The sequence below is a fragment of the Osmerus mordax genome, chromosome 19 (genome assembly GCF_038355195.1).
Source record: "Osmerus mordax isolate fOsmMor3 chromosome 19, fOsmMor3.pri, whole genome shotgun sequence".
Lineage (NCBI taxonomy): Eukaryota > Metazoa > Chordata > Actinopteri > Osmeriformes > Osmeridae > Osmerus > Osmerus mordax.
The window spans coordinates 8,345,376-8,483,783 of NC_090068.1; the positions used below are offsets into that span (position 1 = coordinate 8,345,376).

At 45.1% G+C, this 138,408-nt stretch overlaps 13 protein-coding genes and 3 non-coding genes across 22 annotated transcripts in view; 7 read left to right on the forward strand and 9 right to left on the reverse strand.

The window, feature by feature from the left end:
• Positions 1-18,319: 18,319 nt before the first annotated feature.
• Positions 18,320-20,327, forward strand: LOC136963553 (protein FAM3B-like). Its single transcript, XM_067257702.1, has 8 exons — positions 18,320-18,350; positions 18,706-18,861; positions 18,955-19,084; positions 19,176-19,228; positions 19,366-19,416; positions 19,602-19,689; positions 19,965-20,097; positions 20,244-20,327. Exons 1-8 carry the CDS (start codon positions 18,320-18,322, stop codon positions 20,325-20,327), a joined length of 726 nt encoding a protein of 241 aa, XP_067113803.1.
• Positions 20,328-20,452: 125 nt separating this feature from the next.
• On the reverse strand, positions 20,453-26,001 carry tmprss2 (transmembrane serine protease 2). Its single transcript, XM_067257307.1, has 15 exons — positions 25,952-26,001; positions 25,165-25,368; positions 24,867-24,898; positions 24,387-24,588; positions 24,146-24,241; positions 23,776-23,892; positions 23,511-23,640; positions 23,091-23,198; positions 22,913-22,956; positions 22,440-22,608; positions 21,845-22,017; positions 21,550-21,645; positions 21,098-21,240; positions 20,700-20,852; positions 20,453-20,591 (listed from the first exon to the last, which is right to left on the reverse strand). The coding sequence occupies exons 3-15, from the start codon at positions 24,879-24,881 to the stop codon at positions 20,583-20,585; spliced, it is 1,455 nt and encodes a 484-aa protein (XP_067113408.1). The 5' UTR covers positions 24,882-24,898; positions 25,165-25,368; positions 25,952-26,001; the 3' UTR covers positions 20,453-20,582.
• A 576-nt stretch (positions 26,002-26,577) lies between these two features.
• acat1 (acetyl-CoA acetyltransferase 1) lies at positions 26,578-30,902 on the reverse strand. The gene is made up of 12 exons (XM_067257308.1): positions 30,766-30,902; positions 30,056-30,103; positions 29,817-29,934; positions 29,508-29,603; positions 29,302-29,402; positions 28,904-29,047; positions 28,664-28,814; positions 28,489-28,584; positions 28,178-28,291; positions 27,783-27,847; positions 27,412-27,569; positions 26,578-26,973 (listed from the first exon to the last, which is right to left on the reverse strand). Exons 1-12 carry the CDS (start codon positions 30,814-30,816, stop codon positions 26,853-26,855), a joined length of 1,263 nt encoding a protein of 420 aa, XP_067113409.1. The 5' UTR covers positions 30,817-30,902; the 3' UTR covers positions 26,578-26,852.
• Positions 30,903-31,214: 312 nt separating this feature from the next.
• mmp30 (matrix metallopeptidase 30) lies at positions 31,215-44,087 on the reverse strand. The gene is made up of 26 exons (XM_067257704.1): positions 43,825-44,087; positions 43,429-43,577; positions 43,192-43,317; positions 42,809-43,100; positions 42,581-42,714; positions 42,313-42,472; positions 39,437-39,503; positions 39,029-39,270; positions 38,623-38,771; positions 37,773-37,901; positions 37,468-37,632; positions 37,209-37,338; positions 36,958-37,091; positions 36,685-36,844; positions 36,450-36,553; positions 36,159-36,256; positions 34,478-34,624; positions 34,030-34,274; positions 33,696-33,844; positions 33,429-33,554; positions 33,165-33,326; positions 32,638-32,797; positions 32,298-32,428; positions 32,045-32,204; positions 31,825-31,928; positions 31,215-31,696 (listed from the first exon to the last, which is right to left on the reverse strand). The coding sequence occupies exons 1-26, from the start codon at positions 44,085-44,087 to the stop codon at positions 31,593-31,595; spliced, it is 3,990 nt and encodes a 1,329-aa protein (XP_067113805.1). The 3' UTR covers positions 31,215-31,592.
• Positions 44,088-49,168: 5,081 nt separating this feature from the next.
• On the reverse strand, positions 49,169-54,756 carry acer3 (alkaline ceramidase 3). 2 transcript variants are annotated; one of them, XM_067257502.1, is made up of 11 exons: positions 54,597-54,756; positions 52,775-52,885; positions 52,558-52,610; positions 52,234-52,286; positions 51,827-51,908; positions 51,567-51,602; positions 50,593-50,651; positions 50,217-50,318; positions 49,856-49,960; positions 49,644-49,689; positions 49,169-49,533 (listed from the first exon to the last, which is right to left on the reverse strand). In XM_067257502.1, exons 1-11 carry the CDS (start codon positions 54,697-54,699, stop codon positions 49,480-49,482), a joined length of 804 nt encoding a protein of 267 aa, XP_067113603.1. In that variant the 5' UTR covers positions 54,700-54,756; the 3' UTR covers positions 49,169-49,479. The 2 variants fall into 2 exon arrangements, with proteins under 2 accessions (XP_067113603.1, XP_067113604.1); XM_067257503.1 differs by lacking the exons at positions 52,775-52,885; positions 54,597-54,756 and adding an exon at positions 52,723-52,756.
• A 676-nt stretch (positions 54,757-55,432) lies between these two features.
• Positions 55,433-59,045, reverse strand: LOC136963383 (tsukushi-like). The gene is made up of 2 exons (XM_067257501.1): positions 58,920-59,045; positions 55,433-57,340 (listed from the first exon to the last, which is right to left on the reverse strand). The coding sequence occupies exons 1-2, from the start codon at positions 58,938-58,940 to the stop codon at positions 56,291-56,293; spliced, it is 1,071 nt and encodes a 356-aa protein (XP_067113602.1). The 5' UTR covers positions 58,941-59,045; the 3' UTR covers positions 55,433-56,290.
• A 652-nt stretch (positions 59,046-59,697) lies between these two features.
• Positions 59,698-76,295, reverse strand: LOC136962911 (EH domain-binding protein 1-like protein 1). 6 transcript variants are annotated; one of them, XM_067256815.1, is made up of 28 exons: positions 75,818-76,295; positions 73,536-73,593; positions 73,270-73,365; positions 73,063-73,116; positions 72,722-72,900; positions 72,484-72,620; positions 72,281-72,355; positions 71,147-71,791; positions 70,712-70,789; positions 70,439-70,603; positions 69,500-69,698; positions 68,544-68,942; positions 67,453-68,328; positions 66,750-67,358; positions 66,223-66,411; positions 65,206-65,925; positions 63,801-64,685; positions 63,140-63,686; positions 62,865-63,034; positions 62,653-62,701; positions 61,969-62,541; positions 61,756-61,819; positions 61,532-61,590; positions 61,117-61,228; positions 60,912-61,011; positions 60,702-60,775; positions 60,491-60,605; positions 59,698-60,403 (listed from the first exon to the last, which is right to left on the reverse strand). In XM_067256815.1, exons 1-28 carry the CDS (start codon positions 75,919-75,921, stop codon positions 60,316-60,318), a joined length of 7,419 nt encoding a protein of 2,472 aa, XP_067112916.1. In that variant the 5' UTR covers positions 75,922-76,295; the 3' UTR covers positions 59,698-60,315. The 6 variants fall into 6 exon arrangements, with proteins under 6 accessions (XP_067112916.1, XP_067112914.1, XP_067112917.1 ...); XM_067256813.1 differs by having other exon boundaries at positions 61,117-61,237; XM_067256816.1 differs by lacking the exon at positions 66,223-66,411 and having other exon boundaries at positions 61,117-61,237.
• A 1,513-nt stretch (positions 76,296-77,808) lies between these two features.
• Positions 77,809-90,380, reverse strand: LOC136963555 (arrestin-C-like). The gene is made up of 17 exons (XM_067257705.1): positions 90,360-90,380; positions 89,765-89,833; positions 89,518-89,578; positions 89,386-89,430; positions 88,945-89,138; positions 88,777-88,836; positions 88,604-88,680; positions 88,311-88,446; positions 88,054-88,138; positions 87,869-87,941; positions 87,370-87,507; positions 87,159-87,242; positions 87,048-87,071; positions 86,887-86,947; positions 84,280-84,284; positions 78,751-78,883; positions 77,809-78,644 (listed from the first exon to the last, which is right to left on the reverse strand). Exons 1-17 carry the CDS (start codon positions 90,378-90,380, stop codon positions 78,384-78,386), a joined length of 1,527 nt encoding a protein of 508 aa, XP_067113806.1. The 3' UTR covers positions 77,809-78,383.
• Positions 79,605-82,489, reverse strand: znrd2 (zinc ribbon domain containing 2). Its single transcript, XM_067256943.1, has 4 exons — positions 82,428-82,489; positions 81,766-81,914; positions 80,689-80,773; positions 79,605-80,603 (listed from the first exon to the last, which is right to left on the reverse strand). Exons 1-4 carry the CDS (start codon positions 82,441-82,443, stop codon positions 80,143-80,145), a joined length of 711 nt encoding a protein of 236 aa, XP_067113044.1. The 5' UTR covers positions 82,444-82,489; the 3' UTR covers positions 79,605-80,142.
• A 5,326-nt stretch (positions 90,381-95,706) lies between the features above and the next one.
• On the reverse strand, positions 95,707-104,070 carry LOC136962959 (heat shock 70 kDa protein 4-like). Its single transcript, XM_067256894.1, has 19 exons — positions 103,661-104,070; positions 102,294-102,351; positions 102,063-102,203; positions 101,795-101,917; positions 101,418-101,517; positions 101,138-101,271; positions 100,637-100,881; positions 100,238-100,314; positions 99,819-99,970; positions 99,493-99,599; positions 99,219-99,352; positions 98,884-99,065; positions 98,439-98,531; positions 98,031-98,186; positions 97,692-97,817; positions 97,398-97,505; positions 97,184-97,303; positions 96,922-97,083; positions 95,707-96,720 (listed from the first exon to the last, which is right to left on the reverse strand). The coding sequence occupies exons 1-19, from the start codon at positions 103,765-103,767 to the stop codon at positions 96,514-96,516; spliced, it is 2,532 nt and encodes an 843-aa protein (XP_067112995.1). The 5' UTR covers positions 103,768-104,070; the 3' UTR covers positions 95,707-96,513.
• A 1,216-nt stretch (positions 104,071-105,286) lies between these two features.
• On the forward strand, positions 105,287-108,213 carry ddias (DNA damage-induced apoptosis suppressor). Its single transcript, XM_067257443.1, has 4 exons — positions 105,287-105,486; positions 105,611-105,766; positions 105,886-105,994; positions 106,147-108,213. Exons 1-4 carry the CDS (start codon positions 105,365-105,367, stop codon positions 108,046-108,048), a joined length of 2,289 nt encoding a protein of 762 aa, XP_067113544.1. The 5' UTR covers positions 105,287-105,364; the 3' UTR covers positions 108,049-108,213.
• A 182-nt stretch (positions 108,214-108,395) lies between these two features.
• rpl23a (ribosomal protein L23a) lies at positions 108,396-110,612 on the forward strand. The gene is made up of 5 exons (XM_067257774.1): positions 108,396-108,459; positions 109,311-109,491; positions 109,754-109,930; positions 110,272-110,341; positions 110,550-110,612. Exons 1-5 carry the CDS (start codon positions 108,435-108,437, stop codon positions 110,562-110,564), a joined length of 468 nt encoding a protein of 155 aa, XP_067113875.1. The 5' UTR covers positions 108,396-108,434; the 3' UTR covers positions 110,565-110,612.
• Positions 109,133-109,204, forward strand: LOC136963670 (small nucleolar RNA Z17). Its single transcript, XR_010879016.1, has one exon. It is a non-coding gene; the product is annotated as a small nucleolar RNA Z17 (small nucleolar RNA).
• On the forward strand, positions 109,598-109,669 carry LOC136963671 (small nucleolar RNA Z17). Its single transcript, XR_010879017.1, has one exon. It is a non-coding gene; the product is annotated as a small nucleolar RNA Z17 (small nucleolar RNA).
• On the forward strand, positions 110,413-110,480 carry LOC136963669 (small nucleolar RNA SNORD42). The gene has a single exon (XR_010879015.1). It is a non-coding gene; the product is annotated as a small nucleolar RNA SNORD42 (small nucleolar RNA).
• Positions 110,613-119,531: 8,919 nt separating the features above from the next.
• pdlim4 (PDZ and LIM domain 4) overlaps positions 119,532-138,408 on the forward strand; it is a 24,438-nt gene continuing 5,561 nt past the window's right edge. Inside the window, exons 1-4 of the mRNA XM_067257544.1 lie at positions 119,532-119,769; positions 125,691-125,842; positions 132,559-132,643; positions 138,099-138,319. Coding sequence (XP_067113645.1) covers positions 119,677-119,769; positions 125,691-125,842; positions 132,559-132,643; positions 138,099-138,319 — 551 coding nt within the window. The 5' untranslated portion in view covers positions 119,532-119,676. The remainder of the gene's footprint in view (positions 119,770-125,690; positions 125,843-132,558; positions 132,644-138,098; positions 138,320-138,408) is intronic.

Below are 138,408 nucleotides of genomic sequence, written 5' to 3' on the forward strand. Positions count from 1 at the left end.
CAGAAGGAAGTCCATCTGCAAGTGGACCAAACAAGCTCTGTCTAACGCTACTACGACGGATGCGTGAGCCGTACCAGGAAAACAGGCTGACGAGATCTCATAAAGAGCTTTACACATCGGCCCGGACTTACACAATGTTGGCACGCTGACGTTACGTAAAGACGTTTGGTAATACATTAAGATCGCTATCTTTATTTCACCTCGAGATAGCATCAGGAGTCGGGCTTATTTTGTTGACATGCATTTCACCCTGAGGCCAGAGGTCTCTGGGACTCATCCACACGGGATTTTCACACCAAGCGAAACCCACAGAAGCCAAAACAATAACAAGTGTATTTCACGCAGGAAACGGCCGAGTGACTAACCTGTCTGTCATCATCGGGCTCCACTCTGACTAAAAAACATCTTCATAGGGCAGTAGTCTTACGGACTGGCCTGGACATTCTGTGAGTGTGTGTGTGTGTGTGTGTGAATCTGTGTATCTTTGTGTGTGTCTCTTTGCGTGTGCATGTGTGTAACTACATGGCAGGGCTGGTACAGACAGATCAGACATTAAACCCAGCAGGTAGGGATGAGCCGGGAGATTATACCAAGGAGGGTCGGATAACGGTGCTAAGAACGTCCGCATTCAGCACAGGCACCTCAGCTGCGAGGGACAAGTGGAGGGAGAACGTCACCTTGAACTGAAGGAGCTCAAGATATGTCACTGTAAGGGTCCATTCTGCATATTGGCAATGACAGCAACTTTGAGGACACGTATGCAAATCTGTGTTTCTGTGTGTGGGTATTTTCCATGGCATTTTTTAACCAGTCACTCGGGAAGCAGGAATAAAGGGCAGTGACAGGGCCTAGCTTTGCACAGAGGAATAGGGCAAAATCATAGGACCTGGGGTTAAATGGGATTGTGGTCAGATGACTAGACATTGCTGCCTTTTCCACCCGCAGCCATGCTCTAGCGCCTCGGAAAACATGCCCTCTCCCTCCTTTCTTCCCTCCCTCCATCCCCCCTTCCTCCCTGTCCCCACATCCTCCTCTCTCACCATCCTTCACTCGCCTCAGAGGAACGGCTGCTGCATCTTAAGGAAGCCTACTGCAGCAGAATCCTCTCTTATGGAGTCTTAGGGAGTCAGGTGGCTGAGCGGTGAAGGAATCGGCTAGTAATCCGAAGGTTGCCAGTTCAATTCCCGGTCATGCCAACTGACGTTGTGTCCTTGGGCAAGGCACTTCACCCTGCTTGCCTTGGGGGAATGTCCCTGTATTTACTGTAAGTCGCTCTGGATAAGAGCGTCTGCTAAATGACTAAATGTAAATGTAAATGTAAATGTCTTATACTACTGATGACAGAACCAGTCGGCCTGCTTTGAGTGTGTGTGCGCGTATGTACGTGTGTGTGCGTAATGTATGTGTGTGTGTCCCTGCATGCCTGCATGGCAGGGACACAAACATTTCTCTATTGAGAAACACAATATCTAGAGCATACCTCAACATGTGCCTCAGAGAGCAGAAGGGGATGCCTAGCACCCTGTCCCCATCCCTCAGTCTGTGTGCCCAGGGCACCCACCCTCCCACAGCACCATACATCACCTTGATAGACAATGGTCAATCGAGGGTGAGTGAGACAAGCAGGAAAATAACTAGGACAAATTATGAGAGCAAGCTGCATAAGGGTTATACTCGCTCACCGGAAATACACACATGATAAACCCACACATACACAGAAGACATTTCTAAAATGTTAAAACAGCAGAGCAGGAAGGCGTCTCAGTGTCGGGTCAGTGGCCGTGTTTCCAGCCTGCCTAGCGACGCGGGCCATGCCAACCAGCCAAGCGCACGGAAACGCATTCAGAGCGTTTAGTGCTCAGGATTAATCGAATTATAATTTAATCATCTGATCAAACAACAATTAGCATAATCACTTCTGGGGAAGGCCTGATAGAATGGCGGTGCCTGAAAAAAAATGGACCTGAGGGCTAGCAACACTTTAATGAGACAAATGCCAGAATCTTTGAAAATGTTACACACTTCTGGGTACGGACACATGATTTCTGAATACTAATTAGTGCTTGTCAGTCATTAATAGATCCTGTAGTAGGCCAAGCTTGCAATCAAACACACACACACCTTGCATAAATGAGCAAACACATTCAAACCCTCTACACAAACACACACATTGAACATTGCTGAGTTTAATTAGAAAAATGCTAAGATTTTGATGTTGGGAGTTAAATATGATTAGGGATAATCCTAGAAAATATACAAACTAACAAAATTTAATTATGTCATTGTCATAGTTGCCTAAAAAATTTGGGGGAAATATTTGGTAATTTAATGTAATGTTGCGTCTTGTTATCTCCTGTAATTGTACCAAAATAAAATATTAAATTGATGCTCCATCCACTTCGCCTGACTCCCATGTCAACTCAAGAGATCAATCAACTTTGTCATTTTTTTAAGGGGGGGTAGTACCTTTCCTTGGTGTTATAAATGAGCCTGACTTGATGTGTGTTTGTGCATGTGTGTGTGTGTATGTGTGTGTGTGTAACCCCCTGAGTCTGTGTCTCTCTGTAGAGGTCATTTTGCACTCCTTCCATTACCCCAGTGACAGCTTTTAAAAATGGCCTCCCAAATATAGCTCCACAGTTAAGTGTGCACACCACATTATATTCAAAAACAGCAGTCTCTGACCACTGGCAAACTGTCAGAGTCTTCCTATCTGCCAACTTAGACACCACTACCATATGTCAGATTTCCTTACCCTGTTCGTTCATGTTGTTCAAGTGTTTTTTCTACAATACGATAAGAGACTGCTTTTTTAACTTCTTTACTTCTTGCTTATCTTCAGTTACCATGGGAATCCCCAACAAGTCTACAATATACACCTTGTTGAACGTTATGAGGCTAAGTTTTTGTATTCTCTCCCTTTTAGTCAACAAAACAACCTAGAAGTACATGTTGACATGTACTGCATGGTTGTTTACCAGGCAGACAGGTAGCTGCCGGGCAGGTAGGTGCTCCTGGTCTTAATGAATGAGAGCAACAACAAACACTGCTGCTACGTCATTTGTTTTCCACTTAGACTGCATGCAAATGTTTCCATGGCAAAGTGGGGCAGTAGGCTAATGCTCTGACCCCCCCCCCCCCCCCCCAGAACTGCAGGACTGGGTCTAAATCCAGCATCCACTTCTAGATAACTTGTTCTTGATTTTTCTTAGTTTTTAACATGCGGTTTGTATGTTTTTGTGGCTGCCAGGTATGTTATGTTATTCACATAACACACCAGGTAGACAATATTGCACAATGTTTGATGGCTATTGAACTATTGAGGTTTCAAATAATGAAAGAAAGTGTACATGTCCAAGTGTCCATGTATATAAATGGTAAACTACCTTCAGTGAGAAGTGAGAAGTCAGGTAGATTCTATACATATATCAGCCATTTGAGATTTGAAAAATATTTAGAATGATATAGGAGGATGGGGTTGTTTGGAAGAGTAGTGCTGGAAGTCAGGTCATAAAGGGACAAGCACTTATGCTGACCAATACAGTACACACTGTTTCAATGTTTCTAGGTCAGGACCTGGATATGTACAGTACTATGCACAATCAAATTATAGCTTCGGCTCAGTCTCTTAAACAAGACTTACACACACCCTTCACAAATGTCAAATTCACCAAAAAGAAACAGAGGCCAAAAATATGATGACATTTTATATTACAACACATAACTTATGGTTGCACGTGTTATTTTATTTTTTATAGTGGATCATAATTAAATATAATAATTACATTGTCTATTTATGTCTGTCTCTCTCTGTCTCTCATTCTCTCATTTTCTGTCTCTTTCTCTCTCTCTCTCTCTCTCTCTCTCTCTCTCTCTCTCTCTCTCTCTCTCTCTCTCTCTCTCTCTCTCTCTCTCTCTCTCTCTCTCTCTCTGCCTGCCACCTCGCTCTTTCTTTCTCTCTGCTTTGCTGCACACCATCATCTCTCTGAGCATTCTGGACCAGGGTTAAATGAAACAGTTAACATTTAAATGTGCATCTGTTAACCTATACTTGAGTCTGCTCTCCTAGCAGCCAAGTCTGATGCTAAGACCACAATCAGCACAGGTGTCCACTTTATGTTCCTCACTTGCCAGATAAACAACATATTATCACTGTTCCCTCACATTCTTATAGTGATGGCCATGTGCAATAAATTCAACCATTTTACGTAAATAACCTTTTTATTGTCAAACAAGGTTTTAATCTTATATCTCCTGGTGTACAATGTGTTTAAGAATAACACTGGATGTAACCATCTGTAAATGATTAATCACATGTCCAATTATCACTAGATGTATTTTTGTTGCTGAAAAGATATCAATGTTATATGTATATTTTCATTTACAGTCAACTGGTCTTGCTTAGTCTTTCTGTGTGTGTGTGTGTGTGTGTGTGTGTGTGTGTGTGTGTGTGTGTGTGTGTGTGTGTGTGTGTGTGTGTGTGTGTGTGTGTGTGTGTGTGTGTGTGTGTGTGTGTGTGTGTGTGAGTGTGTGCGTGTGTGTGTGTGTGGACCTGTCATACAGGCAGGCTCTATATGAACTGACAGATGTATACCAAAGGACACTCCTCTACACAGACCCAGTTTCTGACTGGCCTAATACTGGCCTAGTATAAACTCTGAACAGCGTTGCTTTATTTTCTTATGACAATACTTCTTGACTGACTAGATGTTCTTCATTAGACAGCACATGGCTAAAATGCCCCAAACCAAAACCAGTATGGGGAATATTTAAATAATCAAAATATTTCTAGCTACTTTGAGATCTAAAGGGAAAGAAAATTCCCTTCATGCTGTAAATGTGACAAGTGCAGTACCAATATGTGAAAAATATCATTGGAAAGTACATATGCTCTAAAAAATAAATGCTTGAATTGGATTTTGCTCACTTAATTGTAACGACCAAAAACACAGCACCCAATTAAGTCAACACGTCTGGTATCGTTATTCCAAACCAGGGTCTTATCTTCCAGATAGGTTGATTAAAATCTCTCTCCTCATGACAGCTTTATCAAGGTTAATCTCTTCTCCTGGTTCCCTGAGCTGCGCTGGTTCTAAACGAGCAGTGTAAGTGGGGCTGACAGGTATTCAGATGCTGTGCCCTGGATATTTTTCATCTTCTAAACACAGTCCTGTAGGCAGAGGCAGACCCAGTTTGTTTGCACGTTGCAACTCTCCCTGAACATGACAAGAACAAAGCCTGGTCTCTTCATGTGCACTCATCTTTAACCGAAGGTAGGATGGAGTCACACGTTACATTGGTTCATGTTTGAATTAGCTGAGGTAACCCCACAAACTGTAGTCCTCCATCAATGTTCACATAAATATACACACACACAAACGTGTTTCACAAGCAAAACACACCCACGGACACACACACATGCACACAACACACGCGGTGACACTAAGTGCCAATAGAGCAGCATTGCTGTATATATGCTCTGCTTATTAGTGTCCAATTGAACGTTTGTCAGATTTGCCCTCAGGTATTGCTGAGCAGAAACAACATGATAACATCTCCCAGGTCTGTCTCGGTCTCACCATGGACAGATCTGTTGTTCCCGTTACATTTGGGTGTTATTAGAGAGACTGTCACAAGGGCTCTCGAAAAACCACAAGTGTCATTGAAATCAGCTCTACAACGGGGAATTGTTTATGAGTGCAAATTGTATCCATAGACAAATGAGTTTGCACCTAGGTCTCAAAAATAGAAAAGCTGCACATTTGATGCAACTGAATTGCGTCGAGAGAATCTGCAAAAGATCGTTTGAAATGAGGTGTGGTGAAAACAAAACAAAAACTATCAAATAAAAAGTGGTGAATGGTGAGACAGCTATATTTTGTAGCATACACAGTAACATACAATGTAAACAATACAGCACACCCGACCCATTATTAACAAGATCCCAGGCACTAGTTAAGCTTCAATGTCACTACAGAGTCAAATCTACAAAATGAGCGCGGACAAGTTGCAGAACCTCTATAAACATATAATACCCTTCACATTCCCTCGAGATACTAACAATCTCATCTACTGTGAGTAACAGGCTGGCGAAGCACTTCCGGGGTCACCTGCACAGAGTGCGGCCTTGCTCAAACCCAGCCCACACTGCGCCAACACTCATTATCCAGGTTTCCATAGAGACCACCTCAGGAGCATGTGCTAGACCAGAACCCTAAAAGCCTTTATTTCTGGAATCCAGTCTCTCTGGCCAGAAGAGGTACACACTGTTCTAATGAAGGCTAGTGCTTATGCTACTCACACAATGTTTGTTTTTTTTCAGCTCAGCAAAAACAAATCAGGAAGAAAATAGGCTATAACAAGTAAAGAAGCTTACTGGAGTCATACGAAAAGGTACATATTCTGACCATTTATATCTATCGTTTTTACTACATTTATATCTATCAATGTTTACTGCTCCCCAATCAAAAAAGAGCTCTACACACAACCTGGTGTGTTTATAAAACACAATGAATCAATCTCACATTCATTGCAATCAGAAGGGAATCCTGTTTCCATTTCAAAAAAGGTCCAAGCTAAAGCCCTTTAGGAGCAGCCATTTTACATCGCCACAGTCTGTACCAAACACAGTGTGTGGAACCATTCACCAGAGGAGCAGCGGATCGAGATAGAGCTGAGGTGTCGTCTAGCACAGCAGTGATTGACATTAGAAATGGACATCAGCTATGGAACAGGTCCTTTCGGTTTTTGTAGTCTGTCACGCCTCAGTTGTGGGCAAAAAGCAGTGTTACTGCGCCCCTCACTCCCTCACTGCGCTCTCTCTGGAAAACAGCCCCTGCCTCCTCATTCAGCCCTACAGCACTGCCACAAAATGGTTTTCTTGTCATCTTTACGCATTGCCCCCCTTCCTTCAGTTTGTGCTCACTTTTCCTCTTCCCCCCCCCACCCCTCCATTAGTCCATCTTTCAGAAAGATCCCCTAAATGCCCCCCAATTTTCTATGTAGTTTTTTTATCTGCCCTTCCATCCTAGCCCCCCAACTCCTTGTCCTCCTTCATGCCCTCCGTTCTCTTCTACACCCTCCCCTGTATTCGCTGAGCGAGAAGTCACCCCAAATCCAAAGCACATTTGCCTCTAATCAAAATCCATCTTTATAGGAATCACAGGCCAATCACCTTTGCACTGTGTAAAACAATAAGAGCTTGGGAGGTTGTCCGAGGGTAACAGTAGGGACGGGGCGATAGAGGCTAGCCTCTGCTGTTTTGTGTTTTTTTTTTTCTCAATCCAAATGCCTCCATGTTTGTACTTCTAATATGGCGGGTGCAATGCCATGAAAAATACTGAACAAATCTCCTACTGTCCTTTCCTCGTATTTTTCCTATCATAGTTTACAGATATAATGCAAACATTATCCCATAGCTAATACAGTTTATTTAATTTAATCGTAGCAATCATTTAGGAAATACTTTTCTACAGTTAAACACAAATGGCACTTCCAAGCCAAAATGTTTTCTCAATTTAAAAATCTTGTAAAAATCTATATATTTGCACAGGGGAAATCATTGAATTTTTCTGTTTGAAACAAATGGCCCTCTTTTAAATTTAATGAACATAAAAACATGCATTTGTTAAATCTTTTGTAGATATGCAAATAGGCCACAATAATCAATATGTATAAAATTAAGTCTTCAATTAAGATAAACCTTTTAGAGGAAATATACTTACTACACATGTTTTAAATGAACAATAATACGACTTAATTTCCCAAGTACACATAAATTAATTGAACTTAATCATAAATGTTACCTATTTTTTGAGAGCACATTGAGAATTATTTAAAATGTAGACACATTTTGTAGGTCTATTTAGGTGATGTATTATTCCATCGAAAAAAAAGATGTACCCTTAACATCGTCTCGTATTCTGTGCCTTGCGTTAATCCTTAGGCCTAAATTCTTACCAACAAATAGGCCTGTCACACATTAATATTTCTATAGTTAAAAGGGGAATAAGACGACTATTTAGAAAAGCATGGTTTGATAGCTTAAGTGTTTTCACGTAGTTGAGGGCAATTAACCTGGATGTGACTAGAAAATCCCGTACAGCCAGGTCCACCCACATATCTGTCTTCCCATTGCTTGGTAGTCAGGACATAGCAACAGCCTGTTAGGCTAGTATTTCTTCATTCAAAGAACAAATTAGTCAGGTTGTTAGACATAGAGACAAGACATGGCTCGTGCACCAGGCTTGTTTTTGTCTAAGCGGTCAATTATCATTTAATGAAGTTAATTTTAGATGCAAAACTCACCATTCAAGATGCACTGGAAAAAGATAATAGCCAATATCCACATGCCCCGCTCCGTTCAATATCCAAGCTATGCTTTTTCTTCTTCACTCCACACTCTTCCTTTTCCTTTATATTTCTTCAAAGTGTCAATTGCAATGGATGCTGGATTGTGCAAACACGTCTCTCTCTCTCTCTCTCTTTCTCTCTCTCTCTCTCTCTCTCTCTCTTTCTCTCTCTCTCTCTCTCTCTTTCTCTCTCTCTCTCTCTCTCTCTCTTTCTCTCTCTCTCTCTCTCTCTCTCTCCCTCGTATCTTTTTCACGTTGGGAAGAGGATGTATACGCTTCTGATGATTGTCTTATGGTAAGGGCAGAGATCCAACTGTACGTCTCCCTTGAAGTGTCCACGCCGTGCCTTGGTGCAGCCTTCCCCGCGTAACGGCGCGATGCTCTGCGGAGTACGCAAGGGACTCGCCTCCTCCTTGCGCTCCGGTCCAGGTGAGTGCTGCTGAGTCAGAGCGAAGACTGGAGGTTGGAGACGCATACGCGGGACAAGCGCAGTGTGCTCAGGTGAAATTTTCAAAGAAAATCAACATAAGAAAACAAATTAAATACAAATTCGGATAAAGTAAATAAGTGAATGAAATACTATGAATAAATAATGAGAAAAACTTTCCAGTAATAAAAATGCTTAAAGTTGATTTTGACAAAAAAACATGGGTTTGAAGCGGAGGCAATAGTTGTTAGCTGTGCTGAAAACTCAGTCCCACAACACCGCCTCTCTCCATCCAGAAAGCAACAAGCACACGCATCTTCCCGCAGACGTAGAAATCACACTGGTCCCTGCGCTAACCTTCCCAGCCTCAGAGCATTATGGAATAACCCTCGCCTCCTCCTCCGCAGCCGCTTTTCTTCTTTATTGCCTTAAAGGTGCAGAGCGCGCAGCTATCCCTGGAACTGAGCGCGAGATTGGCTTCATCGTCTCTTCACACTTGAGGACTAGGGAACAAGGCGTCCATCCAGGAAGAAACCGGGCAATGATGCAAAATCATAAAGAGATAATCAATCTATGATCAAACATTTCTCATGGCTACTAGTCTGCTGCGAGCTAATATAATGGGCGTGGTAGGTTACACACCTGACTAGCCTGGCATTTAAAAATTTAAATGAATTTTAATTTACAGATATCAAATAATGTCTTTTTAATGTTTTCTGTATAATTTATGAGTCCCAGGGGTGTTTTGGGAACCAGCCAGCCTTTGCTTACATTCATTAATTGACCTTGACAAACATAAGCAGGCCTTCAGGCACCATTGCAGAGACAACACTCTCCACACGGAAATATTAAGTAAATTGGTAGACACAATATTTTAAATTAGACAGACACAGCCTTTAATCGCGAACATTCAGGAGCATCATCGGTCTCACGAGGTAGATCGGCGGTTATGTGTAAATTCTTTAGGTTGTAGGATTTCGTGAGGGTGGATTGTCGATAGCACGTAACCACTTTATACACGTGACATATTCGATCAAATACTTGGTAGTTTGCAGAATTGTTAGTTGACATTTGAGCCTTTAATAAACCAGAGGCAGAGCTGACCTCAAATGTGCATTTTGTTATGTTCTGTGTGTACAGATGATCCTTTTATTGCTATTAGAGATTGAGTTGTTTTTCGCTTTTGCCATTTGAGAAATGTTGGTCCCCTACCCTACCCTACCCTCCCCTCCCCCCTCTCTCTCTTTCTCTCTCTCTTTCTCTCTCCTCTCTCTCTCTCTTTCTCTCTCTCTCTCTCTCTCTCTCTCTCTCTCTCTCTAACTATATATTTCTCTCTCTCCCTGCAGTGAAGGGGTGTGTGTTGTTCATCCAGGGCTATGTTCTTATTAATCTGCACAGCCACAGTCCTCTCTACCTGTCTGTATGTATTGAATACTGAAGATTCCACCACCAATTTCCTAACTGCTCTCCAAACATGGACTATTCCTACTTAGCCAGCATTCACATTAGGATGATTTATCAATGAAATTGACTTACTCTTGGTCTGGGCAATCTTTTGATTTTGAATATTCAACTGTTTAATTTCTCTCAAATCTTACTACATTTGTTCATATTATTACCCCCCCCCCTGGGACAGATCTTTAAGACATCAGGAGACTACACTGTGGTGCTCACAGAACCTACAATATGTTTTTCACACTTGAATGAAGCAACCGTACAAGGACATCTGGTGGCACATCTGGGTTGCTGGGATTCGAGGGTTGTCATATGCTACAGTGTTAAGTCTCATAGTCTCACTAATCTATATGGCGATGGCTGGTGACCAAATTACCCGTTGTTTTGTGTCTCTGTGGAGCAACTTAGTTCTTGATCAACATTAGTGTCTACCAGAGGACAAATATACTCTGGGCTGACCCAGTTGTGCCCACTTCTTATCAATATGGTATGTCCTTTATGACTAATCATATTCAAAAGCCAAATAAAACTGCATTCGATGATTCTTTTCAATGGGTTTAATCCCTGTGGACTCTTTGGGTAAAGAGATCAGCTTTACATCAATGTCTGCCTGCTCATAAATCCTTCTTCCTCTAATCCCATATTTTCCCCATGATTTGCCATGGGAAGGGTATGATGAAATCAAAGGTATTATGGCACCAGATGGCAAATCATGGCAATAATCTTGTAAACATTAAAGTCCATACAGCCAATTAACATCTGGCTCATTTCAGTGCAGAAGCTAAAAATAACTAATGCAATACTTGTGTGCCCACAAATGGTAACTTTTGCTTCCTGCAAGATTTTTAGTTTGTTTTCCAAAACTAGATAAATGAGACCTGTATGAATAGAGCTCCACCAATTGAATAATCTTCTCGTAGAACATTCCAACAAAGGAGAGTCTTGACGGTTGTTGGCATATGGTACAATCAGGTGACCATCTCCCAAGATGCCCAGAGGCAGCCTGTTCTTCCCCAGTCTCCACAGAGAAGAGCATTGAAATAAAATGGCAGGATTTGGATCAAAACATGTCTTTGTTGACCAAAATAATGGATTTGAGAGATATGGAGAGATAAAAGAGGGAAAGGCAGAAGAAAGACCGACACGGAGGAAACGTGAGAGAGCGGATTTGAAGCCAGTAGTTCTGTACAGTACGATGGCAAATAAAATGCAACTGCAACCGTGAGCCAGTTCACACTACTTAATATTTGTTCTGACAGGCTCAATACTGGAAGATAGTGAGATTATACTGTATTAGAACAGCCATTAAATATATATATACACAAGGTTGGGTAGAAAGATAACCCCCAGTAATGGAGAGTTCATTTGAATGAACTGAATTGGAAACTTCTGGGATGAGAAAGCTTGGATGCTTGGGTCTGAGTGTTGAATAATTCAAATGACATTATGTGAGAGGAAGGAAAGAAACAGTTGCTTAATGTGTATTCCAAGACCCCCGTTTAAATGGAATCTCACAGAATCTCTCTCTTCGCCCATGATTTCTGAGAGAAACGCAAGTCGAAGTCACAATTCAAGTTTAATGATGTCTCCACAATGAAGAAATGGAAAAACCGTGTTTCCCATTGACAGTAACCCTTCGCCATTAAGGAGAGAAATAGAAGAGAAAGGCCTGTCTGGAATGTCACAGACTCCTACTGTAGCATACAGTGGCACACTGTAGGCTATGTTCAGAGATCAACAACAGACGCTCAGCCTACTAAGCTTGTATCATCTGGTGCTTCCCCATAGGCTAGCAATGAGCTACTAGAGATTTTATATTTGTGCTGGGCCAATCAACCTCCAATGCATTTTTGAACACATTCATTCAAGAACAATGATACCATTTCAACATCATCATGCAGCACAGCACAGATTGGGTTCTCATTCCAGACTGCTGAGAAGCCACAGATTGTCAGAGTTGGCAGCGTTAATCACCCTTCCTCAGAAGGCAGTGAGTAATTGACAGACCAAGTAGAGCCTCTTGATGGCCCACCTTGCTGGATCCATAGATTGATTCTTCTCATTGACTGCCTTGCATTGCACAGCTCAATGCACTGCTGTCCAGACCTGATTGAGTAGATATGATCTTTATAGACAATGCCTATGGCATGTTGTTGACAGCAATGTACTTTAGACAAGGTATACACTGCTATGGGCACAGGTATATTGACAGATGCATTTATTGATACAATGGACGTATCTGTTGAAATGATGTATTGACACAACACACATTGAAATTCATAATGTGGTGCAGTGGCACTGGTCATCTGGATATGAAATGGTCACTCATCTACATTAACCTGACAGCAGTTAGCCAACAGGAAATCTTCGGTAAATGCTTCCTGATCTACTGGTCATTGCTCTGTTCAACATATGATAGTCCAATAGAGACTGACACGTCATCTTACTCCCAGCAGTATTTAAACATCTTTGAGTTTGACTTTAATTTGCAACTGTCCAACATGGGGTGTCACTGTTGCTTAGTAACAACGGCACATGGCTGACCTTATCGGCGCGGTCATAAAAATGTATGAAGTCCTTTTTTATTCATTTTTCCCTTCTCTGTCTCTCTTTCATTCTCTTGCTCTCTCTCTCTTTCTTTTTCTCTCTCTCTCTCTCTCTCTCTCTCTCTCTCTCTCTCTCTCTCTCTCTCTCTCTCTCTCTCATTCTCAGCAAAATCACAGGAATCACATTGAGAGCAAAAAGAAGCTGGTATTCATGTGCTCCGCAGCGAGAGTATCAGAGAGAGAGAGAGAGACAGAGAGAGAGACAGAGAGAGAGAGACAGAGAGAGAGAGAGAGAGAGAGAGAGAGAGAGAGAGAGAGAGAGAGAGAGAGAGAGAGAGAGAGAGAGAGGGTGTGAGAGGCAGGGGTGGTAATGAAGGGCTATCTGACACACGTCACAGACTGTAAAAAACAGCATTGGAGAGTGGGGGCGGGGGAACACACACAGGGACGGACACATCAGCCATGACAGGCCACAAGAAAACAGAACCGCAAAGGAAGGATGCAGTCAATATCCTGGGAGATTCGAAAGATTTTTGAGCTATCAAATCAGAGCAGCGAATGAAAGATTGAAGGAAAGGCATCCAAATCTTTAAATAATGCCTTCAGCCGAGAGATATGTGCTCACTGTTCATGGGCCCTAATATTGGATTACAAATATTGGCATACAGTGGATCATATTTGGTGGTGTGTATTTGACCCTCTGTATGGGTATGGTATCAGGCAAGACCTGCAGTAGACATGCTAAGGGGCTGCCCTGTTGACTACCACACACAGTGATTTGTCAGGCTAAGTGCTTTTTCCACCATGTCTGTCAGTGTGTCTTTACAGGATCCCTGAGTGTTACACCAGGCTGGCTGCCTTGTAAAAGTGCCGCTCCGTCGTTCCCACAGGGCGCACAGATGTTAGGCTGGCTGCCACCCTGTCGCTGTGACAACATCTGCACAGCTGCGTCGGCGGGGCTGCCACACGCAGGCGGCGCGCTCCCTCTCCCCGGCGGTGCTGACAGGAAGGCGGGGCCGGCCGGGGCGCAGATGGTGCCGGGGCGCCGGGGGACCTGTGTTGGGATGGCAGAGCGGCGGAGGCAGGTAGAGGCTGGCGCTCCCATCTGGCCCCGGCGCTGGCACGCTGCCTGAGGCCATCTCCACCGTTTACCCGGCGGAAAGGCTGTCAGAGCGGAAGTCACCCCGCGCAAAACGCTCCGCTCGCTGGGTGGGTTCACCAGCGAAGAGCAGAGCGGAGGGGGGAGATCATAACCTGCTGTCTGTGCAAACGTCAGGAGACCGCAGTAGAGAGCTGGTGTCATCTGGCTAGGCTAGGCTCTGTTTCCAGGCTTTTGCAGGTGAAGGACTGCTCAACTCAAGGGGGTAATCTGTGTCTGGCTATTCCGATTCATCAACCCTTGTTCGTCCTATCCTTTGCCTTGCTGCATCGTCAGCAGGATAGTGTGAGCATTGGACCAGGAGGGTATAGCAACATCAATAATCATACCAACAAAGAAGAAGATTCATCCCATTCACCCCATATCAACCTAACTGATATCCAGAAGCCCATTTTGTGCCACGTCACTGGGCAATAACAAAGACCCCATAGACACTAATAGCTCCACGTCAACCAAACAATGCTTCTGCTTAACAGAGACACACAGAATGCCCAAGTTAAACCAGGGTTTTTTGTCTGCTTCATTTAGGCCATAGTCTTATCTCGCCCCCCAGGAACCAGCAGAACCCCCAGGGGATGGCCGTAAACATCAAGACGACAACGCGTTGATTTAGGACAATCAGAGCACAGGAGGGGGAGGGGCGCCAGGACAGTAGTGGCCACCGCGGTGTAGACCGTGCCAGAGGGGGGGTGAGGGTCTGACCTGGGATGGCTGTCCAGGGAAGAGGGTGGCGAGGAAAAGAGCTTTACTGAAGGACCATGTGTTCAGATGCTCGCACGCCCTCCCCTCCCCCATTCTCCTCCTTAATCTCAGGCTGGCCCTCCCCTCCTGGCTTGTAATTACTCTACGTCCAATATTGCGTGGAAATGCAAACAGATGCCCAGTGTCTAAGACAGGCATTATGTTCTTAGCGGATGTCCGGGTAATGCTGGTTTCTGCCAGGCCGTTGTGTAAGTGCGTGGTGAAGGGGAACAGCAATGCAGGCGTGGCAAGAAGCAGCACAACAGGTGGACATCCCCAGGCCTGTGTCAGCGCACCCTGGCCAAAACAAAACCAGGGCTTGCCTGCTCACCGAGATCTGCGTTTATTCTGAGTGACTTGATGATGAGAGAAAGAAAGCTGGGGAGATACTTTATGTTAAACATTTCTGTTTCAGAAAAATGTCACCTTTATTTCTTGTGTCTTTGTTTTCAGGGTTCCTGTCCTTAAACTGAACAACTAAAAGCCTTGTACACATAAAGGAAGATTTTGAGAATAATATTTATGGAACATTGCACTGCAGGAATAACAACCTCTGTTTTATTTTATAACATGTTGCTCATCAAGAATTCAAAACCTGAGAAACCCAGGACTTCATCTGCTATCAGAGAATGTGTCAGTCACTGGGACTCTGGGAAAAAAGTGGTTTGTCAGAGCCTGAGGGACCCACACTGACCTAAATAGAAAATTGTCAACAGCAACACATTGACAAAATAAAAGAGGGCATTGGGGAAGCAAACATTTAAATCTTGACCAGAGTCTCAGTTTGAATAGTATTCAATCTCTTCCAACATTAAATCATGGTTGTTTACTACATCCCTCAGTGGGAAGTGTATATGTTTTTTTCGTCAATATTCTAATCTTCTGTTGTTTTCCGCGACAGCGAGAAGGATACGCTGCTTCTTTGCGTAAGGAGTGATGAGCTGCTAACTAGCTAGCTTATCTGTAATTCCATAGTTTTTTCATTCTTAGGTTTAAGACCGGGAAGTACACGAAGCAAGCAGATGTGTGCTCCTTGTTGTTAATGTTGTCAATATGTGTTTTTACATAGAGTTTATGTGTCATTACTGGAGGAAGATCCTTAAGATTAAAGACTCACTCCTCAAGTAAAGAGGATTTGAAACTCTGAGTGTTCTGTATGTAAGTCCCTCTCTAACGATGATCCCATTCTTATCTGCCACGTAGCCTCTCACTGGATGTCAATAAAGTGAAGTGCCCTCAGTTGGTCAAGATTGGTATTGCAAATAAAAGTAAAATTTTGACGCAAAAGGATTTCACTTTTGATTGTATTGCATGTATGGCTATTTGATTGTATGTATGAAAAGGGCTAGCATTGGCTGTGTGTACACTGCTTCGCTTTTGCTTTAAATCACACCTTGAAAGAGGTGCAGAGAACAGTGACATCTCAGAAAAGACCTTTCATACAGATGTCTGAAAGATGCTACAGTATCAATGAGGGCAATGGGTAACTCTTCATAATTATACACTATATGGTAGCAATAAACTTGAGAAGTCATGAAAGCATTCCTAGATAATTAAATGCAATCAATTGTAAGTTAACCATTGCTTAATATTTTGCGGACTATTGATAACTCAACAAAATGTGCTGATTGTTAGTTTACAGCAAATGCTTGCCGCTTACCAAGGAAAGTTATAACAAAGTGTTACAGCAAATACAAACAGTGAAGTGCAACAGAAATGTAAACGATAAACATAGATGTTCTTGTCCCCAGTCTGTGTAGAAGGATACCAAATGAAGTCCTTATATGAAGTCGTATACTATTGCTGAGAATTGCGGGAACGTTGTCTCCCTTCTGACCTTTGGTCTGTTTACATTGTTTAAGACCACGGCAAACAACCCTAGGTGCGGCTGACCATGCTGCACCCCTGGCTCAATACTGGTTGATCTACAAAACCAGTAAGAGTGCTGATGTTCACCACAAGCACATGATTCTGGCGTGTCGTAAAGACTCACACTGCTCCGAGACTCTATGAGGCTTGACGCGTGACATCGACCTCACGAAAGCAGAACGGGAGAGAAAAAAATAAACCCATAACTGCCCAGTAACAGGCCGCTCTTTCCTCATTGGCTGTGGAGGAATGTACGTTGGATCGTAGCCTTTGGACTAAATGACACATGCAGTTTTGATCTATACACACACAGGCAGGCTTACAGTAATGTGCACAACCACACACACATACACACACATACACACATATACACACACAGACACAACCAGAGACACATACACACACACTCGCACAGTGCTGGTGAGAAGCAGGAATCATAGTCAGTTTCATAACCGCCAACACTTTCAGCTCTATCAGAATATGATAATAATGATAGAGGAGTCATGAACATCTATATTCTGTAAGGTTGATAGGTTTCCATTCACATAACTCAAATATTGTTTTGCTTAATCTCCTGCAATTATAAACCATTTTCAAAAAGCCCAAATCAGAAAGAGTGAAGATAATGAAAGGAAAGTTGTTATCATTTTTCTTTACTGTAACATCATTCTGCAGTTCCAATACCAGTGGATTTACTCTGGTCACATTGTAACCAAACAACGTGATGGTTCTGAGTCACGCTGAGCCGCTTCCTGTGGCTGATCACGCTCCTGTGTGGTCAGTGGGGGGGCCCAATAGTTCTGTACTGAAACATGCCATACAAACCCTGCTCCTACATATTCTAAATGTACCGCGGGCCCCTTCTAGCACGCCAGCACTGCCACTCGTGTACGCGGAGAGCTCATTTAGCGGCCGTTGAGCGTTTGTTTGTCGACACACCAGGGTTCCCTTGCCTTCCCACGCCTCGTTGAGTCGTTTGAGAGGCAACGGAAAAAGCAAATAGATGAGAGGCGGTCCCCCGGTTGGGATGATGCGACAAGGGCCCTCGTGGTAAACGGGCATCTATTCAAATGAGTGGCTAATTGCAGCATCTGTTAACCCATTGAAGAGGTGTCAGTGCAGTGCCATGGGTCTGTTAATTGGTACAAACAGGTAGCAGATGCAGGCTCAGGGCCTGAGCATCTGCCAATTAGCAAGCCAACCTCTGTGAGCAGTGATTAGGCAACCATGCTGATGGAGAGAAGAGAAGAGGAGCGGAGAGGGAAAATTGTGGCCATGGAAGAAAGGGAGAGGGATAAAGTATCGGTGTGCGTGCATGTGTCGTACTCTCTCAATAATAGCTACGGAAAAAAAACAGTAAATATATAGATCCTTCCAATGTACCTGAAGTTGTGAGTATTGAGCACACTTACACCAAGAGACAGGTAAATAAATAGGATCCGTGTTCTTTTTGTTAGGGATGCATAAAATGCTTTTGTTTTGCAAATGTTAGAGCACCCCCCTCAGGTAAAGTTGAGTAATGCACAACCGTCTGTATCCAAACTGTATTCTTTATCATGAAATGTACAGTATTAAATTAAACTGAATGCCACTTTCTTGCAGAGCATTTAGGAATATGTTATCATGTTCAATACTTTTAAACAAAGTATTGTTTATTCAACTGTTTGTTTTGACCCATTGCACCTGTCCTGCAGGGCGAAATGTTTTATGGCCCTCTGTTATCATGGGTAAAGAGTAAGGAAGCACAGTACAGTAACCTTACAAGGGAGCCATGGCAGCCTGCACTTCTCGTCATTTGTGGAGTAAGTTGTACGGTAACACTACGCTAAAACTTCTTACTACGGTAAGAATTACTGAATGATTGGAAGAAGATAAAAGACTTTTACCTTATTGGGTATTGGAAAGGAGGGAAATGAGAGTACCACAGGAAAGGTTGTGAAATCACAATATGTGATTTCAAATGAAAGCAAGCACCAGCCCCCCAAAAAAGGCATGTGGACTTGTATTTGTTGGACAGTGTTGTTTAATGTGAAGTTTACATTAATGTGTGTGTGTGTATGTTTGTGTGTGTATGTTTGTGTGTTCTATGTATGTGTGCGGGTACGTACGTACGTGTGTGAACGTGTGTGCGTGTGTGTGTGTGGGGGGAGGTTACAGATTTCCTAAGAACAGCAGGGTTTCTTTTTTGCTGTGTTTTCGCCTGGTACTTCGGAAGATCAGCTTTTGATTTCGGCTGTGAATGGTCTAACAACCGGTTCATCTCTGCATCCGTGGCTAGACTCCACAGAGAGACAAGACCTCAACAGAAACCAGGTAAGACCAGGACTCTCTTTGAAATTCTTCACATTTAATTTCGACCTCTTAATTAAACTGCATAGCAGAAATGTGTAATTGCTCTGTTTAAAGCTGGAGTTCCTGTGCCAGGGAGACAGAAGTGCAACCGTTGGTCCAAGTGTCCACCTGGGAAGTTTGCCTTCCAGATACTTAGTGGTGGAGGGATTCAAAAACAGCCCAAAATCTGTTTCGAGAATGCAATGTCAGTGTTGAGTAATGACTTAAAAGAAACAGTTGGCCTTCCTCCAAACCAAAATGTTAAGTCTTTAAAGTGATCTTTATTGTTTCCCTAGGATTATTGATGGACATAATGCTGGTAGAGGGATCAACATTGCAGCAGTTGATGGTAACGAATCACTTTGTTATCTGTACAAATGGCAACTTTTTTCAACTATTTCCTCATGTCCTGTGAACATTGTGGACACTTTGCAGAAACACCTTGATGTGGCCCCTCCTAATTTTGATTTTTTTTTGTCCACACAGCATCCTCAGGAGAGAAGATAGACAGTGCTTCTTTCAACATGTGGCAAGGAGGTACTGCTACAACACTATGCTATATCAGCCACAAACACAAACAATATGTTTGGTTGTCAAAACTTTTACTATCTCTGTTTATAGATGTCTGATTTAGTAATAGAGTTACTCATTACTGGGTCCCAACCTACTAACTCCTTCACATTACTTTCTCACATGGCTGTCGATTTTTTGTTTTCTTGTAGATAACTCTGGGGCATTGATCAACTTCCTCCACAAGATTTCTAATGGCTCTTTTATATTGATGGCAACTTATGATGAGGGAAGCACCAAGTATGTTTACCATCTCCATGACAAACTGGTGTAGTTAGAGACTTATATACACTCTTTTTAATCAAGGTTGTTTGTTTCTCCCATGAAAAACCATCCAGTTTTACATTAAAATACTTTGTATACCATATTATGAAATACTTATATAACACAGTTAAATATTAGGCCTGTGCTAAGTTAGCCTAATGCTAACTTTGTATTGCTTAATTCATTAATGTGTTACATTACCAACAACATTATCTGCAAGCTTTTCTCAAAGACCCTTTATTTCCACACAGGCTGAAGCCAGAAGCAAAGAAGGAAATAGAAAGCCTAGGAAGCACTATCATTGGAAAAATTGGCTTTCGTTCCAGCTGGGTCTTCTTGGGGTCTAAAGGATTCACAATTCCTGAAGACATTAATAAAGAAAAGGTAAAGGCTACTGTACATTAATATGTAGATTTGTTATTTCTTTTTCCTTTCGACACCTGAAAATGCAGGATAAAGTACTACTGTATCACTGGTGATAATATCCTACTGGGCCCACAGAATGTACACATTTGTTGTTGGTTTCACAGATACTCTACAGTAACAGCAAGACTAACAGATACAAAGGCTGGCCAGCAGAAGTACAGATTGATGGATGTGTTGGGCACATTTAAAAATATTGTTGTCAATTCATGTTTTTGTTGTTTTACTGAATGAGAATTATTTTGAATTAGAATGAGACACACGCTCACGCTCATCAAACTACTTTTGGCAGCATACAACTTTTATAAATACTTTGTAATTTCATGAGGGTCATCAAATAAGTCAAATAATATACAGTATCTTTATCAAACATGGACAAAATACACTATCCCTGAAAAATTCAAGTCAACAGGCACTGGAATGTTCCATGTTCATTGGCATCTCCATTAGTTGTTCTGTAAAGATAGATTTAGAACTAATTAAACAAACATACTGCAAAGTAATGTACTTAATGTAACTGTCTGATATTTTCTATTACAATTTTCTTTTATATAACGTTTTACCTTTAGTTGTGTATATGTCCAATCAAGAAAATCGGGCACATTTCCATAAATTCCTGGCTTGTTCCTAAGTGCACACCCTATTCCCCAGCTAGTGTCCCCAACCAGCCACCATCGAACATCGTCCTTGACGACAAGAGGTCCTCCACTGTCCCCCTGCAGCACACAACACAAATTATTATTCTTATAACTCTAAATATTATTACAGAAATATAGCTCATTTGTGTGTGTGTGTGTGTGTGTGTGTATATATATAGGTGTGTGTATATATAGGTGTGTGTGTGTGTGTGTGTGTGTGTGTGTGTGTGTGTGTGTGTGTGTGTGTGTGTGTGTGTGTGTGTGTGTGTGTGTGTGTGTGTGTGTGTGTGTATAGGTGTGTGTGTGTGTGTGTCTTATCTGACCTGACATGAGTCCACCCCTCCTGCCAGTTTTCCAGCACAGATCATGGAACTGGTAACCTGTCCACCATACACCTCCGGCCTGTTACAGGTATCGGTCCTGTATATAGTCACCTGGGCCTGCATCAGGTTGTTGGAGGCTGACTCTGGAGTTGAAAACCAATATCATTATTGTTTCATTATATACTTTCATATTATGATAGCTGGATATAATGGTGAGTATTATATAGGATGGTTGTTCAAGTAACCAATCCCTGTTGTCACTGCTCTGTCACAGCATTCAGAATGTACATGATGTCTGATCCTTGTATGCTCTTGATTAGTCTAACCCACGAAATTGACACCAGCAAATCAGCCCCAAAAGAGCCCATTTATTTTAAGGTAATTTTGTTGTAGTTTGCCCAAGTCTAATCAAAGTGGTTGGAAGAATGAGTGATGTATGCATTCTGGTGTACCTCCACTCCTCAAAGACCCCCATCCAGAGATCCAGGCTTGTCGTTCAGGAGTCAAGTCCAACCCAACGTTGGGCAAACAAACTGGTCTCACCGTATCTAACACATAAGAAAGGACATGGAGTTGGACTACTCAACCTTTGGATCAATTTGAAGAGTGTTGAACTTGTGTATTTATTTTATATATAAAAAAATAAAAATCCACAATTCAAATACAATACGCTTTAAGTTATTACTGTGTCTGTGTATATGTCTATAGATGAATACGTATGAACTTTTGAAGTAGGCAAGTGCTTACCAGACATTACCAGAGGCCTGGAGAGTTTCATCAGAGCAACATCATTGTCATTGGTGTTTTGGTCATACTTTTCATGAACAATGATACGATTGACTGAATTGCCAGTAGCAGGGTACATCTCAAACAAGGTCAAATAGCCAGCGTACACTGTCCAAAGACCAGGACTCGAAAACCTACCAATGATATGAAGGAAGGAGTACATAACAATGTGAGACCAATAATGATAAACGTCATGATAAATCCAACTTCAACCAACCAAAATATATAGCATCATGTCCAATAATCAGGGTTGACCCTCAGAGAGCAATCCAAGACAACTACGTTTGGGTAACCCCCCTCCAAGAAAGGATTTACATTTAGTCATTTAGCAGACGCTCTTATCCAGAGCGACTTACAGTAAGTACAGGGACATTCCCCCGAGGCAAGTAGGGTGAAGTGCCTTGCCCAAGGACACAACGTCATTTTGCACAGCCGGGAAAACGAACTGGCAACCTTCTGATTAATAGCCCGATTCCCTAACCGCCCAGCCATCTGACTCCGGGGATTCATCCCATACAGGAGCAGACGGAAGGCCCAGTAACAAAGTCAAACTCACTTCTCCACACAGTGAGCTGCTGTGAGGATCCACTCCGAGCTGATAATGGAGCCCCCACACAGGTGCTGGTCCTGGACCTGCAGGCTGACCTGCCATGGCCAGGCACCCCTAGCTGCTACCTCCCCCCCAACGATGCGGGTCCTGGGGGCCGCGGTGCTCTGCCCACAGTCTGGAGACACACAAACAATCATTACCAAACGCAACCAAATGGCACAGGTCTGTCATTTAAATCTGACCTCTAGCAGAAAAACATTGTATTCCTCCATCTGCTACAGGGTACACAGGGTCGTGTGTTGAGGAATGGGCTCTGCTGCTCTTCTCTCAAGCTCTGAGCTTTCCACCACAAAACAAAACCTTGTTTAAAGGATAGCTAGCTAATTCCCCATTAATATCACCGTAGGGAGTGTGTACTATGCTCCTAACCTCATGTGTCATGTAACAGGATGTGAGACAGCAGTACTGTAATAACTCACCTATGCACCGTAGACTGACTGCTCTGTTGGCTTGGCAGAAATTACTGGAAGAAGAAACATCTTAGTGAGGGTTTAATTTGCCTGTACAGAACGTTCTGATCCTGTATATGAGTCCCTCACTATGCAGTAGGAATATCTATAGAAAAAGGACTTTGACTGAGAAAAGTAATCAACTTACGTGCTTAGTTGTGCCTGTACATAAGGGCCCAGGTAAGAACTAGGATTCAATGTCAGATAGCCGTTATAGGAGGCAGAGCTTACTGAGGTAGAATTGACGTAACTCTTCCTGAAGAGACAAACAGGTACATGGTCAGCACACGCCAGAAAACTGGTACACATTATTTAGACACTATACACTTTCTATATCTTATATATATAATAGAAACTCTGTTGTTACACATTATATATCAGCACAGTGTGTGATCTGTCATGGAGTTCACTCCCTCTCATGTTGTCATCATTTCACCAAGGGTTACCTTTCGATCTAGATCATTTACTTGTGTGATCATGCAGTCACTTGGCCTTTGGACATGTGTGTATCTTGAACAAAGTAATGCTGCCACACCTAAACACAATGTTTCTCAAAAGGCTGACTCACTTCTTGTACCCAATCTGCTGGCATGTAGTTTCACCGTATTGGTCATTCCAGAAGTCATGGCACACAGGCTTCCATGTTTGGCTTTCTGACGAGTACCCCTGCAGCAGGAAGTTTGTTCCATGGAGGCGAACTGGGGAGCACAGATTGATGTAGGAAAAATAATTCATAATTTTAATCTTATTCACAGTCAATGATATCTGGTGTACATATGGCATATGGCCAGACAGGGATCAACAAGAGTGCGATGCTAGAAAAGGATTCTTACAGCATTTCGATTCATCTTCTTCATTTGGGCAGTCCTTCACACCGTCACACCACTGGGAGGCACTGAGACACTTGCCGTTGTTCCCACAGGACTTTCCCAGCAGACACTGGTACCACACTGGGAGAGAAAACACAGGAGACACGGCCTTGACATCCCTACTCTGAACTCCTCCGCGTCAGATGGTCACACACGTTATATGGTGCTTCACATCCGTGTTCAAAGTCAATTCATGAATCGTCCTTTTGGTGTGTTTGAGAAAAGGTTGTTCTCCAGAGGACATCCTTGAGTTAGATGACACCCGTCAGTAGGAATGTGATACAAGTGTATGCTGTGACAGTAAGGTGCTTGGTCATGATTGACAAGTACGTACCGAAGTACCAGATCAGTACTCCTATCACCGCTAGGATAAGCAGGAGGATTAAGACAGTGCACACTGCTGTTTTGCAGCAACTGTTCTTTCGGCCTGCTGAAAGAGATGGAATCAAAACACACTGAGATCTACGTTACACTGGCCCTGAGGTAAACACCTGCCTCTGCCGTATTTCCATTTACTGATTTGTTTATGGCAACATGTCACACTGCCTTGCTTTCGACATTTTGAATTTGCTAACCTTTCCTGGTTTGTTGGGGAGGTTGGACCGGAGTCATGGTTTGGTGTGTGTTGATGGGCTGTGGTGGGTACATTGGAACAGCGGAGGAGTGGTAGCTGGTCTTTCCAGTTGGAGGAGCAAATGGAGGGGGTCTCCCCTCCCCACTTTGAAACCCATAATTGATGTACTGTGGGCCATTTGTGGGCCCAGGCTGAGGACCAGGCTGTGGACAAATATTGTGGATACATAGGGAATCTTCAAACGTAAAAGTACACACTGAGTTGAAGTTATGTTCCAGTTCATCATTATGTATACACGGTATTAGTGTATAGGACAGGCTTAGGATTGGATAAACGTATACTGTACTGTAAAATGTTCTTAACTTTCAGTTGGAGAAAACGTCTAACGTCATTCGAACACTGGTGCTCCGGAACCTACGTTTATTTTCTTGTTCATGAACAACAGTTGAAAACTTACACTAGATTGTAAAATGAGATTTACCTGATAATATGCCATGTTGACAGTTCTTGTTTCTATTCAAAACATGACAAACAAGGAAATGTAAAGTAGAGCAAATAAAAAATATTAATATAAATTCAATTCAATTCTAAGTAGTACACCATTTCATTGTTTGATGGTTACCAAGACACCGTGTTTACTCCGCACACTTAAGTAAGAAATTAGTCTTTGATTTGATCATTCCTCTCATCCTCATGAACCGTGATAAAGTTACTAATAAGTTACTAATAAGTTAAACAATCATATTAATAAAGGTATAAAAAAATCTAAGAATCAATACCTCACAACAAATGTTCCTTTCCAGCCTTTGCTTGATATCCTTTTTCTCTGTCTTCTCTCTCTAACTCAGTCCAGTCTTCCACTGTGTCAGGTAATCAACAGCCATGACCACACCTTCCCTGTGTGTGCATACGCTGACCACTCAGGCTGTTCAAGTATTCCAGCCACTAGAAAGGTTGTGTTCTTTTTCTAATGATGAAATGAACTTCACAGGAAGAGCCATGTGATAAGGAAGCTATTGTACTACATGAAGAAGTTGTGGCAGGTCTTCACAATGGTTTCACTGAACTGTACAGTCGTTACAGATAGGTTAGTTTCACTGGCTTTAATATTTGTGAACACTTTTATGACGTGGTTTATGACATGATAGGAAAGGCAGTGTCACTATAAACTAATTGATAGAGTAAATGCAATGTTGTGCATTATAAAATATTATGCATTATAAACAGGACACTAAAGTTAAAGTTGAACTCAAACTAAAACATTGCCTTTTTGGTTCATTTGTCAGTAAAGTGGCACATAAAAAAAGTTCCCACTTAGTTTCTCATGGCATGAAAACAATGACACAGTTTAGTCCTGAAGCTGCTACTCACCGAGTATCCATTACCATGGATACCATGGAATCAGGAAACAACTGGAATTACACTTTTGCTTTCTTGTGGTGACACTACTGCCTTCTTGCCTCAATTGAACAACCATTAAAAAACACAAACATATGTGTTCTCAGCAGGTGTCCCAGGGTTGGCTCAATGTTATCAACACAGAAAAGGAATGTTTCAGATTCTTACCGGCATAGGGGAAGGTCTTCTCTTTCTGCCAATACGAACATTTTCTGATGTGTTAATCAATAACCAGGTGAATCATCATGGCCCATTTCTTCACAGTCACAATGGACGTTTGAAATGTCTGTAAACAAAACTGAGACCATGGGCCTTTGTCGCAGTTGCAAAACTCTGTCAATAGTTAACTTTACGCACGCCATGTTCTCTGGCGGAGAAAGAGGGTCAAAAATATAAAGGCACAGGAACACTTGACTGTTCGTTTGGATGGTATTTAATTCAAGTGAGTCATTATTCATTTATTTTTAGAAGCACACTTTCCCACATTCCGATCCACTCCCATTCCAATCAATGTCAGTCAGATGGTTGAAGAAAAAAAACGGCTGTTTTCACACCCTCCTGTGGCCCAAATGTATAACAGGGAGGAAAACCTGCAATGACAAGTATCCAACCTGCTCACAAGGCCTTAGTAGATTTACAATACTCTAACGGGATAGTTTTACCATTTGCATGTTTACATAGTATACCACTATATATAGGTAATGTTAAGTGATACTTTAAGCAATGGGATTCCTCTTTTATCAGTAGTAAGCCAAAACATCTCATATCACAACACAAAAATACATACATCCATGTTAGTTTCATAAAAACTATTTATTCATCTTTCAAGTCCAAAAGTACAACAGCAACCAGAAGTTATTTGCACACAGGAGTGTCTCAAACATGGAGTCATAATAATATCTGTTTGCATACAGTCATCTAGCCACAGTCACCTTTCAGGTACAGAGTTTGCTTCAGATAAATGACAAAGTGCTTGGAGTATTGTCATCTCAACCAAGTCCATCCATGAAACAGCTGTTCTACAGGCAGTCCTGATGAGGAGGCAGGAGTAGGTGGAGCGTGAGGTTCCCTACAGCTTCTGGATAAGGATGGAGGAGGCTCCACCCCCACCGTTGCAGATCCCGGCGAGGCCGTACTGGCCGGCCTCCAGGTGGTGCACCATGTGACCCACAATTCTTGTCCCTGACATCCTGTGGGGGGGGGGAAATAAACAAAAGGTTGTCACATTCGTTTCAAACACATTACATTTACATTTAGTCATTTAGCAGACGCTCTGATCCAGAGCGACTTACAGTAAGTACAGGGACCCCGAGGCAAGTAGGGTGAAGTGCCTTGCCCAAGAACACAACATCATTTGACACGGCCGGGGGGAATCGAACTGGCAACCTTCAGATTACTAGCCCGATTCCCTAACCGCTCAGCCACCTGACTAAAACACGTATGTGTCTCTTCTTTTAAACAACAAAGGACCATCTGTATTCTTAATGAAGGCATACATTTTACAATGCATACTGTATTCACACTTTTTCACCTATGAAGTGGGTTGCCATGTATGCCAATTTATTATTAGTATAAAATCTGTGTCAACAGACTAACATCTGTTGGAGGTTCGAGTTGGGTCTGCTTACCCAATAGGGTGTCCCAGAGACACAGCCCCTCCATTGACGTTGACCTTGGCGGGGTCGATGTCCAGCATCTTGATGTTGGCCAGGACCACCACGCTGAAGGCCTCGTTGATCTCCCACATGGTGATGTCCTCCTTCTTAACTCCACCTGCTTCCAGCACCTGTAAGGACCACATACAGCTCATGAAGAGTGGCAGTGCCATTTCCACCTCTGACGCACAGCAGGACTTTCATATCGCTGCTGTGCACTTCCCCTTGCTGCTGTTCCTAATGGTGATATCCTATTAGCTCTGGGAGATGCCGCGAGGGCTGTTTCAGAACAGAGTTGTTCTCTTGGAGGGATCATCGGTGAATTGGACCATGCTCCAACTTACCTTGGGTACAGCAAATGCAGGAGCAATAGGGAAGTCGATAGGGGCAACGGCAGCATCAGCAAATGCTAGGGATAGGAGAACAGAACAGCTACTTAGGGTCTACACTTTAAGTAAACGAAACAATCCTGCAACTACACAAACCAGGTCAGTCTGACCCTGAATGCGGCTCATCAGTTTAACCTTAACGGTAGTAGAGAATTAAGGTCCAAGTTCATTTTGAGACCCAGGAAAAGCCATTGTCCCAAGTGTCTATTCTTTACAAACACCCTGTGCCACAGCATTCTTGTAACCTCAGTCTGGGTTGTGTTGCGCATGTATTTAAGTGGATATATATATATGTGTGTGTGTGTGCGTGTGTGTGAGTGTGTGTGTGTGTGTATTTCTAAGAGCCTTACAGACGATCCTGGCCAGTGGAGTGACGTTGAGTCTCTTTACTGCGTCTGCAGTCATGAGTACCAGAGCAGCCGCACCGTCATTCAGCGTGCTGGCATTGGCTGCAGTTACTGTGCCTGGAATGACAACGACCAATCAGAATGAACCTGTGAATCTCCGCACAGAGAAAGCCCTGTCTTCAATACACACATCAACTGAGGTTTACGTCTCGGGGCCTTATGCCAATAGTACCTTTATTTGTGTTGTTCTCATCACTTAATATTCTCTTCAACGTGCAAAGCACCGATTCAGGGATGTTTTTCTCCATATTTACCGTTCTCTTTCTGGAACACAGCCCTCAGCTTGGCGACTTTGCTGAAGTCCACGCGCCTCCACTCCTCATCCTCTGACACAACAACGTCCGGCTTGCCTGTTGGTGAACAGGTGGTACGTGCTTCTAACCACAGGGATTCCAACCAGGGAAAAAAGATAGAACTATCCGTGTTTACCTCTCTGGGGGATGCTGACGGGTACAATCTCTCTGGCGAGCACCCCAGCTTCCCACGCTGCTTTGCTGCGGGTGTAGGAGCTGATGGCATAGGCGTCCTGCTCCTCCCGGGTGATCTGGCTGTTCTTGGCTGTGTTTTCGGCACAGTTTCCCTACAGCAAACGAACAGAATGGTACTGTTTCTTCATAGACCGGTGGACCTATTTCTCCACTACACCGCCACACAAAGACAGAGCAGTACCATGTGGAACTTGTTGTAGACATCGGTGAGGCCGTCCTTCACAATGATGTCCTCCACCTTCAAGCCTCCGTAGGATGGGGTGTCTCTCCCCATCACGTAAGGGACGTTTGACATGCTTTCCATACCGCCGGCCACCATCACATCCTGACACCCAGGATACAGCACAGATCCAGTTAGTCAAATAATTTCATCATCTTCTATCAGACACAATTTGACATTAGATAAATGTAGGGGTAACAGAAAGGGAAAGGGTTAAACAAACAAGTGCAATTGGCCAGTTTCGATTCTGTTCACCACAACCATAATCTGATATGTTAGTTAGGAAAAGTGATTGTGAGTAAAAAAAATAAAAACTTCAGGTTTCTGATCTCTGTATTAGATTTGTATTTGTACGTTACCTGGTGTCCACACATGAGACTTTGAGCAGCCAGCATGACAGACTTCATCCCTGAGGCACAGACTTTGTTGATGGTTGTTGCTGGAGTGGAGAGGCTTAACCCTGGAAGGCCAAATTGTGCATAGGACCGGTTACAGTATCAGTGACACAGAGCAAGTGTAAGCGGTTATCTGTGTGCGAGTGTGTGGAAGGTTTCTCTGATTTGACCTGCTCCCAGTAAGGCTTGTCTGGTGGGGGCTTGTCCCTCCCCTGCCTGCAATACATTGCCCATGTACACTTCCTTCACCTCCTCTGCTGGTATACCTAAACACAGACAGCATCCCATCAGGTCCCTGCACACACCTAGCTTCATCAAGCATGAAGATGAACCATCCTACTTAGGTTAGATTTGCAGCATTTGTAGTTATGCCATTGTAAAAGGGCATAACTACAACTGTCAGTGAATCATTTACAGAATTTCAACAATCAGATTCATTTCAAATAATTCTGCTTTCTTTGTTTCAGTTCCGTTCCTACCTGCTTTTTCGACAGCTCCTTTGATGGCAATGGAGCCCAGCTTGGTGGCAGCTACTGCTGACAGGCTTCCTCTGAAGGACCCCATTGGGGTGCGGACCGCACTAACGATGAACACTTCCTGTGATGGAGCATCAAGGTTTGTATACTATTCATTTGCTTTTTGTCAAGGTAACCACCAGTTCAACAAAACTATACAAAACAATGGGACTTCATTATCTCTATTGCTGTTGTAGACTTACATTTAGTGAAGGGCGAGATGAGTAGGTCCTTGAAAGGTACTTTTGAGTCTGTAAGGGCAGAGGGTATTAGACCGTGTTTGATAACATAACGGCACGCTCAAGCAGTGTTGGAAATATGCAAAATCAAGGTAGCTATGTGCATTAAATGAGGGCATTTTGTGCATTAACATTTGTTTAGAGTTTTGACTTAACATTAAACTAAACTCATATGCTGTTGATGTTCTTACATTTGACTAAAGATAGCTGTAATGTAGCAGGGTTGACTCTACTTACACAACATGAATAGACACATTGCTTTTAATTAAGATCATTTCAAAACCTGCGATGGCATGATATTATTTTTCCTGGCAGTTTACGATACCCTTAATATGATTAGAAAAATATCGATTTTGATCAACAAAAAATCTAAAATGTCTCTTTAAGTGGAATCTAGCTGGCTAGGTAGCTAGCTAAACCTTAGCTGTTTGTAATGCTATGTTAAAGTAAAAAATATTTCAAACTGGCTGTAAACCCTAGACGTAGGGTCAAGGCAATACAATTATGACAGCTAAGGTCTTCACAATGGGTTTTGTCAGTCAAAACAATAGACTAGATCTACGCAGCCTAGTATTTGTACTTATACATAGCATGTTGTTGGTATAGTATCGTTAAAGAGACCAGAGCTTTCTTCCCTGTAAACTGACCCCAATTAGATCACCCAATGCACTTACCAGGTGCTTGCAAAACTGAGTCCGCATGGTTAAAAGTCCACTTGATGACATAATATTATACTGAAAAACTGTTCCTAATGGTAGGAGCTGTTTCACCTTCAGCAGTGCAGTGGAGGGCCAAACCAACCAACCAATCAAAGTAAGAGGTGTCTCCTCTACGTAACTAGCTATGTATTGTGGTCCCTGTAGTTTAATCGTCACTCGCGACTTCCACAAATCACCCACAAATGTCATATTATTTCACAGAGTAAGTCCTATATACCACTCCTTTTTTCATGCATGAACGGAATTATTGTTTTTTATTTTATATCCAAAGCCATTCCTTTGACACTATATCTGGACAAAATGTCAGCCTTCTGGACACTGGCAGTTCATTTGTGAAGAAGGTTCTAATTGTTCCTTATTGCTTTAAAAGTACCAAGTCAATTATGTCAGTTTCCAAATACAAGTTCAAGACAAAATAAAAGTATTTATTACAGATCTGTAAGGTGCAGGTGTCTGATACGCTCAAGCTCAGCATTTCAGAGGACTGGACATAGAACACAGGAATGAAGGGCAGTTAAATAGTAGCTCAATATGGGAGGTTTTACTCTCACTAGAAACATCAGGGGGGTGACAATCAACATTGTCTTTGCAAGCACAAAAAGAAGACGATGCATTCATGGTGCTAGATAGCTTTTTTTTTAGATAGGGCTCCTAGAAATGGAGCCCCCATCTAGTTGCAAGATTCATTAATGTAATGAGAAAGCAATCGTATTAATTAATTCATATTTGTTAAACTTGGCGTACACAGTGATAGTAGCCCATGGCTTGAGGGTGCTGATTTCCTAGTAGCAGTTCAGCCACCCGTAGTTAAGCAGAACACGGACCACTCTCTTCGATGGGTAATAGTATTCTGTTTGCTTGGCGCCGTCAGAGAAGTACAAGTAACCTGAGGGAACAGGTTTACACAGGTTAAGACAGCGGTACATTGTTTTGCCCTGTGCACCCGTAGAGTTTTGGCTGTTGCTGATTGAGGATGATTGATTCTAGAATATGGAGGCCAACGTTATCACTTACCATAGTTTTCAAAAGCAGCATCCACCTTGTAGCCAATGCCAGGAAAGTCACGGCGGATGTATCTAGGGTATCCACGGTCCATTTTGCCTTTCCTTTCATTGAAACTGTGGCAACAACATTGTATATTTATCCCACTGCAGAGTGGCACAACTCATTTGTTGGCAAAACTCAACTCAAAATCTCTTGATTTTCTGCAAAATGTCCTTCAATAATCACTAACCTCCAGTATCTGCCGCTCACAAACAGGAGTGTTTTTCCAGTGTACGCCACATGGACAGCAGCGTCTATCTTTTTCACCGATGAGGGAAACCCAAAGTTGGACAGAGATTTGGGATAGCCTGGGAGCATGGTGTTGCCTCTGATGCCCCAGTAATGATCTCCTAGGGAATGACGTGGTTGAAAGAACGTGAGAATCTCTGTGTATTTGTGTCTAACTACACACAAGCAGTGCCCGACATACTGTAGTGTTGTACCTTCAAAGAAGTAGGCAATGTTTCTTTTCTTGTATTCATATGCAGCATCGATGGAGTTGATTTGTGGCCAAATGGATTTTACAGGCTGTGACGTCACACCAGTTGAATAACCATTCTTTTTCCAGAAATACCTTTTCGAACAGAAATATTGTTTCAGTGTGGCAACATGTTCTGACATTCCTGGGATTCTTGAAAATCAATGACAATCTAGTTGTTTTACAGTGGGGAAATGATGTAATAACTTATTTGAAGATTTGAACAGTTAGAATTGTGTCAAGAGAATCAATCGTCTCTTTTGAGTGACTGTTTAGGACAATCGACAGTGCAGTCTGTATCTCACCCATTCTTGAAGAAGTAAAGCTCGTTTTGAATAGAAGTTACTGCGTCAAAGACAAGATTCCTGTCACATCTTACTGGAGGGTCTGGTCTGGGCTCAGGGTTTGGATTGGGTTCAGGTTTGGGTTGAGGTTTGGGATCTGGTTGAGATGGTGTTCGAACACCTAGTAAGGGAGGCAACACAAGATTGAGATTATCTACCATCGCTGTTCATACTGTGAACAGTCATGATACAAGTGTCATCAAATGAAATGCAAACATTATGATTGAGTAACAAAATAAGCCATGGCTGAATGGAAGTGCATTGTCAACAAAGTATTCTGACAGTACAAGATGCTTACATTTTACATGACATTTAGTCAGACGCTCTTATCCAGAGCGTAAGTACAGGGACATTCTCCCCGAGGCAAGTAGGGTGAAGTGCCTTGCCCAAGGACACAACATCATTTTGCACGGCCGGGAATCGAACCAACAACCTTCTGATTCATAGCCTGACTCCCTAACCGCTCAGCCACCTGACATTATGCTTACCATACAAAGCCTGTACTCCACGTGTGTCGTCAGCAGGTAGCTTGTAACCCTGAGTTCTCACATATTGATAGGTGGGGAACATCAGGGCTGAGCGGTCACGTGAGTGGTCAAGACCCAGAGCATGGCCAAACTCATGAGCAGCCACTAAGAACAGGTTGATTCCTGTGGACAGTGAGGAAAAACGAGGTGTAAACCATGTGTCGTACATGGATTGATGTGGAAAAGCATGGAAGTAGACTGCCAGCGCTGCTCAGATTCACCTACCTCTGTCGCTCAGAGACCAGGCCTCGTCCTCATCAAAGTGTGTGTCCCCCCCTTCACCTTCTCCTGGGGAACTGGCATGGGCAAGCACCCCACCCGGCCCATCAAATGGAGAAAAGTCGCCGTGGTCTGGATTTGAGTGTAAAATTGTAGTTTTTGTTTACTGATTTTGATAACTGGAACATAACAGTAGTTCTACAGAATCTCTGAACATATACAGAATAGACTGTATAGACAGTACAGTATATATAGGAGATGAGCAGAACTCACTCCTGGCTTTGAACAGGATCATGATGTCTGCTGTGCCACTGTACGTCTGTGTAAAGTCCAGGGGGATGACGTTGCTGTAAAGCTTGAAAGCATCAGCAATGATTGTATCCACCTGACTTCTGCTGAGGTCTGACGTGTACTCAGTTATCCTAAAGGAAGAAGACATCTACAGTTACTACATCCAACCACTCGTGTAGGTTGTAACTTGCATCTTCCATTACTTTTGATTTCAAATTCTTTTGTTTTTGCTACTTTGCGCAGATACAATAAATAATCAATATTCATGTCTGGCTATTCCATAAAGGTCTCTAATATCACAAGTGTCTTTATCTACCTGTAAGTAACAACACTCTTCTCCCAACGGGGTTTTCCCCAGAAGTGTCCGTATCTGGCCAGGTCTGTGACACCACAACGGGGCTTAGACATCACTTCTAGGGTATTGGTGTCGAGCTTGCCTGTCACCTCCAGACCAAAGAACTCTTGCATGCTCTCCAAACTCGTCTCAAAGGAACCCACCGTGATCTGTCTGGCTTGGGCGTCAGAGGGACCAGGAATGGAATAGAATTGGGATAGATAGACCTGGAAAATATGCAGCGAATTGTTAATGTAGAAAATAAATTGCACCTGAACATGGGGTTTACGCTGCTGTCTGAAGAGAAAGTCATACACTTTTAGAAATGTACACCACCAAATTGTAAACAACTGTGCTTGTCCATGCTAGCAGCATAAAAGACTAAATAGCAAGAAAAAAGGAGATAGTATAGAATGAATATATGTTTTACCTCTGCTCTTGACTGTTCATCTGGGCTTTGAGTAGTAGTGGGGGCAGCTTCACACAGAGTCAAAACCACCACAGATATTAACGTAGTAACCACTGCACGCTCCATAATAACAAACTTCTCCTGCTGCCGAAAAGAAGGTCTGGTTGCCTCTCACCCTCTCACAGCCTCCTTATATAACCCAACTCTTTGGAATTACACATACAAGAGGGTGGAGATGGATGTTGGTTAATTGCCTCAAATTACCTATATCTCCTGTGTAGGTTTTGAGGTTTTCCCCCGCACGGATTGGACAATAAGCTACATTCCAGGAACTGTCTGAACAGGCCCTACATACGGTACCAATGAATCAGCTACGTGACGTGTGGGATGGAGAGGGGAAGAAGTCAATGAAAGGAAGCTCTGTGATGTGTTGAGTTGGTGATATGGTGATTTTACAACTTGAGAACATAAGGTAAACACAAGCATGGAACAGGCAGGACTGGCATGACTTCTGGGCAGAGCTCATTATCAGCAACAACAAAAAAACAGTCTCAATATTGATCAACTCAATATACTCTGTCAGCAGCAGATGGAGTCATTGATCCTAATAAGATTTGAAACTTTGAACAATTGACAATATCGAACTTCAAAGGTGTGAATGGGGTTTATATAATAATGTTAACATTATTTGATACCCTTCCCAAATTCTGTGATCAAACATCTCACTCTCTGTCAAAGTTAAATTAAAAAATTGTCACTGTACTGTGGGTTCTCGGTAGTGTGTACCAGTTTATAATGATTTGGTCAGTGGAAAAAGTTACCCTGACTGCTGTAAAGAGTTAGCAAACTGTTGTTGTTTCTGATTCTATGAAATCATTACTCTGTATATGGCTTTAGCTTGTTATGCAAGGACCAGCAGTTTCTGAGTTGGAGTTTTAATCTGGAAAAACCAAGAGATAAATGTAACCCTTCAATAGTTATATTTTGAGGGTTGAGGGTGACATGCAGAGTAACCTGAAGACTATAGCTCAGTCAGGCCCACAACACGGATACATGACCATATATGGTCATATAGGATATTGTACATTCTGTACAGTTAACTGTATGATTGTGGGAGCTGTGAAAATTGACAGAATCTGAAATATTAGTTTGGTTGTACTTCATACTGTACCTCTCTATGTCACAACAGCCCACAGGCCAGTTTTGCATGATTTAAGTGTAGCTTGGCCATACTATTAAGTTTATAATATTGGTGGAATAGCTGAATGTAACCACTCAGCCATAAACTGGCTCCTAGTGAACTGACCTTATAGACCAAAACAGTTGTAAACCAAGTACATAGAGGTACTCCCTTGATTTGATTCCTATATATTTCATTAAATATGACTTGATTATGTGTAAATGTTATGTTTTAATGGTATTTACTTATTTACTCAAAGATAATGCAACATTATGAGGCCAAGAGACAAAATACAGAATTAACATTAGTTTATACTTTATTTGAATAGAAAAGGCTTCACATTCATATACAGTACAACATTCAATAACTCTTTCAGGGCAAAAGCACAAACTGGTTCACAAGTTATGATAGTTTAAATACATTAAATACATTTCATGTTTGCAAAGCACAAAAACATCAAAAGCAACATACATTGTTGATTTTATTACTGTCCACTGTTGGTCATCAGAGGTAACTGATCTAACAAGTAAGGAAGTAGCTGTTCCTGAGAACACGGTAGAGCCTTTTACTCCTGAGGCTGAACTCGTAAACGTAGGGCCCCTTGAAGAGGTAGGTATAACCTGGGAGAACACATCCACGGAAAGATTAGTCATGTTTTAACACATAGAATTTATAACGCATAAAATGCTTACATTTAATGACATCTGTTGCACCATTTCTGTGGCAACACTATTGAGGATCCAAACCACTGCCAGTCGATTTCCTTTGCTGTGTAGTGCAAGTTATGTATTCAGTAGTTGCTGTTTCACTCACCTTGGTTTTGGAAGGCTGCAGCCACTTTGCCACCGATGCCAGGGAAGCCATCTCCTATACGTTTGGGGAAGCCATCGTCCATTGTCTTCCTCGCTTCGTCATAACTACAGACACAAACTCATAGTGAGACCATGACTTTGTCCATACGTATGGTAGTAGGCATTGTTCTCTTTCGATAAACATTACGTTTCTACAGACTATCAAGTCATGGTTTATCAGGAAAGTCAGCACCCACCTATAGTAGTTTTCATCAATGAAGAAGAAGGTTTTGCGAGATTGCTCATCATAGAAGGCGGCGTCAACCTTTCTCACTGTCCTGGGTAAACCCAAACTGCTGAGGGATTTGGGATAGCCTCGGATAACATCATAGCCAGAGAGAGCCCAGACCTGGCTACCTGTAAAGCCGGAGAAATCCTGATTTACAACAGCTGCTAAATGTGACATCATCGCATACTGTATTCAGAAGAGCTCCAGAAAGGTTTGGGTCCCTTAGAGTCCTCGGGCCTACCTTTGAAGATGTAGACATTGTAATTCTCTCCACTCTCATAGGCAGCATCAACATTGTCAGGTAGCTCGGGCCAGTAGGTCTTGATGACGTTCTGCTGCGCCGTACTGCTCTGAGAGTTCACGCGCCAGAAGAACCTGGTAACAGAAGTGATATCAATCTCTGCATCACGGAGGAAGAAAAACCTCTCCCAGAGATGAACCAGAGGCGTTCAAGAGCTCCTTTGAGCCTGTTGGAGATCATGTGACATTTACCTGTCCTTGAAGAACATCTGCTCTCCGCGCAGAGTGGTGACGGCATCCAGGACCAGTGTGGGGTCACAGGCATCAGGGGTCGTGGGTGGTTTAGGATCAGGTTTGTCTGGGTTCACATCTGAGTTGGGGCCTGAACATTGGAGAGGTCAACATTAACCATCTGTTTGGTTCCACGCCGCACAACACAGAATGATCTGCTTGGGTCCAACAGGGAGATGCTTGGTTGTCATGGTTTCCAATGTCATGAGTTAATACTGACCATAGAGGGACTGGATGCCGTTGACATCATCACGGGGCAAAACGTAGGTGTTGGGGTCGTTGTATCCTTGGTAGATTGGGTACATCAGAGCGCCCACATCGTTGGAGTGGGACAAACCCATGGAGTGACCAAACTCATGGGCAGCCACCATGAACAGGTTGTACCCTGCAATGACAAAATACAGCATCACAGGTCGGCTCTAGCGGTCGAGAAATTCTACTCCTACTTTTACTTCTGTCAGCTGCCTAGCTTCAGGTGAGCTGCTCTACAGCAGGAGAGATAGCGTTGTGATGCGAGTGACGTACCTCTGCTTGAGCCGAAAGTGAAGGTCTCGTCCTCGTCAAAGTGGGCGTCTCCTCCGATGCCAGGGGAGGGGGCAAATGCGTGCGCCAGGGTGCCATCTGGGCCATCGAAGGGGTAGAAATCACCATGCTCTGTGGACAAGACAGACGTGTGAGTTCTCAGAAATGGGTCAGAACATTCACATGAAATATGATCAATCATGATACCATATTCCATCTAACAGACAAACGTGGTTTGTACAATTGATAGAATTGTATTCTAGATACACTAAAGAGCTCAGGACATCACATCTCTCAACCAAAAGGTTTACGAACTCACTGCTCAATCAAACTGGCTTACAGTGGTGCAGATCAAGTACTGGCATTTTATTGGTACAGTACAGTGGATGAATGGTGACATGTATGTTTAGTGGTATCCCTCTTCCAAGCCTACGGCCAAGGGATTGTTGTCAGAGGATGCATACCTGTAGCATGCACTGATGGAGGAATGTGAACTACATCTTCAATGTTTCCATCCTACCCTAACCCTGCCATTCAAACATCCCACAGCACTTGCAGTGTCAATCAAGTGTCAATCAAGTGTCAATCAAAACCAGCAGACCTTTAAGAACTGAACTGTGTGTGCCCATTGCATCACATTATCAACTTGTCTCTCCAGCACTCATACTAAGACAAATCATAAGCTTGACGGGCATGGGGGAAATTTGATCTACCAACACTGTTGAAACACAAGTTCAGAAACCTATCAGTAGAGGATGTGTGACACTTCTTGTCAGAGTATAGGAGAATAAGAATAAGAGGAGGAGGAGCATTGAACTACACAATCATCTGGTAAGGGGTGATGGTTGGTTACCTCTCCCTCCAAAGGAGACCATGATGTCAGCGTTGCCACTGTAGATCCGTGTGAACGTCAGAGGGGAGACTTTAGCCCACACCTGGAGAGCTTTCTCGATGGAGAAGTCTACTTCCGACGCAGACATGTCGGGCGTGTAGTTTACAATCCTATACATGCCAAACACACATACAGTGGGAACCATTTAGAAACGGCATAGATATGGGTTTGCATTGCACATCTCGGAATGTTTCAGACCAATACAAGTTTGACTGAAAAAATTCCTTTGTGATTCATAGAGTGAATGAACAAGAACTTCCTGAAAGTTATTGATTTCTGATCATGAGAAAAAATAACTGATCCCCGCCGAAGCTGCCAAGTTTTGACATCATGAAACATCACCCACGTCGGCTCTTCATTTTCTCACCTGTAGGTAAGTTGGTTGGTCTGCCATTTGGGGCTGTTTTGGAAGGTGGAGAAGGCAGCGACATCTGGTACACCACAGCGGGGTTTTTTCATCATGTGCATGGTCTCATGGTCCAGCGTACCAGTTACCTTAAGCCTGAAGAACCTCTGCATCTCACTGACTTTTTCGTATCGCTCGAACAGCCCATTTCTGGCCTTGGACCCCACCTGCTCCGTTAGGTTATAGAACCTCTTCAGGTAAGACTGGAGTGGACAAAGAGTAAGAATAGTACTACAGTTATGCATGTAATACAAAATGAAGGGATATGGTTGGAAAGACAAAGTTATACAAGCACCATACACATTTAAGATGAAATCGTGAAAAATGTTAAGACACAAACTTCTGGGAAAAGGTTTGTGAAAAACTTACATCTGCTAGAGTTTCATCTTCTTCGGTAGGTGACAGTAGTGGTACAGAGTACACTGCCACTGCCAGGCTGACTAGAATGCTTAGATGAAAAGTCTTCATGATGCCTCTTCCTTGAGGGTGTGTTTTCTGTCTGTGTAAAACCAGCAGCTTTATATACTCTATAACCCTGGGGTGTTGGGCAACTGCACTGAGTCACAGGCAGGAAAAAAACTACCCATCCATTGGTTGTTGGGATCTTTCCACAACAAAAGAGATTATTGACAAATCATTACCTCAACATTACATATATTATATTATGTTGGCACTATACTATCATATTTGTTAACAAATTACAAGACCTGTGATTATTACAGGTCTTGTTGTTGTTGTTGTTTATGATGTTGTTTGTACCTGTGTTTGAATCAGCTCATTCAAGTACATTTCACAACGCTGTACTTGCACTTGAATTATCCAGCAATATGATTAACATTTTATACACAGACGTTTATTAATACTTTTATTTCTGTTTGAAGGTCAATGAGATAAACATAAGAATGGTGCCAAGTAGGCAGAGAAAGAAATAATCATTTGGCATTGTCTAAATCTGCTACGGCTGTATCGGGGTACCTCACTCAAGCTTGTAGGAATGTTGTGCAATTAACAACTTGATGACTTCCTGGAAGGGAGTATCTCCTTTCCTTCCTCTTTGTATTTAGAACATTTGCACACCTTCAGACCTATGTGTTTTGATGAGGGTGTCACATCAGAGGAAGCCGATTTGACAGAACAAACACCATGAAATGTGTTTGTTTCCACATTTAGTGCCATGTTACTTCATATTCGATGCCTTGCATTTTGAAAGAAATGGTAGTGTTGTTTGTTGTATGCTTTTTTGACATTCACATCACTTTGACTTCAAAGACCATCACATTTGGCGTCTTTCAAAACACTGATGAACACCTCCTAGGGAGAGCTCAACTGCCCTTTTGTCTGTTTGGTTGCCATATGGTCAGGATTGTTTTTTTACTCTTGATGTGGTATGGTCTGGTCTCCAAAAGGTTGGGGTCGATCATCAACATCAGAACTCTTTCAGGTTTTGTGCCGCAGAAGTGTCACGGCACACGTTAATCATTTTTTACCATATTATTTCCAGTTCAACAACTATTTAGGTATGATTTTGTATTAACATTAAATTGTCTTTTGAACATCTGAATAGTGCTAGCCTGGACAAGAATGAAACTATATACACTGAATTCTGTTATAACGCCATTGTCAGTTTAATTCAGTTAAATTACAGAAAGATACAGGCAATGAAATATGCCGATTATTGTAAACATTGGAGTCAGTTATCATCTATCCCTGCAATCATGTTATAGCTGATAAATCAATCCAGACTTGCACCAACTTAAATCAGCGTTCAAGTGACTGCAGTTATATTAACAAAACATAGGAATTATCTTATTCATTTATTTTACATATCAAAGTAAATCATTTATGTGAAGCTTAAATCATGTTATTTATCTGACCAGTTTTGATTTATTTTCCCTCAGAGCACACTGGGTGCTAGGATTGTGAAAGTCCAAAGTATCGCAGATTGACTAACATTGTGGATCCTATTGAGAGACAGGTTCTGTTGACATTTGTTTTAGCTGTAATCACATTCCCTTATTTGGCATAATACAAATTTAACAGATTATAGACATGATTCAGATTAATGAAACCAAATACAAGTGTATGACACATGTTCTACGTTAGAGAGACCACAATTTCCCTAACCCTCTATTTGCACAATATTAATGCCAAATGATTGAGATCAACTGATGACTATTTTAGGGTCTGCTTCATGAAAACTGCTTGTGAGATCCGTCAGTCAGCATGGGAAGAGGGAAATTGTGGTTGGACAGCATCTGAACAGTATGACACACATCCTGTATTTCTCCAAGATTACCATCTTCAGCCACGCAATGCAGAGACTGGCAAAGAGAGGGGAGAGGAGAGAGGAGAGAGGAGAGAGGGGAGAGGAGAGAGGAGAGAGGAGAGAGGAGAGAGGAGAGAGGAGAGGAGAGAGGAGAGAGGAGAGAGGAGAGAGGAGAGGGGAGAGGAGAGAGGAGAGAGGAGAGAGGAGAGAGGAGAGAGGAGAGAGGAGAGCCTTGTAGGACTGGAGGCCAACATGATCAGCCCTGGCCCTGGTTCTGTATCTCATTGCTCAGTTCTACTTTGCAGTCCAGTAATTCATTTGCAGGTCTTGTGGAGATGACATATTTGAGCTTAGGGTCATATTTGTATTGCATATTCCCTTTGAAGAAGTAGACAAATCCTGTCAGGAAAGATTTGATGGGTGGAAATAGATAGATTCCATTAGAATAATGTGTATTCTGAGGTTGTATTCTCCACTCATATACTTGCATGATGGTATTTACCCTCATGTTCAACAGCTGCATCCAGGGGAGTGGGAACACCTGGCCAGTGCTGAGATATAGGTTGAGGAGAGCTGTCCTCCATCCTCCCCTGCTTCTCATTGTACCTGGAGAACATTCAGAACCTGTCACCATTCTAATTCTACACATGAATTCACCACTCCTGGGGAAACAATCCTAATATTAAAAATGATACAATATGTCTTCTACCAAAACCACACTGGGCATGACTACAACACAAGCATTGAGTGACTCATTAGGTGGTGCCAGTGGGTTGTGTCATCTGTCGTCACAGATGACAATCTACTTTATTGTGTCCATAAAACAAACCAACCATAGGGGTTGGGTTGGTACTGTAAGTGCACATCTTCACTTGTTCCTTAACAGAATTGATACCTTGCACTGATATGGAAGTGAGTAGTCTAGTGGTATCAGTTAACCATTCTTGGAGGAGTGTGGGGGGGAAGTACAGGGTCATACCTCCAGCACTCATGTCCGGTGAAAAACACAGTAAGGAGTGCTACACGGATGTGAAGAACTGCATCTATAGCCTGGATTCTGGGGGGGAAGCTGAAGTCTGAGATGTTTCTGGGGTAGTCTTCAAGGAGTTTTAACTGACGAATCGCCCAGTACTGAGAACCTGAAACAGACACAATGAGTGGATTTGGAAGGCTTTTTATTTGAAGTGAAACGAATCCAAATGAATCCAAAGTATGGACCCCAGTCCCCTTGTAGTAAAGTAAAGTACCTTTGAAAAACAGCATTTTGTTCATCTCTACGTTCTCATAGGCCGCATCCAGAAAAGGAGGCACCTCCATCCACAGCCCGTTTATCAGCGTGATCTTTGTCTCTTCAAACATAGGATGCACGCGCCACATAAACCTGACGAGACAGACACATTTTCTCACCGTCTATGTGCTCCTCTAAAATACACCAAGAGTGAGTGTCTGTTAGGTGTTGTACTAAATCACGCTACCTGTCCTTAAAAAACAGGATCTCCTGTTGCAATCCTGTCACGGCGTCAAATGACAAACCTGGGTCACATTTGTTGGGTGTCTTTGGCGGTGGCCTCTTCAAGAACATTTCTTCAAAGTTGGGATTGAGGCCGTACAGGTGTTGGACGTCTTTGACGTCTCTGTAGGAGAGCTGGAGCTCAGCTTGAGGGATGAAATTGTAGGCTGGATACATGATCGCCCCCGGGTCTGCTGAGTGAGCGAGACCCAGAGCATGTCCAAACTCATGCACCGCCACTGCAAACAGGTTGAAACCTGTTAAGGGGACAAGAGTCTGCACGTTAGGTGAGTGCTTCGCACAGTGTACGCACAGTGTTAAAGGGTGTTGGGCGCTGTGTTGCACGACCGGTGGCATTGAAGGTCCAGTCTTCCTCTGCATCAAAGTGCACGTCCCCACCGATGCCTGCTCCGGGTAGGAAGGCGTGGGCCAGAACACCGCCCTCTCCATCAAACGGCGCTCCGTCTTCGTGGTCTGAAACAGACGACTCGAAAGTGTCCAACGCGATCGTGTACAAAAGCCCTGCACAGGGTCTGCAGTGCGGTTCAACAACAGGACTTCGGCCTCAGTTTCCTCAGCGCATACCTCCTCTGTGGAAGGAGATGACGATGTCGGCCTCCCTCCTGCTGCGTCTCTGGAAGCGGATGGGCGTGACCTCGGCCCACAGCTTCCACGCCGCTCTGAAGGCTCTCCTGACCAGTGAGGGTCGGGCAGCAGAGCGGTAGGTGGAGATCCTGTAGGGTGTTGGTATTACCACAGTGTCATTTTTGCCTGTGTGACCTGACAGTGCACTTTTTCACTGCTCCTGCCTTTTGAACTTTTAGATAAGGCACATCGACCAGCTTCTTTGTTTCATCTGCGTTTGCCGTGTTTCACAGCTGCATGCAGATTCAGACGGAACTGAACACTCCTCAGAAGACTGAGAAAAGAGCTGGCTGCCACAGTAAAACCTTAGGATTCAGGCGGGGTTCGTTCTCTTACCGATAGGTCAGGGTTCTGTTCCTCCAGCGCACCGTCTCCCCAAACGGCTCCACGTCCGACAGACCACAGCGGGGCCTCCTCATCGCCGCCAGGGTCTCCCCCGTGAGCTCCCCGCTCTGACGCAGACCGAAGAAGTGCTGCATCTCACGTACCTTGTCGCGGAGCTCCGCTGAGAGGAGCGGCCCCACCTCTGCAGCCCTCCTGTGCCTCTCTGGCTCGGGCCTGTAGCCGTAGAAGTTCCTCAGGTAAGCCTGGGAACACATCGTTCAGCTCGCTGAATAAATGATGACAGCCTTCAAGGTCAAGTACTGTTAGAGGAGTTCTGTGTTTCACTCAAGCAATTTATGGTGCTTGATAGTTCCCATGCCAGTAAGTTAATTAAAAGTCAGATCACAGAATGTTATCAGAAGTAATACATCATAAGTGATTCCCTGAGGCAGCAGACATTCCATTGTTTCTTGTAGTCCTTTTCTGTATTAACTAACACGAAACAGATCAGTTCAACCTGAAACTAATGAACCAATGATTCCATTCAGTAAACATTCCATGCTTTTTCAACCACAAACCCTTTGAAATGGATGTACAGGTAATAACAGACATTAAGTAAGTAACCAACTGTTGAGCTACAATTTATAAACATAGCTTACAACATAGCTTACAACTTAAACAAAGATACTGGAGAGCACACATTGCTTGAGCACCTCCATCAAGCGAAAGACATTTCTCACATGTAATTCTCTGCAAGTTCTTAGAATACTGCTGTCATTACATTATTATATAACAATCAGACTAAGCCAAATATGTACTGTACGGGGTACATAGGGAACATATGTTGTTTACCATATTAAAGCACTTAGTATAAAGTGCTATTTAGATATATACATATATGTAATATTGTTTCACACTGATTGTAGGCTGTAGCAACTGTTTACCAGAGTCTGGTGAGCAGCTGAACTGTTATTTCTGTAAAATCAGGAAACTGGTCAAGCAAAGTATAAGGGAGTATGTTAGTCTGCGCTGCTCAAACCCTTGACGGCACACCAATAAATCAGTCTAAAAGCAGGGAAAACTAGACCTTTCTAGCAAGGTGCTTCATTGCAGGTCGAGGTCAAGTTGACAACCATCATCTTTTCTTACCAGGGATATTATTCCATGCATCCACTCATAAATACCTCCACAAACTCCAGCTTGGCACCAGAAGGTCCATTTACGGGTCGTTGTCCGGCAGGGTGTCGGAGAGGATGGGTCGTGAGCAAGCCAGGCTGCATCAGGGCCAGAAGACCCAGCCAGAGTGACCTAATGCTGGGCATGCTTGTCCCACAGGGGTCCACAGGGGTCCAGCGTCGAACTTGAGATCCAGCGGTGTGCGTTATATTGTACGGCTTTTTGTGTGTGAAGCAGGCGACCACCTGGATCACAGTGTTAATTATGTACAAGTGATCCTGTCCCAACAGGATCAGAGTAGTGGCTCCAAACACAGCCACATCGTTTTCAGGCATCTTCCAAAGAACGACAAATATGTAACAGGGACCACAAATGCTTGGTGAACCCACAAACATATCAACATGGTAGTTCTCCTTGTTTTATTTGCATACAGAGAGAGATGCTTGTTTTCAGATTACGTATGTGTGATGGTGGAAAATTGTAGGGTTAAATCCTAACCCTAACCCTAAAAAAAAAAAAAATGACTAAATGTAAATCCTTGGATTGGAACTGAGATTGGGCTGCAGCCTGCGGATACAGAAAAATACAGTGTTTAGTCGATTATCAAGATCTCGCTGGCTGGAACTTTGATCTTTGACTTTTTTTATTTATTGAGCAATATATGCGTCAGAAGAAAATGCTGAAGTTTGTTTGGTTAATAAAGGGTTGTTGTGATGGTAGAAAAATGCAGTGCTGTTTAAAGATGCTGATGAAGGTGGTACAGGTTCATGAGACTGTATTTCTTTAGGATCGAGAGATGAAACCTTAATGTTCTAGGTTTAAATGCCTGACAACCGATTGCTTAAAAGCCACCTTTCTGTGCGAGGGACATTAGGTGAACCAAAAATGTATTAAAATCACGGTGGTTTGCAACCGTAATTCAGTATTATTCCATTTTTTTCAAATTGTAATATGCTATACATAAGTCTAGTTGCTCATAGATTAGTAATTATTAGTTTGCCACCCAAATTTCGTGGGTGGCAGACAACAAGTATCCATGAGAGCTTCTACTCCTTTTGGTTTTTATAGCCGGGACATTCCCAACATGACTCATGACTCCTTTTCAGTAAGCTTTCGTTGAGACACTGATCACCAGCTGACAGCTCAGCAGTGGGGAACAATGACAGGGCTTGTGCTACCTCACATAATCAAAAAATATGTCACTCCTGTCTGGAGAGTCTGGATAGAGGAGGTGGAAATACCCACTAGTCTTTACCAATCGCCACCCCCAATGAGTTCCTGGCACTCTATTACGTCTTCTATTACGTGTTCTATTTACTACCACACCTGATCCCAAATTCCCTCCAGGAAGTGAGTGCAGCCAGCGTTCACATGGAGTTTCTGCTTCTGTACAGTAAACTGAGACGCATAGGTTTTCTCCTCCACTTACGCTGTCCATTTATATTCATTATCATTTGTTCACTCTTCCTTTTGTTTCACTGTTTCTTCATTCATACCTTTTCAACCCTTGACATTTGGGAAGAAACAGTGCTCTACCAGGTCCAGTATTAACTAGCCAGGCCTGAGTGGTCATTTAGTTTTTTATGACTAACTAGATTTGTGTAAGAACGTAGGCCCACTTTGCTGCACCCTCCCCCTCATCTACATCTGTATGATTTGTCACAACAAGAGGAACAGCTCAATGGGGGCTCCCCCACCTTTCCTTTTATATCTGTTTATCAGCTACTTTTGCACCATGCTAATGCATGTGTCACACAGCCAAAGCTGGCTGAAAAGGGTTCTGTGATTTAGTGGTGTGAATGTCCAGATAATGTCCATGAATACCTTTCTTGTTTGTTGATAAGCGCGTTCATATGAAGGCGTCGAGGGAATACTGTAAACTGGTAGAACAATACGAGTCAAGCACAGGAGGGGGTGTGATGTGTTTAGCAGGTATGCAGCCCAGGAGGGGATGTGGTGTGTGTTTAGCAGGTATGCAGTGTATGCTGTATACCGTGACTGCTTCTGATTTGACTGAAGCCAAATCCCGTCATTCTTCCGCGGAGTCGAGTTCGGGCCTGTCCAAGTCAGCACTGTCAACAACTCCATCCCCAGTCCTGTACTGTATGTGTGCAGTACAGCTTGTACACGATTCAGTGTGGAACGTCACAATCTCTTCCCAGACAGATGTGTGGGAGCGTGCGCTACAGCGAAGCTCCAGTGACACCACAGAGTGCCGTGAAATCCAATCTTGCATTAAGAATTGGGGTTGCGCTCCTACGTCTGAAATCAAAACAATGCTGTGTCAACATCCTCTGTATGATGTTGTTGCACACAGAATTACAGCATCTACTTCTGGGTAGTGAGTCAATGTGTGTGTATGTGTGGACAATGCACAACTACATGGCCTATTTCTCAAGGCTCTTACGCTTGTCCCGTTGCGCTTTTGATTTAGGCGTTCACTTGATCAAAGTTGCCCACTTCTTATGTCCATGTATACCCTTCCCAACCACCATTATACCATCCCTGGAGATGTTACCAGGAATCTGCAGCCTCGTCCTGAAGATATCCTGCACGCCAGACTCTGTCGATCTCAAGAAGATTCCTTCCAAATGTACTTAAATTATCGTCTGTGTGCACAATTCACGTCTACAGGTAATGGAAGAAAAAAAGAACATCCAACAACTAGTGGTAATCAAAATTGAAAAAGACAAGACGGTTGATTTACAATGGGTTTAATTTATCATGAACTTCAAGGCAACTCGGAGTACACTACAAAGGAAAAAATAAGGCACCCTTATTGACCACTGTTCCCCCACATTAACTTTGCAGACATTTCCGAAAAACAGTACAGTAGTTCAATACATTGTAATTTCCACATTAATGCCATGTTGTGCTTGACGTGTCAGCATTCAAGGCCTGTAGCTGATCCATAAACATCAGTAGAGGTTCCTGTTCAGTAGCCCAGTGACTCTGCATTCATGACACACATGCTACTTTACTGTCCCAGTCTATTGTTCGAGTCTAAAATCTACACCAACGTGATAACATGTTTACATTGAAGTATCGAACACTAATAACCTGAATGTTAATGCCAATCTGCTCCCTCTAGTGGCAACCAATGAGATAGCATCGCAAATCATTGCAGTGATATGCAGGAATGGTAAACATACAAATATATCTATTTATAAATGATGCAAAATAAGTGTGATATTATGGGACAATATTATGTTTGTTACCCTGATGTATATTGATTAATATACATCAGTAGATTTGTTTACTTTTACATGACATGCACGTTTTCAAATGACTTCAACAGGCCTCCTTGATAACATTGTGACAATAATCCAATAACATTTTATAGAATGCATTTCAACTGGCACATCCAAAACTACAACTCCCATCCTCCAGTTCTTCCCATGGAGAGTAATGTTTAAAAGAACAGTGGTGGTAGTAAGAGAAAACACTTCTCTTTGGCAGCTTATGCAGATATACTGTAGTTTAATAATATTCCAGGTAGGCCTTCTTCACGTCAGAAAAAATGTCGAACTAAAGTGTGCTTTGGTAAAGCACTTGAATGACCCTGTTGCCTTGTGCTAAACACAAACACTATGGTTGAACCTGTCAAAGATCCCAGCCACATAACAGTGTTACAATCCTTGGATGAAGTTGTGTCATCTCCCTTCAATGAGTTAATACTCAGGGTAAAACATTTAAAAAAACATGACACTAACATGTAATACATCGCAGAGCAACATTTACAAGTCTAATGCAGATTCAGTCTGGTTTATACATTAAAGAAATGCAATTCAAGTCAATGAGTAAATCTGTGCTAAAAAAGACCCAGCAGTGGAGATCTTAACTACTCTACTCACATAACCCCCATATCCTGCTAGCTCGGTTTCAGTCCCATTTGTAACCAACAGACATTGACTACCCTCCAACCTATTGGAGAGGGATATATGAATTTAGGTAGTAAATAGTTAACTAAGCTATTTAAAACCTTAAGACCCTATGGCATTGTATTGTTCCTGAATATCCATGTTTTACATTAAATGTTAATACAGATGTGCATGTGTTTCATATTTCTGTCAAATCCCACATTTCTTTTTTGTTTTCCTGGCCATAATCAAGAAAGCATTAATATTGTAACATGTTCACCAGCGCCCCCCCCCCCCCCCCCCCCTGTAGTTTTGACAGGGTACTGCACGTTACAGTTGCAATAAAAAAAATATGTGCGCGACAACAACACCATGAAAAATCAAAATGATCTTTGATCTACTACTTTGATTGGAGAGAATGACAAAAATGGTTTCCGCTTCATCTCAGCTCTCGTTGGCTATACTGCACTTGGCGGATCCTTCCAGTGAGGCACTGAAGGGTCCCCAGCATCATGGCTGCCCGATCGGTCTCAGGGTGTGGGACCTCGAAGCAGCAGAGGGAGGGGGCGATGGTTAAGTCCCTGTGTGTGGGTGACGCCTGACTGTCACCATCCTCTGTCCCCCTGTCCCTTCAGCTTGTCTTCTGGAGATCCACGTGCAGTGTCGGCCACACCCCACATAGAAACTGAGCACATGTTCCACAAGTATGAGGGGGTGGGTTTCATACTGCAGCATCATGCACACATTTAACCGTGAAAAATACAGCATTAGAATCCGATTGGGAAAAGCACTTACCTTTACTTTTGGTCTGTGCTTGAGGTAGGTTGACCGGATCTGCAGGCTGTGTGGGGATAAGATCATGTGACATTTTCAGTGGTGCAGTGCGTTAACGCCGTCAAGCAAGTCAATCGAAAGAATGAAAAGCAAACCAGTGCCAGTGCCATGACACGTAAACATTACAATTCTGGTTTGTAGCTGGTGCTGGGGGAGAATTTCTGTTTTCTCACCTGAGCAGGATGTGTAGGTAGGACCCCAGGCCTGTGAGGATATGCCACCAGGCGTGGAACTGTGTGACTGTCCCAACACCAGTGGGCAGACTATGTCTAGTGGCTCTGGAAGACAAGGAAAATGGTAATCAAAAAATAATTGATGGCAGAACCAACCGGAAAAAGATATTCCAATGTACTATGGAATCAATACACTGTCAACGGTTTTGGGATGGACTCGATTTAGGTAAACGATACTTGACATTATTTCAGAAATGAAATAATTATTCATCAAAATGGAATGAACAAGCTGATGACATAATCCCAGCTAAACACTGATGTTTGAATAATGTCTGTGAGAACGGGGGAATAGTGCATCTACCTCAGTGAGTCACATAAGAGGTTGTCTATGTTCCACAACAAAAACCCCAGAAGGAAGACACTTAGTGAGGTGTAGCAGAGAGGCTTGAGCCACGGGTACACCCTGCAAATAGAACACATCATATTCCATGATTTCACCAGGCTACATCCATAGCACAGGTGAGGATATAAAAAGCAGTTGAACAGGCCATTGCAATGACAGTCCGGACATTTTAAAATAGTTTTTATTTTAGCTTTGAACCATGAAAGCGTCGAAGTGATTTATTTTTCAAACTTTGTTGATCTTCTTTGATTGACGCTATCAATGTACATGATGGCATTGTCAATCAGATGTCATCTCCTGAACGTAACCAACCATCTTGTTTAGGGACACTTACCATGTCACTATGAAGATAGAACGTATCACTAGGCAGGCTACAAGTGCACCATACATAACCTGTGCGTACAACAAACAAAAAACGGTTGAAAATCAGTCAGATGTGGATATTCCAAGCAACAAACTCAACCAAAAACTGTCACAGCACAGGTCAAATGAGACATGAAGAAATAAACCTCTTCACAAGAGTGTAACGACAAGATCAAACCACTAGATGGGGCAAGCATACAGCCACCACTGAGTGCATCTATTGTGATGTTCAAACCATTAAAAAAATATCCATATAAGCCACTTGGTGTATTATAGCCATGTATCCAAGTATATTATGTGATTACAGAAACTCTGTGCATTCCCACAGCTTCTACTGGGCAGAAGCCAGTTGGACCCGTCTCCTTCCAGTACTCAGTCGACGGCAGACCAACAGAAGTGACAGAGGAGCAAGCGGACGAGTTTGTAACGGTGGTGTTTGTAGTTAAACGCGCGCCAACATAAACAGTGCCATTAGTAAGCAGAGAGGGCTGTGGAGAGTAAACAAAGGCAGCATTGTCACTTTGCGGAGTGTTGTTAGGGAGCGCGACAAAACCCATCTCAACACTCTCTGCCCCTTCACAGTAACACTAGTCTGGAGCCCAAACTCTAGACACAACTCGGCACCAGAGGGTCTTGAATGGGACCTGGACCGGGTGTTTTAATGGACTGGTCACACAATCCCTTTTCTGGGCCTATTGATACTGTTTCTCAAGCAAACAGCAGCAAAGGTCACTCACAGCTAGGAGAAAGCCGCAACCGCAGCACGGTTATCAGACACGGTATTAAACCATATAAAAGCTAATGGCGATCAGAAACAGGACCTCATATCCGCACGGGACATCATTTCCAGAGGGAAAATATTGACTGATGAAACACCAAACCCTGATAGCAAACAAAGAGTATGCACACTGAATAGATAACACAACGGTTAATGCAGTCCCTTACCTGGTGAAAGACTGGCTCCTTCCATTGTAAATAGACCTAAAACAATGGAACAATGTGTCAAGAGTGTGTGAACAGCAGGAGCAATCCTTCCTGCATTTATAAAACAACAGTATTTACAGGGCCGTATGTCAGTCAGTGTTTATTCAGCAACGTTTCAGATTTGGAAATGTTTGTTGTAAATATTATTTCCTTTCAGGGAACTAGGATCGAAAAATGACAGTGCTGGAACGCCACAATAATTAGGATAATATGAGACTTACCACACTGACTAAGACACTGAAGATCAACAACAAAGTGATGAGTAATAGACTGATGGTACGTTCCTGCTTGAAGCACTCATATCTGCAAGAGAAACATGAATGACTTGGCTTGACTGGACAACAGATTCCCATTACGCATATATATCCAATTGAAAGGATGGAACATGAAACTTGTAATATGAATCAGTTATAGAGTCATCGGCCGAACCGCTCAGGAACACAGATGCATCAAACACATGAAACCCTATCCTTATCTTGCATGGATCAATAGGATGAGTCATTGTTCTGTTTGGCCTGACACTGATTTCACTTGCAATGGGAAATGGGCTTGGCTGTTTTTGGAGAGAGATGCTTGATTCCAACTCGAGTGCAATAACAAAAATCAAGGAGGAATGGTGAGCACTTACAGACAGTAGACAAAGACACAGGTGCTGTAGATCATTGGCAACTCATCTAGTAACTGTCAAAGCACAAAGAGCACGGTGCCATGGAAAAGTCAGTACAGTGCAATAGAATAAGGACCCAAAGATCACATAAGGGATTTGTTTATATTTGTCCTTTACACTGCAAACGTGTGTAAGTCTAAATGTACATTCTGCATACCATTAGTGTGACACACAGTTTTTGTCTCCAAAAGACACACTCCATGCAACTTTGAGAACACAGTCATCCAATATTGGGTACATGCTGACCAGCCCTGATCTGTTTTTTGAGACCATAAATCCCCCCACCTGCATCTCATATTGCAGGGTCATGTGGAAGCACCAGGAACCAACACCCACAGCTGGAACACAGAGGGATGTCACCAAAACAGGAAGTAGAGGCATTAAAGATGTGTATCTCCCTGTTTACAACTAGGCTATACATTCAGAATCAGAACCAGAAAAACTACTTACAAGAAACCTCATGTGTGGGTGTTGACATTTCCTCAGTAGGAGGCACGTTTACCTGTCAGTCCTAGAAAGGAGCAGACGTAGCGAAACTCTAATCCATCTCTGAAGGTTTGGATGGCGCCGCAGATGGGAGGGAGGATCATAATCAGGTTGCTGACCGTGTTCCCTGCACGACAAGCCAGAACACCAGAACATGCCTCAGAAGAGGAAGCGCACGACACACTGAGTCGTTAAACATTATTATAATGACTCATTCGATATGCTTCCAGGGTGTCTTTTTCTGAATAGGTGGGTAACAAGAGAGTGTGACAAGTATTTCAAACGGACAATTGGGTTTATATTTCTTAAAGGCTCAGGTTACAAGATGATTTGGGACAGTGCTGGTGGCACTTCCGTTCATCCAACTGAGGCTAAAGGAAAACTCAATTCTGCATTGGAAGTTTCAGTGGCATGAGAACTAACCACAACATGCTGTCCTTTTTACTGATGGTATCTTTGGATATCATTGGATGACGCCAAAAAGATAAGATATCTGTGTGAACCCAAAGTGCAGTTTACCTTTGTTACAAATGAGCTCGGCGCAACACGTGTGGATCACATATCAAAGATTGAAATGTTACTGCTATCCAGTTCCCGTTTCCTTAGCTTCAACTGCTAACATGTAGATCAGAGGAGTCTGTTTTCCAAATTTGTGTCAACAACATAGCAAGCAAACAGCCACTATTGTTATTATCTGTTAAGGTTTTGTAAACTGAGATCAGACGCATACAAAGGCAAGTGAATGCCATACAAACAATGAGTGTAAAAAATCATGGTGGCCTCTTTTCTTTTTGTTCGTCTTCTACATCAGTTTTTACTGAACAGCACATTCCTGACTTTTGTTGTCTAACCTGTGTTGCCATTTAAAAGAAAATTAATTCACCAAACTCACATCGTTCTGCACCCCAGACTAATGAGAGGGTGGGGTGGATTTTGGTATAGATGTGAACTATGTTTAGGTTTTAAATACATAACCATACATTTTTAATCAGTGAAGACAGAAAGAAGACACCAGCTCATGCATTAGTATTGGGGCTGGATTTGGGTCAAGTGCAATTCAGTCTGATGTCTAAAGAAACAGAATATTCGTAAAATAATGTGTAGAATTATTTAGCAATGTTTTTGCTACTTATCATACAATACGTGCCCTATTGTTTACTGATCTGTATGATATATCATATAGGATTGCGAGGACTTCTGATCCTTAATAACTTCATGTCAAAAACTTGTGTCCGATATGAAGCATTTAGGGTTTAGATTAGTATGTTTATCTCTTTAAATTATCTCTCTACTAGAGAATGTAACACCCCCAAAAATATTCTGCTCAAATCAGTCAAAGGCTTTCCGAGCTAAGAGCTAAGTAAATTGTCACAATGGAAAGTATCGTTATAGGCTAATCTAAATCTAGGAGTCCACCGACGACAAAGAGATGGTCTTTCACAACAACAGGCCAAATTGTGCATTATTCAGTCGAAAAGTCTGCGCGTAGGCTATGCTAACAGCAACCAGATATGCATTAAAATGATGCCCTAGGATATGAAATTATACCGGACAGACAACGCTTGTCGAGATGGCAGAAAGCATAGCCAGAAGTATGTGGGTAGTCTACTTATCCTGAATCCTATTGCTCTTATTCGCTGTCTCTAAATCATACTGATTTATTCTGAATTGAAGATGCAAAAACGCTTCTCTGGGTCGCAAGTCCAATGCTACGCGGGACTGTCAACATCTCCTGGTGTGAACGCTGCACTGACACGGCCCTCAGCACACATCCATAATCGTGTAAAACGCATTCAGGTATTATCACCAAAACGCCGTTAATCAACGAGCATACTTACAGAATTCTGCAATGTAAAACGACACGACATAATTCTCCTCACACCAATCCAGAGTTGAGGTCGGTCGTCCCCAGTATCCTAGCCTGTCCACCGAGGGAGCCATGATGGAAAATGAACGGACTGGTAGAGTGTGAGGGAGGCGACTTGATCATAGCGGATTAACGGCCCTATCCAGTCTCAAGGCAACTTTAGCCCAGCGCAGGTGAGATTGGGCAGGAAAGGCATGAGTCAGACAGGTCATTGCAATGACAATCCAGACAGACTTACTTTAGCTCGACGAGTAAAGGGTCGAAGTGAATAAATGTAACCTACTAAAAAATGATGCAGAAATAATGCTTAAAGACTTAAAACTTTTTGCCTGCTAATCTTATCTGAGTGACACTACCACTAAGTTATACAATTATGTAATTGTCAGCCTTTGCTATTTGTTGCCATTTCAACTGCAGGGTTGGATGCAGCCTATATATCTGTATTTGATTTTAGAATCACAAAAATCCATAGCATAGCCTACATGTCAGTAGGCTACATTCATGAGTGGTCCTGTATGTGTACACAAGGTCACTGTGGTATCACTTTGCAATCTTAGGCCATATGCCATTGAGAGTCTAACTAACATTGGTCAATATATGGTCAACAAACATGTTTGCTTGCCAAAGGCAACAGTCTGACACAACCTTTTATTTCAGATAAGTTAGAACTGAATTGAGCATGACAGCTGTTTGCAGTCACCACACATGTCCTACTGGGTGTAACATTAATTTAAAGAGCAAAACATTAATTGTGAATATTAACATGGTAATGCTTGTTGTATAAAGGACGATTACAAAAACTTGCTGGATATACCTTATTCATTTATTAAATTTATAAACATGACAGATTAAACATAGCATGCAAAATGCAATTAATAAGAAAATGCTGAAATATTATTAGGCTATTACAAAATACTGTATACCATTTCTGCCTGCAGAAAATCACACACTTATATTAACTGTACTCTACTACAATATTTAACTCTCAAAGAACATTGTTACTTACATTTATTTATCTTTTAATCTTTGGCCCAACATTGAGTTTTCAGAAATGTATTCATTTTCAGTTAAATAAGAATTCTCTACTTTGATCACATTGGGTAAGTCATATGTAAAGTGCATATCTAGTCAATGGTATATACCCAGCCTCATTGTCTACCTCCATAGACTTACTTACACAACATAGATTTTATCAAAATCTACCAGACAGTCCTGCTTAAACTTCTGATAAATGTGTCAACAAAACATCAGAGGAATGCTTAGCATTTCATCAACGGCATTTTTGACATACAGTAGTTCTGAAGGTTACATTCTCCTGATGCATTTTTAATGCCATTTAGCTGTTTTAGCAATCAGTAAGATGTTGGTTTTCTGAGTGAAAAAGCAGAGGGCACCCAAGGTTATATTAGGTTGTTTCTTCCTCCATCTGCTGATTTGATTTAAACCAATAAACTTTTATCTGAGATGTGTATCATGAGCGCATTGCTTAAAAAGAGACTCCAAGCATCTCCATAAGGCCACAGTTGCTCACTATAGGCTACATATGTCAGGACATGACAGAATACCCCATAGAGCTGGGACATTTGACCTTTTATGTTATGGTCTTATCTGATCTGCCTTTCAGGGGTTATTCCATTGCCATTTCGACTTGGTAGAAACAAAACCTCACAAAACAATACCTATAACATCACATGTCAGCTCTTCCCCTCTGTTAGATTGTCCTATATGCCTGTGAAACTGAGCTTGTCTCTGGGTTTTCCAACAGTTCACCTTTTCTCTAAGAACAATGCTCCTGATGCCAGGCAGCAGGTGGAGGATGTTGCTGGGCAGGGAAACCACCCCAGAGTTGGACAGGTTCAGCTCCTGCAAAGCCACCAGACCGCCAAACACCTCCTCGCTCAGTGGGCCCAGATGGCTGTTGTGCGACAGGTCCAGAACCTGCAGGCCACAGAGGTCTTTGAAGCTGTGTGGTTGGATGGTCTTCAGCTCAAACAGCCCACTGAGAGACAGGTGGGTTAGATCCCTCAGGCCTGTGAAGCTGTCGCTCTCAAGGCTGGGGATGGGGTTCGTGTCAAGGCTCAGCGACCTGAGAGGGAGGCCTTGGAGCCGGGGCACGGCTTTCAAACGGTTCCCTGCCAGGCTGAGCCTCTGGATGTTGGGTGGATTCTTTACTGGATCCCTCGTGACAGAGGTCAGGAAGTTGTTAGAGAGATCGATACGAATGGGTCCTCCGTGGCCCTTGTTGGTGAAGATATCCAGCCAGACCTGCCTGAGCCTGTTGCTGCTCAAGTCCACGTCTGCGAGGGGTAGGCCTGAGAAACAGCCGTGTCCCAGCTCCTCCAGAGCGTTGTGGCTCAGGTCCAGAGTCTCCAGGTAGCGCAGCCTGGAGAAGGTGCTTCCATTCAGGCTGGAGAGGAGGTTGTTGCTCAGGTCTAGGCTGGCCAGTGTTGTGTAGCCTGGCCCAGAGAGCATGGAGGCAGTGATGGTGCTGATGGCGCTGGAGGACAGGTCCAGAGAAGAGGTATCCAGAGGAATGGGGATGGGGACCGGGCCTGCACCCACCCCACTACAGTCTACCCTGGTCAGACTGAAGCTGTCAAACAGGCCGAAGTTCTCTACTTTACAGCGACAACCAGGGTGGCAGTTTTTCAGCGCAGAGGCATGGAGGAACACCCAGAGCCACATGGTCACCCCCAGTAGAACAGACACAGCCCCCTGAAGAAGAGGACAAACACAGAACACAATTAATTGACTGATGCGCTGCTTTTGTTTTTCAAAGAAAAACTAATTTGTTAGAATTTTTTCTCATGCTTTGTGATCATTAGATTTTCCAGTGAAGTAAGAACTCCGGAGAGATAATGTTTTCTCAAAATTGTAATATGTGTTTGGTCAAAGTAAACAACATTGGCAGTGGGAGAAGCAGGGCCTGACTTGGGGGGTTTCAAGTCATACAAGCGTTTCTGTGTTCATTCATTCACCATGTATGAGGCTTCTATCGTACTGCAGTCTAAGGGACAACTTTCAAGCAACAACCTGAAGAAAAAAATCGTCAATATACACCATGTAAGTCCTGACAAAGAAAATGATCCACTTCATATTTAAAATAAGAATGCCGGAAAACATTCTTTTAAACTTTAACGTTTTACTCCGAAAACTCACAGCACATCTAATCTGGAAAATAGATTGTGTCTCAAAGACAAGATCAGTTTCTTTATTTCAGACATCAAATGCATGGTTGCTTTGAGTAGTTATCTTGCTCTGTGGTGTGTTTTCCTGCTGGTCCCACCTGTGTTCAGACAGCTCAGCTGTGGCGTGTGCAAGCTGTGGCTGCATGCAGAAATACCTGCCCAGGGGCTAGTCTGGGGCACCAGGTGTGCTTGTGAATCCCTGTACAGGCTAATCAACACCTTGGCACAGGATATTCCCAGGATAAACTTGTACAACAACCCTTTTCTGATCTCAGTAACCTCAATGAAGTCACCCAAATATCAAGAGTCGCTACACTTGTTTAGAAAGACAAAAAACCATTGTACACAATTGGGCTTTCTCTTGTCTTTTTGTCCTGACCAAACACACGCACACAAAAAAAAAACTTGCCAGCAGAATTGTAAGAATAAAAGAGGAAGAAGTGTCGTGTGACAGTCAGGTGACACTGATAATGACTGCATCAGCATCTCAGGGAAACGGGTACAAAAAAGAAAGACTACTTCTTAAAAAGTAGTGTATGGAATCAGAATCAGAAACTGACAGCACAACTATGTAATAGTACTTGAAAGTGAGTTTACAGCATTTTTGTTATTAATCTTTTCTCCACAGACCAAAGTACGTCTCTTTATTCTACCCTTGAGTTATGGTTAGGGTAAGCCTGTGAATGTAACCAAAACAATAGAGACCAACTTCTAACTGCAATTACCTCACTTAACTTTCTCTTGACCACTCTCACTTTTATCAATTTTAATAGAGATACGGACTTCAAACGGGTGGACTCTGCTGTCAAATCACATATGCTGAATATAGATTTAAAAAATACAGGCTGTGAAATCATCTTCAAAACAAACATTCTGCCTTGTCTCAAACAGTATAATTACTTTACAGCAAATCCTGTTTGAAATATTTAAAAAATCACATCCCTGGACTCCAACAGAAACAATAGCCTAATGCGTGTCTTCAAGTAGGCAATGTCTGTTGGAAGCTCGCTGTTCTAATTTATAACATACATTCAGCATGTCGGCAAGAGGACCCTTTTGGGGAAAGTATTAGAAGTTGCAGCCTATTCGTGGCGTTGAGTGCTCACCTTTCTTGACGAATTGTACATTTTTGTTAAGAAACCTTTATGTCCGATTATTAAAACAGATTTCCTGGCAATCCCTAAACACTATTTTGAGTTTGAAAAGGATACATTTGAGCATGAGTATGCCTGCTTCCCACGTTTGATGTGGCTGTAAAATACTGCCAGTCCTTCCGTCACGCAAGCAGTAGTTGTACCGCCCATTTTTTCTCCCTCTCTCTTTCTGATCACCGACATTGGAAACGCGCCAAGGTAGTTTGCTGTTCCAGCTACACACTGGTCAAGTTGATTAAAAAAAAGTCCGCTATTGATATTTAATTTAAATGTAGGCATAGACATACTGTGAAGAAGAGGATGCAGCTGACAACGTTTTTTTATCTTTATCTTTGAGAATTAACATTTTATGCAACAAGAGGATTCAGGAGTGTACAGTATCTTGTGTGTATGTGTGGGAGAGTAGTCTCATGCGTATGCATGGGCGCATACCTAGGTGAGGAAGACTGTGGGAACACAAGTATTACTCTACAGTATTGTGTTTTTTGTTTTATATGATGCCGACATTGATTCCATCAATATTAAAACTCTATGGTCATGGTTACACTCATACTTCTCTCTGTCTCTCTCTCTGTCTCTCTCTCAGTGTAACTGGTGACTATTTGACCCCTGCTGGCCATGTTATGTAGTGTAGTTTTTAAGAGCCTCACAGACTATTAGCATGTTCTGGTCCAGGCGGGTGTCTGTCTGGCAAAGCAACAGAACCCCACACAGTGGACCACACACTGTCTGAACAGACAAGGCCGCTTTATTCAGCATGCACACACTGGAGGTAATAAATAACAGGGACATCACCAGATACAGGATGAAGAAAAAGCATCTTCATACAACACAACAAGAAAGTACCACGACAAGATGACACACCGGGTAAATAACGCAACAATTTGTTTGATGATATCGGGACAAACATTCAAGGAAACTGCCATATATTGACACGAACAATCGTTCTAACATGTCATCTGTTGCGGTCCCAAAAAGGAATTCTAGTACTGGGACACTCGTTTATATAAAAGACTGATACTGATCTTAGTCCACAAGTTCCCGTCGTATGGCACACATCTCAAACACCATGCATATCATTTTCAGTAAAGGGAAAATGCTATGATTTTTTTTTTTAACACTTTCAATAGTAGTCATGGAGACTATTCTTAAGCAGTAGAGTTCTAGGTCAAACTCACTCCCAACAGTCTGCACCAGCCAGCCAGCCAGCTGTCTATTGACAATGGTTAAATTGTCAGTTCTACAGTCCAAGGATGCTGGCTGGTTCTCCTCCACTAACTCAACCGTCCAATAATGGTTTCATGATCCAGCTCCTTCATTGGTCAACAGTGACCACGCCTCTCCTCTCTCACTGGAGAACACATTTTTCCTTATTGCTGTACTTCCTTCTTCTCAGCTCCAGACCTCGCTCCAGGCGCTCGTCCTCCTCCAGAGCCCTGAAAACACACACACAGACAATGTGACGAAAGGCTGTCGGGGCGTATTCAGCTTCCTCGCTTTTTCACTCTCACACACACACTCACCCTCTCTCCTTGGCATCCATGTCTCTAACCAGCTCATCTCGCTGGTTGACAAGAGACACCAGCTCCTGTAGCAGCAGCTGCTCCCTGTGCTGCTGGGCACTTGTCTTCTGCCAGTCTGAAGAGGAGAGGAGGAATGGGGCAGAGAGGAGAGGAATGAAGAGGATTGTGGAGAAGAAAAAAAGGGAGAGGAATCACCTATATCGGACCTCACCTTCTATAGCCATCATGACTCGGAGTTCTCGGTTCAGCAGCTCAAAGCGTCTCTCCAGATCCTGCTCCTCTTGCCTGGAAAACAAGGAGATGGAGTTATACAAAAACCATAGCACAGGTTGGCCTGCCAGCAAACAGTTAAGGTTAGACTGAAGTTGAAGTTAGCCTGTATTGAAGTCAGAGCGTAGTTGGGTTGAGGAATGTGTCTCACAGCGACTCCAGGTTGTCCTGCCTCCTGATCAGAGCGTTCTTCTTGTTGACCAAAGTGAACCACTCCTGGATAAGACGTTCCTCTTCCTCGCGATCACTTCCTGGTAGGACGGAGGACAACCCTATCAGAGGACACCCCCACGGCCCGGCTTCTTCATACGACGCTGCGCGTGCCTCTCCCACCCATCTCCCTCTAACGGCCTCACCTGTCTCCATGAGGCGACGGAGGCGTCTCTCCACCACGCCCGCTCGGCTGTCGATGTGCCTCTGCTCCGTCTCTAATGCCTGGAGCTCACTTAGCACATACTGGTTAGTGTCCTGGAGTTGCTGACACACACACACACACAAAGACACACACACACAAAGACACACACACACAACATGAACCAGACAGACAAACATACAGATAAACCAATACATGGAAGGGGTAAAATAATAGATAGATAAAAGATTTCAAATAAAAGACAGAAAAACAGAGAGGGAAAAAGAGAGGTCAAAGTATTAGAGGGAGAAAGACTAGGGAGGCGAGTAAAAGAATATGATAGGCAGATATACAGTATATACAGTACTGTACATAGAGCAATAGAGAATATATAGGAACAGTAAGAATTTGTGACTGACCATGGCTGCCTCTTCCTTGTTCACTATAAACTCCTGAGCCTTCGACGCTCTCTGCGATCCTGAAAACACACACAGAAACATTCCACATAAGCAAACCCACAGCTACCTGCTGGAAAAGCCTACATTGTTTCAGTTAGGTATATGTAGTCTTTGGAATATCTAAGGAGTTTCACAAACCCAAACTCATCATATAAATCATATGTTTTTGTTGTTCAAACACTCACCTGGTTCTGCGTTCTCTCTGGCTGCTGAGGAGCCGTTTGTGACTTCGCTTGGAACACCGTCATGCTGGGCATGAGACAGAACAATCATGTTATTTCTGAAATTGCTGGAGACATTTGACTTGAATGTTGCACACAGGGGGGGGGGGGGGGGGGGGGGGGGGGGGTTGGGGGTTGGAGTGTTTTAAAGCCCTGGGAAGTCTGGCTAGCTGGTACCTGGGTGGTGGAAGTGTCTTCAGATTCCATGGACTGGCTCCTGATTTTCTGCCGTCTCTTCTTCAGCAGGTCGGCGTCTCTCACCTGACCCAGCCCAGACTTGGCGGCCGAGGCCAGAGGCCTAGGGGGAGCGACCGGGGTCTTGGACCCCTCCCCTTCTCCACCTCGCCTTTCCTTCTCCCCAACTCCTCCCCTGTCATCCACCCTGGGTAGTCTTTTGGTCCTGGGAGGGGCCACCAGACTGCCGTTGGTCTTCACCTTCGGCTCCCCTCCTGCGGCTTCTCCCTCCCTGGCCTCCCCCTCACCGGCCCCTCCCTCCTGGAGCTTGCGGACGCAGAAGGCCGTGGCGGCCTCCACGTCGCTGGGCTGGCTGGGTGTGGGCTGCGTCAGCGTGTAGCTGGTCTGGCTGCTGTTGTGTTCTATCTGGAGGACGCTGAGCTCCTGCCCCGTGAAGTGGGAGCGGATCTGGCTCAGGTACGTCATGACGATGAGTCGGTCGGGCACCGACAGCAGGACCATGTCTGATGGCTCCAGCAGACGGGAGATGCCCAAGCCTGCAAAGCCATCGAACGCCTGCAGCCCATAATAATGACGACAACATTAGATCTGTCTGTGGATGGAAACCAAGTTAAACTCCTGAATACTGCTAAGAGAACATACTGTTTTCACAGTGTGGCTTTTTACCTTCCTGTTGTTGAACTTAATGTCATGAGGGTCCAGCTTCTCAAACTCTCTGAGAGAAACATAGGCAATCAAACACATTTGGAGTTAGTGCTGTTGATAAAATAGCCATAAAAAGTGTGAAAACAAACCGTTTCACAAAAACTTGTCAGAGATGCTACGCTAACAGACACGCAAACAAGACAAGACAAAGCAAAACATAAGACGTCTCTTACATCAGTTTAGGGTGGAAGTGGTACAGGATGGCACAGAAGGCCAGGCCGTTACGCCAGGAAGTGCTGAAGTTGGTAACCTTTACTCCCCGGTGACCTTGTGTGACCTCCTGGCACCACTGTAACAGAGACTGGCTGGAACTCACCAGGTCTGCAGTGTCCACATTAGACACCTTGACAGGGAAGGAGAAGGAGATGAATGAGTGAGTGAGTGTGAATGAGTGAGTGAGTGAGTGTGTGAGTGAATGTGAGTTGGTGAGTGAGTAAGTGAGTATTACCTCCTGAGAAGCAGTCTCTTTCTTCCCATCAGCCTCGTCTCTGACCTGCATCACCCTAGGTTCAGGGGTCACCGCAGGATCTGAGGTCACTTCCTGAGATTTTACAGGAAGGGGAGGGCTTTTCCTCTTGATACGTCGGGGAGGTACAACAGCAACAGACATGTCCTTCTCTGTAGGACTCTGGCTTTTAGATGACATCTGCCCCTCGCCTGAGCTGATGGGAGGGGTCTGGACAAGGTCTCTGTTGGGGACTGATGTTGAGGTGAAATCAGCAGGGGAAGGGGTGGAGTCAGCAGGTGTAAGGGGGGAGTCAGCAGGGCTGGGGGTTGAGTCAGCAGGTGTAGGGGTGGAGTCAGCAGGGCTGGAGGTGGAGTCAGCAGGGCTGGGGGTGGAGTCAGCAGGTATAGGGATGGAGTCAGCAGGGCTGGGGGTGGAGTCAGCAGGTGTAGGGGTGGAGTCAGCAGGGCTGGGGGTGGAGTCAGCAGGGCAGGGGGCGGGGTCTGACGACTGTTTCTTGGAGCGTCTTGCAGGAACAGGAAGGTCTGGCCTGCAGAAACAGCCAGAGACACAGTGTTAGTGCGTAAGGTGTCTGACACGGTGTGTCAGTGCGAGATGGTGTGTGCTGTAGACTCAGGGGATCTGACATGGGGGTTAGTCTTACTTTAGGTCCGACCCCCCTAATGTGTTATCCATAGATATCAGGATGGAGTTCTGCTCCAGCCTCTCATCTTCCAGCTCAACACTTGCTCCGCACACCACACATTCTGCAGGCTCCCCTGCCTCAGCCAATGAGGAGCTTTGATCCTCTGCAGATATCCTAGCCGCCCAATCCTCTGACTTGTAAGTCTTATTATGATCTTCCGAATGGCTTACAGTGTCAGTGCTAGTTTCTGACTGGTTGACCATGGGGTCATCGTCATGAAGACAAGGGATGAGGCGTTTCCTGCACCGGGGGGCGGGGACAGGAGCCTCCTCATTGTCGCCTCCCATCTGGAGTAACTTGGCCAATAGGAATCTCTCCTCCTCCAGGAGACTTTGGTTCTTCGAGACAGGGTCTTCGGTGTGTGAGTCAGAGGTCTTTGTGGCCAAGTGTCTTTGAGGGGTACTGGTATCTGGGAGGGTCAGCAAAGAGTGGGTCTTGTCCGTGTCAGACTGTGTTTGAAGTGGAGGGGGGGTCTTGGTGGTAGAGTCAGGTGGAGGGGGCGAGGCTTCTGGTGGAGGGGACTGAGGTGGAAGGGGCCAGGGAACTACAGAACTCTTGATTGCCTCTGATAAGACCTCATCTGTATCCTTGGTTACGTCAGGCTCCTGATTGGTTGCTGTCTCTCTGGCTGTCACAAGAACACTGCCTGAATTGCTGTTTTCCGTGGCCATCGGTTGGTTGGCTATGTTGCTAAGGCCAGCTGAAACAGTCTGATTGGCTGTCAATGGCCCCACTTCCTGTAGGGGTACAGGTGAGGGGAGGGGCCAAAGGGGAGCAGGTTCAGATGAAGTGTTGTGATTGGCGGCACCGTGGAGACCGGAGAGGTCCTGAGCAGACTCTGGGCTGGGAGACAGAGAAGGAGGTCAACCTCCTAATCTGGCACGTCCTGAATGATGAGCAGACACCACACTGCCAGCTACTGACAAGCTGGGACCATACACACTGCACAACTGGCCACAGCAGACCACTGTCACTGTCCACAGTGCATCAGACTACTGTAGATACAGCAACCACAGTTATGGAACATGCTTCACACCCACCACTTCGCAAACAACACCAGACAGATCTCTATAGGGATGGACCAATGCATTCACATGCATCCACAGCAGTGTTCAGCTCAAACCTTACATACAGGCACAAAACAATGATCATGAGAAGATGCACAGAAGTTCGGTCAAACTCAATGGAACATCTCAGTAACTCTCAACCCACAAACAGGTTTCCAAAACAGGTGTGAGGAGCGCGTCAGCACACCGAGTTAACAATCAAGAAGCTCAGGAAGCCTTCCATATTTCAAGCCGGAAAACCCACCATGACCAAGCATCTCCATTCAACAGGCATCAGCCCCATTGACTTCACTTACCCCCCGCCCCCCTCCATGTACAGCTCAGCCGACCAGACGGTTCCCAGGTCCTCCTGCCCCGGCTCAAACTCCAGCTCCTCCCCCTTCTCCTCCTCCTGCTTCAGCAGGATTGGTCGACGTCCAGGCGAAGGGGGAGGTTCGGGGGCCTCCAGACAGTCCTCATAGGCTATATCGTCCAGCTCCACCTCTTTTAGAGGTGGCCACGCCTCTACGCAACTGCTAGCGTTAGCGCTCTCCACCGGGGCTGACTCTGTGTCTGGTCTGCCTGTCCTTTCTGCTCCGTCTGTCTCTGGCCTCGTCGGATGGGTTTCTGGTCCATCTCCCTCAGCTTCTGACTTTTCCTCCGCTATCTTTGTCTCTCTCTCTGCTCTGTGCGTTTCTCTATTTTGTGTCTGACATGGGTCTGGAAGTGCGGTCTCATCAGGACCAGCAACCATTTCATTGGTCATCTCCTGCTCTATGGCAGCCTGTCTCAGACGGTCCACCAAGCTGGGTTTAGAGGACCACCGACGCGACAACAGCTCCGAAAGCTCCTTCCTGTTTATCTCTAAGACCAATGACGAGTCAGGTGGACCGTCCTGTCCCGTGATTGGCTGTTCCTCTGCCTTATCAGAGAAGGCCGCAGGGGGCAGTATGTCCAGGTCAGAGGGAAAGGGCTGGTCAGAGTCTGGTACCTGTGTCTGGACGGAAGGCTGTAGGATGGACGCCATTGTCTCATAGCTGGAGGTGGGAGGTTGGGACAGATGTTTAGGTACCTAGATTCTGTACGTGAATGATGAATTCACTGACTTTACTGCAGGCATGAGGGATGCAGCTCACATTTATCAACAGAGTCAACTTCCGGACTCAATTTTAGACACATATTGCTACATCCATCCGGTGTTTCAAAGTGTTGTTGTAGTGACATGTTTTTACCAGTAGAGTGTGTAGTTGGACAGGTTGTGTGTAATGCCATGCAGAAGCATCCAGAGCTCTCTAAAGTATGCTGCTGCCACCAACCCCCCAAGGCTGACTCACCCCCGATACAGGACCCCCACTAACGCTGTGATGAGGCCCACGGACGCTTCCTGCGGCCCCTCCTCTTTCCCCGCTTCAGAATCCTGATAGGCTACTGAGCTGTCAGTCACCGCTACGTCTGTACATGTGGCATCATCTGAGGGGGGAGGGGTCTGTGAAGGAGGAGGAATCTCCTTGGCTACACAACGGCTGCCACACACACACACACAAAAGCATACACATACACACACAGTGAACGCGACAAATGATTGTCTGGTAGGCTGGTTTGACACCAGCAAGTAACGGGGATCATTTAACGAAAAAGTTAGATATCCAAACCAATGAAACTTTCCAGAGTCACTTTACTATCTCGACACAGTACGCAGCAGCACAGCACTACAAACATGCCTGGTTTGGACTTGTGGGTAGTGGACTGTATTAGCTGCATGTGTGTCTAGTGTTCTAGTACCTAGTGGGTTCAGGTATCTAGATGGGGTGGTGCCATGCTGCTTTGGGGGTGGGGGGGGACGACACACTCTGAGACTTACCCCCCCGAGGAAGAACTCGTCACGGTTGTCAGAGGCGCCAAGCTCCCCGGCCACGCCCCTTGCTCTCTCCTCGTCTCCTCTAGGGCCGCCCACAGGGGGCTCTCCGCATCACACACTGTCTCGCTATTGGACGGCTGGAAAACATTCCCCCCCTCGCTGTCGGATGGTTGCTGCGTGTCTTCTCCCTCCGCCTCCTGTCCTCCAGAGGGGGGGGCTGACTCTAAGGACGGCAGGGGCTCCAGCTGCAGGGAGCGGCCTGGGACAGACCCCGTGGTCCTGGTCGTCAACTCCAGCCTGGACACTATGACACGCTCCGCACAGACTTCTTGAGGAGGCGGAGAGAGGTTTCTTTCATGCTCCTCACGCTTCTCCTTTACCGATGGCTTGGAAGCTGGGCCTGTGGAGGTGGCAGTGGTGGGGGTGGAGGTAGCAGTGGTTGGGGTGGAGGTGGCAGTGGTCTGGGTGGAGGGCGGGGTACAGGAAGGGGTAGTGGGCTGGATGGTGGGCTGGGTGGTGGGTGGGGCAGGAGGTGGAGTTGGAGGAAGCTCTCGTTCTTCAACGATGATTAAGTGGACAGCTTCTAGACTGTTAGCGTCGTCTCTGTCTGAGCTGAGAGCCAAGCACAGCAGTGTTACCCTGTTACACTGCCTTTCAACCTCAGCAGACACACACATGCAAGCACACGTTCTCCACCGATACTTACCCTGTTCCTAAGTCTAGGTCTAATGATGGTTCTCCTCTGAGGATGTCCTCCTGCTGTGTTCTCTCCTCTAGAACCTTCCACAGGGGGACCTCCACGGTCCGTGTCTTTGGATTCTCCTGAGCATTGGGCTCTGGTGCTGGTTGGTTCGTCTGTTCCTCCTTCTCCTCCTGAGTCCTAGGAGGCCTGATGGCGAAGGTGCTGCTCTTCACCACCGGAGGGGGCTGTTGAGCAGGCGCATCAGCTACCTCAGCGGGTGTGTGGAAGAGGCTGGGTGTTTCCTTAGGTTTGTCAGAGAAGTTAAGTGTTTCTTTGGGTTTGTGGGAAAAGCTCAACATTTTCTCAGGTTTCTGGAAGGAATTGGGTGTTTCCTTGGGTTTGTCGGTGAATCTAGGTCTTTCTGCAGGCTTGTGGGTCAAGTTATCTGTTTCTTCAGGCTTGTGAGTCAAGATAGCTATTTCTTCAGGCTTGTGAGTCAAGATAGCTGTTTCTTCAGGCTTGTGAGTCAAGATAGCTGTTTTGTCAGGCTTGTGAGTCAAGATAGCTGTTTCTTCAGGCTTGTGAGTCAAGATAGCTGTTTCTTCAGGCTTGTGAGTCAAGCCAGCTGTTTCTTCCGGTTTGTGGGTGAAGCTAGGCCGTACTTCAGGTGCGTGGCTTTTCATCTTCTCCTTGTCCTCATCTGACCTATTGTCCTCATTCTGACCTGGGAGTCTCATGCTCTCCTCCTCTGGTCTGTCTTTCAGAGGTCTCTCCATGTCACATGGTCTGTTATCAGCTTTTGATTGTGTCTCCTTATGCCCATTCTCTCTGCCCTCTTCTGATTGGTCCATTGCAGCAACTTTTCTTTCAGATGGGGTTTGATTGGCTCTCTGTTTGCATCTGGAGAAAAGGAGGAACAGCAAGGGTCACCAAACTGAAAAGTACCATAAGTACTCACACGATCAAAGACTGTGTCTGTGTGCGCGTGTGTTTGTTGAGGATGATATGCATACACATTTTATAACAGAACTTGATTGAGATGACGGGGAAACACTCAAGCATGTGTGTATGTTTGATATTGGGGTGTTTGTGTTTGCGTGTAAATGTTCCCTTACCCTCCTTCCTCGACCATCGAGTGCCGAGGAGACCTCTTGATGGTGTCCACCTTAGATGCCACCTTCTCCTCCATAAAGAAGCCTCCTGCAGTCTGACTGGATGTATCTATGATGTCATCAAGGTCAGGTTCTGGTTCAGCCAATGGTGGCTTGTCTGGTATGAAGTGTGTTTTGACCGGGGCAAAGGCAGGTTGAGAGGGCTTGTTCTCCTTGGTCAAATCTTTGATGTCTGCTTCCTCATCAGCCACTGGTGGTTTGACAGTGATAAATGCTGCCAGGACATTGGTTGATTCCTGACCGGGGGCAGCACTCTCTGTGGAGGAGAAGGGCCAGGGAGGAGGCGGGGCTACAATCAACTCTTCAGAGTTGATGGGGTCAAGGTGGCCATCTTGGCCAGAACTGAGGGACAGAGATGTCGAGGATCAAAGGTCGGAAGTCACGTAGGGGAGGGGGGTTAGAGCACGCTAAGCAGGTAGGTCAGAAACACAGGCCAGGCCAAGTCAGCAGCACTCGATTGGAGGTTACACCTGTCAATCAACAGCAGCCATGGAAGCAAATCTTTGTCATCTACAGCAACCACTCCAAATCCATCCCAGAAACCACTCCATCTTCCGTGACAGCATTCTTTTTCATCCATAATAACCATTCCATGTCACCAAAGGCAACAGATCTACCCAGAAGTCTATAAAGATAACAGAGTGTGTCTCTCGGTGACTCCGATGGCCCATCCACACACACAGGTGATTAAGCCAGCTCACTGTATCAGACCACATCATAGCCAGGCAAAACACCACACAGAACGGCATACACAACGAACAGCACACACAACAGCCCCCAAACATCCAGCGTTCAGGTGTTTGGATGAGTGGTATGCTTAGGGTTAGTGTTGGCAGAGCGCGATGTGGTAGTACAGGCAGGGGAACACACGATCGATGCATGAGCTACGATGAGCTCACCTTATAATGTCTGCCTCTGCCCCACTCTCTAAGGCTGGCTGGTGTATTGCAGGGGTGAGAGTGGGGGTGGGAGCAGGGGCAGGCGAGGCAATTCTGATGCTGGCGACCATCCTGGAGGAGTGGGAGGAATCCTCCCCCCTGGTCAGGGTCAGAGGGGGGGCTGTCTCCATGGTAGCATGGGAGGGTTGGTGGGGAATACCTTAAGGGGACAGAATGAAGCAATTAGAGAACTGTTCATCACTCTCAGGTTGGCTTCAGGTGCAACACCTGTCCAAACCTCAACCCCTCAACCACGACCGCACTGGCAGCCTGAACCTGTCCAGGGAGGCTGAAGGCTTAGTACCTGAGTGGGAGGAGCCGAGAACAGCAGGTGCAGTAGTGGGAGGAGCAGCAGCAGGAGCAGAGAGAGAGGCCGGGCGGGAGCGGGGGAGGGCGGGGGGCGAGGAGCGCGGTAGGAGGCGGGAGGGGTGAGGGACGACAGGGTCACAGAGGGAGTCCAGGTCAGGACTGGTGAGGAGGGGGACTGATGAGACGATGTCACAGGGATGGGAGGGGTTAGAAGGGGAGGAGCCTGAGGCTGGACCTCTGGGCTTTGACCACTTCCCTTGGACACAAGGTTCTGGGGAGTGAGGGGTGGGGGGATAGAGCGATGACGAAGGAATGAGCGGAGAAGAAGGAAGGAGGAGGTGAGGAACCGAGAGAGAAAGACAGAGGATGTAGGGAGGGACAGAATGTTAATGAATGAGTAGATGATTGGTGAAATGAAGGAGAGGGAGAGAGAAAGAGAGAGAATACAATGAGTACATCAGTCAGCAGAGCAGCATTAATGCCTCCTAGCTCCTGATGTAAGCCTGACAAAAGTGCATCATCCACATGTCCACTGTTGTCATCACCTACCAAAACACAACAGAGGAGTACAGGGGATCCGGGGCTCCCTACCTGGCTCTGGGCAGGAGAGCGGGGATGTAGGGAGAGCAAGAGATGGAGGGGAGGAGCCTGTAACCACGGTGTCGTCATTGGGAGGAGAATCAGAGGTGAAAGGCGAAGGTGAGGAGGGACGCATAGTAGGAAAAAGCTTAGGTTTGAAGACGTGAGAGCGAACGGCTGGAACACAGAGACATATTGGAGATGAACGACAGAGCTCTACGACAGCCGATTGGAGCAGGTAAAGAAGGTCATAGAGCCAGTTGTCCAATCAGAGAGGAGACCAACCAGAGACAGGAGGCTGGGGATCTGGGGAGGAAGCCACAGTCTGCACATCAAACGGACACCTGACAAACGACACTGGCACTACCGGGAGAGCAGAGAGGAAGGAAGCACAGATGAACAGAGGAAGATCAAACAGGAATTGGAAGGAAGTGGACAACCCGAAACAGATCTCTCATCACACCAAACTCAGGCACAGGGCATTGCTGTTGAAACGCTAACCCCATGTTGTTCACACATACGCACACAGTTACAGCTACAGGTGTAAGGTACAAGCCTTGGCTATCTATAGTAAGTACACACAGATGTATTACAGTAACAGCAACCGAACATACCGCAGAGTGAGCAAGTGTTAAGTGTTTCAGGAAGTTCTAACATGCAGCAAAGAACAAAGCAAAGCTCTCCAGTCAGCCAGCCAGAGGACAGTCTGCCACAGGGTACCTGTGCCCGAGCTGGGCTTGAAGATTCTGGGCAGAGACGGAGGCTGAGAGCGAGTGAAGCCTCGCACTGAGGGGCCAAGGGCTTCATAAGAGGACAGTGGGCGTGTGGGCGACTCAGTACTGGGCAGGAAGGGATTGGGGGGTTCCGTGGGAAGTTTGGGCTCTGGAGAAGGTTTGGAGGCTGGGAGGGATTCAGAGGGTCGTTGGGGATGTGTAAGGAGATGAGGGGTGGGGCCGGGGTGTGTGGGGGCCTCAGGTCTGGGCTTGGGGCGTGTGGGAAGGTCAGTATGTGGACGGCGTTCAAGGGCTTGTTTCCGAGTTGTGAGCATTTCAGGGTGTGGCTGGGTGTGCACGGTGGGCTTTGGCGGTGCGGGTGGCTCAGGGGGGAGGTGGGGCGATGTGGCCGACTGCTTGTGAGCAGCAGAGACTGCAGACTGGATCCCCCTGGACCGGCCTGGGGGTTGGGGGGAAGGCTGGGGGGAAGGACTAGGGGAGGGATTAGGGGAGGGCACAGGGCGGGGGAGCCTGGAGCGGGAGGGTGGCCTGGGAGAAGGGCCTGAGGGCACGGGCAGAGGAGGTCTGGAGTGGAGGACAGGGCTGGGGGCAGTTCCAGCCTTGGAAGATTTACCAGGGTCTCTCCCACTGGCTGGAACCCAGGGTGGAGTGTGGAAGGTGGGAATTGTAAATGAAGATGGTTGTTGCAGAGAGACAATGTGACGTGGATTTGGAAAGGAGGGTGGAGGGAGAGAGGAAGAGGAAGAGAAAATGGGTGAAATGAGAAGTTAGAAAATGAAAGACTTCAGACTTGACGTGAGTGGAGATACTGAATCTATCATACGGCACTCGTTGGATGATGGATCCTTGACCTCATTGTATTGCTATGTTACCATTATGCCTCTCCAAACAACATGATCATTGCTAACATAGCAAACATGACATGGAAACTCATGGAATCTTGTGATTTGATAGATTGGTGACAATGCTGGGAGAAAGATGACGATCCACCAATCATCTGTTCTGCTGATCAAACATGAAATGTTGTGGAAGTGGGTGGACTATGCGGAGAGAATGGAGAAGAGGAGAGTCATAGAAAGGAGATAGGGACAGGAAGGGGGGGAAGGATGGGTGGACGGACCTGTAAGTGGAGGGTTGTGTCCAGAGGAAGGTCTCCTGTCCTGGGTGCGAGTAGGGTGGGCTGGAGGGGCCGGGGCTGGCACAGGAGGAGGAGGCAAACATTTAAATAGGGGGTGAGAACATACAAATTATGGAATGTGGTGGTGGTGTGTGTATATATATGTGTGTGTGTGTGTGTGTATGTGTGTGTGTGTGTGCTTGTACCTGCAGCAGCTCTGCTCATGGCTCCAGCAACAGGCCTCTTGTCCTCCTCCTCGTCACTCTCATTGAAGTCGTCAAGGTTCCCGATGTCTGTGGGTTTGACGCTCATGAGGCTGGCCAGACTCTGCATGTCCTCATCACTAGGGGACGCAGACACACAGCATGACGACGTCATCACTCGGGGACGACGATGCATGATCACAGTGGGACGCGCTAGCCTCCTCGTGGCAGTGAGACTCACGTGGCTTTGCCCTCCCTCACAAAGATACAGGACAGCGAGAGCTTGAGCGAGGCCTCCACCACTTTGACGGACAGCGGCTTCAGTTTCAGGTTGAGGTCTGTCTGTGTGGGCGTGGCACTCGCAAATTTCTTCATGTTGATGTCTGCGGAGGCCAGCACCTTGCGATGGCCCTTCGTCTCCTACAGGGGGCAGACAGGGGCGGACAGGGGGCAGACAGGGGGCAGACAGGGGGCAGACAGGGGGCAGACAGGGGCGGACGGGCGCTGGTCAGAGAACTGAGGAGAGCTGAGGGACACTTGAGTTAAAGTCACTTGAAAGCATAGAAATAGTGAACTGCTCACACTCTCAATGACAAAGGTCCAGTCCTTGTCCTCGTACTCCTCAGAAAGGGGATCCTGAGGAAGATGGAGACAGTTTATTTGTCTGACACGCACACACACACACACACACACACTCACACATACACAAAGTAATAGAGTCGGTGAGGCAGAGAACGAGAGGACTGGAGCAGCAGTTTCTGTCCCCAAACACAGACAGACAGTCCTTACCTTGAAGAGAGTGACGGCAATGTCCACGTTCTCCGGTACCGGCCAGACCACCATGCCCCGGTACGGGTTCTTGATGCCCGGCTGCCATCCATGGAGCTGCGGAGGATTAACGAAACCGTTTTAATCTGTGAAGTTGGGCTTTTACTTTCATAATTTGATAGATAATGATCTCAAAAGCGTTTGTGTGTGGTGTGTGTGTGTGCATGTGTGTGTGGGCGTGTGTGTGTATGTGTGTGCGTGTGTGGGAGTTTTAGTGCCGTCTGTACCTTAGTGCAGACACGCCTGTTCCTCCTCGTCCAAACTACCCTCAACTTGTCTGGTTGCCTGGAAACACATATGACACATACACGATGCATTTTGGTTTGGCAGTACAGACAGTGAGGAACTCAGTCCTGTCTGGACTATCTACCTGGCAGTGCCTAGGGGAATTGAGGTGTCTCCTAAGCGAAATATTGTAAGAAACATCTTGTGGATCAGAAGACAATTTCCCATCTCATCAAACCTCTGATAATACCGGTAGTACTTCAAAGTAATATTCAATTGCACAACTAAGACAGCAGCTTGGTGACCATTAGTAACCAACAGCAACATGTACACATAGAGAGCTACTGTTGAATAGAGGCTGAATTAGACAAGGGGGTCTTATGACAGTCACTACATAACTGCAAATGACACAAACCTGAAAAAGCTGGATGGTAAATGTGGCATATGTATGTCTGCTCGTGTGTGTCTGTTTGTGTGTTTTGATTGGTTGAGCCCATTGTGTTTCTGGGACTAGCTTCTGGGGCAGGAAATGAGGGAGGAAGCAGTGCTAGGTCATGTGACCTGTGCTGAGCCGAGGGCAGGTCTCCTGGCTGAAAGAAGGAAAGCCTACCAAGGTTACCCCTCCCCTGATTACCCCACCCCCAATTCTAGGAAACCTTACCAACTGCTGACTACACTGCTAATACAGCTATTGTACAACCAGTCAAATATCGACTGCAATGATTCTGCCAAGCTAAGGTTATAACATCATCTAGCAAAGTTAGCTGTGGGCGATGAGAGCTGAACCTGATCATGTCTCAAGTTGCAGGTCCGTAATAGCAACATGAAGGCTGGGGCCGAGGGCTGAGGGGCGAGGGGAGGGTGGAAGTAGACAGGGGTACAGGCGGCAGAGTGCTGGGTGGGGGCTGGCATGACGAGCTACAGAAATAGCCCGGCTGCCTGGCTGGTCGGCTGGCTGTTTGACCCACTAGAGCAGCGGAGCTGACCACTTCTGTCACCTGTCTGAGATGAACCAGTCAGACATGCTCGCTGCTGTGCCGTGTAAGCTGATAATATGTACACTATGTGCAACGGGCATTATAACATGTACGGGAGAGTTATAACACGTGCAAGTGAATCATGAACGATTAGAGTGATTAGGAAAGGCTACGCCAGCATGTTTGTGTGCCTTGTTTTCAGCTGGGTCCAGAGGACATCCACACATTATGATAGTGTTATTACTGTATGTTGGAAGTCTACACATCATTCAATGTTTTGTCTTATAGAAAGTAAAGAGTCAGCCGTGTTATCTTATCATACACAGTATTGGTTGCACAACTGTGTAGAACCTATAGCCCTGTTGCCTCACGCCATGATAAGCCTGGGATTGTCAGGCAGAGAGAGCTGGAACAACATCATGCGTACACAGAGGTTGCATTTGTGAGAGGCTGAGCTGATTCAAAATGTAGAACTCTACGAGGTTCTACACGGCTGACAGTTCCAGTTTCTAGTTCGTGATCAAACCAATTACAGGATCGCAGCTGTTCTGGGAAGTAAATTTGAAGCGTTTCCTTTAGCAGACGCTTTCCATATTTCTGCTGTCTCAAACAAATGAGCTATGTTATCTTATCACCCGAGGAACAGGCGTGGTTTCATGACAACATTTGAAGTCGAGACATAAAGGTACTTGTTCTGTAGATTATAGAGATGATGCACTATTTAAGTGACTTAATTAATTCAAACATTGTGAGACACATCTGGCCTAATAAACATTATAGACTATTAATGTGATCATCAGTTGTTCTTTACCACCGCTCCCACAGACTTGATTACCGAGTGCCAAGGGTCAGAGAGGATAGACTATCACCAACATCAAGAGCATAATAAGGCCTCTATGCCAGATAGTGGAACGGTAGTTTCAACTAAAGGAATGCTTATTTGTAAACAGTGAGTCTATGGAAGAGCGCAATTTTGCTTCCCCCAATGTGTAGGACCAGTCACATTCCCCATCATCCTCATCTTAATCCAGTGAGTTAAACATTAATAGATGACGGTGAGGATGATATACGCTGTGATCAGACTGTACTGAGAATGGAATCATTTTCTGTTATGTGCAAAGCACTAGCGGAAATGTCGGACACTCACTTATTCCTTTCTCATAACAGGAAATGTGTTTACTCTCATTACGAAAATCGTAAGCAGGCTACATGTATTGTACTTAAGGCTAAGAAACGCCCTGTTCAACCCAGGACACGAGCTGGTAAAGGTTTATCCCTTTTAAAAGTATTTTTCATGAGTTACTCACCACTTTTTGGTGCATTCGAGCACGAGTTCTTGGTAGGATGCAACAAACTGGAACTTTGATGCTTTTTTGCCAACGCGCTGTAATCTTTTCCATACTGAAGTCATAGTGTAGGCTTTTGGAAGTAAGTTGTAGCTATGAGTAATAAATTCAGCTTCCTATGATCTCCGATCGTATATGTCCTTGTCCGCATTGGATTTTATGCGTCAAAAGGGGATCGTTCAGCCTGTCAGAAAAGAGCGCAAGCAAGGACTTGCGCGCACAGTGTTGTCGGATGAGTTGAGTCACTCCTGTCTTGCCATCCAAGTGTTGCCTATTAAACCCTTGTTCGGAACTGACAATTAGCGGAACCGAATCTGCAAGCGCACACTCGAATACTGCACATGATTTCTTAGGCAACTGTCCAATGAGTGTCTTTGAGAGTTATTCCAGAACAATAGGAAATGACAGTTCACAGATCTCGCCTAAGTAAATTTATAACAAATTATCCAACACGACATAACATACTTTAACTTGTGGAAGTTCCCCTTCTCTTAGTAGCCAAGTGGGTGACGTGTGTTACAGAAAAGGAGAGGAGAAAGAGAGAGAGAAAGAGAGAAAGAGAAGGGGAGGGGGGAGACAAGCAAAGTGTTGATTTAATGGTATGTTAAGTTTCGTAATTGTATCCTAAGTTTACATAGGTAAAATACAAGGGTGCAAACTGTAGTGATAGACTTTGATCTGCTGAACGCTTAAACTTAATCCTACTGACCAATTATTTGCATCCATAACAGCTTATTTTCCTTCACAAAATTGTCTGAACAACACTATCCCTAACATAACAGGACTAACATTATAAGCATGCTCGCGTATGGCTGGCAATTCTGCTATTGGACAACATGATAACCAACCATGTTTCAATCCCAGACAGCACAAGTCTCTGTGATGTAGGGAAGTTTGTCCCATGGTTACTGAAGGCCCGGCTGCAGCGTGGGGATTTTCCTAGGAGTGCTGGGGGTATTTTTAGGAACAGAAGATGGATGGATGGACAGAGGCAGCTGGGTCCAGTGACAGAGTGTGGTTCTGGGGAGAAGCTATGATTCACCAGTTGACCCACAGTCCTACTCAGCAGTCTTCTATACTCTCAGCCATTCAGACAAACCTCAAAACTAACCTATAGGACCATTTAAAGTCTACACTGCATTGAATAATTTTTCAAATACCACTGCAGTACAGTAGAGTAGTGTATCCACTGGTCTTTCTGTAAACCCCAAAGGGTTGAGGGTAGAGTTAGAAACATGGGTTGGTTTGAGTTGGGATGGAAACAGACAAACAGGCACATCTAACAATATCCAGTGCATCTGTTGACCCTATTAATACACACACACACACACATATACACACTCCTCCCCCCAGTTCAACATACTGACACCTCCTGGTAGGAAAGTAGGATTGAATGATGTACACACTGTGGGGTTTTAAAAGAATGGATGTATTAAAGGAGCCCAGAGTAGCAGTAAAACCCCTCCTGCTGTTCTCCATTCTCCTCCCCCTGTTCCAGACCAGACAGGGATCTTTCCTAATAAGACCATGTGAGTCTGGCACAACTGTTTATACTGTCTTGAAACACACACACACAGAGCAGAACTATGACAGTGCTAGAACATTATGTTTTTCGCTGCCCAGCCTTGATTGGCAAAACATCTAGGTTTGAACTCTATGTGTACCCTTTGGCCAGTGCCAAGTTTTTCTTATAAGTGTTTCTGGCCCTGCGTAGACTGTTTCCTAGTAATCTGGCACAAGAAGGATGATCTTCTGTTGAGGTAATGAATGTGTTGGACGAATGTCTCGGAAAGAGAGGAAATCCTGTCACCATGCTGTTGGAAATAAATGCCACACTTCTAGAAAACCTGGTTTTTATCCCCACCTTGTGGTGATAAACTGTATGGAGACCAGACAAAATGACAAGCTATTGATATTTTGGCCTTCTGGGTTGGCAATTATGAACACAACAATGGGTGATACTTGATTTTATTTTTAAATCTGGTTTTGTAAAACAGATCCAAACAGACAAATATGCAAATCATTGTTACAATATAGATACTGTGTGACTGTCCATCACTACATTCAGTCAAGTGTACAGTAGAAAACCATGTTGAAGATCAGATATGAAGCCTTGATATCAGACAATATGTGTGTATTCACATCAGTCTTCGCAGACTCTTACAATCTTATAAATATAGAGAATTAAGAATGATTGGATACCAATAAATGACAGACTTCAGTGACTTCAGCTTTTGTACCAACATCCAGCATTTTAGTGAGGATAATTATACCATGGTCAAATCCATAGAAGCGATGCCAGTACAATGCTAGTCATGGCAATTTGTAAACAATGTTCCGAATGACAATCAGACAATTCCAAACTGTAAATTGGGCTGTGGTGTTAAAATAATAGCTCTGTGGACATAACAGCTGCCAAATGAAAGGAGAAGGATACTGGAAATTATGTCTGGCAGGAATACATGACCTGAAGAAGAAAAAATTGAGGCAGAGAGTCGCTACTGCTGGTGATGGTTTACATGGGAATCTATATAGGGATGTGAAATGAATCTTTGATCCACTGGTCTCTGGAGTTCTGTGTGGGTGGGAGAGAGAGAGAGGCACTTGTGGGGACCCCAGATGGGTTTTCCTCCTCCTCCTCTTCCTCATCATCCTCGTCTTCAGAGTAGCCGTTCTCTGTGGTGAAGGCGCTGTCAGACATCAGGGAGGCTCCCTTGTACTCCTGGATAGACTCGTAGAGAGACCACAGCTGGCACAGGAGGGACATGTCCAGCTGCCTCAAACCCACCTGAAAAACAAACATGACTCATACCGTGAGGAGCTGTGGTGTGAGGCATATTGAAATTCAGTCTCACTTCTGCTATTTTAAGTGTAGATTCTTATCATCGTCATACCATTTCTTTGCGCAGCACAGCAAGTGCCGCGTCTAGACTAGCGGGCTTGCTGTGTCCAAGCGAATCACTAAAGCGAGATTTGGTGATATCTGCCTGGATGCGAGTCCTTTTGCTGTAGACTTTCTCTATGTCTCTCCATGAGCCACCGCTGGAGTTCAGGATACCGCTGAGGCCTTTAGGTAGCGGAGGGAGTCCCTCAATGGCAGAGACGCTCCCCACCGGTAAAGAGTCCGGAGCACCGTTTTGGAACCCGTTCATAATTTATCGAAAAATATATAATTTTGGAGTGAAAAAAATATTCCAGTGCTTGGAAATAACTAACGGTGAGTGTGCAGTGAAAAAAAATCGCTGTAGTTTATTAATTAAATGGCTGTTAATTTCAAATCGATTTTTACAACAGCCTATAAAACGTGCCTCACTGACGTGATTTTTCTGTTCCTCAACACCAAATTATTGCAGGAAAAGTTCCATGGCCATTAGGATGATAAATCATTTAGCCATTACGTTACAGGAGCCGTTGATGCTAAGGTAGTCATGCCTGGTTTCCTTGCATTGTCCTCCTCAACGGCTTCCTTTGTTTGTGCTGCCCCCGACTCTCCTTGCTCTAGCCGTGATTATCCCCGCCCAGTCCTACCGCACCGCCGCGGGGGCGCATCGCCGAAGTAAACACACTATATAAGGAGAGAAGGGAAACGGTCTGACGTCCTTATCAGCCTTATGGGACTAGAAAGCTCATTAGGATTATGGTTTAGATAATGGAATGTTGGTGTTACACCCCCATTGTATGTGTCTGTCACTCTGTGTCAAAACAACATGCTTCCACACCCCCTACCAATGACTGAGCTACACAAAAACATTTTCAACATGGTTTTATTAGAACATGTGTCACAACATTGCAGGAAAAATACTGAGATCAATTTCAAATGATGCAGTGGGCCAGTTTGACTGAAATAAGGGACTACCCAAACAGCGGTTGAGTGGTACTGGAACTGGGCTTCATCTAACTCTGAGCAAGCAGTATAAGAAGCAGAATATGACCGTGGATGAAGTCAGATTTAATAAAGAACATTTCTGAAATACATCAATACCAGCCAATTACACTTAAGTATATTGTTTATAGCACATTGAACCAATTAAACAGTCTTTTCCCAGCATCCCATTAAGTCTGTCAATGAATCGTCAATAAACAATTGTGTACCGCCACAGGTCAACAGACAATAGCCCAGGCATGTATGTACGCACGCAGGCACATGCAAACACAGACAGGAGGCCGGTCTGCCCTGAGAGGAGCCTGGCTGCTGGGTCCTCCTATGCTGCCTCGATGTCTGTGGGTTGCTTCCAAGCATCTGTGTTTTCATTTGCGTCTGGTTCGGCAGACCATGTGGTTAAGTGTCATGACTGATGCAGCTCCCTGAGGCTGCGTAGGGACTGGGCACAGCTGGTGATGAGGCTGCACAGCTGGATGCTGCTCTCGACCGAGGCTGCAGCCTGCAGCTCCTGGGTGGCCCAACGTAGCTTGTGCATCAGAGCCTCCTCGGCTAGCGACACAGCCATGAGAGCCGGGCTCTGGGGGGCCAGAGGGGGCGGGCCTGTCAGGGGGACTGCAGCCTGGACTGGGGGGGCGGCTGGTGTGGGGGGAGGGAGGAAGCTGGGAATGGAAGTGGCGGAGCTGGCAGGTGGTGGAAGAGGCAGGGGCCCTCGGAGACCAGAGGCAGCCCCCTCACAGTGCTCGGGCCTGGGCTGGCCAACTATGGACACAGCTGCCTGACTGGAGCCTCCGTTCACCTGGGGGCCGGGCTGGGCTGCGAGTTGTCTCTCCCGAACCTGGGACAACGCCGCCTGGGCATTCAAAGCTGTGGATGTGGAGATAAATAAGTAGAGAGAAGGAAGAATACCAACTGGAAGCTTTGTGTTTGATGTAGGGTGGTTAATATCTACCTGGGTTGTCTTTGTCCACGTCAGAGTCCAGCTCCTGACAGGACACACAGTAGTACTTCTGTTGCTTATCCTGAAGAAGAATGGTCTGCAGACGCACATACACATCCCTTGTTAGTCTGGTACCAAACATTACAGTACATGTATGTCATACTGGGTTAGGGGTGTCTGTTTGCAGAAGCAAAGACTCATGAGTAAGGTTGGGTATCGTTTGGATTTTTAGGACTCCGATGCCGAACCGGTACTTTTAAAACAGTTTTGATCCATAAACCGATTTTTGAAAAACTGAAAAATCACATCAAAGAAAGGCTCCTTCATTTAAAACAAATTTATTGAAAATTATTATTAGATTTAACAATATATTAACCTTTTAAAGTAGGCTACTTAAATGTATAATAAATAAACCTAAGTCACCTAACACACATCTACAATAATTTAACAATAAATAACAGTTACACTATTAACAAGTACAACAACAAAATAAATGTTGAGTTGGTATGCTAACTAAACTAGCTTCAAACTTTAGCAGTTCTTTTGCAGAAAAATTACCATATTTGCCTTCTCTGGCAAGATACGCATGTCACTGGGACCAGGGACTGATGTCCGCAAGCTGTCGAACACGGTGCATCCCCCTGCTTTAAGAAGTATCCCGTGTGTCGCCGCATGTTTCAATAAATTCGACGTGCTTCCCCCTTTGCACGTAATCGTTTTGAAACATTTGTTGCATTTTGCGATGTCGGAATCCTTGGCTGTGAAATACAGCCAGACTTTCGAGCGCTTCGCTTTAGGCATTTTAAATGCACTAAAAGTTAGCTCGCTAACGATAGACTAGCGGAGCGACAGAGCGAAAATATTTTAGTCGACACATTTAGTGGAACCAAAATGAGGAACCGAAATTAGCGTTCTAATCCGGTCCGATTACTACTGGTTGCGTAGGAACTGCTTCCATAGTGGAACCCGGTTTTGGTACCCAACCCTACTGATGAGTCTTTAATTACATATTTAAGATGTTAGATCACATAACACCAAAATAGTACTTTAGTACTTAAGATGTTCTGCTACAGCGGAGCGCCATCTCACCCCACACGTATCGCAGCAGTCACCCAGCATCTTGTAACCTTTCAGTAGGTAGCCCCCCATCAATTTGCTTATCTTGTCCTGGCGGTCCCGCCGCGCCTGGATCACCTTCATCTCGGCCTCTGAGGGCGGTTCCCACTCAAAGTCGTCGTCTAAAAGGAAAACCGTGGAAGCGAGTCAGCAAACACGGGATTTTACTAGAAAAGTTCAGTAACCTGCTCAAACGTTTCTGATTAACAATGACGACATTAGCTAGCTAACCAGCTAACTTGTCAATGCAGCTCTACCAGTTAGCCTAGTGCTGTAGCTACAATTTTTCCAATACAGTAGTCTACGTAAAAGGCACAACAATTAAGCCAGCTAGCTACCTGCAACCATTATACTTCAGCTAGTGTACAAAAAATATGAGCTGCTGAGTTGTTCCTACTTGTGAAATTCTTAAAAAATATCTTAAGTGGTTTGCTAGCAGCTAAGGAGCTAACAAGCTAAGCTAACTTTAGCTATGCTTCCAACTGTTGACAGTGACAGTGACGGACGAGGGATCTTGGAGTTTCCGGAATGACACAAAACGATAGAGACTATAACAGTGAATATCTGAAAAACAGTCGGCTGAACTGATTGATGAATATTGGTATCAAATTTGGTAAATATTCTTGCAACGTTACCTGCATTCAATGCCATGAGTGACACTTCAGTGACCGGTTACTGCACGTGCACGCTACACTGTACACGCACGTGCATAATGGAACCAGTTAGTATTACACTACTGCCACTTGCAGGATGGGCGGACCAAGCACATAACGGTCCACAACTTCATAAATGTATCCAGGAAAAAAGTACAATAAACATAATAATGTTAATGAGCAATTATGCACCTACGTACAGTACGTCCGTAGTCACAGTGAAATGTTAATAATTTTTATCAGTTAAACAAGTATCAACAGTAGTAGGTACTTTATTCATCCCATAGGAAAAATAGTGGCCTTACAGCAAACAAGATAAAAAATAAATGAAAATAAAACTGTAAAATAAAACAATTTTAAAAATGCAGTAACGTTAGAATACAGAGACACAGGGCTGTTCACGTTGTTACACACAAGCTATTTTCAAATATGTACAAAACGCAGCTGAAACACAGAGACATCTAGGTGATGCAGGCCATACACAAGGAATGTACCCAAACAGACACAAGACACATACAGTTACATATTTATAGATTTTTATCGATCATGCCCAACCCCCCTCACATGCATACACACACACAACTAGACAATTCAGGAGCCTTACACCCAGTCAATCTGCCTTTTAAGTTCCCTGCCACAGCCCTTCTGCCCACCCCAGAACGCGCTCGTCCCAGTGCTCGGGCAGTAGCAAAAGGAGGTATCCCACGGCGATGATAGCCGCTGCCGCCACCCTCACCTGGCTGAGCTGAGTAGCTGCCCCCAAGTAGATATCTAGGCCTGGACACAAGCACACACACTGAGGTGCAGCAGGAAAACATTGTTGCATCTCTCTATGCTGCCAGTGATTGTGTTGTGGTGGTGAACTTACCTGTGCTGGCAGGAACACTCAGCAGCATGCCCAGAGAGAGAAGGGAGGGGTAGGTCAGCTCACCCCCCAGGTGCACCAGCACGTTGAAGCCTGGTGGGGGAGCAAAGGCCTCAGCAATAAAGAGACCCCTTTTCACCTTCTCATCCATAAATAGCAGTGATCCGGTCGTGTGGGAGAGATTTACCTAGCAACAAAGCAGCAGTCACACACAGGTGGTCCCAGGGCAGGTGCTGTGTGAGGGGCCAGTACTCCACGTGTGTGAGGTAAAGCAGCACACACACCCAGGAGTGGAGCACACAGCTGCAAAGCCCCACACAGGTCAGCAGCACGCTAGCTGCACCAGACTGCTCCTCTCCCACACACTTCTTAAACAATACCTGCAAATGTACACACACACACGCACAGGTTCATCAACAGTCCACAACAGGCACCTCAAGTGGAAGTTTAGGATGAAGGTAAAAGGACCTTGTAAATGGCGGAGGTTGAGGCTGAGCCTACAGCCAAAGCAACTCCTTTGATGGATTCACTATGGAAACCATCTGCATAGGCCAGCATGACAATCCCGGTGATGGAGAGAATGGCGGCCACAATCTGTAACAACAGAGAGGAAAGTTTAATGTCCCACACAGCACACACGCCCACGCTGGAGTAGTGAGTGGCTGATGCAGTATTTCAGGGTGCACAATCACACACACACTTCCCACCCTCACCCTCACTCCCATGAAGTGGTGGTTTAACCCAATCCAGGCAAGGAGGAAGTGGAAGGCTTGACTACAGCAAAGAACAGCGCAGGCGTCGCCGGGGGCGATGTGTCTGAGAGACAGCAGGTACAGGTAGCCAGACAGATTCCACAGCACCGCAAACGGAGACACGCCTCTCACCACCCCCCGAACCGTCAGGGGCTGGTCGGCAAGGAAACCAGCATACCGCCTGGAAACCACACCCGTGAAATGCACCACCACAAACACATCCTTAACCATCACAAAACAACACCACAGACTACACACATCAAGTATTTTAACTGGGATTATTGAGCTTTGCACTAATTCTACTGACCTCGACAGTTCCCGTTGAGCTCTACGTCTCTACTGACCTCTACTGTCTCTACAGACCTCTATTCAAATTCCTCGGACGGCTAATGTCTATTTATCCCTCTACTATTTCTACTGACCTGTGTTCCCTCTGAGCTTTCTTTAACAACGCTGCAGGGGGGGTTAAATCCTTTGTTCAGTCTGATTCTGAGCTGTGGGGATTAAGGTACAATGCTGCTGTAGGCAGGTCGGAATAAAGCAGCTCAATCCTACGAGTTAGCTCTAGCTTGTCAGGTACCCATGTACAGTCGTCTCACCTGCAGTTGAGTTCGAGTCTCAGTCCACAGGTCACTGGGTTTCAGTCTCACCTGATGTGTGTGGCGGGCCCGTGTGGGGACCCTGCCCCCAGTAGATGCATCAGGTAGTGAAGTGGGAAAAGGAGCAGGTTCCAGGTGCAGCAGAACCAGGTGATGAAGAAGGGGGCTGGGAGCAGCTGTAGAGCCAGCCTGGCGCTGTGAGTGCCTCCTGCCCACACCAGCGCCACACAACCCCCCAGGAGCAGCCCGCACGCCACCCGGCGGATCGCCCGCAGCCGGCAGTGGGCGCAGCAACCTTGCTTACCCCCTTCGGCCTCTCCCTCCTCCACCTCTCCTCCTCGGTCTCCCTCTGCTAAGTCAGTGTCCCCATCCCTCTGTCTTTGCCCATCCTCTGCAGCACAGGGAACAGACAGCACCAGACACAAGCACTGCCATCTCATTATATTTGGATAAATAACTTTCCACAGAAAGGCCATGGACACAGCACATCATGTAACATCAGGCTACCACGGAGGTCCCTCTGTTGGACACTGGGTGATGTCGTCCCGTGTCACTCACCTGTGGGCGCAGGCAGCTGCAGGAGGTTGGGGCTGGGGGCCGGAGACGGAGACACCTTAGCAGAGAGTCTGTTCATGTCCTCCTCTTGGATGTGGAATTGCAGGACAGGAACGGCGGGGGTCGAGTTGTGGGTAGCAGCAGTTGTGTATGTGTGTATGTAAAAGGTGTGTCTGGAAGGCTGTTAGCCTGTTCGGGTCAGTGAGTGACTAGGTGGGAGGAGCCTGTTCACTCGAAGGCTTCTCTCTTCGCTCTTTCGAGGGGTCTAATACGAACAGATAATCAGCTATGGGAGGAATGCACACACTAACTCTGTGCCAGAAGGGGCTTGCACACATCGTCCAATCAAATTTGGTACTTTGAATTTGAGTTTGAATTTCACCCTTATCTAACCAGGGGACAAATACAGTTCTCACATGTAACATCCATGTTGATCATACACGATACAGTGTCCATACTTCATAGAGAGCATTAGTTCTCTAGCAGTGTCTCCTGTCCTAAGCCTCTATGTCCTGCAGACATGTGGGCCTCATGGTGGTGCTACAACTACAAAAGGCTCAATTGAGAAGGACATGAAAGACTCTTTTAGAAGTATGTATGTTGTTTTTATTTTGGTCAATGACTGAGCAGTCAAAAAAATAGTTCCATACACATACACAGAAACATATCACAGAAAACAAAATTGGTTGACAGTTTTAGAACTAGAGGAATCTTTGGAATTGAGAAGAGGGTGAATTGTACCTAGGTCATGACCCTTTGAGCTTTCACCTCCTAGATAAGAGGTGACATAGGGGGGCATGGATGGGTTTATATCTGCATAGAGATGTCACATAAGATCAAACAGGACTCAATAGAGAACACACAGCAACATCAACGTCTATGATTCGTTACTTTTTGTGAGACAAAACTAATATTCTGTTTGCGTGGATCTAGGTGTGGGACCTCGGTTCAAAGCTTCAGGTTCCTCCTGCCTCTGCTGTCCTTCCTCTTCCTTGTCTTGTCTCTAGGGTGGTCTAATCAACCAGCAGGGTAACATCCGATCTGCAGAGTAACACACACTCAACAGTCACTCACACACCTCAGTAAATGATGCAAAAAAGGGACATTCCCCCCGAGGCAAGTAGGGTGAAGTGCCTTGCCCAAGGACACAACATCATTTGAAGCGGCCGGAATCTAACTGGCAACCTTCAGATTACTAGCCCTATATTACTAGAAACACACACACGAGCATCCGCATGCCTCACCAGACTGTTCCAGGTACTGTGGGGTGTTTACTAAAAACATATCTCACCTGGCTACAAGGGACTCTACTCCAGGGGGCTGCAGAAACATCAGAAGCGTGGCATCATCAGGGTTAGACATAACAAGAAGCTAAGCACACACTTAACACTCACATCATGATTACAGATGTTTTGAAATGTTTCCCTGAAGTTCTTTTTTCAAAACATGTTGATAATGCTGGAGATTAAGCAAGTAATTGATATCTATTTAATACTTACACTTCTGCTCAAAGTGGTCCATGCCAGCAGAGTGATTAGGTGGGGTGGGGGGGGGGGAGGTGACATTGGGTAACGTTAGTGTCATTTCACCAGTAGAAGGCGCCACAGCACTTCTAGTAGGACAACAGCACCCAGAAAGGGGGATGTAGGAAGGTAAGCAGACGGGTGGACAGTTAGTTTACCTTTGGGTTTGGGGTGCATGAGAACCAATGGGAGCTCCACTGTTACGTCACTGTGGAGACAAACAACCGATTAGAACGTCGAACAGAAGCACATCAAACGCTCTCCTCTGATTGGATAAGAGTGATGTCATCAGCGGTATAGACACCTACCTGGCTGTGAGTCCTCCAAGCAAGCTGCAGGGGAGAACACAGAGCCAAGCACGTCAGTCCAGTTAAATGAGAGTCACGTGATCTAAAAGGTTAAAGGTCACGGGGTCTTACCCTCCTCCAGACACCATCAGGTTGACCTTGATCTTGTAGGACACCATGATACCCAGAACCTCCTTGTCCATGCCGGCTCTCAGCCTTAGAGAGAAAAGAGGAAAAGGAGAGACGAGAGCACAGGGGAGAGAGGAGAATGAGGGTTAGCAGAACAGGTTGAAGCCGAGGCGGGGTGAGGGTGTGTAGGAGGAGGCGGAGGGCAGACACTCACACTGTGGTAGACGCCAGGTTGGTGTCCTCATCCTTCAACCTGCCATCCAGGGCCAGGCCGGTCTTCTCCTTGTTGTCTACCAACAAGGGGGTGACCGTCAGTGCCTTTTCAAAAGTCGCACTGGCCTCTACCGTCTCCCTACAGGACAAAGGCGGCACATAATAGACATCAGTATTTTTCGTCAAATAGATTAGGGATGAATCAGAGATTCATTGACCAGGGGCATAGACAGTCATTGTTAACATTCGGGGCTAAGGCCAAACCTAACATTGGACCTTGAGGAGGCCTTGAGTAGGCCATGCTTGACTGTTACAGCATGTCACGCAAACTCACACATCACAGACATTTTTTTTTGTCGAGATATTAAAATAACATTTGGGGCTACGCTCAAAAAGTTCCAGAAAAAACGGCTAGCGACGCCCCTGTCATTGACAGTCTGAGGAATAACTGCTATCCCCCTTGGATGTTGCTCAGGTCATAACCAAAAACAAAAACTCACGCAAACTCCTGACTAAGGACATTCTTGGTGTATTTATCTGCTGAGTAGAGCACCACATCTGTGGTCTGGTCAACTGTGTGTGAGAGGGAGAGAGAGAGGGATAGGGAAGGAGGGAGAGTGTAATGAGTATTATTTTGAAGATGCAGACATACAACCATTTCTAGCCTAACCTCTCAACAACTTACTCGTGATTTTGATTTTCTTCACAGTTTTGGTTGTCTCATTGTTGACCTTGATTTTGATAGGGATGGGGTCTCCGTGGTAGAAGAGCTGAAGTTAAAACCACATTGTTTTACAATAAAACACAACATAAGTCACAGTTCAATAGGCCTGCAAAAGTAACGGATTACAAACGTTCACAAAGCAGTAGAACTCTAGGTCAGCTGGTGAGGTAAGTGCTGCTGCGTAATGTAGGAAGGCGAGGTTTTAGCAAGGCCCTTACCTCCTTTTCCAGAGAGGCCTCCAGGTGAACGGGTTTGTCGGACATCATGAAGCTCTTGCAGATGTCGGCCTTGGGCCCTGCAGTGTCCTTGTCCGGAGCAAACTGGATTTTACGGATGATAAGACGGCAGGTGTCTCTAGCAGGTGGAGGAGGGAGGGGCAATAAAAAAGAAGGCAGAGAGGAGGACGAGCAGGACCCATCAGTTCATGCTAGTGCATACTGCAGCTGAGAGACAGATATTGCAGGTATGGGATACAGTGGCTTGTGTTGTGTCAGCAGAGAGCGGCACTTACTTCTTATCAACCTTCTCTTCGGGGTTGTCGGCCTCCTTGGCGAGGTAGGCCTTGACCTCGAAGTCCACTCCACAGGCCTGAGGGTGAGGTGGAACCAAGTGGACAGAAGGTGAGCCTCGTGTCACCTCGAGTCACTTTGGGATAGATAACTGAACAAGCGTCACAGTACTTACTTTGCCCTTGTCTTCCAGGTTTGGCTGCAGAGTGACTGAGCATGGCAGGTTGGTGGGAATCTGCAATGCACAGCGGCAACACATCAACACCCAACTTGTCATGCATAATCCCACACAAAAGCCCAAGGTGTGTGTTGAGAAGTATGCGTGTGCCTTTGTGTGCCTTACGTTGAATGTGAAGGCGTGGCCCTGGTCGCCGGCCTTCTTCAGCAGGGTTTCATGCATGGGGGTCGGGGTGGGCTTGTGTCCTCCTGTAGGGTACAGCTGGACCTGCTGGGCCCAGATATCCTTCCTGAACGACAGGCCAATGACATCCAGGTCATCACGGCCATAGCGGAAGGCACATACTAGTTGCACCCACACTAGGTAAAGAGTCACCACACGTTGGTGTACGGATTAGGAAGTGACAGGAGAGAGTACCGTGGATTTAGTGCACCGGATATGTGTGAGACAGTGGTCTGGTAGGGTTTGGTTCTGATAAATTACCTAAGAAATACTTTCTAGCATTAGCTAAAACAGAGCATTAATAAAACAAAACCAACTTTGAGCTAGCTAACTCTTAGTAAAAAGAATTATGTTTACATCAAGGAAACTGTTGAGAGAGTTTACCTTTCCTGTCTCCAAGATCTGCAGGGTCAATCTTCAGTACACCCTCTGGAAAGAAATTGAATGTATCAAATACAATAAACTGTGTACCTGTGACCCTTAGAGTAGATAGATAAACATTCCAGATCGACTCACCAACAGAATCAACGATGTTAACATGATCAACATAATCTCTCTTCCCCAAGTACAGGGTTAACTGTTCAGACACAAAACAGAGTTCAAAGTCAGTACACGAGAGTCAGACGGTCAATGCTGGACTCGCTGAAACCTGATTAGACAAGATTAAAAAGAGACACTAACCCATTCTAATGCTAGTTCTTGGATAAAGCAATTAATGAAGCGAGCATTAGAGAAACAAACAAGCAGATGTGGTATCACTTACTCCTCCATTTCCACTGGTCTTCTTGTAAACCCTGAGATGAACAGAGAGAGAACCAGACAATGAGATGGACTTTCAAATGTACTTCTATTCATGATGTTGACTTTCATTGGACTTTTTTATTTATTTATTTTGTCTTCTGTCGATGTGTAGGTGCCATATTTGAAGGTTTCCTGCAGGTTATAAATCGGTGCTGTCACGCTTGTGCACCTAACAGTCTGTGTGTGCAAAGACCTTTGTCTGAGAGCCGACCTTATGAGGCAGGGATGGTGGTATTAAAGGGCTGTAGAAAGCTCCAACCTCCTCTGCCCTCACTTCTCCTCTCCTGGCCTCTAATCCGGCAGGGTGACTCTCCAGGATAGTCTGGGGTGTCCCTACCTCTGCATTGCATACGGAAGCAGGCTTACACGGCAGGCTTAGTATCCTCCGGGATGTTAATACCTGACATAGTGACGTACATCTCCAGGACCGTCACCACCCTGCCCACTCTGTTTATTTATTTATTTCAATTTATTTCAGATCCGTAATAGTGGAGGATGAAACGTCTTATTAAACGAGGGTTTCTTCAACAGAACATGTGTTCATGTCTAATTCTTACTGTGGGTGACAGCAGGGTCATGATGGCTTTGTGCCAGCCCCCTTTTTACTTCCCTCTAGTTTCCAAATTGTATTTTTCTTTCGTTATTTTCTTTATTTCTATTTATTTTCCATAGTAGTTTATTCCAATGTTTTGTGTTGTTTTGGTTTTCTATTAAGTGTATTTATAGTTCTAATAATGTCATTTGTTACTTCTCTTATTTCAATTTACTAAAACGTTTCCCCTAATAGCTGTGCTTGTGAGCAGAAGGTTAATCTTGCAGATCCGCCTAACAGTTTTGGTGGAGAGCAGCCTAATTCTGGAACAGATTCACCTGAACTCTCCCCGGATTGAAAGGGTCCCTCAGGTAAAGTGATCACAAGTGGTGGAACACGTTTGCAAACAGCCATTTATGCATGCCAAGCAGAATCAAGGCCTCCTGGCCAGCTGGCAGGAATTTAAGCCTTTAAAAGCCCTAATGACCAATGTTACATTTCAGGAGTTCTGAAGGTCTCTTTGGGCCTGCCCCGGGCCTTGACCCTGGAGTCGTGGAGGAGGGAGGGGTGCTCAAAACAACAGAAAGAGTGGAAGGGTAGGGAAACACACTTCTCTCCTCTCTGTCTCCCTTTACTGTGCTCTCAGCAGTAAATACAAATATTTATGTAGCACTACCTAAAATGTCTTATAAGGAGATGTATAGATCCATGCATATGCTCTTCATTTGAGAAGCTGCCGAATTTATCTAAGTATAGGTTTCTATTGAGAAAGAACTTTTGTAGACAATGCCCTCCATGACTTTAGGATGGAATACATAACCAATAGAAATGAAACAATAAAATGTATTTTAGGCTACAGAGAGATTGAACTTACTTTGCCATGTTTCCGTAACCTGCAGATTACTTCTGTGGAGAAAAACAATTAAAATGAGTGATTTGATGCAAAGGTCTAATTAAAATGAACATACCTTTCCTAAATCCTAACACAGATATGATCTATGTTGTCAGATAAGCCGAGTGGCAGGACTAATTAGGTGGAATGGGATTACAGCATTTTAGTTAGTTAGTAGTTAGTTCTCCACAGCCTAATCTCCTCGCAAGGATTATTCCTCTGTAACTCCGCTACTACTAGCAGCGCTCATCCTAAAGATTAGCTGTCTAACAAGCCTATCAGGATACCTGCAACGGATTGGTCCAGTAGCTATGTCATACTCCATTAATTTAACTTGACTTAACTAAATACATAAAGAGGTCATGGTAAAAACTATTTTTTTCTTTCAAATTGGCCAGTTGGAGAAAAGAGAAAAAAAATCTTTCTGTCAAAAATCTTTACTCGCGGGTTTAGACCTCCAATCAGAAGTGTAAAATCAGCACCAGGGAGAGCGACCTGGGCCCATGGCAGGAACCGACCAACATAATGCTAATTGTGAATCAAATACCTGATTTAACCATCAAAAACTACTACATTTTAGAAGCAGGCTTATTTAACCTAGTGAGCTCTAAATGTTTATTTGAAGACTATAGTCTACTTATGTTCAAAATAAACAGTGTGCAGACAAAGGGTCAGGTGGCTGAGCGGTTAGGGAATCGGGCTAGTAATCTGAAGGTTGCCAGTTGTGTCCTTGGGCAAGGCACTTCACCCTACTTGCCTCTGGGGAATGTCCCTGTACTTACTGTAAATCGCTCTGGATAAGAGTGTCTGCTAAATGACTAAATGTAATGTAAATTTAAAGAAACATATCCTCATCTCAGGTTTTTCATCAATGAGTGCTCCCTGAACTATTGGCTGACACAAGTAAAAAGGATCCGACACACGGATCTGCTATATGTGACCTGAACGACAAAGTAGTCCATGTAGAGTAATTAATTTAAAAGGTGTTAAAGCTGACTGATAGGCGTCCGCAGAGTCCAATATCAAGAGCAAAAGCCACACTACTTGACAGCAAATAAAAAAAATTCTATGAACCATCATGTGCATAGGTCCAGAGTGCTGCCTATATACCTAATGATGCAAGAAGAAGAGAATGTATTGACAGGTTTAAAGATTGTTATTGACATTTTTCCAATACCTGAAAGAAACTGCAATGTTACTTTCACTGCTATGCTATACGACCAGCCTAATGCACTTCTAAATCATATCCCCAATCTGCAACATATTATGGTTTTAACCATGTCATTTAGAAAGTTCTCTGCATGCTCTCCTGGATATTGTCTGTCGTCTTACCTTTTCCTGATTGGATGCGCCCCAGATGCTCCACGGATCTCAGGCAGGTATTGAGTATCAGGGAGTACAGCCTCTGACTGTTGACATCAGGCTTTATACCCGGACCTCTGCTCCCTCCCCCAGATTTACTGGCTCCATGTAAAGGCCGTTGTCTGCCTCACAATCCAATTAATCAATTAGCAGACAGCGTTTTTGGACTACAAAGGGCTTAAAAATACCACTACTAGGCATTGTAACCAAAGCAGGTGATCCAAGATTCAGTGACGGGCTGTGTTTCTGGGCTATAAATAGGCAGAAACCTTGTTGTCTAAATTTGTAGGTTTCATACATTTAATTTGTCATTGATAACCCATTGAACTGCTTTTTCTTCTTCTTATATTCAATGATACTCATTTCAGTAGCTGAGTTTCTCATCCATCTGAAGGCTACTACCTAACATGTAAGGCCAGACTGCTAACTTTAAAGCACTTGGCACCTCCTGCAGTCTACAGTGGAAGCAAATGCCACGCTGGCATTTGACGTGAGCTGGTGCAAGGAACATCACCTAAATCGATCTGTGCTTAGTCTAGTCACCACATGCCAACAAGGGGATCACGATTGGCTTAATGATTATCAGTCTCGAACATTTAACCCCGACATGCAGAGGACATCCTTAGTTGAAGCACCCAGAATTAGGGTTTACATTTTATAATGGGAGTCAGGGAGTCAGGTGGCTGAGCGGTTAGGGAGTCGGGCTAGTAATCTGAAGGTTTTCAGTTCGATTCCGGCAGTGCAAAATGACGTTGTGTCCTTGGGAAAGGCACTTCACTCTACTTGCCTCGGGCAGAATGTCCCTGTACTTACTGTAAGTCGCTCTGGATAAGAGCGTCTGCTAAATGACTAAATGTAAATGTAATAATGCTGAGGAATGGACCAATGTTGAGGTTGACCGGTGTCCATTTCTGACTTACGTGCGTTTCACGTGAGAAAGCTTGAGGGCTTTCCTGGTGGCTTTGGGTTTCTTCCCAAGACTGACTATCTTTGGCATTGTGACCCGATGAGATTAGTCTCCCAGTTCTATTCCGGCGGAGGACTCCGGGTCATATCTGAACTGTTACTCAAGAATGTGTCAACAACTGACATGTAAACAGGTAGGATATTTAGAGCCTACATAAATCAACAAGCCTACAACCCCTTAGCGAGATTACTGAAAAATACATGAATACAAAAGTAATCCTGACCAAGTGTTCTGCTTGTAATCCCAATTGTTTACACAAGATTACTTTAACTCTGGTAACTTCACTAGCCTGCTATATCTGGTCATTAGTATTTGGATTTCACATCTTCAGTTTTTTGTGCTCTAGAACAATGGCCTAAAAATACACTCCATTCCCTCCTGAAGGAAATCCTAGCCCTTAGGCCTGTTATTCAAACACTGAAACATTGCCCAAAAGCTTTAGATGTCCTCAGTGTATTGCATTTGTAAAGAATGGAGGACATACCAAACCTCCCTTCAACCCTACTGCCAATGGAGCACATGACAGGTCAGAAGGGCTTGCTTAGAAACTCACATACATTGTGTGTGAGTCCATTTGACCAGCTGAACTCTGGTCAGGTGAAGACACTGACAATCCTAGACCACCCATGTTTGACCACAATTACTTGATCTCCCCGAAAGTATAGATGGCCCATTAGTTTGTGACATAAAGCATTAAGGCCATAAACCCAGAGTGGTCCTTAAAGCCTGCCTCACTGGCTCAAAGTAATCGTCAGAGCCCCGGGCCAAGGTGGGGCACAAGCCTGTTTCATGTCCTACCTGGAAGATTGAACAATAGTGGCCTATTGTTGTCCACCTGACAGTGAATGATGTAATAGTGCATCTTATTGGGAAGGCTGCACATCAAAGGTCTTTGTCTGATTACAGTAAGCCACTTACTGATCTTAAGCTCCGATGGAAATAGCCGAGTTGGAGTTAAAATTGTGACTCCAAGTGTTTCATTCCGAAAAGCAATGGTACAATAAGTACCAATGACTGAACTTAATTTGTCCTCGCTCGCAAAAAAACCCAAAACGGATTCAATTTCCCGTTTCTATTCCAATATTTTGAATGTGGCAATTGTAGTATTCCTGAAAATGTAAGCACTCACTATGAATAATCAATCAATGGTAAAATACCAAATACTTCAATTACGTGTAGGGTCGGCTAGAGACGACTTTGTTTAGTAGAAAGACTGAGGCCTGATCCTCACCATACTAAAGTGAACACACTCTACTAAACTATTCTGATGTCATAATACATAAAATATGCCCTAAAAATGTATTGTGCATCAGCAACTGTATGTTCTGGTTTTATATTCTGAATTAGGTTAAATAAATCACATGATCGCTGCCTCCAAAATGAATGCATTCATTCTGAAGAAGATCCCACAATCTGATGCACAGTACTAACCAGCACGGCAGTTTATCTGTCAACAAGATTTGTACGTTTGTACTCACCGATCCATTGGGATTTTTTTTTAGCCGGTTATAAATGTATTTTTCTATTAGGATGTCTGTATGAACAATACAAATAGGGCCTTCTACATCATACCTGTCAAGTAGCTGCTGTTTGGCCTATGCTGCTAACCATTTCTACTCTTACTGTTAGATACTTAACAGCAACACAAAAAAATGTCAAATTGTTTATATCAAACTGGACATTGTTTCCACCGACATCAGGTCCCCTCAGTTGGGAAGTGTTGACATCTAGTGGCTGAAAGGACCATGGGAGATCAGTCACATCACATCTCTGCCACTTGCTCTTCCAGTAGTGGGTTCAATGGAATTTGTATTTTATTTTTGTATCCTATACAGACCGTTGCATACTAAAAATGATCCCATCTCTTTAAATCACAAGGAAGGAGAAAGCATGTGAAGGGCTATAACCTACACAGAAGCTAGTTAACATCAGGAAGAATGTTGAACATGGGGCCAGTGTGTAGTGTGGGAGCAGAGGCAACATGTTTGTGCGAGTGAGTGCACACCGTTTCCTCCATCTTCTGAAATTGGGATGAAGGGACAAGGCCCTCTAGTGGTAACTGGTGGTCATGTGTAACTAATCAGGGCTATATCCAGTATATTTGACATTCATAGCTCACATTTCACATTTTCTCCAGAAAGCATTCAATAATCTTCTCACCGACACCATGTCTGATTTATTTTCATTTCCGGCGAGTGGTAACACAGCACCAAATTGCTCATCACCATTCCCACTGTTGTAGAGTAGAAAAACAAAACAAGGCTATACCATGGAACAACCTACAGACAATAGCTTCCGAATGAGAAAAGCCTTACATGTAAATACTGCATGACTGTTAAATCATATCTAAGTCAAGACAGTGGACCAGATGCATGAGCCCCTAACACACTCTCAGTAAACTATCCCTCTTTACTCTCCCATCATAAAATCAATCCAGTTGTTTCAGTTTTTTATATATATATTTTGAAACAAACGCACCGTGAGTGACAGGTAATGGGCAACAACCATAACTGGATCAACAGCAAACTTTAACTCTACTAAACATTTCCTGCAAACAAAATCCTGCGTTTCCCTTTCGGTCGTTGCATGACATCCTTTGTGGGAGCGGGCTTAGGAGATGCTGAATAACAATCTTTACAGAACGGCCATCCAAGTGACACAGAGAAAGCAACGGTTTCATCCTGCGCTCACGACGCATGTCAAACAGGCTGATCAATAGGCGTCATTTTTTAATTTTCTCTCTTTCCGAAAAAACCCTAACAAAAAGGAATTAAACATGCCAGATAGGCCGATTGTTGAGAGTATGTATGCATCAGGAATAGTCTGACCAGACAAAAAGAGTGGCTATCAACAACAACAATCTCAGATGGAGTGAGGCTGGGAGAGGCATGAAGAGAGGGAGGGGAGGGAGGGATGGAGGGATGGCTGAGGGAGGAGGTGTGGCTTGCAGCAGTGAAGTTAGTCAATGTCCATCTCGGGCAGCTTCTTCTCAGCAGTGTCTGGGTGGGCCGGGTCTGCCGCGGGGGTCTTCTCCGGGCTGCCAGGCTGGGCGTCCGGCTCTTCCTGTCCGTTCACCGGGCCGTTCTGCTCCCCCTTCTCCTCCTTGGGCGGCTCCACTTTGGGCTTGGGTTTGGAGACCACGGGGTTGCAGGCTGAGAAGAGCTCCTGGAACGAGACGGGGGGGGGGGGGGGGGGGGGGGGGGGGGGGAACGCATGCTGACGTCTCAGACAACGAACCGTGTTTCAAGCGGATTCAGGTTTGAAGGGGCTGATGTTACGGTGCCTCTATGTAGGGAGACCAAAACGCTCCGTTACAAAAGTATTTCTTAATGGGCGGATCGTCGGCCAACAAGCCATCATAGCTACCTTGATCTTGGCCTGGATCTCTGTGACCTTCACCGCAGGTTCCAGGGTCAGGTTCTGTTTGCTCTGCTGGTTCATTTTGCTGTTCATCCAGATCATGGCTTCACTAGCCAGCTTGTCCACCTTGTCCACATCGGCCGCATCTAGATGATCGTACAGTTCCTCCTGAAACGCAAAAAGCACACAGAGACATAGTCAGGGTTGGAACACAGCCATCACAGTATCATGGAAACACATGGGTGTAATAACAGAACATCTCCGATACCTTTGTCTTGTATGCCTCGACAACTTTCATGTACTGCTGGATCTGTTTGCCCAACTGGTCAAACGCTTTTGGTCTCTCCTCGGCCTCCATGTACCTGTCCTGGATGGGCTGGCCCAGTTTCTGTGGGAGACATACTGGAGTGGTCAGACCGTGCTCTGCCTACGCTAGCGTCTCAGGCGCCTGTCAAACGGGGCAGGTCGTCGCTCATGGTTACCTTGAGCTCGGCCAGTTTGTCGATGTAAACTTGTTTCTGTTGGTCCTCGCCGTCTTCATACAGCCAGTTCTCTGTGTCCTCCAGCTTTAGAGAAAACGTGTCTCGGTCCTGCGTTGGGAGGGAGAGAGAAGAAGAAACCGCTGGTTTTTTCTCCCGCCTACATTATCCCACTCCTTTCACAGCGAGGCCGGAGGCAGTGGATTGGAGGAGAAAACAAACCCAAACGAGCGATGGGAGAACCTGCCCCCCCAGAGCAGGCGTTCACCCCACCCCCACCCCCGGGTGTCTACTCACCGCTTCCCCGACAAACTTCTCCAGCGCTCCGTGCAGCTTGCCCCTCATCTCGTACACGTACTCCTCCACGTTGTTCTTGGCGTCGTTCCTCTCCTTCTCCAGCTTGTCCTGCATGATCATCTTCCCCTGCGCGCGAATAGGAATTGCACATTTACACCCATCCCCCATCGCCGTGTCCACTTCTGTCACGCGTTCATGCTACACAAGCCTAAGTCAACTGTTGAAATTCGGACTGGGCTGTGGGCGAAAAACGGGGGCCCAACGGCCATGAGGTCATTGGGAAATAAATAGGCGAGCTATGGGGACTGGTTGTGGTTCCGAGCCGTCTTGGAACATTACCTCACTCTCTACAAACAGATTGAGTGTGTCGTTGGCTAGCTGCCAGTGCAGGCTGTTGTCGATTGGCAGCTCGACGATCTTTGTTTTCACTTTGGGCTTCTTGGCCTGTGGAGGCTGGTCTGTCTTCTTCTCCTGTTTGGCGTCCTCCGCGGTCGTCTGAGGGGGAAGACAACTCTTAATGAGCAGTGGACAATCTGCTGTCTCTATAAACTATGTACACTATGACAGCTCCAATGGTCTTGAATCCAAAGCTTAAAAACAAATCAATATCTTTCATGCGTTTCCTCAAACTTTGTGTTTGGATGTTTCTACATGTATAACGTCAGGCGTCTGGCTGGGATAGGGTAGACCCTGCAAACTTTCTAGAAGTTTCTGATGAGGTCAAAGGCTGAGGACATGACCGCTTACCTCCATGTCTTCAGTCTCAGACTTCTTGTCTCCATTTTCTTTCTGGTTGTCCCCCTGGGCTTTCTGCTGATCATGGTCAACCTGCATCTTACTCTGGAAAAGTGAGAGGAACCATGATAAATTCTGTTACCTGGCCCCGAGACCAAGTATGTCCTTACTTCCTGCCTTTGGATAATAGCTGATGAATAACATTAATGGCAAAATCTTAGCATAACAGTTTGTGTGGTTTAAAATAAGAGATACATGAAAATACAACATTTTGTGGTCAAATGAACTTTCCCAAAAATTACGACAGTTAAACAAAAAAAACTTTTCACTGAATCCGAGAGTTTAGTCATTTTTTTCCGAATGGGTGTAAGTGTGCATACTTGCTATTGTGTTCAGAGTAACAAGTGTGCACTCAGCCAAGCCAACAAATCACCCACCCACACGCCCTCTAACAAACCTCCTCCTCCTTCGCAGCTGGCTCCGTCTCCATAGGCTCCTCCCCCTCGGCAGGCTTGAGGACCTCCACCAGGGAGGCGCTGGACACGCTGAACACCCCGTGGACGTTGATCCGAACCTTCACCTTGACCTTGGAACTCTCGCCAGAGGCTTGAGGAACCACGTTCTGGATCATAAATTGCCCTGGAGGGGTGGAGGGAAACGGGATTAGACATGCAGAGCAGCATGGCAGCACCAAAAGCTACGTTACGAGTCATTGCTTTAATAGTAACATGATCACTCCAAAGTGGAACCGAGATACATGCTAGCCTACCAGGCTGCAGAAACTACGGGTACCTATTGTGGGGTCCGGGTAGGGCAGCTCTTTGGGGGTGTTGTAGTATGCATCCAGGGAGAAAGGCTCCCTCCGGTAGAAGGTCAACACTTTGGAGAAGGGTGCTGCATGGTTCTTTGGGAACACCTCACAATCACTTGATTGGAAGAGACCAAAACAAACAATTGATCGGTCAGCTGAGACGACAAAGTTGAGTTTAGTATTCAAGGTCATTAGGGCATTCAGTGTCCCGGTGTTTCCTAGAATGGGACGTCCTCCTGTGGTCGGAGCTCTCACCTCAGCCCCTCCTCCGCGGCTGAGTTCCACTTCAGGGAGATGGGGTAGGGGGCCACGTCGGTGATGGAGAACTCGCGCACTTTGAAGGCTGGGGACAGGATGGCACACTGGGGAGAGAACATGAGGAGGGGGGGGGGGGGGGGGGGGGGTGGCGTTAAGCACAACACCTTCAATGTCTCCTCTCAACCTCTCTGCACCACACACTTACCAACTATTATACGAATGACGCTACAGGTCAGTCGGTATTGCGAAAGCATACTGCTGACCCCCCCTGACCTAGAAGGAGTTTGGATGGGACACGGTGTGACTCGCGTTGCGTTAAGTACCTGCAGAGCGCATCCTCTTGCGACCGCCTCGTCTGCGTTTAGAGTCGTGCTGAGCTCCTTCCCAAAGAATTTGCTGACTCTCTCTTTGATGGCCGGCATCCTGGAGGCGCCGCCCACTATCTCTACCGCGTAGATGTCTTCCTTTTTCAGCTCTGGAAAGGAAACAGGAAACACTTTAGTCAGATGATGCAGGTTGATGTTTGAAGAAAGAAAAAAAGAAAAGATAAAACACACATCCTTCCTTTCTCCTAACACAGCAGAAACAACCATTTTGGAGACGCTGGATTGGCGTTTGAAACGACTGTGGCAATCCAATGAGAGTGTTAAATGTAGTATGAATAGTCACCGGGAGGGCATGACTAAAGTGGCGCGTTGCTGAGGGGATACTCTTGTTACTGTTAACAAACACGGCAACTCACTGGTTTGCTCCATGACACTGCGGAGGGGAGCCTCCACTCTGGCCAGCAGCCCTGCACACATCTCCTCAAACTGGCCCCTGCGACGACACGGTCATCGGGATATTATTAGGCACGGTGCTCACAAACAGCTGCTCGAATCATGACGCCAAGACACACGGATTCAAAACACTTCCTATCACATGGTAGGACAGCAGCCAGAATGTAACAAGAAGCAGCGTTCTGTTCCTAGGACCTCAGCAGGGATGGGATGGATTAGAAGACTTGTATCCAGGCAACTGGTGGGCAATATACACCCATCCCAAATAGTCAGACCTACGGAGGTGCATGTGGGACTAGTTGTTCATTTCAATGTCAGCAACGTTCCAAGTACTATGAGAGGTCGGGGGTTATGGGTGGTACCTGTTGAGTTTTGCGGAGACATCAATGTCGTTCATGAAGCACTCGATGTTGAGGGGCAGATCAGAACAGTTGGCACTCATCAGCTTCTTGAGCTTCTCGCACTCCTGGTAGAGGCGGACCAGAGCTTTGGGCTTGGTCTTCACGTCCAACTTGTATTTCTTGGCAAACTCCTCGCAGAAATGGTTCACGAGGAACTCGTCAAAGGCCTTGCCTCCCAACTCGGAGTCAAAAGCAGTGGCCAGAATCTGAGATGACAATAAAGATGTTCGGTTGGTTGGCAATATAAACATAGTTGACAGAACAGCCAAGTATTTTACCTATCACAAACTATTTAACTCTTAATTAAAAAGATTTTTTTTTTTAAGAATTAAAACTATAAAAAAGATCTACACCAAAGCCGAGGCCAGACCAGGTTGTTGAGTGTAAACAAAGCTAACAGCATGTTGATTGTTCTTCCCTTGGTCTGTACTGGCATTAGTGAACTGAAGGGGCACAACCAACCTTCAGCTTTCCTTTGTTGAAGGCACAGACTGAGACCTGATACGCAGAGTGGCCCACATCAACAAACACCACGGTCCTGGGCTTCTCCTCAGGGGCAGGGAGATCCTGTTTATAGATCCCATATGCCAGTGTAACTGCAAGACGCGTACAAAACAGGACGCGAAACAGGAAAGATGATATATTAAAATGATGCAAGTGCATTTCATCAAAAATGTCCAGGTCAAGAAGAGCATGTCCTAGCATTTCTCGGTGTCTATCGTGACGCATTGTTGCTACGAACCCGCAGTGGTCTCGTTCATAAGTCGTAGGCAGTTGAGCCCAGCGATTTGAGCTGCGTCTATGACAGACCTGCGCTCTGCATCAGTGAAGAAGCTGGGCACCTGGAGGTAAAGAGCCATAGAATCACCACTGTGCACCACCAACTTGAGCCTTAGAAGGGTTATTTCAGGGGCACAAGACCAACTGCAGGGTCTCTTCACTTTGACTGATACTGTGATACTAGGATCTGTGCAACATCAATTATCCACATGAGAGAATACATTTTGATGACATAACCTCTTTTTTTTTAAACTAAAACAAATAGCTGTTCTCTGATGCTGTCGTTTGAAAACAGTTTAGCACCGCCGCTGGTTAGTGTGGTCGGAAAAACGTGCTTACAGATATGACACAGTCAGCGACAGGTTTCTTCAGGGCGCTCTCAGCAGTCTCCTTCAGTTTGGTCAGCAGCATGCCAGTCACTTGTTCAATGCTGAAGACCTTCTCCTCCTCCATGTACCTCACCTAGGGACGGAAATGAAGAGGGCTGTTTCGATGCAAAGACAAAACCTCCACAACATCTAATAAAGTAGCAAAACAGCTTTACAATGGAACATCCAGATGCGGCATATTCCTGTGTATGATGTCTCCTCAAAACTTTCAAATGTACCTTAATACCAGTAGTCCCAGAGGGCATCTGGGCGAGGTCATAAACCACGTTGGGCTTGGATGACTGGATGTACGGATCGGTGAACGCCCTGCCATGGAATCGTTTGAAGCCCTGAACTGTGTTTGTACAGTTGGATACAACCTTTCATGGGGAGAGAGGGGGGATCATTGATACATGATCAATTTGCACAGCATTTTCTAATGTGTGAGGAGATACGCGTGCACAACGTACCTGGCTTTTGGCTGCTGCTCCTATTGACCGATTTCGCGGTCCAAATGACACACATGCTCTGTAACCCAAAAAGCTATGTGTTACAACCTTCCTCTTTACAGAGATGAGCTACTAGGCAATGTTCAATGAGTTTAATAGTACAGTGACTGTGTAATCAGAGGTTATCCCCACAATAAATATTGTTAAGTAGACCAATAGACTGCATACAATAGTACTTTACCTAAGACCATTAGTACATAAAAAAGCAATGGAAAACCTACAGTTAAATATTACATATATTCAACTTTCAGGAAAACTGGAGGAATTTGATATAAATTATCCAAATTCAGCTAGGTTCATTGTTAATAGATATATTAACCAATGGCTTGAATGCATGAATTTAACGCATAAGGCAATCCAATTACAATTTTTTATTACTATTAATTTAGAGAAGAACGAAACAATTTCATTGAGGCCTATTTAGTCCACATTGCACTTGAATACAGTAAACATGTATTCATTTTCAATGAACGATACAGAACGCATGCCATATACATGCACATCCCAGGAGCATTTAATCTCTGTCATCACTGTTGGACACAGATGTCCTGGAAAAAAGACCCCACAACTATATTGATGTCAACAGTTGGTGATGTCAAAGAAAGGTCATTTGAAAAGCAGACGATTAGTACAACGTATGCAATCCGTTATGGACACAATCTAAACACTTTTTTTTAAATACATAGGCGAATAAGCCCGTTGTAGACTAACTGGCCGATTTAACCCCTCCCCCTTTCATACACTGGAGTCGCCTGCTACATCTTCCTTGAGTTGAAACCAGGTTTACGCACTGCAAAATTGCTAGAATATTCCAACTGGTGATTGGTTGTTGTCGTCACCGGCGATAGCTACCAATGGCAAAGCGAGTCAGTTCGCTGTCTAGCTAACTGTCTACTTCACAAGCTCACCCCTAGGTAAACGAGATTTCGCTTGCTTGCTAGCTTTAGTTGCGTGCTTAGTCACATGCTAAATTATAGTTTATCAAGCAATCTCCATACTTTCGAGATTTAGCTGTAATGTTCACAACCCTCGTGGCTAAAAATAATGGGTAATTCATAGCCAGACTACGGGGATAGCTGGCTAACATTTATTTCACGTGCACGATTTAACACCCCTCACAAGCCACTGATTTAGCTAGCTAGCTAAGTCACTGGATTGCTAGGCTAAGAAAGCTAGCTAGCCTAAAGTATTAGCACAAGCTACTCACACCCCAAGGCCGCAAAAGACTAACTGGCTGAAAACGTCCCCTCTAAAAAAAAGTTGCTGTTTTATTTATTTAAGGCCATATGATTATTTCCTAATCTGAACTAAATCACAAATATACTTACGGTGTGGATCGGTCGCTGTACTCGTTGGCTACCGTCTCAATTCCTCCAGCTCGGGCTACAGCAACATAGCAGCTCTGAAAGCCCACATCAAATCCCACCACTGACATATTTCACAGTGCCGTATTTCAACTGCTGAAGTCTTGCCGTAAATAACTATTTAAAAGGAAAATTATCGTGTAGTTATTGTGAGATGTAAAAAGAGCAAATGAATGAAGACAGTCAGCTAGCTATAACAAAGGTATCTGGCTAATGCGACTCATAATCCACAGAATTGTGACTACGGAATCCTGGTTGAGCGGTGGTACACCGGCGTTTGACCAAGCACAAACGCAAGGTGGTTTGGCGAGGAGGAGAAATCTATCGCGAGATTAGGACTGTTCTAGATGACTCTGGACCTTTCTACAAGCTTGTGAAGAGTTAGCGGTGGGGCTTGACATGCGCAGTTATGCAGTTATTTATTACCTCAATGATGGGGAATTCTGTATTAAACAAATGAATTAATATGAATACATTATAAACACAATGATGGTGAGCAACTGCAACAAATACATAAATAAAAATAAATAATATATGCTTATCCGTAGTACACAGATATAGTAAAATGTGAAGATATATATTCTACGTTTCCCCCCCCCCCCAAAAAAATGGGGACCTTATGGCGGAACTATTAAGAGATGTTTAATGGATTCAGTTAATCCAAATGAATACTGCTGTCTTCAGCCCTGGTCTCCATGGTCCAGTGTCCTGTATGTTTGAGATGTTTCCTTCTTCCAACACATCTGGTTCAAATGAATGGTGGTTCTCAAGCTTTGTACAGTAGAAGTCTAGGACCAGGGATGAAGACCACTGCTGTCGAACACCTCCCATACCCACGTAGACGATATGTTTATCACAGGAGGCTATAGGTACACGGCTCCCCACCCCTGATGATTAAGCCTATCAAAGCATTATTTATTTATTTCATATTATATGTATATTCTCATTCCTCTCACCCTCTTGAATTGTATTCACCCCATAGTTAGAGAGCACAGAGTTTGGCCCAAAGGCATTTACGGGACATCTATCTCATTACTCATGGCATCTCACTACATGGATGTTGCCTTTTATTGAAGGTCCATTGACACCATTTTATTTTTTACTCTATTGAATATCCATAGAGGCTATTTGTAATTTCCTCATGTGAATAATAGTTTAACGATGTATTCATTTTACATTGGGATTTTGTACTTTATGTACGTATATTTTAGAATGATACACTGGATGGTTTTCTTGTCACATTCAAAGTGCAAAACGAAAAGTTTGTCTCGTGACCTTTATTTTGAAAAGATGAGAAGAAATCAACCGGAAAACTGTTTTGAATCCAGGCTGCCCCAGTTATTTTGAAAGTATTATTCGCTAGTTTAACGTTTGACGTATGACTTTGATGACATTTTAGTGGTCTATTTTCATTGCAATTGTGTTGACTTGTTAGGTTGTTGATGATTGTACTGGGTTGGAATGATCAACAGGTTACTATTGGTGGTTAGCTTACTGTCTATAGCTAGCAAGCTAATAACAACAGCAAATATGTGGGGCACTCTCTCTTACCAACTCTGTCTGGTTGCCAACTACTTGCCTAAAACTAATCTCAGTACCCAAAAATGTGTTGGGGTTTCTAGTCTCTGAATTGTGAGATTGGCTCAAACACACATCCCAGGGGCGCTAATGGCAGTCAGGAGGGCTCTGGTAAATTGTGTAGTACTATCCCTACAAGACACATGCGTTTACTATCCATCTTGCGAAGGCTGTTTCTCTAGGATAAACATACATCCGACTGACACTGCAAGGTAACTTTAACTGTTAGCTGAAATGACAGATATGCATACCTATGATATGTTCTGTTAACCTATATTTGATTACATTTATTTCATCACTTGCTAGTTAATTGTCATGGTTTGGTTTTCCATGCAGATGCTTAAAATGTGGACACAGCTATCTGAAAGAGCAAGTTAACTACAGGTATCGACTTTCCCTGAGGGTGGTCAAAGATACCCATATATTTGGAGTGACAGTGTTTGGAAGTTGCCTCAACTCCTTCTTTGGCATACCTGCTTCTGGTTTGCAGAGGTAAAATCAACATGAAATAATGGAAACATCTCAATATCCCTGGCTTTGACAAAGAAAATAACGTACTCGTTATGTGTGGTGGTGTTATTGAGGGTGATGGTTGTGAATCTTTTTCATAGGCTGGTAGAGGGATCTGAGGAGCAGCATGGTGGACACAACCAGGCCTCACTACTCGTCAAGGCTGTGAAGGACTGCTTTGTTGGAAGACATTTAATATTTGGGATCAAGGTATTGACATAACTTTGTGTGTGTGATTTAAATGTTTAATCATTAAATAAACCTTGCACATCAAAACAAACAAAAAATGACAGCCTGCATGCACATTAATCACGTTGTTTTTCACTGTAAATATTTCCTCTTTGTTCAATGTCTGCCTATAGGTAGCTGATAGCGACCGGTTGTTTAGCCCTCATTCAAGCACTCGTCCTTCCCTGCTGGGCTCCAACCAAGAAGCAAGCCACTTCATCGCCAGTCAGATTACTCTCCCGTGTGCTGCAGCCCCAGGCTGTTCTGTGGTCAGTTACTACAGGAGTCTCCTTCAGCATGCAGTGGTCAACATTGACCCCTGTGCTACATTCAGACCCCCACCATCTTCCCTGCTGCTACTGCCCTCCACGCCCTGCAGCTTCAACACCACCCTGCCCTCCTGCCTGTTCTCCCCATCACAGTGCCACAACAACTCTCTCACCCCCACACCACCCTGGCAACAGTCGTTAGGGGTGGTGACCTCATCAGCGGAGCAGGATGAGGGCTGTAGTTTTGAGGGGGATGGAGGAGAGCTCACAGGCAGGCAAAGACATGCCCAGCGTCAGGAGACTTCTGTTTGGCTGGACAGCGTCGGAGAGAAGGAACATTCTGTTGACAGGGTGTCACCTCCCACGTCAACCTGCTGCCCTGACGAAATCTCCTGGGATGGAAACAGTTTTTGGAATCTTCTGCCATCTTACACGGCGTCTCCCGAATCGCCTGTCCACAGATTGGCTGTACACGCTACCATCACGCACACACGGCCTGCTCCACCAGTGCCTGTCCACGGTGGGAATCAACCAATAAGCAACACGGTGAGGGAGAGTCTTGACAGGGAGGAGCATGTAGATGAGAACAGCAGGTCTTTGTCAGATTCAGTGGCTTGGGAGGACATGCCCTTCTCTGAGAGCATTGGGGAATTTGTGTGTGAAGCAGATGGACAGTTGGACAGATTCCATGAAAAGGAGCCAAATATAATGAAGGAAAATGGGGAAAGGAATAGCATGTCATCACATTGCTCATACGCTAAGACATCTTTAATTGATTCTCATGACAACTCACCGTCCTCCCCCACTTCCTGTGACGGGGCTTTGCTAGATATTACCAATGCAGCTCTCATCATCAAAAACCCTAATGTCAGCCGTTCCAGTTGGCAGACCTGCCGTGGTCTAGATCCGACAGAGAGTGTGTTTCCCGTCAAAGCTATAAATCCAGAGCTGACTGAGGAGTGTGGGCAAGACAGCGAGCAACAGCTCGGAGCACATGATGAGTACAACTGCTCAGCGGACCTTTTTTACTGTTCTCAAATCCGCACAGACGTCATCATGTCTAAGACCAATTCAGACCCAAAGGGTGGACCCGATACACTAGATTTGGATGGCAGTGTAGACAGTGCATTGTACACATCTGAATGTTTGCATTCTCCCGACTTTGTCCCGTTCTCCCAGTCTACGCCTGTGGGTAAGAGAACAGGCTCTGTCGAGGTACCCTTTTTTAGAGGTAGCAGCCATACGCACGCTGCAAGAACCCACATTAATAACAGACAAGAATCCAAAACAGACTGCAGTAGACACACGCCCAAAGCCCACACAAGGACACCTTGGGAGCCCAGACAGTTTGTGCTGGCTCAGCAGTGTCTGAGGGTACACAAAACAACTCCCAAAGGAGCACCAAAGAGGAGGACGAAAAGTGGAAGAGTGTGTGACTCGAGTCTGAGCATGTTCGATATTGACACTGAAATCCCCCCTACATGTAAAGTCCGACGCTCAGTTCGTCTTCGACACAAATCAAACTCAAGCTGTGAAAGAGCCCTGCAGGACAGAGCTACAGCCCATCAACAATACGGGTCAGGACTGAAACAAAGGCTGATAGAGAACTATGTTTTCATGGACCGTGATGAACTAGGTTGCAGTGAAAGGAAGGGATCTCATGAAAGGACTGCTACAGACCCTGGCTTGTCTCTATTAGAGGTTTCACTGCATGAGAAGAGTGATGCATGTGATTTGTCTCAAGACCTGTTTGCTGACTCTTTTTAAGTGTCTCAAGACTTTGAGCCTCACTTGGGGTTTAATTTTAATAGAATATTTCACCAATAATGTATGTTAAGAAATTGTAAAAACATACTGTTTAATGTAGTAGTACATCATGTCATGCAATTTAATTAGCCAGCTTGAACAGAAAATGCTGTTAGTCAAGTCAAATTAAATTTATGAAATGCATACATTAAATTATACTACAATGATGTAATGTGATGGTTGTATTATTAAGTCTTTCATATTAAGTCCTAAATGTCTGCGAAAGTTCCAATTCGAAGAATGATTACAAGTACTAAGATACATTTGAAATATCGCGATACGTCCGTGGAAATATCTCACCCCTGCATTATAGCGGAGGAAACCCCAACTGCTCTTCCTTTCTCAACATGGCACCGAAGGTGAAGAAGGAAGGTCCGTAAACTAGTACATATATTTCATGATATATATAGTAAATTGTACACGTATGTGCGTTTTCAATACACATGTGTACCAATGTGTATCAGGGGTGTATAACTGTTTGAAATTATTGGTCTGTGTACCTTAAATCTTACCCAAAAGAAGCCCGGTCTTGACGTTAAAAGCGCATCATGTCAGTCCGCTAGCAAGCTAAGCTAGGCTAGCCAGTTTGTTATCAAATTATCGTTCGTTGTTACGCATATTTCTGATCAGCTAACTAAATGCTCCATAGACAACGTTAGTTAGTTTAATATTTGGCCAGAAACTGCTGGCATATGTCAATAATTATGCTGCTAGTGGTGGTCTATAGCGTTCCTACGGTTGGTGTGCAAGGCCTGCATTCAGTATCCACACGTGAATGCGTGTTAAGTTTGCCAAGATGGTTGAATGAGTGTTCCATCTTTTACTGACTTATAGTGTGGAGGTAACTTCCTAGATGTTTTAACCTGTTAGGAAGTCATGTTTAGGAACATGACGCCTTTTAAAGGTGAGAGTATAAACGCAGGTTATTTAGTTGGATATTTGCAGATAGCCATGAGCTAGCTTGGATGCTCGGAACTTATCAGCAGCAGTGCGATTGTGACGGTGGTCAAATAAGGCCGTTTTTCTAAGGGTTTGCAGTTTCTACGGTGCACGTGATGATTATTATAGCGATCAAAGCATGATTATACCATGATATGACCTATTGAGCTGATGCACCATATGTATTATGTATAATGACTAGTCTTGAGTTAGGGTTGGTATGGAAGAATGGATTAAACAGGATAATGACATGCCTATCTAACCCCATATATCTGCTCTCACAGCGGTCCCTGCCAAGACTGAGGCCAAGTCTAAGGCCCTGAAGGCCAAAAAGGCCGTGCTGAAGGGCGTCCACAGCCAGAGGAAGAAGAAGATGAGGACATCTCCCACCTTCCGCCGCCCCAAGACCCTGCGTCTCCGCAGGCAGCCCAAGTACCCCCGCAAGAGCGCACCTCGCAGGAACAAGTGAGTGATGCACACCGATGCACTCAACTAGAGACGCAACATAAACCTGTTTATGGTCAAATAAACAGGCACGTGGTTAGACGTGTGTCTTGATCGTACTCGGCTTGGTGCAAATGATGGTAACAGCGATCAAAGTATGAAATTCCGTGATTCCAGTTTTATACATTACTGATGCACCCAATAGACTGACGGGTCAGTTATTTGAGTCAAGGCACTGCATTGGGGCCCTGGTCTGATGCATGTTATTCTGTCCCTCCTTCAGGCTGGACCACTATGCCATCATCAAGTTCCCCCTGACGACGGAGTCTGCCATGAAGAAGATCGAGGACAACAACACACTGGTGTTCATCGTTGACGTCAAGGCCAACAAGCACCAGATCAAACACGCCGTCAAGAAGCTGTACGACATCGATGTCGCCAAAGTCAACACACTCATCAGGTACAACTTTTGATATTATCCCGGTCATGAGACGTGGATGCCTTTATGACAACTTTTCGCCATGTAATAAGTATACTGTATTCTTGTACAGGATCAAATTTGCCATTGTTTTGTGAATGTGATGGGGCTCCATTCACGCCTGTTAGATTAGTGTTGGAGGCAATATAAAGTGATATATGAAGTTCAGCTTGATTAATTCACTGTGTGGATGATGTTAACATTGACATGTCTGATATGTGATGATGTCAAAGGAACCACTGACCCATGGGAAATGTAACCAACCCAGAGAGGATGAAAAGATGAAGGGATGTGTGTTTGTTAACCTCTCCTCCTCTCTCCAGGCCTGATGGTGAGAAGAAGGCGTACGTTCGTCTGGCTCCAGATTACGATGCGTTGGATGTTGCCAACAAGGTGAGACCAACCAGCTCTAAACTGATTCACATTTGAATTAAGTACTTAATTCACCCCCTGATTAAAATTCTGTGCAAATGATAGAAAGAAATATACTGTCTGAATGTTTGTGATGCATTCAAAGGAACCACTGATGCCAGCCTCCAGGCAAAGTATGTTCTTGTGATTCAGCTTCTCAGGACTAACAACCATTGTCTTCTCTTCCTAGATTGGCATCATCTAAACTGCTGCTGGAGGTGTACAAAGGAATAAATGTTTGTAAAAACTTAAATGGAGGTCTGGTCTTTTGTTTCTGTGAAATGTCTACTATAAAAATGATTTCTCCTTTTTGAAAGGATGAACTCTGTACAAAGTGGTCTGAAGGCAGCATCATTTGTTCACACTTCTAAGGCTAGTATAAAAAAAAAAGGTTAATTAGTCATAACCAAACAACTTTAAACTTCTATTGGCTTTCTGTTCCTGGAATTCACTAGTCCTCCTTGAGGAACTTCTCAGACTTCCTGTCAATTACATTTTCATGGGTGTGTTGTTGAAGACAGAAGTCTGCACGCACCAACATCATGTTCATCATCAAGCGGAATGATACGTAGGTTATCAGGTTGAGCAGCTTCATGAGTGAAGGGACTGGACATTCTGGCCATCCCAGCCAGCTTGAGCTGCAGTCAGGTGTGTGGAAGGATACTGCTGACCTCTACAAAGCTACCACCACACCTGCCACATAGTGGCGCCAAAACACTGCATAAGGGAAACACCACAGCACCTGCAGACAATCAACTAGTTATTAATATGAAACTCATTATTGACAGCACTTAAGTCAATAATGTCACTCAATGAATGAGTCACTCAATGAATATTTATAGACATTGAGGGTGTAATCTGGCATGCCTTTGTTGACTGGATTGATCATACTGGACAAAGTTTTACACTTAACAACGTTGCTGTAGCTAATTTGCAAACGGAAGGTTGAGAATGACAGGCCTTTGAATAATCGTTATGGGCATTTCTAGCTTCTCTATTGACTCAATTTGTTACACTTGTACAGAAATAGAAGTGCTATTATCGTCAATTCAATCTATATTTTCTGAACACTCAGCTTCAGTCAGTAGGTGTCACTCTTCTTTTTGTTGTTGAACAGAACACGTCTAACTTCTAGGACAAGGTCATTTTTCCAGTGCAATACTTACTCAATTTCAAAACATTCTTTTGTATTTCTTTTGATGTTTTGATATGTGATGCGTCATTGAGCTTATGTAACCTCTTCCTGCAGCTACCTATCTAGGTAAGCAAGCTTCACCTATCACTATAATCAGAGTCATGAATCAAACTGTTTTGACACAACTGGCACTGCTTGCCCTTAGCTAAACACAAAGGTATTCTCTGACTGTTGTCAGTTACAAACAATAACATGCCATCGGGTATTTTTGCAACTGAGCAGAGGCCTGAGAACAGGTCTGAAACTGATATGTAAGCTATCAAACTGAATGTTTGGTATCTCAAGCATCCTGATTCACAGAAACTGAATAGTAATGTGAACAATGATAATTGGGACAAGAGTTAACTTGTTGTTTCATATCGTGATGTCATGAGTCGTGATGACAGTGCATGATGTTGCCGTTGTTTAGCATCGGTTAGCAATTCTTCGGGGTCTCACAACAACAACAAAAAGATATCAATAGAAATCCGGCATCCCGTCCACACCCAGCCATTCATTTACTTGGAGGTAAGTTGTTCCAGATGTCACAAACTTTTCCATACACTGGAGTTAGCTTGTCTTGGCTCTGTCTGGTTAGTCATGCACAAGTGGGGCCAAAAGGTCAAAGATGCACTGTGTTGCCAAGCCAGCCGTGACTGTAGGGACACACACACGGCAGGCATAGGGTTTCAACCCCCTCCAATCAAACCCTGTCAGCGGGACCAGGGAGCTCACTGGTACTTCCACCAATTTTCTCCAGACCCTCTTGTTCCACATGGGCTCCAGAACACAGTACACAGGACAGGGCATACATTGATGGAGACCTCCACAGGTCTGACTTGTCCAGCATATGAGCTAGGGCTGATCGCTCCACCAGGAGGATTGGGTTACATGAGATGTCAGTCAGCACAGAAAAAATGAGTTCCCTGGGGAAAGAAGTGACAAAGTGGTGTTCACACTGCCTTTCAGACAATAGACTTGGCGATTGTTCACCAGTGCGCTGATAGATCCTTTCAGTCAACTTGTTGAGGCACTCCTTGGCAGATTGCAGACTTAAATCTCTGAGCCGCAGTTTTCTTTGCTCTGGATTTGATTAATAGATTTACCTTGGTAATCTGGTCCTGATAATGACCTACACACCCACTCCCTCTCTTCTCGCATGCGTGTGAGTTATAAGCATGCATGGCACCTTGAATGCGTGTTTGTGTGGAAGGGCATTTGTTTATGTGGGTTGTTTGAGAAACGGCCTTGTCACACAGGCATTCCTTACTGTTCAGCGTTTCTCTGAGTTATGACTTTACTAATATTGACTCAGATCCTTCCTGAAAGGACAGGATGTGAAACCAGATGCACATTCAAGTTTGTCACCAATCACATTGGTGAAATACTGGGTGAAAACAAGGCAGAGGCTTGCCCCTAACTAAAAATAACCACTGACCCCAGGTCAGAGGCGAACTCCCTGTAGAGGTCCTGCAGATCTCAGAACCAAGCCAGTGACTGAGATTCCTAATGATATGTGTTCCAGTTGTGTTGGTTTATAGAATCAAACTGTATACCACACAAGGACTGGAAAACACCCTCCATGTATTCCCAGAATTCCCACAGCAATAAAATATTGGAACGAGGAATACACACAAACACACACACACACACACAAACAGCTTACAAACACATGCCTCTGATTTATGATTAAGCAACATCTCCCATTGACATTTTGAACCTTAAACCCACAAAAGTTGCTGTTCCGAGTGACCTTAGGCTCGGGTACACTTTTCGACTTTAAAATACCTTCACGCTATGGCTGTTCTCGAAAGAGAGCCTGACTAGTACCACTCAGGGAGTAGTAGAAAATACACTTCCTCTGACATGTGCTGAAGTCATAAAGAGAAGAGCAGAGGCATGGCATCTCTTCAAAGAGCAGCTTAGAGAGGGAATCCAGACCCCCAGGTCCTCGTTTCGCGTTTCAGGCTAAATCGTATTTGACCACTTAAGGCCAGAAAGCATGCATCGCCACACCGCAAACTGGTTTGAGAAGCACATGTAGTTCCTGACAGGAAGATTCTTCTTCCCCACTAAGGCCTTGAGGCATGCCACTCAAAGCAAACAAAATGGTTAAATGTAAATTGACAGGCAGTTCAAATGACAAAAAAGCCTGCAGCCCACAAATCAATAGAAAATAAACATCTCTGAAGCTTCGGTTAGAATCTTCCGCTCCAGTGGCTGCACAATAAGGAACATACCAAGACATTATGTCACTGACTGGTGAAGCATGCAAAGCACCAGTGAAAATATGCTGAATGTAATGACTAACATTTGTACACCTATAATTCAATATCCTCTGTAGAAGGAGAGATTTGATTTTTGCGTTATGTCGCAATATGACATTTCCATGTAAGTTAGATGAGGGCTGCACAGTGGCGCGATAGTTTTATTTGACTAAATCTGTTTGAAGCTCTGAATCCGAACCCTATAAGGTTTTCGATGATGTCTCTCACAAAACACCACAGTCTGCTGCTGGACAGGCCTGTGGCATGACAAGGCAACAAGCAGATCGTCTGGAAATCATTATGCAAAGAAGGTAAGGCACACTCTCCACAAATTCCCCCTGAAGCCACAAACGTCCATCCGCTGCTCCAGAGTCGTAAATAAAGGTCACATCTACATTCCCTGGGTTAGAACCCGGAGAAGCTCCACCAGCATGGCCCAAACAGAAGACTCAAAAGTGCCAGCAAACAAGCCAAACGGCAAACAAAGCCTTGAGGTTCTGGAAAGCATCTATGAAAGGCTGACCTCTGACAACTGACAGTATGGAGAATAGATGGCTGGATAAAGAGGATACATTGCCCAAACCACAATAAACACCAATCAGTGTTTTCTGTTTCTACCCATTTTTTCTTTCGGTTGGAAGATACAAGTTTAGACCAATTATATGACCTGGTCCAGCTAACTCTGCTGAAGCTCAGATAGGCAGGTGAAGAGCTCAACAAACAGTGGATCTGGAAAATACAAACCAGGCACCAGTCATTTCCTGTAGGTGTGTACCTTTTGGCAGACCCTGTGTTTCTTTCTCACAAGTGTTGTTTGGCATTCCTAAGGAGGGCTAGACCATAGGCCAGGGCATGTGGGGGGGGTGGTGGCTGTGTGTGTAATGTTTGTGTGTCAGTGTGTGTGTGTGTGTTTGTATGTGAGAGAGAGAGAGGTGGGTGGGGTGGTTCCTCATCCTGGGAAGAAGCTTTGTTGACCATGACTGGAGCCTGACCTGGGTTATCAGAAACAGTTAGGAGAATGACAGGGTAAACACAAAGATGGATTTGTTTCAATATCTTCTTCTACCCCTAACAATGACTGTCTCTAAGAATGGCTTGTGATTTCACAGATGGGTTGTAAAACATTCTGGGACTAAAAACCAACCTTGTTAACCATGGTTGGCTACAATCAAACTCCCTGTTTAAACAAGGCCCCTCACTGCTTTAATTGGTTCTTTCTTCAGCTTTTCTCTACTTGTTTCCTCCTTCATCTGCAGTTCAAACAAGCAGCTGTGAGAGCCTGGAAATATTTTACTAAAGGTTTTTGACGAAAATCCAAGTGCCATACAGTATTTGACACAGTATTGTTTTGTGCACAACTGTGTGTGTGGACAACTCTATTCTGTGTCTGCAAAGTGTACACACCAGTGGCCAGCTGAACTTCCTTTAGTCAGCTACTTCTGCTAATGCTGTGCCTCAAGGGTAACCCAACTCCTATGCATGTGTGTGTGTGTGTGTGTGTATGTGTGGACATTGCCCTCCTCTCCTGTAGGTTAAAAACCTGTTACTCTAAAATCTCTGCTCTGTCCTGGCCTTCCTGTTAAGTCTACCGTGTAATTGCTTGTCTCAAATTCGGGACCAGACTTGTCCCACACACACACCCTGCTGAGACTGTGTGTGTGTGTGTGTGTGTGCGCGCGTTTGTGTGTGTTTTGTACGTTTGTGCTTGAGTAGGTGGGTGGGCATGTTTTAAGCTGTTTGTTAAGATGTAGTTCATGTCTGACCGCCGGGTGTTTGACAGTTGTGGTCAATATCCTGTCTCACATCTGCTACTGAATGGCTGCAGACTGGACACACACAGTACAGTGACAGGAACTAAATTCCCCCTTAATACTGCTGCTCAATACCACTGCTTAATACTGCTGCTCAATACTACTGCTTAATACTGCTGCTTCATACTACTGCTTAAGACTATTTTCTTTTTTTGCTGTGTACTGTAGCCCAAAACATCAGCCTTGACCCCAGCCATCCTTACTTATCTTTGGTCTGTCATTTTGTAGAAGCGCCTTGGAACATCTGATAAAGGGAGGAATCTTAACATTATGCTTGGTGGTCCTGAATGAACTTGTTGAGAACTTGTTGTGTTTTTAAACCCCAATGTATTCTTGATGAGTAATGGTTGAGACTCATTATAATGTTTTTCTCACATCCCATAGTGTGTTTCTGGTATTACACATGTCATGTCATGATGAATTGCACATTCGATTTCTTCTCGGAACCACTCATGGTATTGTTAAAGTGCCTAATGGGATTGATCAGGCTTACTGTTGCTAATCCCTCTGTCTACTAATTGTGATAATTGCAAGATGGGTGGTTAGGTCTGAGAAATTAAATACAGCTTTTAACTTATTTACAAACCCAATGTTCACAACATAAACCTCTCTCTTCTACATGTATGAACAAACTAGAAACAAATGAAGTGCAGGAATTACCTCCGCTTTGCCTGTCTCTCTCTCTATTTCCTCAAATGCACAGATGTCCATGTAAATTAAATTGATTAGAGGGTTGAAACTGCCTGAAACAGGGGGGCTCACATTGAGACCACTCTGGAGTCATTAGCTCTTAGTCCACCAGCTGCTCCCCAATCTGTTTGGATCACACATCAAACATGGCCGCCGTCACCGTACAGACATCCGTGATGGTGGCCCTCAGTAATGTGGGGAAAACAAAGTAGCAGAAGTGCAGAGCTCAGCAGTTGCGGACGTGTGGCTGTGGCTGCCCGTGTCAAGTAGAGGTTGTCACTGATTTGATAACTCAAGTACAGGTGTAATGCACCCAATCTAATAGTGCCGGAAGCCTTTACGTGTCACAGGAAAAGTGTTTTTTTTTTACAGTAGTTGACCGAGGATTTATGTTAGTCAAACCATTCTGCATGTCTAGGCCTGGTCTACAGTACCACATCAGAGCACTTGCTGCAGAAATAGAGTTCTTTCGAGATTCTCTGGGGTCATTTTTGCATTTGACTGCCTTTGGTTAACCTTCTGTAAAACGACACTGATTATAGATGCATGCTACAGGGCATCGTTCCTCCTCCTCCCTCCAACTCCAACAGGAACTTTAGGTCAGCCTCGTTGCAAGCATCCACGGGTGTTTAAGGACACAGTGGGAGTTAATGAGAGGGCTTGGTGTCAATAAAAGTTCAAATGAGTGACCCTGGGGAGGGAAATTGCTGGAGCCAGAGAGAGGTTATCAGAACTTCCAATGAACCATTTATTTGACCATATAATAGCATGCATTACTCATTCTGGTTGACCTTGTGTGTGTGTGTGTGTGTTTGCATGTGGTTGGGAGAGAGATAAAGATAGCCAACCAGTGATACTGTCCACACATAGGGGACCCATACCACTTGTGTTTGTGCTCATGTCACATGTTCAGGTCTATCATACAAACCTTACCGGCAACACAATGGCTCTCGGCCTTGGTACTCTCATTTGATGAATGTACTGTAATATTGATGCGTCAAGCTTCAAGCGTCCGATCAACACCGGTTTATCTTTGCGGGCTACTTTGACGAAGCACAACATTAAATTTTCAAAGGGGACACCTGGTGTGCGCATGGGTGCGGGAAACATGGAGATGTTTGATTACATTTCAGCAGATGGAGAGCAAATGAACCGACTCCAGTTTCTGAGAAGGGTGGTTCGATGGTAACTGATACAAACGCTCCCATAGTTCCTATCGACTTAAAACATGTGACATATTTATTCATGTTCTGACACTCACTTTCTGACGCTCACTGTCCTATACCATACTTTCATCTTGCTTCGATCTCTGTTCCTGCTGGTGAATGCATCTCAGAGAACAGATTCATAAAAGGTTAACACAATACAGTTTGAGCCCTGTGGTTATCTTCCAAGTTCATCTGCTTCTAATATTCCACTCAGCATTCCTCTAACCACATGACTTGCACTATCATTTCCATAAATGTATTCATTTCCCCAAAGAGGCCTTTAAGCACCAGGGACCGTAATGCCACCATTGTTTTCCACCATGTGTCATACTGTCACACTAACAATTTTCACGCTGGGGACATAAATCTGCCACAATCTGCAAGCCACCAAGCCTAAAGCCCATGTAATCTTTTCATGAATTAAAAATGTTACCAAATGGACATCTGCCGGCAATATATAAAAAATGGTAGTGATTCAAATGCTAAGGAATACAGACAGATTTCACAACACAAAAGGATTTCTAAAGGAAATTGAAACGATCATTCATAAAGTAATGAATATGCATTTTTGGTGAAGACAGAATCTGTGTTTGTGCAATGTCTGCCTAGCCTCAGAAGACGTCATTCCCCAGACACCGAGGGCCGAGGGCGTGACAGCTCACAAGTCGCAACACGGATGAATCACCGACTCGACTCTTTCATCCACATGGCGACCTACTGTACTATGACCTGTAGGTTAAGACTCACTCGAGTGAACCTGGGTCTGCATTCTGGTGATCTACATGTGGAATGAAGCACACAGAGGCGAACAACACTGGTCGGTTCGATCACACCAAGATGTGTTACGTGGAGTGGTCAGGCATTGCGACAAATAAGGTTTATTCTTCAAAACAGGAACAGGCAGGATACTCACACTAACAAGGGTAAGGACCAGACAAAGACTGGACACAAAACAGGAACCTAAATAAACAGGCACAGGTGGACATGATAAGACAAACGAGAACTGAAACCACTCAACGAGACACAGGTGAAGACAATGACAGACACAGGGAAACACTAGGGCAGGGCAAAACCAGAAACAGGGGGGCACGGCTGTGGCCGTGACAAGATGTCCTAAATGTAGGCAGGAATGGTGGCTTTAAGATTTCCTTTTTCATGTGCATACCCCAACCCAGATAAACATTTTGACCGCCTTGTCCAAGTGGGTCAGATGGCTGAGCGGTTAGGGAATAACCGCTCAGCGGCTAATCAGAAGGTTGCTGGTTCGATTCCCGGCCGTGAAAAATTACATTGTGTCCTTGGGCAAGGCACTTCACCCTACTTGCTTCGGGGGGTATGTCCCTGTACTTACTGTAAGTCGCTCTGGATAAGAGCGTCTGCCAAATGACTACATGCCACATTTAAATGTCAGTCCACTGATCATGTATGACATGAATAACCAGAGACTATTGAGATTCAATACCTTTCACTGAATCAAGTGGCTGAGTCACCTTGACTCAGGGGGCTCCCAGCCTAGACGGTGTGAATGAATGTGTCATCATGGTGTGAAAGTGTTTCACAAGACTGCTCTACACCTAGTCTTGCTGCAGTGTCAATGACACTAAACTGATCCTCAGTTAGTCATAGTATAATTGCCAAGTGAAATGAGCTGGGGGAGTTTCTCTTTCAGTCGATCAATTGGAATAATCCCACATCGCACACTGGAACACTTAGAGGGAACTGACTGAGACACCCTACGTTTAAAATAACCCTGTAATGTTACTCACTTGTCTATCACCTGTAGGCTACAACCAACCTCAAGAACAGTAGGTTTTGTCGACGTCTTAGTGACATGGACGTCATCTAGTTTTGCAACAAAACATTAAGCGCACATTTTAGACTGCTTGCTGTCTTCCTAAACTCACAAAAGAGTGGACTGTTTCCATGGTGCCTTCCCGTTTAACCCTCCCATTCAACACTGAGCAAATGAGGCGGTCCAAGCAGTGGGCTTCAGCACAACTCCCCATCACGTCAGAGGCGGCTTCATTATTTAAGTTTGAATCAAGTGGAGAGGAAAGTTTTAGCGACTGGGACTGTGTTGCCTAGCAGCTACTAGGCAGTGGGACCTGGTTAATTTCCACAGATTTTCGCCAAGTATTTTAACGGATATTCTTTCTCTATATCAACTATGCCCCAGACCGTGACTCTGAGCGGACCCTCACCTTGGGGTTTTCGACTGGTGGGAGGAAGGGATTTTAGCACACCGTTAACTATTTCAAGGGTATGTAAAACATTTTTGTGGGTTTATAATTTTGTTTGCGTGCATATTGTATTCTCATACTACGAGTCTCTTTTTAATGCATTTTTTTGTTATATAGAACTAGATGTGTGAACGACTACCTGTCTGCTCGTGGACTATATGGTCACCGTTTGACAGCGTATAGGTCCAATAACAAAATAAAACCATATGAAAACAAAGCGTCAGAAAGCTTATATTATGATATAATTAATGATTACTCAATCATAATTCACAACCCACCGGGAGAGGTAATAATTCAATTACGCCATATTTTTTCAAAAACGACATAGGCTACGGTGCAATACACCGACTGGTGCGGTGCTTCAGAGTTTATTAACTGCTTCGTGTTGGGCAAGAAGGGCAGGATATGTAGGAATTACACTATAATATTAATATATTTCTGCTTTGCATGAATTGGACATGCCAAAATAAGTGTCGAATCCGTGACCACCATTTTAGCAGATGCCACAATTAAATTCCAGATTAATGTCTCCAGAATTGTTACAAGCCCAAATTCCATCTCATTTATGTAATGCAAACTGTGTAGCTTTTATTGTTTTTCAATGTAGGCCAAAATGGCCATTCCTTCCAAATCTGGATCAAAAGTCTTATTTCGTCCTGGTCCCTTCAGGAGTAGGTTCTAGAATTGGCAGTAGCCAATAGTTAATCTCCCTTTGAGTAAATAGGGCCGGGGGTCCTGCCGTGGGCCGCCGTTGACATTTGTTTTTCATCAGAGATTGTGGTGGCGCTGAGGGGTTCCAGGTGTTGTCTCAGCTGTGCTCCTTCCAACCCTTTAACTAGTGCTGCAACCAAAGGTGTTATTTTTCAACGCATATGGGGTGACTGACTTTGGGTCACCTAAAGTGCCCTCTGTGAGTTATGATCAAGCATAGCTCACTTTCAAAAGGACAAGCGTCTTGGAGAGGCTAAAGGTATATATTTGTGTGTTCAAGGACATCTTGTCTCCATTCTATTTCGGTGAGGTTTTCTGCTAACTTCGATTGGGAATTTCACCTTCAATCCATTACTATCACACAGAATGTCAGGACAGTTAAACAAAGGTGTCAGAACCATCCATATACAACGATACGCATAAAACATTGGAATGCAACCAAATGACCTAAATCAATTGTGCAAGGCAACCCATTACAGTTAGAAAATAATCCTAGTTGAACCACCCACAGGCATCGTTATGCTCAACGCTAGATCTATGTTGTCATTCAAGGCTGCTGATATAGTATGCCCTTCTTCAGGGTGCAAATTATACAATGACAATCGGGGGGGTCAACTTCTTCTCCAGGGCATAAAGTAATATTTATGATAACGGGTAAGAACAATATATAAATTTATCGACGCCCCCGACCTGTTGTTTTTACCTCTTTTGGGGGGGTCCAAGTCTTACCGTAATTAGGGGGGTCAAGCCCCCCCATAATTCGAACCCTGCCCTTCTTGCCATTCATCACATTCTCAGTGCATTCTTGGTATACTCCACCAAGACCATAGACTGTGCAGTGGTTACAGTGCTGAACTTGTTATGAGATCCCAAATGTCTCCAGAGGGAATCAGCCCTCACATGGTCCAGAGAATCCTCCCCAGCTGGGAGAGAGGGGAAGCAGACATACTGGATCTGAGGGATGAGACACCCTGCTCTGTTGCGGCAGATCTCTATGTTACACCATGGGGCAGAAGAACTCCCTCCCCCTTCTTCTCCCTCTTGTGAATTTCCCTGAGTTAATGATTTGGAACACCTGCACTCCTAGACAGTGAAAGTTCTGTGTCCCCACAGACTGGCCCACTAGCAGCAGCTGGTTTGGAGCTAAGGTGATAATTTTCCGAGGTTTAGACCAGTAGGCTTTTAGGCATGGACTGATTAACGAGAAGTCTGTTGGCCCTGCGTATATCCAAGTGTCTGGTCGGGGGGGGGGGGGGGGGGGGGGGTTTGGGGGGGGTTTGGGGGGGGTTTGGGGGGGTGGGAGAGGGGGGTCGACAAGGTCACTGATGTAATTGACGAAGCATTTTGAGGGGATGTGCTGAAGTTGGCAGCTGTGGGATGGAACCTTGTTAAATCAGTGTCAACTCAACTCTCCATACAAGAGGTGACGCAAGTAGCTAGTTGATGGTGCCAATTCACAAACAAGTCTATTCCTGGGGCTAAAATTCACAAGTGTGTGTTAGGTAAACACTCAAGTGTATGTTCTGGATCATTCTCAAGAAGCCCTTTGACACCCTATTGTATGACATGGGTCGTCGGGTGATGACGAACAAGCTACTCACTGCACACTGATGGTCAGCTACTGGAGTCCTGATGTTGTGCTCTGAGAGGTCATATTTACTTTCCTGAAGAACCTATGGAAAGCCTGGAAAGAAATACATCTGTATGTTCTATTTCTCTATTTCTAAGTTATCTTCTCTTTCTGATCCCGTTCTCCACTGAAAATTATTTACAGTTTTTTTTTTTGTTGATGCTAATCCATGATCGGTTCTGGTACCACTGTGCTTAACTAGCTGTCTTGGTGCCCAAAAGCTCAGAAGCTGTCCCTGTGCCACATACCAGAGCAATCCCATGTGACTCAGCCTCATGATCCTCACTTTGGCTACATGTTATTGGTCGCGACCTATCTGAACTTTACTTTGGCTACATGTTATTGGTCGCGACCTATCTGAACTTTACTTTGGCTACATGTTATTGGTCGCGACCTATCTGAACTTTACTTTGGCTACATGGCCTTGGCCAGACTTTCTGTCGTCTTTTCCCTTCAGGATGTGAACAGTCAGCTACCTTGCAAACCGGACACACTTGCATTGTACCTCCTGTTTGCACTGTGAGGCCTTCATACAACAATTCCAGTTCCAATGAACTTAACACAAATGCCACACGTTTACAGCGCTATAAGCACATGCCACTCAGTCAACCATCACATGGAAAAGTGATGAGTGAGAAGAGCTGTGGAGTGAATTCCCATGTCATCCACAAGAACAGACGCACAAAGTAGAAGGAGGGTTCCACACACTCATGCACACACACGCCCACACTGATGACTAATGTCCCGGTCATACACACAGCGCTAAAGGGGCTTTGCATCATCGCGCATAGACTGCTTTGAAGTCCAGAGGCTCTCACTCCTAGCCTCATTAGAGCTTGAGCCCGTTTAGAATTTGACAGCTGCTCTGTGGTTGAAACACGGACAACACATTCCAGCTCTTTGTTCAGCCTGTGACAATAAAATGTCATTCTGAATTTTGCAACCTAGCGATGTAATGATTTTCCGAAGTGTCGTTGAGGCCGTGGTTTCAATAGCAAATCCGACCAGCAAACGCAAGCCTTTTGTCAGATTGCCAGATGGTACTTTTGTTGTGGTAAGTCTGCCTGGGGTGTGCAGTGGTCAGCCAGGACACAGGCATTCAGCTGATCCAACACTGTCGTGTGACCATAACAGTGCGATTTTCTTAAACAACCAGTTTAACATTAGCAGGCAATCTTTTATCCTGGAAGACCCAAATAGATATCAGCGTGGAGAGCCAGAACTTGGCAAACCTCAGGGTATTTCAGAGCGACATTATTTTGTCATATGTTAACCACAAACTCTGTTAGTGATCAACTTTGTCATTGTTTACAAGGACCTCCCTATAGAAGCATGCACACTGTTTAGACAAACTGTTCCAGCAACACACTTTTCTAGATTGAGAGCAATCTGTGTTGTAAGTGGTCATATCATACAATCTGATGCTAGATATTGCATCATGGAGGTTATAATGTTTTGGTGCGAGAGGAGATTCCTGTAATCAGTTCCCACAAAGAGCCTGTGGTGTCTTAATGTTATGATGACATCACGTTTAGGTGTAAAAATAGATAATGATCATTATCAACATGCCCTGACCCTCTAGTCTGGTACTACTTGTTAGGGTGTAGCAGCCTAAGTGCAATCAATGTTGTACTCCTTTGTGTGTGTGAGACATAGCGTGGAAGCCTCTGGTTCTGTAGATGAACCTCTGAGTGTGTGAGTATGGGAGTGTGCATGCTTGTGTTATGGCTAATTAGAGGCCTGTGTTAAACCCAGAGGGTGAGTGAGTCATTCACGACCGTCTATGGTCTGACCCCGAGGTAGGCTTTGTCCTCTTCCAATAACACATCCTCCACCAAGACACGGCACAACCATATTACCCACACTGCACCTCTGTTTCACTCAGGCACAGCCTGTCCCAACACACACACTCACACACACACACACGCACACACACCTCCCTCATGGCTATGACCTCTGTTGCTTACCGGAACTGAGGCAGGGACAAAGAGCGAGTCAGAGGCCGTAAATTAGGAATTCCACAACCGAACCACACGACTCAGCTATTAGTTGTTCATGGAGCGTGAACTTGTGTGCTTTCCCTCTTAAACTTCTGCTGCCTCATGTTCTTTCCCCCCTGTTGAACTCAGCTGGGTACGGGATTCGTTACAGTATTTCACAGTATTCGATATCTAAATAATCGTGTTTATTTTAATCACTTTGACAACAAATTACATTGTTTATACCAGCGTGGAACTTTAGCCATGTTGACACAGCTCATGCTCTCACATCATCACATAGCAGACTGAAATGTTTTCATACTATGCTGTGTGAAAATATAGTTTCAGCACTAGCGTATGTTCCAAACCTGTAGTTCCAATGATAACAGAGCCTAAAGAAACAGCTAGGGAACAGATATTAACGTGTGTCAGGATAGCAAACTGTGATTGATCGAGATCAATTATGTTGACTTCATTTTATCTCTCCCCATCTGTCAAATATATTGCTACGTGCCTTATGCTGACAGGAGCAAAGTGGAGATCCAGTTTTCTGTGAACTCTGAGTCTGATAATAAAGTTGAACTGAACAATTCACTGAACTAATGTACAGTACAATACGACCATTTCTCAACCATACACCTCTTCTGGTACTGATCATTAAACTAGGGTTAGATTCCAGTTGAATTGTAGGCCTGAATGTCTGTTTAGGTTCCTCGAAACCCCAGGAATTAAAACTATAATGAATGTTTCCTCCAATTCCTGGTCTGGTATCATGCGGCACATTATGATTGGTCAGCGGGTGGTTTTGTTTCAGCTCCGTCTGACAAATCCAGATGTTTGCTAAACACCGCAAGAACGGAAAGGAGACGGGGGCCGAAGTGGAGGGGGGGGGTGGATAGATTGATGATTATGGATAATTGCTGTCATGTGTACACAAAAGGCTCCATGAAGATAAAACATACCCAGTGGGAGTGAGACCCCCCCTCCCCCCCCCCCCCCTTACACATACCCTCCAGGGTTGATAGGACCTCTGGACCAGCATGCACCAGGGGAGAGAGAGATCGCAGAGAGGAACCTGTTGTGTGTCAGTCAGTCAGACAGACAGGGTCCACAGAGCCGTGTGTGAGAGCCCCAGGGATGGACAACATCTGCTGCGTGGACATGTGCAGAGCAGGAACTCCACTTAGACATGCACGGTGATTTGAAAAGTCATGCCCAGGTTTCCGTGGATGTGAGTGACGTGACGCTATACAGACAACAGTCAAGGTCTCTGTCGAGCCTGTTGAGAACGCTCCCTTTTATAGGTCCGCTCTTGGAAGAGCTTTATCCTCGTTCAGCTGTAACATCACACCTCATAACTGTCACACTAGGTCTCAACTTGGCCGAACCATGAAAGAAATTCAAAGTCTAACCAGCATACCTGACCAATTAAGGCTGGAAGTGAACCCCCCCCCCCCTCCCCCTTTTTGCTGTGTTCCTGCTTGTGGCCTTCAGGAAAGCTTCAGTTCTGGTCTGAAGAACATTACACCTCCAGTAGAGTGCTGTTCTTTTATTTGTTCAGGATGCGGCTACTTTAACCTCACTAATAACTAATTTCTTTCTCTGTGTGTGTGTGTGGCAGGTAACACCAGGCAGCAAGGCTGCGCTGGGAGACCTGTGTCCTGGTGACACCATCCTGGCCATCAATGGTGACAGCACAGAGACCATGACCCACATGGAGGCCCAGAACCGGATCAAGGCTTGTCTGGAGCAACTCACTCTGGCCATCACCAGGTAGGATTCACATCACCAGCTCCAAACCTTTTCTGCAAACATAGGCTACAACCCTTTTATTCGAATAGGGTTCGAATCAACCTTCATGCAGATTACTGATCAGGCATTGAGTCTTGCCTTGTGGAGATCACAATTCTACCTACAGTAGGAATCCATTTGACAGTCATGTGCTTTCATTTGAATGAAAATGAATCCAGTTGTCGAGGTTGCTGATGTGTCTTTCCCAGGAAGCACAGCACTGTATTTCTCTTTTTGGCAACTCTGTCACAATGTAAGACAGTAAAGGTGATCTGTTGTCATCTCGGCAAAGCGACACTGGATCATACTCGGTGAGGCTTGCTCAGACAGCTGGAAGTCTGAGTAAATGTTCCGTAAGGTGGATATTGCACATTTCAGCAGCTCGTCATTCATGAAATGCCTTCTTCCACCCATTTCGCTGATGTATCGTTCTCCGTGCAACATTAGGATGAGTCACTCAGTGAGCGTTTGGGAGGACGGCGAGAAACATACTTTTAGCAACACTGATACTCTGGCCTAGCAGAAGCCATCAATCCAGAAGGAGAGTTATATCTGGAAGGCTGAACATGGGAGCCTGATGCAGAGAAGGGGGCTCTGTTTTGGCTTCGGTGATCTCCGAGGAAAGGAGCTCTCTGTGGTGAGAGAAAGAAGGAGAAAGAGGCGAGGAGAGGGAGAGGGAGGACGAGAGGAAAGGAGAGTGATTGAGTGAGAAGGAGAGAGGGTGAGAGTGAGAGAGGGGAGAGGGAAAGTGAATTAGGGAGGGGTTGGTAGAGAGAGAGAGAGAGAGAGGGAGAAGGGAGATGCCAGGATTAAAATGCTTATCTCCTTCTAGGGGCGCATGGAACCCTGGAGCTCCAGAAACATAGAAGGCTTTGCCCTGTCTTTACACTTTACAACATGGATAATCATCTTCATTGTTGTGATGTGATGGGAGAGGGAGCGGTGGAATGAAAGCCGATAACCCCCAGATTAAGCCCGTCTTCTCTCCTTATAGGGTAGCAGAGAGTATTTCCAGTGTAGTATGAAGCTCTGCCTACTCTTGGCAATGGAAATTAGTCGATCATCATCATCCTCACCCTCATCATCCTGAATTCCGACAGTAATCTTACCCTGACGTTAGCGGAGTGGATAACACGGGATTTCCAAGGCTTCATGCCGTCAGATGAAATTGTTCCATTTTCCGTTCCGCATGCGTGTTTAAAAAGACACTTCTCCTTTGGCCATTAGACAGCAGGTTCTCTCTGAGAGGCTCTCTAGGCACCAGACCACCAGATCAACCTGAAGCACCACATCTACAGAGGAGTGGATGTTTACTTAGGGATACTGCAGGTAGAGCTTCGAGCTGAAATCCTCGAGACCTGAGAAGCTGTTCCTTGTTTTCTGTTTTCAGCAGAAATCTACACATCCCCATTTATCCAGTGTAAGCCTTCTGATATTAGATTAAATCATTTTGGTGGAATAGCATGCACTCCATAATGAGCACCAGCATGAGCAAACAAGTAGCCACGGTTGACCACTCCCAAGGAGCTTAATAATGTAATGGGTTTTTAATTTGTCAAGTTTTTGTTCTGATATCTTCCACATTAAGAGATAACATTTAAAGGGGAGGTCATATGACTGAATGGCGAGAGCCAAGTCCTGATATCTACTGGTATGTGACCTCTCCTCTCTCCCTCTCTCTCTGTCTCACTCCCTCTCTCTATCTTTCTCTCTCTCTGCCCTGAGTAATGACACTTCTACTCAATGGCTCCACTGAAGGAGGGATGAAGAGATGGCGCAAGGGAGAGAGGTGTGCTGGGAAGATAAGCAAGGCAGCCTTGGGCCAGTCGAGTTGACCTGAACTGTCAGCTACTGGCATGTGTTTGGCTTCCAGGGAACAGAAAGAAAACGGAGAAGGCAGAAAAGGGGGACATACTGTAGGGCCAGAGAGAAAGAGAGAAATGTTGAGAAAGACAAAGAGACAGAGAGGGGAAAATCCACTTGGCTATTAGAATGTAATTTTAGAGCCCAGATTTAGCTGTATTGTTTCACTGGAAATTCAATTACACAGTGTAAAGTGTAGCCTAGCATTGAGTTACCCTCACAGGAACCGAGGATATGGACCACGGCAGGATCCCCCCCTTGTGTAATCTCTTTTACATATTTCAACTTCATATAACCTAAGTTGTGAAAGAAACTAAGAAAGGAGGGAAGAAAGAACTCAAGAAATGGGAGAAATTCCTCTCACACATCGACCAAGTGCAAGGGGTGGAGAACATGATGGATATGGGAAATACCTTACGGATTTCTTTACAGTGCACCCTAGATATTTGCTTCAGTTACAAAAAGGACAATGGAATAGGAATGGTGTCGTTTATTAAAGAAGCTAGCGGGCATTGTACCATTCGTTCGGCGACAATGAAGATCTTTTTCAGCCTGGGATGACTGGGTACAGGGAGAGGCAGGGTCGTGTCTCACCAAAACATGATGTTTGAGAGAACAACAGGCCGAGCAGATGCCTCATTAAAAGACAAGGAAGAGAGCTGAGGAGACCTGTAATTTGCAGGGGCTGCAATTGGATAAATATATGAGCCCTCACGTCTGCTGTGAACCAAAATTACATTGGTTCCAGCTGAGCTTGAGGCACTCATACACAGGAATGTTCCAGAAATGCCTCTGCATCTATTACTTTCATAAGCCCTTTTTTCATATTTATATCCCAACTTAGCGGAGCCCTTTTGGTTGTCCACAATCCACCAACCTCATGAAAGGGCATGAGGCAAATAAATATGTGGACTGGTCTTGGAACAGCTGTTTTGGGGGAAATGACTGCCTTTGAATCAAGAAATGGCATTATGAATAGATTTGTTCTGCTGGAACGAAACTGCTGTGAGAATAGAAATGACCAGCACAAGTGGGAGGCTATCAGATCCAGTCCTTGTTTCATCTCCCCTGCTCACTGTCCTCTCCCGCCCCCATGCTTTCAGCCTGTCTCTGTGAGGTCGGGCTCCGCTGCCTCAGTCGGATCACGAGACCTGTCGCTTTGCGTCGTCCCGTTGCCCGGCCCTTACAAAGGGCCCGTCTCCATGTTTAGTGTGGCGTCGGAGCGAGACGTGAGCCTGTCTCAGGCTCTCTGTGGATCTTCAGCCTCTCCAGACCCTGTGAAGACAACCAGCTGTTAGGAAAACCTCCTCTCCACCCCACCAGGCCTCCACTTCTTCAACCCCCTCATCCTCTTCTCCTAGCCACTCTGCCTCAGGTCCCCCCCCTCCTCCTCCTCACCGCCCCCCCCCACCCCTTTCCTTGAGTAAAGAGGTGGTCACAGAGAGCTTGGAGGGAGATGATGGTTAGTACTTTCCACGAATGGTCTGCTCAGGGCCTTCGGAAAGAGTCCTGCCGGTCTGGCAGGTTACACCAAGTGAGTCATAAGACCTGGGCCATATGTTTGAACAGAGAGAGGAGGTAGAGAGAGAGAGAGAGAGAGAGAGAGAGAGAGAGAGAGAGAGGAGGTAGGTAGAGAGAGAGGAGGTAGAGAGAGAGAGAGAGAGAGAGAGAGAGGAGGTAGAGAGAGAGAGGAGGTAGAGAGAGAGAGGAGGTAGAGAGACAGAGGAGGTAGAGAGAGAGGAGGGAGAGAGAGAGAGAGGGGGAGAGAGAGACAAAGAGAAAGAGAGAGAGAGAAAAAGAAAGAGAAAAAGAGAAAGCAAGAAGGAGACTGAGGGAGAAGAAAGTCAAACAGCAGCAGGGGAGGCTTTGTCTCTGGTGTCCTGGTCTGACTGCATAACCAGTGACTCAGAGTTATGGAATTATGAATGGGGGGGATAAGAACATGAGATCACAAGCACACGTGCGTGCGCCCACTCACAGTACCTATAGCCTCCCAAGGCGTCTTCATTTTCTGTGGTCTTAATCAGGACATCAAGGGAACTATTGGGTCCTGGGGGTGAGGTGGGGGCGGGGGCAGAGGGAAGGGGAGGCAGGAGGAGGAGACCACAGCCTCACTTGATCTTGCCCTCCCCCAGACAGTTGGATCTGCTAAGTGACCCCCGGGTCTAATGGAAAGACCCCATCAGTGGTCTCTAAAGGAGACTCCGTCTCCAACTTCAGAGGGAACATTTGATCCCCTCTCATCTTACCAATAACAGAGCAACAGTTTGATAGCTTTGATTTATGGCAAACGCTGTGTTATCAAAAGACCGGCTCCATCCAGTTGCGCTGCCTTTTCATACCAAAGCGAAAAGACCTTCCGATGAACTCGTGATGATGGGAGACTGTGTTCTCGATCGGCATCTTAAGTCAAGGGTACACGCTCTGCTCTCTCCTCGTGTAGAGTCTTGTTAGGATCCTACACGGCCAAAGTAAACCGTCCTGCGCCTCGAAAACCAAATTTCACGAACGAGGAAATTAAATCCAGCAGAGTCCTGTAGGCAGAGATGGGGGGAAAAGGGGAAAATATGACCACGGGAACGTCTGACTGTCATCATGATGACCTGAGAGTGGGCCTCAAAAAGGGCTCCCTCACCCCTTCCACCTCCTTCCATCCTCTCCCTCCCTCCCTCCCTCCCTCCCTCCCTCCCTCCCTCCCTCCCTCCCTCCCTCCCTCCGTCCCTCCCTCCCTCCCTCCCTCCCTCCCTCCCTCCCTCCCTCTCTCCCTCTCTCACTATCTCTCTCTCTCTCTCTCTCTCTCTCTCTCTCTCTCTCTCTCTCTCTCTCTCTCTCTCTCTCTCTCTCTCTCTCTCTCTCTCTCACTCTCACTCTCACTCTCACTCTCACTCTCACTCTCACTCTCACTCTATCTTTCTCCCCATCCTTGGCACTCAGACCTGGGAGAGGGAGGGGGGGGGGGGGGTGACATTGGCCGGAGCTGGACTCCACAGCTCGACTCCTCCACAGACCATCTCAGCTAATCCCTCACACACTGACTCCATATTAGAAGACATGCTGTACTGGCCAAGGAGCGAACAATACGCTTCATTGTGACCTTTGTGTCGATGCGTAGCAGACTGTGCCCGTCTGCTCGCCTGCACTGTCCTCTTCTCAGAGTTTCCACTCAGACATCTTAAGCTCTGTCTCTATCAGTTATATGTTCTATGGGTCTTTGTACCCAGCAAATGTCATTTCATTTGCCACCGATTAACTTTACAAGAGCGCATTATTCTGTAACCGTTGAACCGAACTGTCGGCGATGTTCAGGCCTGTGTTCTGAGATGGGAGGGAGGGATAGGTCATCTCCATGGTAACATCCGTCCCACGCACCTCTGTGGCACGTCAATCAACCACTCGGCGCCCACACCCAGGCCTTGATAGGAACACCTCCTCCGTGTCTCATATCTGAGGCATTGCCTCACCCAGACGGCTGCCATGTCAGCTGAGAACGCCGTGACCTCACCATCCGCCAATCAGGTTTCCACCAGGGGGTTGACACACACACACACACACGTCTCTTTGTTGCCTTCTGTTGCTGTATTAAAGGACTTTGTTTACATGTATATGCTAATGAGGGACTGACCTTGAGGAGAAAGAAGATTCTGGAAAAAATCGCTCACACACACACTCGCATACATACACACGCGCACACACACACACTTATGCTAGTCTGTGGCTCGCATATGGTCTGATGTCATGCCCTTTTTTTTTTTTGGTAGCTTTCCCATATCCAGAACTGTAACAACAAATGCTCTAGCAACTGGGCTTTCTAACACATGCCAACAAAGTATTTGTCTCCTGAAGAAATAAAGACATAAGAGTAACTCATTCGCCTTACAGAGTTTCACACTGTGCAGACGACTCCATTTATATCCTGCCACCCCCAGAGCAGTGTGCCATTAAACACACCATATAATGCGGTTTCAAATGAATTGCATGGTTTTATATTGCCCTATCGTTTTTTTACGACAGATTCTAAATCCCGCTAAAGTAGTTATTTCACTAGGTCTGGGTTATGTATACTGTATTGTACATTGTATGTCAGTCAGGGCCAGTTAGAATAAATATACAGTAGCCATCTCAACTCTCAGTCATGTTGTGAAGAGTTAATAGCATAATAGCAAGAGGTTGTCCCTAAATGCCAACGTTAGAATTCTGAGGGAACATCTGACCACAGATGGCTAGGTCAATCCTAGGTCATTACTAGATAATGACTAGAAAATGAATGATTGGAAGAGAATTGCCAGTACTTGTATAAAAACTAAAGTGTACTGTGACAGCTTTGCATTTTGCCAAGGATGGGGAATTCATACTTAAGCTTTATGAAGTGAAGATGGTTGTATCATTAAACTCTGGCTTGAAGGCTCCTGTATCCATCTCTGCATGTTTAGTCTGCCAAACAGAAAAGCATGCTGGGAAACCTGTCACTGGATACTGTGTAAAACGCAGAGATGAAGCTTGTGTTGGAGGACAATTTGATGCCACGACTGTACCACTAATATTCAGCAGCGGTTAGTGGTATTAGTATAAAAGTTAAAGTCATCATCTTTTTTCGCTTGCTATACTTAACTGCATCGTGGTAAAAGTATATTGAATTGGAGCCTTTTTTTTATTATTCCATGATCGGAGAGTCACATCCTATCCCAGCATGATTTGGCAGCAACTTTTGAGTCACTGCTGTGAGTGTGCAAAGCTGGATACGTGCAGACAGAACAGCCTGTTACCGCCTGGGGGATCGTGAGATGAAGGGACCTTGTTGATCTAACAAGCCCTCTTTCCTGTGTATTGTCTTACAGGTCAGGAGACAAAGTCTGGTCTCCAACGGTTATTGAAGATGGCAAGACAAGCCCGTACATGGCCACGCTGGAGTCTGACTCGCAGGTATGAACTTGTTGTTTGGTTTGCAAAGACGATCCATGGATAGGGTGATCAGACGTCATCCAATCAAATGTTGCTAATGCGTTTTTCCCATGATCAAGATAAGATAATGGCTCATTATTAGCACGTAGGCAAAAACTGAAATACTGTGAAGCGTTGCTTGTTTTCTAAGAACAGAGATGGATATCCAAGCAAGATGAGCTCTAGTAGTGGAACTCTTCCTGACACTTTCAGAGAATCTACTGAACAGGGAGAAACCCAATGTTACCAAAAACCAACAATGAGAGCATTGTGGTCTAGACATTTGAGAAATGACCGGTCATCTTGTATTGTAGTCCGTGTTAGGCCTATTTCAAATGCCTCCGTTCCCTTCAGGATTCTCGTTGGCTGGTCTGAATGGTGACAAAGGCCTGAAATGAAATCTGTCAGTCAGTCCATCAATTGAAGAGCGACACTCGACACAGAAGACTGATATTAGGTTCCCCCTCAGCAGAAATGCTGCTATACATTTGAGTAGAAGACTTGTGGATGAATAGGTTTCGGATACTGGTTTCTAGTGTCTGGGAACAGAGATTTGAGTCCTCTTTGTCTTTTCAGCAAGGACTCCAAAAAGACTTCACGGTCAGTTAACTTTGTGGTGGTCAGAGTACAATTCCCTCTTCTGAAGATCGAAACTGTAAATACTTGGAATGGTTAAGGGTTACTTGGCTGATTTATGGCCCATGTAAATATGGTAGTAATAATGTATAAATCTGCTCAGTGATGGATGAGGAGAGAGACGACCACATTCAAGTCTCCAGACAGGCATATTCCCCCTCAGAGGATCCTGGGAGTTGTAGTATTTCACCATCTCAACACAAGCCTGAGTCTTGTCTTGATTTAACGTCAGGAAATACCAGGCCTGAGTGAGGGGAACCATCAACTCTGTATACACAAACAGAGTGGTGACACGCAACGCTACCTATGGCTGTGGTGTAATCCGAGGAAGCCGAGTTTGCCCCTCTCTTTCTATCCCCTCTCTTTCTATCCCCTCTCTTTCTATCCCCTCTCTTTCTATCCCCTCTCTTCCTCTCGCAGCAGAAGATGGAGAGTTTGAGGCACTGTAGATCTTATCCAGCCCACAGCGTCTCGCTAAAATGCCTCGGATGTCTTTTTTATAATCAACTGAATCTCTTCAGTTACATGTGCTTTAGGCTGTCCCGTGTTGACATGAGAGGCTCCATATGGAGGTCAGTGATCAACCATGGCCAGTTCCTGCTGGGGCCTTACACAGCATACCTTGAAGGAGTCCGCCGCTATCAAACACAATAGACACATTACACATGGCTTTCCTCTCCAGTCTGACTGGAAAGTCCGACCCCGCATCCGGGAATGAACTGTGAGCCAGCAGGAAGTGACATGCGGATACACTGGCGGTTGTTTCCTTAAACAAGAGCCATGGGAGATTCTCATGATGTTCAATGAGTGAACCTGTTGGATATGAGTCCGACAAGTTATGACAACAGAGCTATTTCTGTCACTTTCGCTTTGGAAAGAGGGGGAACTCTGGAGGGAGGCATTCATTATTTCCACGGCCTCTTATTGTTAGCAGACACTGATATCCTCAGTTTACCAGAATTGATGATGACTTACGATGAAAAAGTCATGACATTTCGGGGAACTTCAAATAAATCAATTGTCAATGTGGAGATTTTTGTCCATAGATTCATTCCACAATGGCACATGAGTGGGATAGAAGCGATGTGGCTTAGCGGTGATGGGCCTTGGAAAGTATGGGGGCCTGAGAATGCGGAAGCCCCTGTTGGATCACACGTCACCAAGGTTCCATTCTCAAGCTGTGCAGCCAAGCTGGCAGGAGGCAGAGAATTCTCTCTCTCTCTCTCTCTCTCTCTCTCTCTCTCTCTCTGCTCACATTTATGAGAGCTGACAGCTCGGTGCTCTGCATGACTTAAGACTGTAATTCTCTCGCTGCTTGGAATTTGTTTTACTTGAGAGAAATCTGTATGATACAGGATCTCTTTTATGAATGGAGCACGTCTCAAGTCTTCCAGGATCTGTCAGGCGCAATCCTCTTTCTCCTCGATCGACATCCCCAGTATCTTAATGGCACTGTCCAATAGCATCATGGCCAATACATTAAGTACAAGGTTATTAGAGTCAGCTGTACATATGTGTGTGAATACCATATTGTGTGCCTGCTGTCTGCCAAAACTGTTTAGTGGTTCAATTAAAATGTTATCCCCTGCCAAGCACATTCCAACACACTTCTATTAAAAGGTCTCTTTCAGTGGGCCACAATCATGCAGGGCCATTTAGCTCGCTCACTTGTGACCCCACTTATTTGCTTGTTTGTGTGCAGCCCTGGATGAAGTCATTTACTAATCAGGCGGTAATCCCCCAGAAACGGCCAAGTCTGTATTTGGGTTGGCCCTCTGAGGGCGCCCCTGCCTGTCAGCACGCCAGGGAGCGGATGGGGTCGTGGAGAGCACTGTGCTGGGCCAGCCAGTCCGGCTGGCTCCCTCCCTCCAGCCAGAGAAAGCAGGCAGGCAGGACCCAGACCAGCCGGCCTCGCTCCCCACACCCCAGCACCCTGGGATAGGACCAGGGACCATAAAGGGCTGGTTGTGTTTGGTTAGCGGTGCAAAGCGCCATGTGAAAAGCCTAATTTCTCTGTTCTGGGATCTACCATAGGGAGTTTGAGGGAGGTAGGGACTAGCAGAGAGAGCCTGGGGGAGGGGGAGAGAAGGTAAGGATTTGGGGGTAGACTGTCCGGTAAGGAAGGCTAAGGGCTTAGTCAAAGGCAGACATATGATTTCAATTAGGCCTCAACCCCTCCTTTCCCCCCCCCCCCTCTTCTCCTCCTCCTCTCCCTGACCAGACTACTGAGGTGAGTGGGCTCTGAGGTACCAGCAGTAAATTAACTGCGCCCCCCCCTCCCTCCGGTCTGTATTATAAGAGGAGCTTTTAGCCTGGGTGATGGACCCAGGGGGGCTACTGTGGTCCTGTATAAATAGACCCCCACTGGCATACATGTATTCACACACACACACACACACACACACACACACACAAACACAGGGGTTCATACATCCACCCAAACACAAACACGCACACATCCTCCTGCATACATGCACACCCAGGCTCTGCAGGCAGTCACCCAGATCCTTCAGGCCATGCTTGGCTGCCATTGTAAAACAGGTCAGTGAAATTTGACAACGTTCAGAATTTACGAGCAGACAGAACTGCCTCCCATAAATTGCTTTGTCTCTTCTTCTGGAGGCCCGGCAGGGAGAAAGAAGCAATGCAGTAGATCATCTCCAATCACGATCCAATAGTTCAAGATTCTTTGTTGGAGAGTTTGTGAGCAACAGAAGTTAGGTTCATTGGATGTTAAAACACTGTGCTCAGACATTGCGTGGTCATAGCAATGCAAAATAAATGTTGCCTTCATTCGGCAAAACAAGATAAGGTTACCAGGTGATTTACTAAGAGATTAGATATGACACTCATACAAAAGGTGTGCAGCAGAGGGGGAATGTCACCATGAGGTACCATAGCCATTATATGAGTTGTAAATGTGGCATCTTGAGAACCACCACAGCAGCTCTGCTCAAGTAAAATAAATCACTTTTAATGTGGCGGCTGGCTTGCGCTGATTTATTTAATGAAAATAATGGTCGCTTCAATACCTGTGAGCGACTTGAAAGCACTTACAGTCCCTGAATGTTACCAAACCGGCATTTTTACAAGCTCGGCACCAGATGTTCTGCCTTGTAAATATGCCGTTCTCTCCAAGCAAATATCTATCTGCAACAGGCGCTAGGCTGGGGAAGGGCATGAAAAAGCAGCGTGCTGAAACGTAAACGTCCGTCTGTGCCACGGAAGACGGTCTGAAATGTACTCGTCCCCCCCCCCCCCCCCCCCCCCCCCCCGAAACACAGAGCAAAATGTCCTCCTCATTGTGTTAATGTGAAAATGGTTATGTGAAACAGACAACACTGCAAACAAAAATCTTCCTATTCCTTTGCTTTGCCTGCCAGATGATGACAGATTTGATATTTGCCTTCATTAAGGCGTTTGGAGTTGCCAGGGTGTTTGCCAAGCCTTTCAGCAATTCGGTCAGTTTCCCTTGAGCGGGATTGAGACTCGATGATCCCTCTCTACCCAGCGGAGAGGGAGACGAGAACTGGAGCCCGTCCACACGTCATGTTTACACAGATTAAACAAGTCATGAAAGGAGGACGTTTACTGTCATGTCACTGCAGGAACACTCTGTAAGAAGATCCTCGCTGATTTCGATGCTCTCCTCCCTTCTCTCATGTTGCTTCCAAGACGTGCAGAAGCAGATCCGCTGGCAAAACAGTTACTGATGCTTATCAGCGGAGCGAGAGTGGGTTCGCCGAATGACGAGTGCAAAGGAAACGTAAGGAGAGAAACAGACGACTGGAGGCCAGAGACCCACCCTGACAGACCTCCACTTGTCACCTACTTTAGAGCTGTTTGTCTGGGAGGGTGGAGTGGGCAAGGTGGGGGTGGGGGGGTGGGACTGGAGCTGGATAGCCTGGGGTGGGGGAGGAAGCCTGGGGCTGGCATGTGGTGCTCTGGGCGTCTGAAGTGGGGAATGAGGAACGAGGGGCAGACATGGGTCATGCCCTGAAGGATGAGGGGGTCTGGGGTCGGAGGGTTCGGCCTGTCAGGGGTGGGGGGGGGGGGACCTGGGGGGAGGGGCTTGAGATATGGCCCAAGTCCAGTCCCTGTGATGTGGATGTGTGTAGGCTTGGGAGGGGCTGTGTGGTGATTAGAGAGATGGGCCGTGTGTGGGTGGTCCTGGGTGAGGGGGGAGGGGGGGATGAGGACCATGCAGGCCACATCTGCTGAGATGACTGTTCTGTCTGGAGAGGCTATGAGAGCTCCCGCTTCCTACTGGGAACACACACACGGGAACACACACACACACATACACTCTCTCTCTCTTTCTCTCTCATCAACATTCCTAGAATGACAATGGATGTCTCCAGTTCTCCCATTGCACTACTTGGAACAAGTCACTGTGGTTCCTGATCTGTTTACAGTAGAGTTTGGGAGGAAGTCCAAATCAGCTACTTCAAACTGCTTTCTGGCTCCAAAACAGAGAAATAACATACATGTCTGACTGTCTCGCATGGCACAATATATAATGACATCATCATAAAACACACTCAACTTTATCTGAAGTCTGGCAAGCGAGGTGGACTCGCTCGCACGCACGCACGCTACAGTATCTATGGTAAACATATCTACACTCTGTCTGTTACAGTGTTTAATCCTCTTTGCAAACCTGAACCACCTTTGCCTAAACACCACCATACCAGAGACATTTTAAGAACCAGTCATTTTGTTGAACCCAAAGCCGGTAGAGATGGGGCATTTGAAACAAGGACACGTCTTCTAACCTCTCCTCCTCTCCTTGGTTTCCCAGAACTTCCGTCCAATCAGCAGCGGCTCCAGCCGGAAGCCTTCGTACACCCCTGAGCCCCCGCAGCTCAGCCACGCCAACGGCAACGGGCACGGCAACGGCTACGGCAGAGCCAGCAATGGGCAGTACAACGCCCCGGCCAGCCTGTACAGCAGCAACGGCAGCAGCGGAGACCGAGCCCTGCCGAAACAAATGGGAGGCCTCAGCCTCAGTGCCACGCACAGGTCAGCCTCACAACATCCACACACACACACACACACACGTCTACTTGGACTGGAAAAGCCATTTGTTATGGCAGGGGGCCCCTCGGGAG

What these genes read in the sequence shown, in the direction of transcription:
- LOC136963553 (XM_067257702.1), top strand. Translation starts at nt 18,320, where the DNA reads ATGGCAGCCTGCACTTCTCGTCATTTGTGGA. An exon ending in CAACATTGCAGCAGTTGATG is followed by an intron (nt 19,229 to 19,365) that starts GTAACGAATCAC and finishes TTGTCCACACAG; the next exon opens with CATCCTCAGGAGAGAAGATA. An exon ending in TTTCAACATGTGGCAAGGAG is followed by an intron (nt 19,417 to 19,601) that starts GTACTGCTACAA and finishes GTTTTCTTGTAG; the next exon opens with ATAACTCTGGGGCATTGATC.
- tmprss2 (XM_067257307.1), bottom strand. An exon ending in GCAGCTCACTGTGTGGAGAA is followed by an intron (nt 22,018 to 22,439) that starts GTGAGTTTGACT and finishes TATCATTGGTAG; the next exon opens with GTTTTCGAGTCCTGGTCTTT. An exon ending in GGGGTCTTTGAGGAGTGGAG is followed by an intron (nt 21,241 to 21,549) that starts GTACACCAGAAT and finishes TTTCAACTCCAG; the next exon opens with AGTCAGCCTCCAACAACCTG.
- acat1 (XM_067257308.1), bottom strand. Translation starts at nt 30,816, where the DNA reads ATGTCATCAAGTGGACTTTTAACCATGCGGACTCAGTTTTGCAAGCAC. An exon ending in CTCAGTTTTGCAAGCACCTG is followed by an intron (nt 30,104 to 30,765) that starts GTAAGTGCATTG and finishes CTGCCCTTACAG; the next exon opens with ACTCAAAAGTACCTTTCAAG. An exon ending in TGTGTTCCAGAAAGAGAACG is followed by an intron (nt 28,292 to 28,488) that starts GTAAATATGGAG and finishes TTGTCATTCCAG; the next exon opens with GCACAGTAACTGCAGCCAAT.
- mmp30 (XM_067257704.1), bottom strand. Translation starts at nt 44,087, where the DNA reads ATGTGTTCCCAGGCTTACCTGAGGAACTTCTACGGCTACAGGCCCGAG. An exon ending in AACAGAACCCTGACCTATCG is followed by an intron (nt 43,578 to 43,824) that starts GTAAGAGAACGA and finishes AACACCCTACAG; the next exon opens with GATCTCCACCTACCGCTCTG. An exon ending in ACAGCTACTTCCTTACTTGT is followed by an intron (nt 34,625 to 36,158) that starts TAGATCAGTTAC and finishes AGAGGGTGAGAG; the next exon opens with GCAACCAGACCTTCTTTTCG.
- acer3 (XM_067257502.1), bottom strand. Translation starts at nt 54,699, where the DNA reads ATGGCTCCCTCGGTGGACAGGCTAGGATACTGGGGACGACCGACCTCA. An exon ending in CTCCTTTCTAGGACTGACAG is followed by an intron (nt 52,611 to 52,774) that starts GTAAACGTGCCT and finishes TCTGTGTTCCAG; the next exon opens with CTGTGGGTGTTGGTTCCTGG. An exon ending in AGCACAGACCAAAAGTAAAG is followed by an intron (nt 49,534 to 49,643) that starts GTAAGTGCTTTT and finishes ACATGTGCTCAG; the next exon opens with TTTCTATGTGGGGTGTGGCC.
- LOC136963383 (XM_067257501.1), bottom strand. Translation starts at nt 58,940, where the DNA reads ATGTACAATTCGTCAAGAAAG. An exon ending in TGTACAATTCGTCAAGAAAG is followed by an intron (nt 57,341 to 58,919) that starts GTGAGCACTCAA and finishes CCTCTTCTTCAG; the next exon opens with GGGGCTGTGTCTGTTCTACT.
- LOC136962911 (XM_067256813.1), bottom strand. Translation starts at nt 75,921, where the DNA reads ATGACTTCAGTATGGAAAAGATTACAGCGCGTTGGCAAAAAAGCATCA. An exon ending in CATGAGCAGAGCTGCTGCAG is followed by an intron (nt 72,356 to 72,483) that starts GTACAAGCACAC and finishes CTCCTGTGCCAG; the next exon opens with CCCCGGCCCCTCCAGCCCAC. An exon ending in CAGGACAACCTGGAGTCGCT is followed by an intron (nt 60,776 to 60,911) that starts GTGAGACACATT and finishes CTTGTTTTCCAG; the next exon opens with GCAAGAGGAGCAGGATCTGG.
- znrd2 (XM_067256943.1), bottom strand. An exon ending in ACTGCTGCGATACGTGTGGG is followed by an intron (nt 80,774 to 81,765) that starts GTGAGATGGCGC and finishes GTGCGTCTGCAG; the next exon opens with ACCATTCTTCTTCAGGATAA. An exon ending in CGTGGACAAAGACAACCCAG is followed by an intron (nt 80,604 to 80,688) that starts GTAGATATTAAC and finishes CCACATCCACAG; the next exon opens with CTTTGAATGCCCAGGCGGCG.
- LOC136963555 (XM_067257705.1), bottom strand. Translation starts at nt 90,380, where the DNA reads ATGACCCTGCTGTCACCCACA. An exon ending in TAACATCGTTGATTCTGTTG is followed by an intron (nt 89,431 to 89,517) that starts GTGAGTCGATCT and finishes ATTTCTTTCCAG; the next exon opens with AGGGTGTACTGAAGATTGAC. An exon ending in CTGTGCTGCGCAAAGAAATG is followed by an intron (nt 78,645 to 78,750) that starts GTATGACGATGA and finishes TTTGTTTTTCAG; the next exon opens with GTGGGTTTGAGGCAGCTGGA.
- LOC136962959 (XM_067256894.1), bottom strand. Translation starts at nt 103,767, where the DNA reads ATGTCAGTGGTGGGATTTGATGTGGGCTTTCAGAGCTGCTATGTTGCT. An exon ending in AGAAGTTTGTCGGGGAAGCG is followed by an intron (nt 97,506 to 97,691) that starts GTGAGTAGACAC and finishes CTCCCAACGCAG; the next exon opens with GACCGAGACACGTTTTCTCT. An exon ending in TCGAGGCATACAAGACAAAG is followed by an intron (nt 97,084 to 97,183) that starts GTATCGGAGATG and finishes TTTGCGTTTCAG; the next exon opens with GAGGAACTGTACGATCATCT.
- ddias (XM_067257443.1), top strand. Translation starts at nt 105,365, where the DNA reads ATGGCAGTCAGGAGGGCTCTGGTAAATTGTGTAGTACTATCCCTACAA. An exon ending in CCTGCTTCTGGTTTGCAGAG is followed by an intron (nt 105,767 to 105,885) that starts GTAAAATCAACA and finishes TCTTTTTCATAG; the next exon opens with GCTGGTAGAGGGATCTGAGG. An exon ending in ATTTAATATTTGGGATCAAG is followed by an intron (nt 105,995 to 106,146) that starts GTATTGACATAA and finishes GTCTGCCTATAG; the next exon opens with GTAGCTGATAGCGACCGGTT.
- rpl23a (XM_067257774.1), top strand. Translation starts at nt 108,435, where the DNA reads ATGGCACCGAAGGTGAAGAAGGAAG. An exon ending in ACCGAAGGTGAAGAAGGAAG is followed by an intron (nt 108,460 to 109,310) that starts GTCCGTAAACTA and finishes CTGCTCTCACAG; the next exon opens with CGGTCCCTGCCAAGACTGAG. An exon ending in AGCGCACCTCGCAGGAACAA is followed by an intron (nt 109,492 to 109,753) that starts GTGAGTGATGCA and finishes TCCCTCCTTCAG; the next exon opens with GCTGGACCACTATGCCATCA.